A 144,179-nucleotide genomic window follows, 5' to 3' on the forward strand; every position below is an offset into this window, starting at 1 on the left:
CACTGGAGAGGAGCGTCAGTTATCCTGTCCCAAAACTTTGCTCTGAAGCACCTGGACCGAAAACCGAAAGCCCTAGAGAAATTTTGAAGACATTTTACCGGAGCAGGCATTCGTATCAATGTCATGACCGACTTTCATACCGATAGACCAATTTTTGCACCCATGAGAGCGATTTCAAAATTATTTTGGGGTCAAAAATCCACTCTTTTTCTCACTCTAAAAAAGCGGCAGTTGGTGTCAGTTACACTCTAAGATTCATCGAAGATTGGCAGTTGGAAATTTTGCTCGTTTTTCGCTTTTTACGTCGCCATCGTAACTCCGATCCCCAATAAAAATAATAGCTCACATCTCGGCACCGAGCCGCACGTTTTGATACCACTTTTGTGGGTGGGCACGCAGCGGTACGAGCCGCATTAACGGTGACGGAAGAATAATAAATAATACTAGAAAATTCCGCAGAAATTTTAAGGGGCATGCCAAAGTGTGCCCGTCGGTTTTTAATCAAGCGTTCTGATGCAAAAAATTAGCATTAATGCTAAAGAAAGCTTCAATGTAGTCAATAACCTGTGGTGAGTCAGAAACATGTTGACTAAACTGCACCTGTACCATTCAGTATGTTGAAATTAATGCATAAGCCAAAATGCTAATATTAGCGTGAAGACTAATATTCATGTAGGATGTTAGGATGTTAGGATGTGCACTGCCTTGCTGCGCAAGGCAGTGCACTAGTGGGGGCAGTAAAATGCTAAAGTTTGTGCTAATGTTGTGCACAATCTTGTGCTAATGTTAATGAACTGCCTTGCTGCGCAAGGCAGTTCACTATCCTGAGGAAAAAAAATGCGAAAAAAGCTTAATATTATTGCAACGCCTAGGGCGTTGCACTAGCATGAGAGGAGTGCAGCAACTCTTTGAAGCAGTTAGTTTTTCTGATCAAAGCGGCTTACTGTTCAGCATCCATAAGAGCAATCCGAAAACTTTTTGAAGCATATAAGAGGGCAATTTCTTGTCTCCGATGGAACCGCGATTTAAATCTGTAGTTCTCTCTGCACTAACCTGAGAGAAAAACATAATAAAGGCCTGAGAGGAATAGTCAGGCTTTTATTTTGAAATTTTCAGTAAGCTTCATTTTAAATGGCCACACTAATCCCATGTCTAACAGTGGTTGGGTTAAACCAGTTCATATATAATGCCCAGAACATTCTGCCCTGTCTGTAGTTATAACATTCTGCTCACCTTCTTTCTGTAATAAGTCAGAGTTCCACCATTATGTACTTCTTAACTGCCAGCTCAGCCCTCCTTTGTAATGATTGAGGGTTCCACCATGTTGACCTTCCGACCTTCTGCTCAGGCCTCTGTAGTAAAGTGTTCCATCGTGTTTAGAACTACAAAGATGGTGTTTTTGTAGTCCTAAGGAGCAGTTTGGCTTTTGTCTGTGTTCTGTTGCTATAGTGATCAAGCCTCCCCCTGTGTTTCTCCAGACAGGGGGAGAAACAATTCTATGTGTTTGAGCCAGCCAGTTTCACTCCAAAAAGCTGTCCGAACAACTCCTTTCCATTCGGGAACCGTGATACGTATTCGAAAACCGTTTGAAGCGTATGAGAGGGCTATTTGTCGTCTCATTTAGTACCGCGATTCATATCTGTAGCTCATTCACAGTAATTGCAGTGATGAGAGAAAAATGGTGTGCGCTGAGCTCAGAACTTTTTGCAGAAATGTATGTAAAAAGAGCAATTACATGATGTAAAAATTGTCAAGGCTTTTATTTTGAAAATTTTCAATAAGCTTCATTTGAAATTGCCACACTAATTTCATGTGTAATAGTGATCAGGTTAAATCAGTTATATAATGCTCAAAGCACAAGTTGTTTATAATACCAGCCAACTCCTCCTCTGTAATAACTGAGTGTTCCGCCATGTTGTAGTTCTGACATGCTGCTCAGGCCTCTGTTTTAACTGAGTCTTGGCCATAGATAGAACTACAGTTATGGCAGTTATGGCTGCTGGTTTGTAGTCCAAACCAGCAGATTTGCCTTTCTCTGGATTCTGTTGCTATAGCGATTGGCCCTCAGCCAACTGCTGTGTGTGTGAGACAGAAAGCTGGGGAAGGATTTCAATCTTTGAGACAACCATGAAATGCTAATGTTAATGAACTGCCTTGCTGCGCAAGGCAGTTCACTATCCTGAGAAAAAAAACATAAAAAAAAGATTTTCATTTTTGCATCGCCTACGGCGATGCACTTTTGTCAGTGCAATTTTCAGAGTTTTATTTTGAAACTTTCAGTAAACTTAATTTTCATAACCACACTAATCCAATGTGTAACAGTGGTTTGGTTAATCCACCTGTATAATGCCCAAAACAGGAAGTAGTTCTAACTGCCAGCTCAGCCCTCCTCTGTAATCATTGAGTGTTCCGCCATGTTGTAGTTCTGACCTTCTGCTCTGCCCTCAGTATTAAAGTGTTCCGCCATATTTAGAACTACAGAGTCTTTGTAGTCCAAACCCCAGCAGTTCTCCCTCTCTGCATTCTGTTGCTATAGTGATGAAAGTGCCCTGTGTGTGTCAGACTTATCTATCTTTATGAGACACCCAGTCAGTTTTAATGGAAAAAGCAGTCCGAACGACTGCTTCCCGTTCGGGTTCCGTAAGTCCGATCTAAAAACCGTTTGAAGCATATGAGAGGGCTATTTCTCATCTCATCTATTACCGCGATTCATATCTGTAGCTCAATCACAGTAATTGCAGTGATGAGAGAAAAATGGTGTGCGCTGAGCTCAGAGATTTTTCAGAAATGTATGTAAAACACTGGGGAGGAACGTCAGTTATCCTGTCCCAAAACTTTGCTCTGAAGCACCTGGACAGAAAACCGTAAGCCCTAGGGAAATTTTGAAAACATTTTACCAGAGCAGGCATTCGTATCAATGTCATGACCGACTTTCATACCAATAGAGCAATTTTTGCACCCATGAGAGCAATTTCAAAATTATTTTGGGGTCAAAATTCCACTCTTTTTCTCACTCTAAAAAGCGGCAGTTGGTTTCAGTTACACTCTAAGGTTTCGGCAGTTGGAAATTTCGCTCGTTTTTCGCTTTTTACGTCGCCGTCGTAACTCCGATCCCCAATAAAAGTAATAGCTCCAATGCCGGGATCGAGACACACGTTTTGATACCACTTTTGTGGGTGGGCACGCAGCGGTACGAGCCGCATTAACGGTAATGGAAGAAGTTGTTATAATAACTAGAAAAATAGCTGTTCCTAGCGAAACAGCCGTGAGAATGCATATTTGCAGAATGACTGCAGCAGAAATGCAAGAAAAATTTGAGAACAAAGAATAAGAAGTAGGAAAAAAGCATAAGAAAGCTACAGTCATATATTGTAAAAATCCTTTGCCCAGTAGTGGAACTTAGCAAAGGTGTTGCAGAATTCAGCTGAAGACGCAGAAGTTTGTGTGCAACCTGAATTATTTGAAAAAGTCAAAAAGTGAAACAGAGCATAAAAAAGACCATAGTTAGCTAAATTATGGTCTGTATATATATAGATAGATAGATAGGTAAATAGATAGATATAAAATCAGTGATGTGCTGTCAGATGAGGCAGGAGAGCCAGAGCCACACCTGTCATCATGGAAAAATAATATATAACAATAACATCATTTATAAAGATTTTTTCACCCTGTGGTTTGTCCTATAAAGTCCCTATTTATCATTTGACTAAAATATGATGATGTTTTTTCTTCAAAATCGCTGAATTTTCCCATTAAAATGCTTGGAAGCGAAGCCGGTGAGGCAGCACCGAGCTGAGCCTCACCTGTGATTGCGCAACCTCTCGCTAAGAGCACCGGTTGCCACTCTATGAGAGCAGCTCCTCATGTCTGTACGTCGCCAATAAAATGGTTAAAACATTTAATGTATGAACCTATTTTCCATGATTTAGCTTATGTATTTAATGTACTGTGTTTTTATTTTCACCAACTGTGTGTGTCAACATGTTTCGTGTGCTGAGGAGCGATCATAAATGGCATATTATTTGAGACGGCAAACGCCATACAGATTAGAGGTGAGGCAGGCAGTTCTCATGCCTCATCGCTGGGGGCGCTCATGAACCCAAACATTGTGACTGAACAACTGCAGAGTAAGAGATGGTAACAGCGAGCCGTCCAGCGAGCTACTCACACAGTAGTTGTGCTGATACAGAGAGCGAGAAAGACGTGGTTTTGAGTTGCACTTTAACGGTTTCTCCCTTTGCTTTTAAGCACAGCACGAAATTAATAATATCTACATGTCTAAGTTTGATTGAGATCATGGAATCATGAATGGCATATAAAGGAATAGCCGTTTTGCCCTCCAGCATTGTAGCATGCGAGAAATTTCCTTATGTAAACAATAAGATGCAGGGGGTCTAGATTTGTAAATCCGATTATAATTAAGTCGGTGCCTCAACAGGTATGAACCTCACCGCAAGTCACTAATCTATCTATCTATCTATCTATCTATCTATCTATCTATCTATCTATCTATCTATCTATCTATCTATCTATCTATCTATCTATCTATCTATCTATCTATCTATCTAGATAGAAATCGCTGTTCTTGACATTACAAATTTGATGAGAGAACATCATATTTTTTGTATAACTTAGTTTTTTTATTTGTAATGTCAAGAACAGCGATTTTTTTATGGCTATAGATAGATAGATAGATAGATAGATAGATAGATAGATAGATAGATAGATAGATAGATAGATAGATAGACAATCAGTGATGTGCTGTGAGGCAGCACCGAGCTGAGCCTCACCTGTGATTGCACAACCTCTCGCTAACTGCACCGGTTGCCATGCTCCTTCTGTCTGTACGTTGCCAATAAAATTGTTAAAACATTTAATTTATGAACTGATTTTCCATAATTTAGCTTATGTATTTAATGTACTGTGTTTTTATTGTCACCAACTGAGTGTGTAACGTGATTTGTGTGATGAGGAGCGATCATAAACGACGGAGAACAGATGCGGAGTGAGGCAGGCAGTTCTCGAGTCTCATCGCCGGGGGCGCTCATGAACCCAGACAGTGTGACTGCACAACTGCAGAGTAAGAGACGGTAACAGCGAGTTGGCAATACAGTAGCTGCTCTTATACAGAGAGCGAGAAAGACGTGGTTTGAGTTGTACTCTCACGGTTTCCCCGTGAGAATCTATCTACAATCTACAATCTATCTATCAAATTAGTACAGATCCAGAAATATTTGAAGGAGTGAAACTTAGTAAAGGTTTTGCAGATTTCAGCTGAAGAAGCAGAAGTTTTTGTGCAACATGAATTATTTGAAAAGTCAAAAAGTGAAACAGCGTAATAATATCATAATTAGCACAAGAGGAAATTCGTGCAAAACCATAAATAGTTTAAACAGTTGAACAGTGAAACAGCAATAAGCTTACATTAAGGGAAGCAGAAAAACCAGAAATATTTGAATTAGTAAAACAGCAAAACCAAAAGCAAAAAGGATCAGAAGAAGCAGAACATTTTCATATATTAATTGCTAAAATTGAATAAAAATTGCAGAAGAAATTAGAAGATAGTAAAAACCAGTAGAACCAGAAGGCAAAACAGAAAAGCAGACTTGCAGAATGCGTAGAAAGAGATAAAAACAGTGGAAGATGAAGGCATCTTCATCTTGAAAAGGTGAAAGGTAGTAAAACCAGTGGAAGGCAGTAGAAACCAGTAGAACCAGAAAGCAAAATAGAAATGTAGACTTGAAGAATGCATAGAAACAGATTAAAACAGAGCACAAGACAAAAATACATTGAAAGAATAGGAGAAAGTGTGACATGGTTGTACTCCAGAAGAGTTTGACAGAAAACAGTAAGACCTAGAGCAATAATACTAATAATTCCATAAAGTAGACACACGTAGCTACATTTTAATGCATAAATTATTTCTCTACAGTGAAATATGTATGAACAGCATCATTTTGTTTGTCAAAAAGCAGAAAAAGTTCAAAAACGGCAGTGTACACTCTAGCAACTGACGTCAGTTAGTGAATTCCACCATAGGAATGAATGGGGCAATAAATTTGCACAAAAGGGCAATTATTTCAAAAAGTGCAATAGTGAAGTTTACCAAAAGTCATAGCTCCATTCTCCTGAAGAAGCTGAACATTTTGATATATGAATTAGTGAAATTAGTGAAAGATAGTGGAAGTAGTTAAACTTTGAAAAAGGTACGGAAGACAGAATAATAATAATAATAACTAGAAAAATAGCTGTTCCTAGCGAAACAGCCGTGAGAATGCATATTTGCAGAATGACTGCAGCAGAAATGCAACCAGTGGAAAACGAGTGGAAGTTGAAGGCATACACAAAAGTTGAATAGTTAAAAGATAGTAAAAACCAGTGGAAGTTGAAGGCATACAGAAAAGTTGAAAAGCTAAAAGAAATTAAAAACCAGTGGAAGTTGAAGGCATACACAAAAGTTGAATAGTTAAAAGATAGTAAAAACCAGTGGAAGTTGAAAGCATACACAAAAGTTGAATAGCTAAAAGATATTAAAAACCAGTGGAAGTTGAAGGCATACAGAAAAGTTGAATAGCTAAAAGATATTAAAAACCAGTGGAAGTTGAAAGCATACAAAAAAGTTGAATAGCTAAAAGATATTAAAAACCAGTGGAAGTTGAAGGCATACAGAAAAGTTGAAAAGCTAAAAGAAATTAAAAACCAGTGGAAGTTGAAAGCATACAAAAAAGTTGAATAGCTAAAAGATATTAAAAACCAGTGGAAGTTGAAGGCATACAGAAAAGTTGAAAAGCTAAAAGAAATTAAAAACCAGTGGAAGTTGAAGGCATACACAAAAGTTGAATAGTTAAAAGATAGTAAAAACCAGTGGAAGTTGAAAGCATACACAAAAGTTGAATAGCTAAAAGATATTAAAAACCAGTGGAAGTTGAAGGCATACACAAAAGTTGAATAGTTAAAAGATAGTAAAAACCAGTGGAAGTTGAAAGCATACAAAAAAGTTGAATAGCTAAAAGATATTAAAAACCAGTGGAAGTTGAAGGCATACAGAAAAGTTGAATAGCTAAAAGATATTAAAAACCAGTGGAAGTTGAAAGCATACAAAAAAGTTGAATAGCTAAAAGATATTAAAAACCAGTGGAAGTTGAAGGCATACAGAAAAGTTGAAAAGCTAAAAGAAATTAAAAACCAGTGGAAGTTGAAGGCATACACAAAAGTTGAATAGTTAAAAGATAGTAAAAACCAGTGGAAGTTGAAAGCATACACAAAAGTTGAAAAGCTAAAAGATATTAAAAACCAGTGGAAGTTGAAGGCATACAGAAAAGTTGAATAGCTAAAAGATATTAAAAACCAGTGGAAGTTGAAGGCATACAGAAAAGTTGAAAAGCTAAAAGATATTAAAAACCAGTGGAAGTTGAAGGCATAAACAAAAGTTGAATAGTTAAAAGATATTAAAAACCAGTGGAAGTTGAAGGCATACAGAAAAGTTGAAAAGCTAAAAGATATTAAAAACCAGTGGAAGTTGAAGTTGAATAGTTAAAAGATATTAAAAACCAGTGGAAGTTGAAAGCTTACATAAAAGTAGACAAGCAGAATGCACTGAAACATGTAAAAACAGAGCACAAGAGAAAAATACATTGAAAGAATAGGAGAAAGTGTGACATGGTTGTACTCCAGAGAAATTTGACAGAAAACAGTAAGACCTGTAGCAATAATAGTAATAATTCCATAAAGTAGACACACGTAGCTACATTTTAATGCATAAATTATTTCTCTACAGTGAAATATGTATGAACAGCATCATTTTGTTGTCAAAAAGCAGAAAAAGTTCAAAAACGGCAGTTACTAGAGTGTACACTCTAGCAACTGACGTCAGTTAGTGAATTCCACCATAGGAATGAATGGGGCAATAAATTTGCACAAAAGGGCAATTATTTCAAAAAGTGCAATAGTGAAGTTTACCAAAAGTCATAGCTCAATTCTCCTGAAGAAGCTGAACGTTTTGATATATAAATTAGTGAAATTAGTAAAAGATAGTGGAAGTAGTTAAACTTTGAAAAAGGTACGGAAGACAGAATAATAATAATAATAATAATAATAAAGAAAAACAGAAATGCTATAAGTGAGAATGCATTGAATGCATTCTCACTGATAACTAGAAAAATAGCTGTTCCTAGCGAAACAGCCGTGAGAATGCATATTTGCAGAATGACTGCAGCAGAAATGCAACCAGTGGAAAACCAGTGGAAGTTGAAGGCATACAGAAAAGTTTAAAGGCAAGAAGATATTAAAAACCAGTGGAAGTTGAAGGCATACAGAAAAGTTGAAAAGCTAAAAGAAATTAAAAACCAGTGGAAGTTGAAGGCATACACAAGAGTTGAAAAGCTAAAAGATAGTAAGAACCAGTGGAAGTTGAAGGCATACACAAAAGTTGAATAGCTAAAAGATATTAAAAACCAGTGGAAGTTGAAGGCATACAGAAAAGTTGAAAAGCTAATAGAAATTAAAAACCAGTGGAAGTTGAAGGCATACACAAAAGTTGAACAGTTAAAAGATAGTAAAAACCAGAGGAAGTTGAAAGCATACACAAAAGTTGAACAGTTAAAAGATAGTAAAAACCAGAGGAAGTTGAAAGCATACACAAAAGTTGAATAGCTAATAGATATTAAAAACCAGTGGAAGTTGAAGGCATACACAAAAGTTGAATAGTTAAAAGATAGTAAAAACCAGTGGAAGTTGAAAGCTTACATAAAAGTAGACAAGCAGAATGCACTGAAACATATAAAAACAGAGCACAAGAGAAAAATACATTGAAAGAATAGGAGAAAGTGTGACATGGTTGTACTCCAGAGAAATTTGACAGAAAACAGTAAGACCTGTAGCAATAATAGTAATTATTCCATAAAGTAGACACACATAGCTACATTTTAATGCATAAATTATTTCTCTACAGTGAAATATGTATGAACAGCATCATTTTGTTTGTTAAAAAGCTGAAAAAGTTCAAAAACGGCAGTTACTAGAGTGTACACTCTAGCAACTGACGTCAGTTAGTGAATTCCACCATAGGAATGAATGGGGCAATAAATTTGCACAAAAGGGCAATTATTTCAAAAAGTGCAATAGTGAAGTTTACCAAAAGTCATAGCTCAATTCTCCTGAAGAAGCTGAACGTTTTGATATATAAATTAGTGAAATTAGTAAAAGATAGTGGAAGTAGTTAAACTTTGAAAAAGGTACGGAAGACAGAATAATAATAATAATAATAATAATAAAGAAAAACAGAAATGCTATAAGTGAGAATGCATTGAATGCATTCTCACTGATAATAATAATAATAAAGAAAAACAGAAACACTAGTAGTGAGAATGCATTGAATGCATTCTCACTGATAATAATATCCAGGCGTTCTATTGGGTGTAGAACAATAGGTGCCTGCCATGCAATGCATGGAGGCAGTGACTGACCTGCTTCGCAGGTCAGTCACTGCTCTCCTTATGCATTGCTAATGGCATGCCCCAACTAGAAAATTCCGCAGAAATTTTAAGGGGCATGCCAAAGTGTGCCCGTCGGTTTTTAATCAAGCGTTCTGATGCAAAAAATTAGCATTAATGCTAAAGAAAGCTTCAATGTAGTCAATAACCTGTGGTGAGTCAGAAACATGTTGACTAAACTGCACCTGTACCATTCAGTATGTTGAAATTAATGCATAAGCCAAAATGCTAATATTAGCGTGAAGACTAATATTCATGCAGGATGTTAGGATGTTAGGATGTGCACTGCCTTGCTGCGCAAGGCAGTGCACTAGTGGGGGCAGTAAAATGCTAAAGTTTGTGCTAATGTTGTGCACAATCTTGTGCTAATGTTTATGAACTGCCTTGCTGCGCAAGGCAGTTCATTATCCTGAGGAAAAAAAATGCGAAAAAAGCTTAATATTATTGCAACGCCTACGGCGTTGCACTAGCATGAGAGGAGTGCAGCAACTCTTTGAAGCAGTTAGTTTTTCTGATCAAAGCGGCTTACTGTTCAGCATCCATAAGAGCAATCCGAAAACTTTTTGAAGCATATAAGAGGGCAATTTCTTGTCTCCGATGGAACCACGATTTAAATCTGTAGTTGTCTCTGCACTAACCTGAGAGAAAAACATAATAAAGGCCTGAGAGGAATATTCAGGCTTTTATTTTGAAATTTTCAGTAAGCTTCATTTTAAATGGCCACACTAATCCCATGTCTAACAGTGGTTGGGTTAAACCAGTTCATATATAAAGCCCAGAACATTCTGCCCTGTCTGTAGTTATAACATTCTGCTCACCTTCTTTCTGTAATAAGTCAGAGTTCCGCCATTATGTACTTCTTAACTGCCAGCTCAGCCCTCCTTTGTAATGATTGAGGGTTCCACCATGTTGACCTTCCGACCTTCTGCTCAGGCCTCTGTAGTAAAGTGTTCCATCGTGTTTAGAACTACAAAGATGGTGTTTTTGTAGTCCTAAGGAGCAGTTTGGCTTTTGTCTGTGTTCTGTTGCTATAGTGATCAAGCCTCCCCCTGTGTTTCTCCAGACAGGGGGAGAAACAATTCTATGTGTTTGAGCCAGCCAGTTTCACTCCAAAAAGCTGTCCGAACAACTCCTTTCCATTCGGGAACCGTGATACGTATTCGAAAACCGTTTGAAGCGTATGAGAGGGCTATTTGTCGTCTCATTTAGTACCGCGATTCATATCTGTAGCTCATTCACAGTAATTGCAGTGATGAGAGAAAAATGGTGTGCGCTGAGCTCAGAACTTTTTGCAGAAATGTATGTAAAAAGAGCAGTTACATGATGTAAAAATTGTCAAGGCTTTTATTTTGAAAATTTTCAATAAGCTTCATTTGAAATTGCCACACTAATTTCATGTGTAATAGTGATCAGGTTAAATCAGTTATATAATGCTCAAAGCACAAGTTGTTTATAATACCAGCCAACTCCTCCTCTGTAATAACTGAGTGTTCCGCCATGTTGTAGTTCTGACATGCTGCTCAGGCCTCTGTTTTAACTGAGTCTTGGCCATAGATAGAACTACAGTTATGGCAGTTATGGCTGCTGGTTTGTAGTCCAAACCAGCAGATTTGCCTTTCTCGGGATTCTGTTGCTATAGCGATTGGCCCTCAGCCAACTGCTGTGTGTGTGAGACAGAAAGCTGGGGAAGGATTTCAATCTTTGAGACAACCATGAAATGCTAATGTTAATGAACTGCCTTGCTGCGCAAGGCAGTTCACTATCCTGAGAAAAAAAACATAAAAAAAAGATTTTCATTTTTGCATCGCCTACGGCGATGCACTTTTGTCAGTGCAATTTTCAGAGTTTTATTTTGAAACTTTCAGTAAACTTAATTTTCATAACCACACTAATCCAATGTGTAACTGGTTTGGTTAATCCACCTGTATAATGCCCAAAACAGGAAGTAGTTCTAACTGCCAGCTCAGGCCTCCTCTGTAATAATTGAGTGTTCCGCCATGTTGTAGTTCTGACCTTCTGCTCTGCCCTCAGTATTAAAGTGTTCCGCCATATTTAGAACTACAGAGTCTTTGTAGTCCAAACCCCAGCAGTTCTCCCTCTCTGCATTCTGTTGCTATAGTGATGAAAGTGCCCTGTGTGTGTCAGACTTATCTATCTTTATGAGACACCCAGTCAGTTTTAATGGAAAAAGCAGTCCGAACGACTGCTTCCCGTTCGGGTTCCGTAAGTCCGATCCAAAAACCGTTTGAAGCATATGAGAGGGCTATTTGTCGTCTCATTTAGTACCGCGATTCATATCTGTAGCTCATTCACAGTAATTGCAGTGATGAGAGAAAAATGGTGTGCGCTGAGCTCAGAAATTTTACAGAAAAGTCTGAAAATGAATGGTGGAGTGCCTGAAGGTACCCTGTCACTTGATTTTGCTCTGAAGCACCTTGACAGAAAACCGTCAGTCCTAGAGAAATTTCGAAGACATTTTACCGGAGCAGGCATTCGTATCAATGTCATGACCGACTTTCATACCGATAGAGCAATTTTTGCACCCATGAGAGCGATTTCAAAATTATTTTGGGGTCAAAAATCCACTCTTTTTCTCACTCTAAAAAAGCGGCAGTTGGTGTCAGTTACACTCTGCGTTTCGGCAGTTGGAAATTTCGCTCGTTTTTCGCTTTTGATGTCGCCGTCGTAACTCCGATCCCCAATAAAAATAATAGCTCCCTTCTCGGCATCGAGCCGCACGATTTGATACCACTTTTGTGGGGGTACACGCAGCGGTATGAGCCGCATTAACGGTGATGGAAGAAAAATAAATAATCTATAATAAAGAGACATTCTATTGGGTGTAGAACAATAGGTGCCTGCCATGCAATGCATGGAGGCAGTGACTGACCTGCTTCGCAGGTCAGTCACTGCTCTCCTTATGCATTGCTAATGGCATGCCCCAATTAAAGAGACATTCTATTAGGTGAAGAACAATAGGTGCCTGCCATGCAATGCATGGAGGCAGTGACTGACCTGCTTCGCAGGTCAGTCACTGCTCTCCTTATGCATTGCTAATGGCATGCCCCAATAATTCACTGCTTAGTTAGTTGTTTTGTCAGCTGTGTTCTTAATCATCTCAGTAGGTGTGATTTCTTGTTAGCCACTGTTGTAGCCGCAGGTAACTAAAAGCAACAAGCTAGCAATGTTTTTGTGTGTGTGTGCATGTATGTGCATGCATGCATGCGTGCGTGCGTGCGTGTGTGTGTGTGTGTGTGTGTGTGTGTGTGTATTAGTAAAATTTGGCCATATTTAGTTTGTTTCCTATTGTTCATTAGGGTTTTATAATTAAGTTAATTGCTTCTTATTTATTTTCTTATCAATTACTGTTCATTTGTTAATTGTATTAAGTTTAAGGATTTTTCCCTTTTTTGTGTGTAGATACGTTTTTGTCTTGTCCAGCTGCATGTGTATGATCTGTGTTTCTTGGTCACCTACCTCAGTTTCCCTGTTTATTCTCCTCTCAAAGGTGTTAAGCCATCCCATGATCAGACTCTCCAGGTTCCCATTTCATCGATCAAATCTCCTTTATATTTAAGCTCCCGGTTTCTATTGTTCCCTGCCAGTTTCTTCTGTTATGCTGACCGTGCCTCATGCCCTGGTCTTCTCAAGTTTTTGTAAGGTTTCTTTGTTTGTATTAAATTGCTTCACTGCAGTGCAGTTTCCATTCTCCTGCTTACGCTTTGGCCTGGCACCGTCACTCATCATGGCAGGAATGTTTTTTAGACAAAACTCACATAATCACATTACACACACATACACACACACTAACTTTTTTCATTTTTTCAGTCTTAAGTCATTTCCACATGCATTCTTGCTTTGCAGAAAATCTCCAGTGAGCCGCTTGTACTCCTTTTTGCAGCAGCTGTTAATAATACAACCGTATGACAGTGTTGCATCCACCCTTTTGGCCGTGGTTGCTACCTTTTTTTTCCTTTCCATGAATTACAGCATATATTCATGTCTTGTGTAAAACAAAAAAAAATACAGTGTAGCTTGTTCAAGTTATGCCATCAGCAGTATGGCCTGTTTATTAGTTATTTTGGGTGCAAAATTCAAGTTCTGTTTCTCTCAAGATCAAGATAAATTTATTATCCCCCAGTTTACCCAAGGGGGAAACTATTTTGCAGCCAGCAAAGAACAAATGCAAAGAAACAAATACCTGTTTATCTACCTTCAGAAAAATAAAAACGTTCAAGATACAAACACATTACACAGCATGATTGCGTGAGCGCATTTATGAGGGAGTGTGTCAGAGACAGAGAGGGCTGTCTGCTGGTCATTGGCTCTATGCCTATCAGTTTGCAGTGATCAGTCTTGCTTGGCTGTCGTCTGTCCGCTGCCAGCTGTCAAAGGGCTTGCTCAGGGCATGCCCACTGATGAGAGGCTGCAGCCATGCTCTAGGATCCATCCAGCACTCTAATAGGTCACGAATGGCTGCACAGGGCTTGCCAATAGCCTTGGACTGGAGAATGACTCAAAGAGGGGCTGGGAAGAGATAGAGGAAAGAGACAGATTTAGTAGGATACATATGTAATCTATAATTTTTTGTAAAAACAAAATAACCATTTACCTTCCATCCATCTAACTCATATTTACATGTGAGAATGTATTTTTATTCAACTTCCCTTAGTACTTTGAAGAACTGTGTCTTTCACATTTTAGTTCTAAAAGAGATTTGCAAACAGGTGAAGAGAGATAGATTTTTGTACATGGATCTTAGCAAAACTAAATAGTGAGGTCTCTGAACGAAGAATCAAGTCTTGTTTAAGATTCTTAGTTGGATTTCGGTCTTGGTCTTAATTAGGCTATTGTAACATATTGTCTGTTAGGTTTTATTTTCTCGCTAATGATGACTTTAACAGGCATTCCTCCAGGATTTTCACAGCATTTTTAGAAATGTAAAATCTATGGACACTTTTGCAAGGTACTTGAAGCAAACCCATAGATGCTTATGTTCATGGACCATTAATTAGGCAGGTAGTTAAAGGAGTGCAAACTTTGCTTTTATACGCTAAAAAGTTTTACGTTACAATCAATAACTTTGGCTAAAGAAAGCCATTGATTTCATGGAAATTAATAAATTCAAAGTGGCACAATTATATAGCCTACTGTAAGGGAACAGCAGAGGTTTATATAGGCAAGAATGAGTTAGTTATATTATCCTAATGCCGTATGTTCCTGGAGGCACTGATGAATAAACAGTATGCCTTTATTTCTTTGAAGTTATCGCTCCGTATTTCTACCAGAGTTAATTGGGAACTTAAAAAAAGCACTTTGGATCAGTATGGCAAGCTTGGAAGTTTAGATGAGTTTTCTTTATTACTTTTTTCAGCGAGTGTCATTCATTATGCCAGAAGGGAGTCATTTCTTTTTATCTGACTAAATGCATATGGATCCTAAGCCTTAATTTGAACTTATGTACATCAATTGACTCCAGCATCGCTGAAATTGCATTTTGTTAGAGCTGTCTATTCTGACTTGTCATTAATTGCAAAGACATGGGTGCAATTTTTTTTTTTTACCTGAAAAATGTGATAAACTTAAATGTTTAGCATTATTTTTTAACACCTCTCCAAAATAGAACTATGCTAAAGATCCTCAATATACCACACAAGTTTAGACGGCAAAAAATATTTTTAAAAGCAATTAAATAGTTTTCACAAATTTAGTATATCATATTTGCACATGTTATTTCAGTATAATTTCCCAAGTGATCAAACATCTCGCCAAGTAATAATAGTATCTACCTGATATGCACTTTTTATTTTATTGGCTTTTACTTTGTTTCTGTACATTCAAACTGTATTCCACAGTGTTGTTGCGGGGAGTTAGTGGTAAGGAAAGATGCTTCTCGTTAGCTACCCATTGTTTCTGAGAAAATGATGGAGGAGCAGGACACTGGTGGTAGAGTTTTCTAACCCGAGGGTTTTTCACTTCTTTTGCTCTAGGCAATACAGCAGGTAGATGCCCTGTGATCGAATGTCCCCTGTTCAACAAATAGTCACATAGTGAAAGCAATTGTGAGTCATGAAACTTCCAAATGTGAGAACTTACTTTTTTCTTACCATCACAGCCAATATTGCTGAGCTCAACTCAGTGTAGAATTATAATAATTTATCTTGCGAACAAGAAGACCACAAGGATTTGTTGATGTCGTGGACAGGTGAACGTACTGAATTGTAAAATAGAAAAAATTCACAAAAGCTCAAATTCTGCCTCTCCTAGGGCTGGATGATATGACTGAAAAACATATCACCGTAATATAAGCACTTCATATCAGTCAATGTCGATTTTTGTCTGTACTGATTGTTAATGATTAAGTATCTGAATACCGCCAAGCTGGTGGCATGACCATTACTGCTATATCCACAGTTTTCACTTTTTCATTTTAAGGAGTTATGAGGCAAAACCTGAATCTGCTGCTGCACAAGTTGGTCAACAGTTTGTTGCTTGGTAACCTAATACTGAGATAGTTGATGCCACTAACCTTGCTTAGCTGGCCGAGAAGTTGAAGAGCTAAAGTCTTTCCTTATCCTACATCTCCAGAAAAGGAATAGGAATACTGTGCAGTTCTGGATTGGATTTAAGTAAATATTCTATATCTCAATTATATATAGTCACAGAATGATGGTGACAAGGCCCTGCTATTTTTTCAGGGTGCTCTGAACACAGTTGTTATGACACATTTCAAAAAGAAGGATTTATTTCATGTTTTCAGTTTTATTATTCAGATTTTTACATAATCTATACACAACTGCAGGGTAATACACTAAATGTAGATATACCATTGAGACTTCAATGTTGTTTAAACAGTAAAAGTTATAGGAAAGTAATTTTAGTTCACAAGAGTTTTTGCTGAACGCTACCATAACTTCTCCAAAATATAAATTGGATCAAAATCCACCTTCATGTCAGCATATTTTGAACAGCTATTGGTGAATGACAAATGGAAGTGAGGTGAGTTATGTTTTAGTATAAGATTGAACTCAAAAAGCGTGTGTTGAATATTAAAGGAGAACCTAAGAGCTTTTCAAATCAATTTCTGTTCAATGTCCATTTCCCTTTTAAATCTTGCATTAGAAGCTTTTTTTTCCCCCAAAGATCACGGGTGCATAAGTAAAGGATGGAAAATCTTTAGGATTATGGTTGTCCTGCATCAGATTATCAAGAAATCCTCCACAGGGTGAAGCTTTTCACCCTGTTGTACTTTGTCTTAATCTCTAAATTCTAATCTTAAAATCCTTAACACAAAATTTTTAAACAAGGCCTGTTTACATGTGAAATATCCTGGGCTTGTGATGCATTAGATCTTACAATCCAGTGTTTCTACAGGACTGGTAAATTCATAAAGCTTATTTTATTAAAATACCTAAATGGCTGTTAGATGGTTTACTTTCTATGGCCCTATCAGAATTTGTTGAAATATCAGTCATAATCCACTTTCTTTTATTTCACCTGCAAAATACAGCAAAATCTTTATCTAATCCTTTTGTTAATTTTAAAATTCCCACTGAAACAACAGTTCTGTCACTGTAGTTTAAATTCTTGTTGTAGGACACAAGCATTACACACAACTCTAAGGGTAACAACTGTGCTGCAGTGAAGAGTTAAGACGTCTGAGCTGCTTAGGTTTCTTCTGAATTGTTTGCTCTGGAGACTGGACAGCCTTAGAGCAGTTAGTTTCCAATACCACGGACATTGCCTTGACCAACAGTCTGAGAAGGAATTATTTCCGGAAGCTCCAAGCTTACTAGCAGGGCAGAGGGAGAGTGAGATTAGAAGTGCCTACAGAAATACAATAGGTTAAACCACCTGCAGGCCTGAGGAGCCTTTCTTCAGCCTGTGTTGCAATATTCCTTTCTTTGGATTGTAAGACCTGAGACATTTTAAATGTTATTGTTTCTTCTCCTTTTTTGTCATTAGACTTTTGTCTTTGAACCTTTCAGAGACTATTAATCACAATTTCACACAACAGAACAGTCCGTTTCATTTTCTTGTTTCTCACGAAACTCTTCATTGTTTCTTTGCTTCTTTTTGTTCTTGTTTTTACTTTGTCTTTCTCCTTTAGACGCCTATCTCTTGAATCACGTCTGTAATGGGTCAACTTTACATTTGTGTCTATAGTCTGTGCATGTTTAACATCAACAAAGTATATCACACCCTTTTGTTCCCTCCTGTGTTTATCTGAAGTATTAGGGAGATGTAGCCTCAATGGATGGAATTAATTGATTAATACTTTTATCCAATTAGTGTTCTCTCATCCATTTAATCAGCTGGCTGAGGTCAAAGCTGTAGTCAGATTAAAGGCAGACAGACGCTTTTGGTTTTGTGTGTGATGAAAACTGACCTCTTGGTTTGTCTTTGCAATTCTCCCAGCAGGGCTCTCCTGCTCACCCCTTAATTTTAGAATAACTATTGAATATAAAATTCATTTAAACACAGCTTACCCTAGAATTTCATAAACTCGCCAAGACTTTTTAGGTTTTGAGATTTAGGAACATTAAAGTAAGAGGAAAACAGAAAAAAAAAAAAAAGTGATATGTTTTTTTATGATTCTGATTATACATACAGTAATATATATATATAGACTCACTGATGCTGAGTTGTATATCAGCTCATTGGTTTCTGTTATGGTGTTGGTAGGGATTGTTCTCAATGCTGCATTCACATCTGTGAGACTTTCTGATGGTACTTCACTCAGCCGTTGTAATTGGCGTCGGGGTTGCCTGGTGTTCATTCGGGCCACAATTCTTTCTCTCAGGTCAGTTGCTGTCTCGTTCAGCTTTGATAGTTCGTTCATTACTGGGGCTGCATACCCAGTCTCGGGGTGGGGAGTTGTAGTTAACTCCCCCCTGACCTTACATCCGGACTCCTCCCTCTTGCCGTAGCATTTGTGTTGTATCTCGTCAATCTCAAGTTGTGATAGCAGTTGCCGTTTGCGGATGTTGGAACACTGAGCTACTAGTTGTTTGGCAGTCATTGTAGACTGTGGGTGTCGAAGTAACCATTCCACCCTCAGTCTTTGCATGTAGCCCCTCTGACAAGTACTACTTACTTGAGTAGTAGCATTCCAACAGATCCATGTTTTCGTCTCTCGCCCATTTCCGTCTTGTTCCAGTAGCCCATTTTTCATCAAGGTGCTCTGGTTCCCCAGCACCTGACGCAGATATATATATATATATATATATATATATATATATATATATATATATATATATATATATATATATATATATATATAATAGAACAGTGATCCAACTAAAAAAAGTAAAACTCATATTTTATATAAATCTGTTACACATTAAATTTTGTATAGTAAATGATAAGCTGTGTTAATTTGACTGATTATGACTTACAGCTAAAACAAAGCAATAACTAATTTTGTTTTAATTTAATTATTTTTTGTTTGTTTGTTTTAAAACGTACCCACACTAAAATTATGTTGTGTTGTTGACAATCGGGGACTAACTACACAAGAAGGACTGGTCACGCAAAGTAATTGCTAGAGAAAGCTGCATGAAGTGCAATATAAAAGTATAAAGGAAAGCTTAGTGGTGTGAAAGAATGCGGTAGAAATATCTACAAAAGCAACAGGAATAAATATAGCCTTGAAGGTTTTGTAAATCAATCCCATTCACATGTTTTTGGGAATGATTTACAAAAAGTAAAGTCACCATGTAACCTGCTGGGGTGAAATGTTGGGGCTTTGTCGGGTTCTTCATCTTATCCGTGACTTGGGATGCACAGGAGGAGGGTGTCAGAACGCCATTAAGGCAGCAAAGGGAAAATTTTGGAAGTGGCTGAGGAGGAAGTAAATAAGACCTATGGCATCAGCAGGGGATGCCATTGCACTGTCACCAGGAAATGTCCTGGGGTTAATCAATTAGTCAATCAATCAAATTTGTTTGTATTGCACATTTCAGCAACAAGGCAGTTCAAAGGGCTTCTCATCGTAAAAACAGGAGCCAAGGATTAAAAGTGCGTAACATTAATGACTGGTCGTCCCCTGCTGATGACCCGTTTATGCCCATATCGCAGTTCAGGAGAGCACACATGCAAAAAGGCACTGGTGCAGTTGCATCAGGCAGCAATGCCCAGCTGGTAGGCCACAAACCTTTATTTTATAAGTTTGGGAGATTGAGAAATCACAAACTGCAACTGCTCTCGGTGCCTCAGTACATCCAAGACATAATATACTACACTACATTATTTTTGTTAAGCCAGTTTGAACCAAATAAAATATAAGTTTTTGATATGGGTAAAGTAGAAATGAAAAGTATTCTCGTCAGATTAAAAAAAAGTGAATTTTTGATTAAATTTGGAAATCAAGATCCTGGGGTCTGGAGGAAGAATGTAGAGAAAACCAAATCCAAATTAACAAGTTAAAGTAGATTCTAATTGAATTTTCTAAAAGGTTTTGGCACATGCACAAACTGCCAATAATCTGTGTAATTGGTTTTTAGACTAAAATTTTACTGTACATGATTGATCAGCCAACCTTCCTGACCTGAACACCACAGAAACCAAATAGGGCATTGCTAAGAGGAATATGAATGACACCAGCAACCTGGGCTTCCTTAGCACATCAGCAGTGCCACAGGCTGCTCACATTCATGTTGGTTTTTCTGTAAAAAAAAAAAAAAAAAAGATACCTAAATTGGCATGAAAATAAATGTCTAAATCAGGCACCGTCAACTCCAGGCCTCGGGGGCTGGTGTCCTGCAGGTGTTAGATGTGTCTCTGCTTCAACACACCTGGGTCAAATAATAAGGTCACTAGCAGTACTCTGTAGAACTGAGAAGGTAATTTAACCATCTGATTGAGGTGTGTTGAACCAGGGACACATCTAAAACCTGCAGGGTTCTATACCTCAACGCTTGGATTTGTGGAACCCTGGACTAGATTGGCTGATATCTTAGCAGTCAGAGTGCTGCAAGAGCACTTAACACTCACAAGACGTGAAAGGCAGTTTTTACCAAGAAGAGGACTGTAGAATGTTATCGCTTGTTTCATAATTGGTGACTGTATGAGGTTTTTATGATGTAAAGCCCTTTGAAGTGCCTTGTTGCTGAAATGTGCTATACAAATAACCAGAAAGGGAATTAGACTAGAGGATACTTATACATATCTGCCAACTCTGAATAGGAATAGGAGTATCTAGTTTATTTACTTTGGATCAATATTATTAGCCTTTTCTTGTTTTTCTCTTTATTTTGGTTTGTAATTTTGTTTGTATTTCCTTTTAAATCCTCTAAAGCACTTTGTATTGCCTTGTTGCTGAAAATGTGCTATATAAATAAAATTACCTTTATCTTTACCTTTACAAATAAACTTGATTTGATTTGACTGGAAAAGGAGGTAGTGGTACTTACTGGTCAGTGGTCATAATATGATTGAAGATTAATGTAGTATTTTATTTTTAATATACAGATGTCAATAAATAAAATGTATGCAGTATGTATGCTCTTAAAATTGAATTTTGACAATATATTGAACAAGTTTCCTTCAAATTTGTCAAATGTATTGATTTATGAGCATGCTCAAATTCAGTCTAGGTTGTAGCAAATGATCCAGGATAACAGCTTTTTGTCTTATCTGTCTTACAGATTCCTTTCCTGGCTTTGGATTACTGATGGAGCTGTCATAATGGACAAAATAATTACACAGGACCTTTAAAGGATGAGCTCTTCAAACCAGTGGATTGCTCTGAAGGTCAAAGCCATCCAAGATCAGATGTAATCACCAACAGTAAAATCAGCTGGCCTTTTCACAGTTCAAGATTTCTGCTTCTGCCAGTAAAAAACAGTTAGAACTATTCAAGGGACTGAACTTTAAAAAATAATTCCTTTTCCGAATAAATTTAATCTGGGAATTTTTCCAGGACTCTAAACTACCAGTGTGGTATTGAATCCCCTCGCGGTGCCAACTGGATGTGGAATGGCTACAAGCGCTGTTGGAGGAAGGAGAGTGAAGAATGGATGGAAAGCATCAATGTTATTCTTCAGCAACATGCTTTTCAATGCCACTACAACCTTGTTCTCCCATAATTTTGCAACTGATTAGTGAGCTAGTCTTGTCAAATCTGTTGTTTCCGTCACCGTCAAATCTTTTAAAGGTATTCTTTAATCCATTTGTTTCACTGCTACAGATCCCACTTTAAAGAAATACAAGAATCTCAGTAAGAGGGCAGTGGAGGTACTCTGAAGAATCAAATTGACTGGCCATGTGACGATACAAACATGCTCTCACCGGGCGGTACAAACCCAATATGCTCCACGACCTGCCTGGTATTCTGCAGATAACTTCAGATTGATTTGTCATCCCATGGATTAACTTTCAAGTCCTTTCAACGAGACCCTTTGATTTTGCCCTGGTGGACTTGTTTTTGTATATAACTACGAGTGAAAAATATTTTTTGTGTCTGCATCTTTGATTTTACATGTAGACACTGGCCAGTTCCTTTTTTTTTTTTTTTTTCTTTTTCCCATCAACATGGTTCCCCTTTGGACAGCAGGACCGTGGACACTACTGGCAGCACTGGGTCTTTTGAGCTGCTGTTGTTTTAAGTGGTCTGAGGCCTCAAGGACTAGTGGCACAAACTCAGGAAGGAGTGAACAACAAGAAGAACCCTCGTCGCTTGAAAGAGTAAAGAGAGGATGGGTGTGGAACCAGTTTTTCGTGGTGGAGGAGTACACAGGCACAGAGCCACTATATGTTGGAAAGGTAAGACATTTATTTCACTTGACATAAATGTCTCAGGGAAATTAATACGCCAGGCTTAGGGTTAGTTATGCTGAATAAGTGTGCCTCAGGACCTAGTTAACATTCATTTAAAAATAGGAATATTTCTGCATGTTCATGTTGTCTGGGTGAGTAAACTATTAGCAATGGTTTTCTCAGTCACAAAATATAATGAGCACTCAGTTTAGATTTGTTTATACAATTCAAAATTCAATGTATTATTATTTAATTCAATTCAAAGTACACCTCTTAAGAAGTTCAGCATTTTTATAAGTCAAAAAACAGATATTTTTGAATAAATCAGGCTGGATACAGATGATTTTTTTGGTGTTTGTTTTTGTTTGTTTTTCCCAAGTAAGAGCAGCTGATTAATTCTTGACCTTTTTGACAAATCCCAATAACGTCCCCTGGTGAACGGGACTGTGTAATTCATGATTAAATTGATTAAATCTCTTTCAGGAATTGTAATTTTTCATGGTATTAAATCCAACATTAATTGCATTACTTTTTACATATCAAGATTCCATATTTGTGCATGTCTGGTGCATCCATAAATATGATGCACAAACCAGTGATGCAGTGATGGATGACAAAGCTGTGTCTTTGTAATCAAAGGTTGCTGTTTTTGCTTCACAAAATGATGGGATGCTGGAAAAGACTACTGTTGTGTGAATGCTGTGCAAAAAAACAGCTGACCTATCATCAAAACTATTCGGTGATATTGGTCAATTATCACTTAATAATAACCATTCATTCATTAATTCATCATTCATTCATATTCTTGCCTAAAATGCCACCTTAATGCAAAACATCTCACAGCAAGCACAATACATCCCAATCAGTGTTCACAATCCACATTTCTAGAGAAGTTACATGAATGACCAGGGGTTCATAAAACACTTTAAAGCTGAATTGATGTAATAGCACTTTTCAACAGTCTGATGGTTGACTACCTTAAATAACATAAAATAAATGATAAATATCTTAGGTTGCTGTCCACCCATGCCCAATCCAGACAACAATATAATGGAATACGTATATATATGTTGTTTTTTAGTTTCAACTTTATTCTGTTTACCTCTCTGGTAATAAATCAATCTTTTTAGAAGAAACAGTTACAATTGTAGGATAAAAGCACAACTTCTAATATAAAAGTCTGTGATATTACAGTTTCAAACCAGCTCATTGACAAAAAACTAAACATTTTTCTGCACAGAACTGAACTGCTGTTTTACAAATAAGCAGAGTTAAATGTCTTGTTTAAAAGTAAAAATTTGGATTTTCAAAGCATGTCTCTCTCTAGTATGTGGTATATTGACCAAGACAGTGCTGCCATGCTATCAACACTGAGTTGCCTGATTTTGCTGCTTACATCAAGGCAAAGTAAAAACAAACACAGATTCAGCATTTGTAACAGCACACACATGCATATTCCTTGTAATTAGTTGAACTTGAATATTTCTGTTCACCAACAATGTACTGTTGGATGCTAGGGGAACATAATATATTAGGTTTTAAAATCAACAGCATTTCAGAGTTAATGTCTGAGAAAGATGCTGATTGTTAAATCTAAGATGTACTTGAATTCAACAGTACTAACAACATTTAAGTAAACTTGAGAAAGCCAACTCTTGTGGATATAAAATCACAAATGTGGACTGTTCATTCTGAATAATTCATTCACCTTCCAGCTGTGAACCTGAAAAGCTAAACTTACACTCTCAGGGTTATGCACTCTGGATGATGCAGTTAAGTCTGATGAGCATGCAATCTAGGTACAAGGAAATAAATTCACCAACTAGAAAGCTGTTGCAAATATATTTTCCCACCAGTCTCTTGTAAAAGTTTGAAAACTATTAGATCAAAACTGAGGCAACTGTTATCGCTATGCTTTAGCAAAAAATGTTTTTACTGCCTATGGTGTCAATTCGATTCTCCAAATTCTTGCTTATCTAACATCTAAAGCGTGTCATTGCTCTATGGCGTAAGAGCCCACTTAATAGGAATAGTTATTTGGCAACAACTTCCCTTTCAAGTGTTTTGATAAATCACAATGTTTTAGGCTCGCCAATGGTGAAGAGGACATGCTGCCCCCTAAAAAATTGCCCATTCATCACAAAGCTCACCTTCAAGAAGTTTAAATTCAACTAGGAGAGAAAAAAAAAAAAATAATAATTTGCCAGACCTACTTGTTGTGAAATTAAGGTATTGTTCAAATTGTATTCACATTTTTTCAATAAAAGTCCTCTGATCTCTTTGCTGTTAAAAAGTTTAGCTCTTGTTTAACTCATCATACTTCACATGAAAAGCTTTTCAAAGATGACCTGCTTGAGTAGTCTGTTATGAAACCACATCTTAGTCTGTTTTTTTTACATTCTTCAAAGAAAATGTACAGAGTTCCAAGGTTTCAAACTACTCTACAGCTATTTGAAGTCAGGCTTTCCCAAAGTAAATGGTAACAAGACATAACAGGGCTCTAGACTTGTGGCACTAGCGCACCTATATCTTATTTCTTAGGTGCACCAGCAAAAAACGTAGTTGTTCCCAAATTTTCAACCACACCACACATTGCAGTTCAACAGATTTATTATTATTTTTTTTATCATTGTTCATAAAGACAACATTGACTTGTAAGTGATTAATTAACACTTACATAACACTTGCATGGCGCACTTTAGATGATAGATAAGCAAGAATTTGGAAAATGGAATTGACACCATTGGCAGTAAAAACATTTTTTGCTAAAGCATAGTGATAACAGTTGCCTCAGTTTTGATCTAACAGTTTTCAAACTTTTACAAGAGACTGGTGGGAAAATGCAACAGCTTTCTAGTTGGTGAAACATAAAGTTCATTTGAAATGGAATTTTACAAGACAGGTAAAATTCTGAAAAAAATAAAGTTTTAACTCCTTCAGCAAGCTGAAACCTAAAAACAAATTAACATACAATTATTAAATTGATAAATTAAAGAAAGAATGATTAAATAGACTTTAATCATTTCCTGTGTTTTTACTCGAATGTGTTGCATTAGTTGCATTTCCGACCAAATTGGTTACACTCTAGTGGCCTGTTTATAAAATAATAAAAAAAAAAAAAGAAAAAAAACTTGAACCACTTTTGAACTAAACTGTAGCATGTTGAACAAAATAAACCACTTTTTCAAATGACTTGAATAATATTAAGTGTATAACTATTGGATTCTTCTATATAAAATGCAGTAAGTACCTTTTTCTTTTAAAGAGACAAGAAGCTGAATTCCTCTTTAATTTTAATAAGTAAAACAAGCTTTACATTTTAAAACATATTTTTATAATCCATCACATTTCAGTCATTTGACAGTAGCAATGTTTTTTTTTTTTTTTTTTTTATATAACTTCTGCATGTGTTCTATTCCTCTAAGGTTGTATTTCATATTTTTTTTAATTCTCATAGTTTCATAAGACCATTCATAATTGTGCTGAGAGCTCACTAACATAATTTTTGGGTCATCCTTTCCTGAAGGTACTTCTTAACAAATTAGTCTTAGACAGTTATGACAATTCCAGGAATATGCTTTTTCCTGAGCAAAATGTCCAATATATAAATGTGATCACTAAATGGTACATTTGGAATGGAAGTAAAATCATTGATTAAATTACTTTCAATCAGTTTAGTTTGATGTCCACTGTACATTTGGGAATATTTTGCCTCCTTTTTTGCCTTCTCCCCATTCACATCCAATTTATCTGCTGCTTCTCAAATGAATCTCATGAGCTGATGAGACTGGACAGTGTGTGCGATTCAATTGCTTTATACAGGACGTGATGTGAAAAGAAGAAACATTAGGGCAGACAGAATGAGACTCAGCGATGAGTCACACACACATCAATCATGTGATCCCCTTGTTCCTAATGATTTAGACATGGCAGTTGACCAGCTAATATTACATCTGCATATATTGATCTCTCCATTCTTACAAATGAATGGGGATGTCCGCTGCAGCATGCAGGGCACGGTGTTACAAAATAATTATCCTTTGGTCATTACTTGTCTGCTGTTGTGATCTCTGACGCGTTCCTGCTGGCTAGACCAACAACGTGGCCAACAGGCAGCACTGGCAGAACAGAAGTGAGTGATACATAAGCAGAAGAATGTAGGAAGAGGAAAGACTGCGGATGCGAGACGGAAGGGCTTGAGCCTCATACACTTGTGATTCACTACAGACTTGTGTGCCAAGGAAGGCAATGATGCAAAACTGCTTAGGGCCTCTTACGGGACTGTCACAGCAGGAGAATAGAGCTGATTTTATTAGTAAGATTATTATTGCACTTCATGTAACTGGAGCAGTGGCCACTGCCTTCATTGTTAATGGTCTGTATGAGTGTTAAGGTGATTGTGTGTAAATCACGCTCATTCATAAACAGACATACACACTCTTTCACTGGCTCTCAGATTTTTTAAACACTATTCTAAATATCTAACAATGTTAAGCAGTGTGTTTTTAAGCAGGATAACAGCATTAAGTGTTAATTTTTGCATTTCCCTTTGACCACACAATGTTTCCCCATGAAATTGTGCAGCCAAAACCTATTTTAGCCATTAGTTGATGCACTGAAAAAGATAATAGATTTTACATGGTGATATTACACTGGGAGGAAAATAAAGACACCCACAATGACGTGTACTTTTCAAGATCTAATGTAATAAAGACTGAACCACAAAGCCTTAAAGATGCAAAAATAACTTATTGAACTACACCAAAAAACTTGTTTGTTTCAGTTTGTGAATTTTTGTCATGTCATGTAACATTTGATTATTTCAGTTGTTTTATTTTGTATCCGTTTTTAGGCCTTTTTGGAATGTCTGTACACCATTTAGACAAATATAATAAACATAATTCAGAGAACCACTTGTGTTCAGGGTAGGAATGCCCAAATCAAAATTTTCTGACCCCTTTACCAAGCCAAGTCACTTTGTGTGGGCATTTGCATATACTTGGCACGAGTCTGAATCTTAAATGAAGTTAATAATATTGAACAATGCTAATGGTAAGATGCATCTTTCAAAGCTGAAAGATGCATCTTACCATTAGCATCTTACCATTAGCATTGTTCTCTTTGTTTCCCTTATTGACATAGCTAAATGTTTCAGATAAACAAGCAAATTTTATGAGGTTGAGATTACCCAAGTAAATACAAAATAAAATGTTTTTTAATTGATCATTTTATTTAGTAATGGAAACAAGTAAAATCAACTTCATCTTATATGAAGAAGTGCCTCTCTTGTTTGATAGTAGCTACAAATTTAGCATCACCTTACCAATACCATGTTGACTTTAGAAGAAATGCTATTTTCCTGGGATGCTGTTATTTCTACCCATGGTGTAGCAAGATGTACAACTTCCTCTTTTGTTGTCATTTCACAGGTTTTGTTGTTATAACACTTCAGTTTTTACACAATTTTTGACAAGTCTCTTTATCATTGTTTAGTGATAAAATGATGACACCGTTTAGCTAAAGCCATGGAACCCTGCAAAACTTTAGATTATGTTCTTTGTTCTTCTTAGTTCCCCTAGATGAGTCATTTGTGTGCTCTTGGAGTAATTTTGGAAAGACTGGATGCCCCTAAGAAGACTCAGCCCTGTTATATGTTTTCTCCTTTCATGTGTAATGGCACTCACTGATGCTTTGTAGAAGTCCCAAAGCTTTAGAAATGACTTTGGAATTTGCTGTTTCTTAGATCCTGGCATGGCGTGTTGATTTTTCAGATCTTTGCTCCTACATATTTCAATTCAACAATTTCTTTTTAATATAGGAGGGATGTAACAAGGCATTGATCTATACTGATATACTGATCAAATAATTAATAATCCAATTTCATTGATGCAAAATGTAAATATCAATGCATATTGTGAAGTTTAGCCTACGTCTTTATTTATGTAATTTTGACATGTTTTTTTTTGAGTGCTCAATGCCTGTAAGAGCTTAAAAAGAAAATGGTCAAATAATGTTTTAGTTGTTTCTTGTGAGTTGATATAAATTCAAGTGATTGTGTTAGAGAGGTATGTGTTGTTGCATTTTGTTGATTGCAGATTTGTGAATTGCATTGAAGTGAAAACATTAAGTATCATACTTTGTGATATTGGCAAACATTGTATCATCATCCAAACAAATCAATGTTGTGATAAAGTAGGTGTTTTACACCTCTGCATAGGTCCAACCAAAGCCAGATCTGGATGTTACTAGGGAAATGGTCTCAGTAGTTTGCAATGGTCCTTAAAATCATTTCTCTAGGGTTCTGACAACATGTCACCTAAAACAGACAAAGCTTTGTCTCTAGTTTGTGAATCTCTCTGACTGTTCAGGTATAGACACAATGTGCAAAGATCCAATGTTTTGCTCCTCCTGAACTGCTTTTACACTGATTGCTTTTAGCCACCAGCATGTTTGCTCTCTGTTTTAATATAATCTGTTGATAATGAGTTCATAGCATATTTTAATGCGGTTCCAACTCCTGGTTTGAAATTTCCAGTTATAGGTTTGAAATTGGTAAACTTTGGCATTTGCTAAAAAAATAAATTTGACATTGTCAGTTAATCAAGTGTGGACAAAATTAATGGAAAAAGTTGTTTCTCTGCTTCATAAATCTATCTCTTATCAGTGAACGTCACACAATTTGAAAACAGCTGCATTATTCACACCTCCCTTCCCTCACAGAGGGCTGTCTGGGGAAACTGAACATAGTACAAAGAGCAGGTCACGTGACACAGAAAGACCAGAGGATGCAGCAGCCTTTCTCCGTTTGATGTGAAAATGTGGGTAAAAAAAAGTCTAGATTGTAAGAAGAAAATCCAAATTCATTTGGTCAACAAAATAATCTGCATAGTGAAAACTCAGCTTTGCCTGCTATGCACACACACATATGTTGTGATTGCCAAAGTTTAGCCTTGCAAAATGCAAAATCAGCATGCCTTGCTCTGAATAAAGGACAAGAGTTGAACAAATGTCTTGTAACCTGTACTCCTGTACAGGTTACAGGAGTTGGGTCACATCAAAGACCCAAATGACAATTGTTTAAAAAATTGCCATACTGTAATTTACACTGTAATTTAATTAAAAAAATAAATAAGTGGTTGTTAAAATAAGATTTTCATGTATGTAACAGATTAAACAAACCGGTTATATACATTTGTTTGCAGATAGAAGAGCTGGAGACCATAGATAATCTTAAATAGTTGACCCACTCCACGTCTCCTCTGGCTTTTTCTTCTATTTTGATAAAAGTTGTGAAAGACTAAACCAGTCTTTGCTTGTATCTCTGCAAGATGGGCAGAATATGGTAGACCTCTATTTTCTTTTATGTTCCTACAACAAAAAGGAGCATAGTTCAAGCTTTTTGTGCACAGTTTCAAAAGACCTTTATATCCTTCCAACACTCTGATGTTGATGCATGTATCTGGCATGGATTTCCTTATTTTGTCTAAGCAGGAGCAGAGTAAGGCAGCCTCTGCAATCAATGCTCAAGTTTCCTTTGTGTTCCATATTGAATATCTGAGCCAGCTGAAACAGATGGAATCATGTCTTATACTGACTGAAAATTCTACTTATTTCTGAATAATATAAGCCTGACTTATGGAGTATCACTTTTACGGCTCTGATTTTGGCTACAGTCCTATTTCCGTTGGTGTATAAAATGAAAGAGTGGTTTAAATTTCTCACAGCCACATGTAATAAAGATAAAGAGTATGTGAAAAGAGAAAAAAATTAAACTCTTCAGTGTTCCACATTGGTATTGTACAATGTTTTATAATAATAATCATATACAATTTCAATCAGAAGTACCTTTCATAGCATTCAAGGTCATTTCACAAAGAATGTAAAAACAACAAACATGCAAAAGTCACCTAAATAGAATCTGGTGCAATCGTGTTGACTTGGCAACTGATTATGTTGTAAAAAGAGAGAATTGAGTCCATTTTCATGATGTAAGATCTTCTGTTGTTTTTACATCATGTTATATTTAAAAAAAAAAACAAGTCTCTCTTCTGTCAAACTATATTTCTACAAATTCCACCATATAAAACACAATTATGTTTGTGTTTGGACTCCTTTGTTAGACTTAAAAATATAGTGATAAGATAAATAATTTAAATCAGTCTCTCCTTACTGTCCTCTGAATTATTAGCATACATCTTTGATTAGTTGATGAAGCACAGAGAGGAGTAATAATGAATTTCAACAATCTATTTTCACCTGTTTAGCAGGAGAGGTGCTGTCGGAGGTTAGCCCAGTGGAATTAGACATGGTAGCCGCATCGGTCAAGTCAGTTGGGGGACCTGGGGGTTTCCGCGGCTTGCTAGGCGCTTGCTCAGATTTGAAATGGAGTTTTTTGCTGCAGATACGTCTTCTTCCCACGCAGACATACAGTGGACACTAATGTTTTTGTCACTGAGTCGCACAAATTTCAGTTCTTCCAAGCATTAAGCGCTGCATACTCCTCCTGCATTCTCCCACACTCCATGTTATCTGTTGTTGATCTGCACTCCTGTCTGTTACCACTGACGTTGCACCCCCATATTGTGTGATTGTCATAAGATGCTCACAAGGTAACAGCAATTTAATTACTTTTTTTGCAATAATAACCCCTTTCTTCACTCATTACTTTAAAACATGTAATTGGATTAAAGTAAGGCATTACTACTTTGTGCTACTGCACATCACTGAATATACATCTAACGTCTGTTCAGGTGAGAGGCCTTCATATTAGACATTTGAATATAATATGTCTCAAATTTCTCATGTGGGCCTATTTGAATAATAATCGCCCACTTTCTTTTACTTTGGATTCACATGTCAAGTATCTGTTTTTCCTGTTTCTGTTATTGCCAAACTATGTGTCACATCCTGAAATAGAAATGCATAATCTTGATTATGTTTTATCACATTTACATTACTGCAATAGAGTATCCACATGTTTTCTTCATGAGACTTCTAACAAAATCCTCATTGTTTTCACAATTGACTCCAATCTTGATGTAACTCAGCTTTTGCTTTATTTCAGATGGCACTTCAAGATTTCTTTCTTTTCTTTTTTTTTTTTTCTGATTTGGGGAGCTCTTCACTGACATGTGCTAGTTTATTTCTGAGGATTTCTGCGCCTTTTTGTCGCTGACAGGTCCCTGAGGTCATGTGATCAGGGTTTGCTGATGGTGCGCCATTCCAGGTTGAAAACAGAAGATAAATCCTTTCTAGTGAGCCCAGACTCTGAAACTCTCATTTTCTGTGCATGAGATCAGTGGACTTTGAGGGTTATTTTAAAAGTAAGGAAAAACATATTTTTTAAACCAATTTCTTAATTTTTCTATTCATATATATACATTGTTGTCTTTTAGGATTCAGTTAATTTATTGTAAAACACTTCTTTATCTTGAATGGTACTATGGAAATAAAGCTTCGCTTACTTATGTACCCACTTGACATTTATTTTTAAATCAGATTGTGAACTGAATCAACTTTGAGCTTGAGTCCATCAGAGTAACACAGAGACACAAGGAACACACAAACACACTCATCCCTAATGAAAATTTAGAGAGAGACCAATAAGCCTAAATGCACCTGAGAAACAACAGAGGATTATTTTATTAATTTAAAAGGAAGAACATTACGTGTTTGTTTCACTCATTTCAAACACAGTGTTACTTTGTCATGTCGCTGGTTTCCATCTCTAGACCTACATTTTCTATCCTATGATTTTCAGTTTCCCTGGGCTTCCAGCAATTCATTTACATTTTTTCAACTGTCTTCATTTTCTTTCCTTCCCACCGCTGTGGCAGTCATTTATTCACTACTCTCATCTCGAGCTTTGTCTCTGTCTCATGTTGTATGTACTTTTCCTCTTCATAGCTGTCTCCTACTAAGCCCATCTCTGATACAGTCACCTTGTTAACACTTTAAAGCTGTTAAGATCAGAGAGCTTGACAAGCTGGGGTGAAATGTGGCAGGCCTGCTACTGATTACACAGACTTAAATATAAGACAGCCAATTTGCTCCCAATTTGAAACCCTCAATAAGCTAAAGATTCAGTGCATTCCCTTTGCAAACGTAAAACCCTGCTCCACAAATGCATCGCTAGTCTACTTTACTCGATTTGGCAGTAGAATTTTATTGTGATCTAATGTTTTTGTCCTAACAAATAAACATCAACTTCTGCAAAAAAAAAAAAAAAAAAAAAAAATGCTGAGACTGGAAATGTGCTTTTTTATGACCCAAAAGTTACATTATTTTTTTAGAGAGCAAAAACTGACAGCAACAAGGGCTTCCAGGACAACATTTGTTGGGAAAAAACTGACAACTTGCGCTACTCTTTAAATCGCAGGTTCACTAGTGCATGTTAAGTGTTGACCAGTATGTTTAGATAGTAGTGCAACTTTCTTTTTTTCATAATAAGGTCTGGAGTAATAAAGAGTGAACCCCAGCTGCGAGGCAGCCCTCTCATTCTGCTCAGCTTTTTTGACACACTGATTTTCATGCTATTACCCCAGTGGATTCCCCACTGGGAAATTACATGTATTATCTACCAAAAAACAACAACAACAATAATAATAATAATAATAATAATAATAATAATAATAATAATAATAATAATAATAATAAAAACTGCAAAACATTTCAGTGACAAGTCAAAAAAAAAACTTTAAATGAGTCTGTATAGATTCCTGATATCTGCAGCCCTTAATCTCTTTTTAACAGTTTGTCAGTTATAACGGTTGTAAAGGCACCTCATCCAACACTATGCCAGAAATCAGTTTAGCACTTCCTACCACTTAGAAGCTTATATGTCCCCAAATAACTATACAGCTGCAGATGACAGCTGGACTCCAGGATGCTTGTTGTTTATGTTGTAAATTGTGAGCTAAGGCCCACTGCAGTGATTCTGTGTGATGGACAATGCTCTTAGGGTGCGTTCACACTGCAGCCTGAAGTGACCCAATTCCGATTTTTGGGCAATTCCGATTTTTTTGCCGGGGTCGTTCACACTGCCAGTAAATGCGACCTGTATGCGTTCTGCAGTGTGAACGGGCAAACGACCTGAAAGTGTCCCGCATGTGCAGTAGAGCGTCAGCGTTCTCAGTGCTCTGCCAACCGCCATGAAAAGAAGTGCTCAGTGTTTGCGGAAGTAAACATGGAGGCTAACGGTGGAGCTTAGCTTACATATTTGAAGTTGTTGTCCGGCCGGAGCAACATATTAACAACTTAATCCTCATATTGTCCATCATGGTTGTGGTTTTTCTTTCCGCTTGCGCGAATCAGGACACAAAATAGTGAGATTTGTTGACAATAAGTGACGTTCAGTTCGGATGAAGGCGACCTGGACGTTAGGTCGCATTTGAATCGGATACGTATCGGATACGGGTCACATTCGAAAAATAATCCGACCTGTACTGTTCACACTGCCATAAAAAGATCGGATACAGGTCGCATTACGTCAAAAAAATTGGAATTGGGTCACTTCAGGCTGCAGTGTGAACGCACCCGACACACAACCCTTCAGTTTTGCAAACTGATCTTTTTGCTAGGTGGCTGTGATGGTTGATACCTGTAATTTTCTGGAGTGTTTCAGATGACAGCAGGGGATGTAATGTTAAACATTTTAGAGAGACAAAATGACACAATCATTACAGGTGCCTATTGGTTTCAAATTACTGTGTTCACTAAATCCTAAAAGTTATTGCAAGTTTGACACCAACGACAATGGGTCTTATTAAGAGCTCACCATCTGCTCATTTATTTGTGGCAACGCCAGTATCTCCAAGCATATGCTTTAAATTCACTGAGGAAAGATGAATTAGGTGGATTACATTGGTATTGTAACAAGACAGAGTAGCCTTCCCACCTTGGGAGTATTCTCTTCACTATGGTTGATGCAATTTTGTAGAATCACACAGATCTATTCTGTGCAGGACACTCGAGCGCTGACTTAATTTAGACCTGTAGCCCGTTTTTTCAGATAAAGTCTCTAGCCTGCTGAAGACAGACAGGCTAGAGATGAAGAAAGAGTGTCTCTCGTTAGTCACAGTGTTTGAGTGGAAATGTGGGATCCTAATAAGATGGAAGAAACGGTTAGATCACGTTAAGGTGGGAGGTCTGTGTTGCTGAAGTGAGTGAAGCAGAATACAACAGCATCCTAAACCGACTCTGTTGGAAAACAAAGCTTAAGTGCTTCGTTCAAGGATTCAAGCAGTATAATCACACTTCTGTGTGTGTTCTATTCATTCTGTACTACATAAATGTGGGTTAAAGCATTTTGTAGAATCAATGAAAAGAGTTTACTAGGCACCTTGTTTTACCTTCAATTGTTAAATATATTATATGTCAAAATTGCTTAAGAAGGAAATGGTCAGGCTAATCTGAAGCTAAAACACAAAAGATGTCATTTGATTTATTGATGATCAGGGAGGGAAAAGCATTTTAACTATGTGAAATATCGGAAGGGAACATATTTTTACACTTGTGCTTTGATAGGCACAAGGAAAGCTTGATATTTCTTTTTTTCCCCTCTTTATGTCATATTTGCACCCCAGGTTATGTTTTTGCAGTGCAAGGGACTTGCACTCTCATTCTGACCTTTGGTACTCAAAGTCCACTTTAGCTAAGTTAACTTAGTTTTTTTTTTTAGTCTACCAGCTTGTATCACACCAAGGAGGATACACTGACAGAAAGATGGGTATAGAAAGCCTGAGGGTGGAAATTAATCCAGGAGAAAGGAAAACCCACAATGTTTTTACTTGTGTGGGGGGGGTTGTGAATGAGCAGGCACAGTAGGTTGTGTGTGTGTGTGACTTGGAGCAGATGTAGGTAGAATGATGTTTCCATAGTCCTAGTATTTGTGCAAGTGGATCAACATTTAATGAAAACATATCCCAAATGCACACACATTTCTACACAATCTAATTTAGAAAAACAAAGGCTGAGTAAGAGTGAGTGTCCGGAAGAAAAAAAAAAAAAAAAACTCTGCGATGAAGGAGTAAGCTCACTTTTATTGGATATCTCTGAGTCTGGACCAATGAAACTTTTTTTATTATCCTAACTGAAATATTGATACCTCAAAGTACCCAGCAGTATATTTTTCCCCGACTGTTCTTGTATTTCTCTTCCAGATGATTCACAATGGTGAGAGAGGGCAAAAACAGACAGACAAAAGAATGTGGGAGAAAATGGATGAGGGAGGCAATATCAGGGTACAGGCATGCGTTATTTTGCAGTTTTACGACAAATACTAAATGAAAATCCCTGGAAGGGTATTAGAAGTCTGTATTTAATTAAGCCTTTATAAAATATTAACCAGGAGGACAGGGCAATTTCCCTTCTCCCATGGTTTCCTCAGTGGATTGAACTATAGTTACATTGCAAGGACAGCTTTGAATTATGATTACAGATAGAAGGTGAATGAGAGTGAGAGAAAAGCATGTCCAGAGTGCCCACTAAAGAGCCAAAGGGGATGTTGGGATGAGGGACTGATGCTCCTCTTACCACTACGCCAGGAATGTCTTCAAATCACAAGGAGGAACAACGCTTTGATTTATTGGAGGTCGCTTAGGTTCACTTTTCAGCCCTGGCGCCTCTCTGTCTCTTCCTTTTACAATCTTTGAACAGACTTTGATTCCCTAATTTGAGAGTCACATCCTGTGAAGGGTGCATTGTACAAGCGAGGTGTAAATTTGAATTAAAATAGAGTCTTCATCAGGTGCAATGATGACAGTTTGTAAAAAGAAAGGGAAGCAGACCTAAATATACAGTTCCATTTAGAGAAAAAGATAAGGGAATTGATGAAATACCTCCTGCATTCTAATTTCCTTTGGCCTCATTTGATGACTAAATGTAATTTGTTTGACAAACAATCTAACAGTCTGTCTGGTGTTTGCAAACAGACAGGCCACAAACTAACCAAAAAAGCTACTTGCAAAAAATATTTTAGCAGTTGTAAATGCACTTTGCAGCAACTAATCCTCAAAAGGAAAAATACACTTAATCTCCATTCTTGCTGATTTATCTGTACAAAAAAAGATGTTAATATATGGAAGAGTTTAACACATTTTAAAAACAGAACAAGCTGGAAAAATAAAGTTGACCAAACCTTTGCAGTAGCTGTACCACATTTTAAGTTTACCATTTTATGTATTAACTGCTCATACCACACAGATAATTAAATTAGAGCTTTGTATTCTTATTCAGTTTTTTTTTTTTTTTTTTTTATCTTTTATCTCACTTGTTTTATATGCATGGTTTGTTGGTGCACAGTTGTTCTTGATGCTCTTTCTCCTGCCTCGGTTCACTCCTTATGAAACTTATGCAGATTTTTGAACGGATCACCCTGACCATCTTCTCAAGGCTGTAGCTGAACTATTTGTTAATGCAAAGTTTCCTATCATGCTTTTCCCTAGACTTATTGTTTATATGATTTACTCATATTATTCAAATTTTCTGAAATACTGAATTTTGAATTTTCATTATGTCGAAGTCATACTCATTAAAAATGAATGCTTGGAATATTTAACTGTATGTTTAATGAATCTATTGTATGAGTTTAGTTTTATGAAATGATTGAAAATGTTTTTTTTTTACTCTTTCATGATATATTTTTTTAGCTGTACTAAGATATAATTTTGCTTATATGCCATGTTTTAGCACTACTTTTCACCACAAGAGCATAAGAGAGATTTATAGAGCACACACCATCTTATATTCAAACAGCATTTGACTGTTACATAGATGTCTTAAATCAAACAGTTGATAGGTTATGTAAGATACCTTCAGATTAAAATGTGCTCTTCAGCGAGCCTGCATGACTTGAATATGCTGCAGTTCAACCAAATAAATTCACCTAGCTCTTTATCACAGAGGTCTTCATCAATCCATGTACCCCCTACATTTTTACTGTCACTGCCTTAGTGATCTAATATGTGGGGGCTTGTCAGTTTGCTATTTCATGTTTCCATTTTCCTCATCAGTGATAAATCAATTCATAAGTACCATGTAGACATTTTGTACCAGCATTGACAACCAATAAATCAAAGTAATGTTGTCATCAACTTAGAGGTTACAATAAGGAATTGGAGTTATTTGATTGCTATAAATAGTGTATCAACTGGAGGTTAGTCAAAGTAATTTTTTGTTGTTGTTGTTCAGGGGTCACATTCTGGCCACAGGTTCCAAAAGGAATCGGAATTACAATAGATTACAATATGATGTAACAAATATTCAGGAAATAAGATTATAGTCAAGTTGTAAATGGACGGTACTTAACTACAGAGAAAAACAAACTCATATGAAGTAGTAAATGACAGGTTATATATATGCTTAGACAGAAGATGGTGTGAAATAACAATACATGTACGTGAAATAAAATACAGAAAAAGGCTAATTAACTCATGGGTAAATGAATTACGATCAGATCATTGGTTAGCAGGAAACAAAATCCATATATATATATATCAAACAGAACCACTATGACACCCTGAGTCTGCTCTGTCTGATGTGGTGTTTTTGTTTTTATGCTGTCCTATTTCTGGTTATTTCTTTAAATAAGTAAATAACTAAACTACTTTGAAATTGTGGTGTTGCACTGAAACAAACTCTGTAGGGTTTCTCCTGTTTTGAGCCTTAATTTGCATTGAATTACATCTGTATCCAATTTCAGATCCATACAGACTCAGATGAAGGTGAGGGCAATATCAAGTACACCATCTCAGGAGAGGGGGCAGGCTCTATCTTCATCATCGACGAGCTTACAGGGGACATACATGCTACAGAGAGACTGGACCGAGAGGAGAAGGCTTTTTACACGCTTCGAGCTCAGGCCCGAGACCGTCTCACCAATGCCCCTCTGGAACCGGAGTCCGAGTTTGTCATCAAGGTCCAGGACATCAATGACAGCGAGCCCCAATTCTTGGAAGGCCCCTACATCGGCAGTGTGGCAGAACTGTCACCTACAGGTAAGCTACACGTCTTGCTGCACAGTTAGGGAAGTGTCCTCTGAATAAGATATTTGAGGCTTTGAACACAGAATGGCTTCAAGCTGTCTATGGTGTGTAGAGATTTTGGTTATATAACCTCTATTTAAACTCTGCATTAGAGGTGTGTATACTGTAATGCTACTTCCTTTGATCAAAGAAACCCTGAAAGGTCTCTAGAGGCCACAGTTCCTCCTACAGTATAATTGAACATCAAAGGAGATGACATGTTAGAAAGTAGAATTGAATTTAAGTAAACTGTGCAAAGTGACATACAGCTTTAATCTGTTGGCAAGAATGAAACTGAAACTTAGTGTGACAGAGCTGGTAAGTAAAAGAAGCAAAGACGAAAAACCTGATGAGATTCGGGGTTTGTTCTGACAAAAGAAATGTTTTTAGGAAAATGATGTTGAGCAAGAGGGTTCGGGGGGAGGTACATAAAGTACAAGAGAGGTGCTTGGAGAAAAGCAGATGATTGTGACAGTAAACCCTACTGGTAAAGCTTTTAACAGTGACACAATACTGCTAATCCTGACAAACATGTTCTTATTGTTAGCAACCTTATTAGCAGAACCCCATGGCTGCCTCAAATTCTCAGTGGAATGGAAAAGAAAGGTGAAAGTAGGGTGTATGAGGCTTCATTAGCATGGCATTAATGTCAAAAACAGCTGATGTTTAATAAACAAAATTCTGTTTGGCTGCCAAGCGATATCACAAAACCATGTGTGATCAGCATGTTGTGTGTGACTTTGCGTGTGTGCGTGTGTGTGTCTGTGTTTATTCACATGCAGTAGAGGTTCAGTAAACAGGGGGCACATTTTTGTTTGAATGACTACAGGAGTGCTGCAAAATGGAATGAGTTTTACCCTATTCAAGCCTGATTGGAATTAATTCCTGCTTCCTCAGCATGATCCAAACCATGGGCATTTTCTGCCGACAGTGTGCTCCAAAACTGAATGGGGTGGAAGAGTGAGTATGTGTTATCATGACTGAGAGAGAGAGGCAATAAGATAGGCCGAAAAAAAGGTGAAGTAAAAATAAACTGAAGAAAGAAAAACAGAGTTCTGAAAACTGTGCAGCCCTCTTTAAGCAGACAAAGGAGGCCTGTTGCGAAAGAGAAACATGGACTAACAGAGGCTTTACTTAGTTAATAGCAGTTAATGCACTTTTAATTGCCATGACCCTTCCACCTTTGTTTGACCCTGTCTCGCTTCAGTCAAATTACGCACTAAGTAGGTGTGCAGTTCATGTTTTAAACATGATTGTGCTGTATTCGCCTAATGAGATAACATTAAGTGCTTAGTCAAGCATTCTTCTGCCCTGCCAGTCTTTGCTTCAGTTCTGCATTACTGAACATCAGTAAAGCTAGTGATATTTTTTATTTTTTTGACGTGTCTACAATAAAGTCACAAGGACAAAGACAATAAAAAAAGTGAAGAAGAAAAAGAATAAATTCCTGGCTAGACAATGTTTACTAGTACTTGTCTTAGTACTTGTGGAGAGGCAAATCATCATGGTGGACCAAATGCTTAAAAAGGGGGACCAGACAGTGTGCTTCCACTGTTGAGGGATGACACTTCCCAGCTCTGGGGAAGTCTGTGGTGTTGAAACGGAGGCTCTGACTGACTACCAAATGTTGTATTTAGGAGGACCAGTATAGTATTTTGCCAATAGTGATACTTTTCCTCACAAAATACAATTCAAAACCCATGAGCAGTGTTGCTGTGCCTGCAGTAAGCATTGGTAGTGTTGATGGACATGAGTGGATTCCTTCTGATCTCTATACTGATATTCAGTCTGTAATGTTATTCTGTTTTCCAAAAACAAAGTGGGTAAATATTTCTTGTGAAAACAGTGAAGAAAAAAATATTTTCATGTTGACTGAACAGTAAACTGTGAATGTGGTTTTGCCTCCATAAAGGAAAATATGCATTCTTAAGGTGTAATGGTTTTATTGTGATTTATTAATAAGCTTGTTTACATTTAGCAAATGTCTTAGCATCATCCACAGTTTCTCTAAAATTTATTCCAGTTGTCACTGTTTTTGTAGTTTGTTTTGTGTGTTTGCAGATGATTTTTGACTTCGTGAAATGAGGAGGGTGTAAAAGCTTAGTAACACGTTGTGTATTCACGATTTTGTTCTTTTCTTGCATGAACCCACGATATGCTTGAAACCCCGTTGGAATCAGCAGTTTTTTATAATGTAATTTTGAACACGGCTCCTGTGATGTGAAGCAGGGTTGCATTTTATGCTGTGATTTGAAGCAGGTTGTGAGCATTAGCCACACCAGGGATTTGCACACTATGCTGTTTTACAGCCAACTGTATAGGCAAATTGTCTTGAAACACACAAGGCTGTAATAGTAGGAAAGTAATCAGCAGTCAGCTGCCTGGGGCATATTCATCTTTACTTATCACTCCTGTCATGTCTTCCTATGCCATTCTTAGTCATGGCGTCAAAGACCTCGATTCTGTCTGTCCCTTTTCACACAGGCTTTCTGTCTCTTTGACTATCTGCCTGTTCAGCATTTTTACATAAATAACAATTGTGCGCATTATGTTTTCTCTCTGCATTAGTGGGATAGAGTAAGTAATGTGCAGCAATGTTATCCACATGAGATGAGATTCCCTGATTAAAACTTAAATCTGCAATAAAGACTTTGGCCAGGTTCCTTTCACCCTTAACCTCTCATTATTAGCCCAGCAAAGACACTTTAGGAGGTTAGGATTCTGGTTGTTTTGATGAGTTGGGGTTGTGTCAAGGGGAATGCCTTCACTGACCTAAAAGAAAAAAAAATAATATTCTTGAAAAACAAAAAGATAGTGGTTGCTAAGAAGAAAAAAAAATAAATAAATAAATAAATAAATAAATAAATAAATATATATATATATATATGTTTGGCTTATTTTTATTTAATTTATTAACATCTTTTTAAATGTTTAATGACAGTCGCAATCACTGTCATGTGTAAATTAAGGTGTTTTGGTGGTTTACAGTAAGATTTGTTATTTACAAGAAATAACATTTCTCAGTTTGATGTGTTTTTATTTCTCAACAAGCAACTAAGATCCAGTTTGATTTACTCTGAAGTATTAAGTTTTGTACATTTTTGCTATTCATCAATTCATCAACCAGAAAAAAGGGTGCTGATTACTGCTGGAGGATAAATGAGTGTTTGCAATTAATTAGTGGAATCCAACAAAGTATGAGGTTAAAAGCAGTGTCCAATGCTTCAGTGGATTATTGTAAGTACTACCTGAATGAAGGCCCAATGGGAGGAGTATCAGAGATCTTTTAAATAATCTACTTTTGTGTCAAATATGTGATCTAAATTTACTCCTAATGGCGCTTTTGACTCAACATTTTACCACTTTGTTACATTTACATTCGTGTATACATAAAGATCACAGATGAATAATATTACAATATCAAAATATATCCATTGCTGAATATGTTGAATGATACTACTTACTTACAACTTAATGGTTTTATTTCTCTGTCTGTTCAATTCTTATTTAATTTCAAATAATGGATCCATCATTAATGCAAATCATCCACAATGTTAAAAGTTAATGTTGCCTCATTTTCATTTATGAGATAATGGTAAGAGTACAGGTCTGTCCATTTAAACACACATTCTTCTATTATGAATAAGATCCAATCTATCTTTGGCAAAAAGCCCTGAGCCATCCCTTTGGACCCAACTGCATTATGAAGGCTACTTAATGCCACACACTAGGACAAGATGCAAAATTAAAAAGTTCCATAACTTTTAGTATTAGAAGGATTTCTATTTACTGTGAACAATATGCAGTTGATATACATATACATTCTTACCCTTATGCAGAAAGATTCAAAACTGCTCCACTTAACAACATCATGATGCCTTAAAACATATGTGCAAAATATATTTTATGGAAAATTGCTACGAGTTACTTCAGTGAAGCTACATTGAAACATCTGCTAAATGTGAATTTGAATCCAAAAATCTAAATTCTATTTTCACCAAAAGACAAGCATCACCAAAGGTTTTGTGTATCTTTTCTACACATTCTGTACATGTGCTTTTCTACACATGTGCTTTTACGAAATATTTATTTTTGTGAGGGTTTGGGAAATGACGGTCTGATGGGACAACCCCCACTTCCTCACTGTCTGACCGTGACATTTGCCGTGCTCCTCCTGAGCATCATGCTAAGACTATGGAGGGGTCACAGGGGCTCATGAGTATCAAAGTGTACACCATGTATTCATAAAGAAAAGGGTATTAAAAATTCACAGCCAATATCATATCACAGTAAAGGAAGCGATTCATATTTTAAAAGAATATGAAAACAAACCTAATTGAAACTAAAGACTGATGAAGACAAGATTGACACTGGTCAGAAGACTACAAAGAACATGGAAGTAACACAGGAATTCTTAGTTTGTACTGGTTGAGTTCTGCAGGTCATAGTTTCCTGTACTCTCTTTTTGTCTGCACTAAAGAATAGGGTTGAACAATATAATCTATTTCTTCCAAAGAAAACATGTAAGCCTGGCTTAAAGTTGGGTTTAGCACAAGAACAACGCAACATATTATGAAAGGAACAATGTGGCAGCATCATTCTCTTGGGTTACTTTCTTAAGATAGACAAACTAGACGCAATTCTATTTGGAAAGGTGGAAAAAAAAAAAAAAAAAAAAAACAGGAACGGTCCCATGTTTCAGTTTTGACCCAAAACCTGGAGACTTCTGCTTAAAAACGAAGAAAAACAGAAATAAAGAGTGTTTTTTTATTTTTTATCTTTTTATCACCACTGTGAGTTTAATTGATTGAGAGACTCCTGAACAACATTTTATTTGTCAATTTTTTTTTGTTTTAAATGAATGACATATTTTAAACATATAGCAAGAAGATTTTGTGCATTTCTTTATCTTTGATATGATGCATAGATGCAAATGCAGAGTAGTTCACACTTAATGAGATGTTGAACTAAGGTTTGTACTTTTCAAGGCATTCTCATTAATATTAAATTTGATCTACCTTTTCTCTCCTTTTGTTTGCCATCTTTAGTAAGTCTTAAATATTAATGCAGCTTTGAGCTAGGCTTTAAAATAAGACGATAAAAAAAAATAAATAAATAAACTGTGGGTAAAGTAAACTGTATGTCGTAGGTCTGATAATTACAAAAGTTGCATTAGGCTGTGAAATAATTGAGTTTTTAGTTTTGGCACATATAGTGCAGATACATTATTGGCAGTGGCACCCTAAAGCAAAAGCTTATATGCTCCTCACGGCCTGCTAATATTGAAGTAATAAAGACAGGCCTTTTCCAATTTAAAATCACTATTACACTGTGTTACAACTTGCATACTAAGACATCCATCAATCTGTTTTTTTCTTCTTTTTTATGTGAGCTGACTGATAAAGTACTACAGCACATTTTCTCGGGTATGAAACCATTTAGTCTCTGAGACGTCTTTTTTTTCCCCCTTCTCCATTGGAGTTGGATAAGAATGTATCTAAGTGAACAGCTCATGGTGTAAAAAAAATCCACAGGATAATCCTGTGGTTGGTGCGGGTTCCATCATAAATGACTTCAGACCCGTTGAGTGGCAGAAATATACATAACATCTGTGCCTTGGCCTTAAACTTGTGGTCACACTGACTGACAAGTCAAATTGTCCAAAGACCGGCAAGATACATTAACAGGTCTCCAGTTTTTGTGATAATTGCTATGAATTACTGAAAATCACAATTGTTCCAAATGTTACTCAATATTTTATATTCTTAAGCTCATTTATCAAACTATGTCAAAGAGTTTCTGTAACTGTGCACAACATGTCTAATCATTCAAATCATAATTCCATATTTATTGGGGATGTTCAAAGGAACAATACTAGGATTCATACATGCACACAAAATGTATTTGCTCAACATATATTTTGTATTTTTATATATGAATACTTCATGATTAATCAAGAAATGTATGCAAGGCTATATGCTTGAGATCCCTCATAATTTATAGACCACATTTACAACTGACAAAAATTTCTTTTAAATATGACTCCACACTCAAAAATTGTCTTTGTAAGCATTAAGTGTTTAAGACTCTTGCAAACTCAGATTACAAAATACAAGACAGACCAAGTAAGTCTTTGCTTTATTTTGTATGCTCTTGATCTCCTGACCTTTATCCTGCACTGCAGTATAATTAGCATAAGGGATGCCCCAAACCCTCTTCATGTAATGCAGAGATTCCAAAGAGGAGTTTATGTAATAATCACTGTTCTTGCTTCTCTGACTTTGATTGGTTCCACAGAACGAATGTTACAATAATAAACCCTTGTCATACTAACAATAGAGGAGGTATTTCCAAACACTGGTACCACAAGAGAAAGGACTGCGGCAATGCAGGAAAGTTACAATCAATAAATCCTCCCAGCTACCTTTATGTATATGACTAGCAACATGCACAAATATGCACTCAACCACACTGCCTGATATAATTGATTTTGGCTGATCTCAGCAGGCAAGGTCATGCTTTTACATCTTTGGGGAAGAGGATAAGCAACAAAGTGGTAATATGGGATTCAGTATGTAAAATTGTCCAACCTTAAAGAAAAGACAGCAGCATGATAAATATGCAATTATGAAACACAAGATTGAAACATGTTTTATAGAACTGTGATATAGCACAGAAGCACTGGCACTCTTTTCCAAACAGTATACTGGACTTTTCAAAAATAAATTTAGTAATAAACAACATAAAACACACATGCAGAGTGAGTTAAGAAGTTATAAAAGGAAAAAGTTATATGCTGGCTTTTGTGCCTTTGATTTTGTGTTTACAGGTAATACTTTTTTATTATTTAGTCCCCCACAGAAACACCCATATTAACAAAATGCAAAAAAAAAAAATAAAATAAAAATAAAGCTGATGTGCCACACTGGCTCAGAACACTGTCTTGTAAGACAAACCATGATCTGATCTATTAAAAGACACAAGTTCAGAAGCAAACAAAGATTAGATTTTACAATATCATTCAGCAGAGATGAAAAATATCCCTAAATCCTTGTTGAGAACTGAAAGAGGATCAATGTAAGCAGGCCACTGGCTGTTATGACATCACAGATTTTTCTTCTCCTTAAACCTCATTCACTCTCACCCATCTTTCTCTGCCTTACTCCCTCTGCCATCCCTCTCCTGGGGCATTTATGTGGATGAGAGAGAAATGAATCAGATTTGAAGTAGTAAAGGAATAACTTTTCATGTGAAAACATCTCAGCTTTTATGGCTTTACTAAATGATCCATAATGTGGGCAGGGAGCACTCAGTCCTGCAGATTAAGGTGGGTCGAGGCAAGAGAGCGGCTCAGTGTTGCAGTAGTTAGACCCCTCCATTGAAGCCTGTACCAGTATCGCACCAGCTGAGATAGGCACAAATCTCTTTTACGAGACTGCCTCTTAAATAGCTGTCAGTCTAGTGTCTCACACGTGGCTCACTCCTCCTGCTCCCTTTGCAGTAATTGAACCATCTCTCCCAGAGTGCTGAAATGGTGTGGGAAGCCATTCCGACAGCCTGTGTTGATACCATTAAACCAAACTCATGCATAAATCTGACTATATAGCCATTGTCACTAATCCCCCAATGAATCCTCCACACCCCAGAAGCAACCATCCTCCTTGTGTATTGTCACCTCATATGATTAGCTTTTTTTACTTGAATATTATTTACATTACTCATAAAATATAGTATTAATATATATCTGGGGAAAAAAATAAAAATAAAAACAACAACAAAAAAAAAAAAACAAATCCATCCCACACTCACACACACATTTACTGCTTCCCTGCTGTAAATTCTTACAAAGAAATGTCATAACTATGTTGAAATAAGTTTGAATTCCAGTAACAAGATTGATTAGAAAGGTTTCAAAACTGTAAAAAGCAATAATTATGCAAACTGTTAGCTCATTTACTGTGTTTAAATTTATGTTAATCCCACCCACCCTTGGGAAGTGTAAGCACTTTACAGAAATAAATGATACAATTATAGAAATATTAACAAAGAATGTGGATAGAGATTGAGATTAGTGATAAATTTCTCCCCCAATTACTTTTCCACTAAGGCTAAGGCATTTAATGAATAACAAAGCTGTACCCTCATTAATGCTGCACAGCAAAGAGCCATTGCAACCCTGTCTAGTCCTTCCTGCTGAGGCAAATCATGGTGTGATACTTTTCTAAACCATTTTGGTTTACTTAATAGTCCTTACCTGTTACAAAATTGCATATTTTGTTGTCTGTAACTAGACAGAATTTTAATAATTTCTGATTATAAAAAGGGTCCCAAAGTTTAGCTCTTCCTGTGTTGCAGATGTTAGATCTGTGATCTGGAAGGGTTCCCTCTGAGTCTTGCCTGTAGAACCTACTGTGCTCTCTGTGTGCTTTCCTCCTACCATCCAAAGGTCGACTAGCTTACATGTTAGGACAACTATCTTGTTTCTTTTTTTCAAATTGAATGGTGTGTGTAATGGTGCATGGCGGTCTACGAGTATGTTGGCCTTGAAAAAGACTGATATGTTCACAAATAATGAAAATATTTGCAGGCTGCACATTGAAGTTTCACTTCACAGTAACACTGGATTCAATGCATATGATTTTTTTTTTTTTAAGTGGAAAATATTTTCTCAGAAATGTCAAAAAATGAAAACATGCAAGGTTTCACTTAGAAATACCTTAATCTTAGGTTAACACACATTTGACTGACCAAGCTTCTTGTGATTGGACATGTATTGAGTCAGGCACATACAATCTGTCGTTCTCCTCCAAAATCGCTTTGGGAAAGTCAGTGAAAACCAGCATTGTTGCCAATACCTTGGTTTGGTTTGTAGGCAACTAAGAGGACCATTTTGTTTGGAAAAACAGACAACGATATATTGATCCAATATTAAATTCATAAAGAAATCTTACAAGTGGTATTTGGTCTGTCTCTTAACATTGGTGTTGCAAATCAAAAATGGATTGCATGTATGCTTTCCATCCATGTTTACTAATCAAAGACCTTAATGTAAAAAAAATCCATCATCATATTTCCAATGATGTACAGTCAGTTACTATTGTTACTTTTTCGTACCTGAAACCAAAAAGAAAAAAAAAAAAAAAACATCAAACAAAACATGTGTGTATTCATCTCGAAAAAATAAATCCCTGTGTTGTTTGTGGTTTATTCAATCATTATAGTTTAAATACACATTGCTTTATCTCAGATAAGTAATTTATTTTACTGCTGTGAGAAAAGCCTACATTTAAATAGTGAACCCAAGAATAGATACATTTCCCTTCTGTATGTATAGTCACCATAGAAAAAAAAAAAAAAAAAAAAAAAAAAAAATATATATATATATATATATATATATTTTTTAAATTAGTTCATACAAGTTCATAAACACTTAAAATTCCATTAGTGCTGCCAGCAGATTCTCTAAGTAATGACTTTCCCTGCATAAAATTTTCTTGAACCCTAAAAGTAAATAAGAATCCAAGAGCCAAACTCATTTCTTTCTCCAGTTAATATAAACACATCAAAGAAACATTTACATTTCTATAGTTCTTTCATACCATCTGACGCTGCTCCCAGCAGTATCCAGAAACAGCTCGATGTCTAACTGAGTGTTACCTGGGAAAATTAAGATAAGCAAGTAATCCCATGGATAAAATGGCTTTGTTAGACCCAAAGCAGCATGGGCAGAATAATCAGCAGAGTAAATAAGAGATACATTTATGGCTTTTGCTAGAATTGAAAATACCTTACCTTTTACAGTCTCATATTTCCATTAAAGTACGATACCTCCCTAATCTCTCAACTGGAATGCCGCATTATTATTATTTTTTTTTATATATATAATTCATGGTTCCAATGCAAATTAAAACCTCTTTCCAGCATATTTATGAGTAATATTTTAAATTAATTCTGCAAGTGAATCCACATTTTACTGAAGATTTCACAATGCATTTGGCAATACAGGCCTACATACAGTAGGGTACAAAAAGGTGGTTCAGATGGCACCTTGGAGTGGTAATCCAAGGCATGTGATTTAATGGCTTGCTTGACCTTAATGGTAATCCAGTGCCCCTTCTCCCTATTCCCCTTAGGAACTCCATTCAATGACAGGAAACAAACAGTGCTCTGACACTTCCTGCTAATTAGCATCATTAGCATATGGTCATTATGTAGCTGGACAGTAGCATGACAGGGCTCTAAGACGGGCTACAATGGTGACCTTTATTGGACAACACCAGCTGCCAGTAATTACCCATAGAATTGGCCAGATGATTGGAGACAGAGACGGACTCTGTGTCCTTTAAGACCTGTGACGTCTCTAAACAGCTTCCTTTTTTACCTCTTTTTACCTTCATTTTTCTTTTACAAATATATTTAGAGGCAAAAAAAATGTGCTAAGATGGGAAACAAATATGCAGTCATTTCTTACCATTCTAATTAGGAACTTAAAGTTTACAAAGCTCTGGGCTGAGATTTAACTAAAATGTGTGACTAAATGGGACGATGTGCCCGCGTATCTGTTGCCAGAGGCTTGTGCATGAACACTGGAGACAAAAATATCGCATGGAGTGTAAAATAATGGGAACTACGCCACACACCCTGATGTCGTGTACAAAAAATTCTGCTTTTTTTGCCTAAGTGCTGGTAATCAGATGTTGTTTGATCCAGATCTGTGTAGCTTGTGAGAGTCTTTGAAGATGTTGACAGAAAACTCCATGTTTGCTGTCCTCTGTGAGACTGTGCAGATGAAAAGAAAACAAAAAATCTTAGTAATGTTGTGGCTTATATGCATTGTGAAAAGGTAATTTGAAACTTCAAAATACTTGTAAGGGAAATTATGTGCAGAAATTATGTGCAGAAAGGTTGAATAACCCACAAATGTATTGATGTCGAAAGTATGAAATATGTATGAATGCAGATGCTGGTATTTGTACAAAATTAAACACATGACTTTTTATTTATGTTAAGAGATCACCTTTTAGGTCTCAACGTTTGCTTAACCATAAATGTTCCACCAAACACTGACATAACCCTTGTGCGTGCGAGGACTGAGGCAAACATGGAGGACTGTGGCAAATGATACAAGTTTCATGGGTGTGGGGTCAGTTGGACCCCATTTGTAAACACCAGGTTTAAATGAAACTAAGCCTAAACCATAGCTGTCTATGCTGAACAGCTCTACTTCACCAGTGTGTTTAAAAGTTCTCAAGCCTCCATTTGTCCTCACAAAGACAGATCTAAAACAAGTTTGACTCTAGCCTGCACTGATTTATGATTCCAGGACTAGTCCCTAGTGGGTTTCCGGCTCTGGAGCCTCCATTGCCGTTTTTATTTTTACATTATGCTGTCTGTCTTCTACAGAAACATCTGTCATGAAGGTTACTGCTTCAGACGCTGACGACCCTACATACGGCAGCAGTGCAAGAGTGGTGTACAGTGTACTGGATGGAGAAAAGTTCTTCACTGTTGATAGACATACTGGTAAGAAGAAACTCTAAAAGCTGCTTTTTATTATTCATTCTTTTCCTGTGCTGGGTGCTTAATTATCAGCTTAATTTTCACAGACCAAAATGTTCAAGATCATAGCCTAAACCATAATAACAACTGGTTATGCATTGCTTTACAATTCTTGCCAAGAAGGTCCATTCCAGTGACTAGCAATATTATGCCATGTAATTTCTGTAAAACGTAACACCATAAATGTGTCAGTTGTTAGATATGGAGTGGAAAATTATTTGCATCTGTATGAAATTCATCTGTTTTTGCTTTTTGTCTTTAATGTTTTAGGTCACCAAACCAATTTTAAGCTCAAACAACAATAATCTGTGTTTATTGAAAATATCTGTTTTCAAATAATACGATGTATTGGAAGAAAATAGCTACCCAAAAAAAAAAGCCTGGCTCTTGTTAAGTCACAAATTAACTGTCATTATTAAAATGTATTTGGTTCAGTTTATCTACCCACACCAGGGCCTGTTTTACTGCTAGACTAGTAGGTTCAGGACAGTGCTTAAATTGAACCTGTTAGCCAACGTCAAATTGGCTTAAATATAATAAACAAGATAATCTTGACTTGAATAAAAGAAAACATGTTTCAGAAAAGGTCAGAAACAAAGTCATTGATATCTACCAACCCGGAAAGGGTTACAAAGCCATTTTAAGGCTTTGAGACTCCAACAAACAGGAAGAGCCTTAAAAGCTTCCCTGGAGTCATCAGCCTTCCAAAGTTACATCGAGGGCACTCCAATGACTTATTCAGGAGGTTAGAAAAGAACCACGAACATCTAAAGCAGCTATGGCCTCACTTTCCATATTTGAGGTCAGTATTCATGCTTCAATAATGAGGAAAAAAAAAATGTAAAAAATGGCATACATGGGAGAGTTCTAAGGGTAAACTCACTGACAAAACCCCCCGACTAATCTCAAATTTACACAATGAACATATTGACAATCCCCAAAAGTTTTGTTGAAAAAAAACAAAAAATCACTTTATTGAAAAGACAAACAAAGAGTTATTTTGAAAGTGTGTGCCACATTTCAGCTGGCATAAAACTAACACATTATTTTTCTGTCCCCAGTTGTAGATGTATGGAAAAACCTCCAACTCTGAAAGTTTACCTCTGTCACGGTTCCAGGCATTCTAGACTTGAAAGTTGCTGGAGTGCTTTACTCCCCAGTTTTCAACTTTATCTCCTACAAACTTGATCTTCAAATAATGATCCATTAAATACACCTTGGAAGTCCAAAGCTATTTTTTTATGAATCTAAATTTGATTTGAACTTTAGAAATGAATTATTTAAGTAGAATGTTTGAGATACTATAGTAGACTTGGACTGTATTGATCCCCACAGTGAGAAATGCACTTGCTATGGCAGCATACTCGGAATAATAAAATGCAAGTGAATGACACAGACAATAGAATATCAGAAATAAGTGTACAAAAGTATAAAATAAACACAGATTCAAAAAGTGAACTTACAAAACTCCAAAGAAATACACAAGTATATGACCATTGCACAGACCCCTCTTGTAGCTTGGAAATAAGGACATACATAAAACCTTAACAAAATGATTTAAGCTGATCAATTTAAGTAAACATTAAGATTACATCAAAGTCTACTATTTTGTATTACTGACTATATTTCTGCATTTATTTTCAGTTGATGAAACATTTCATCATGTCTACATATGGAAAATTTGTCATTTCCCTTGAGACCTGGAACTTACAGATCATTATAACATGACCTATACAGACTTGCAGTTGGAACTTTGCATGGTGCTGCTTCAGAATGCCCTCCCGAGGGGAAAGCTCTGAAGTCTTAATGATTCCTTTTTTGGTGTCCACTACTTTGATTTGGTCCACCTGGGTGCCTGGATGATAAATGACTCTACCTTGGTGGGATAAGCTGGAAGACTGGATGGTTTGTTCCACTTCCCTGTTCACAACTACCATTCCACTTCATCGCATCATTTACACAGACATGACTAAAAAGTTGCTTGCTATTAAGCAAGACAGGATAATGGGCAAAATGAAGGTCAATATTCATACAAGGAAAGTATTGCTGCATGAATCTTCCATTTTTTCAACACACTGACAGACAAGAAACCACATAAAAAGGTAAAAAAAAAAGATGCTCTGTTTATATTCAATTTTTTTTTTGGAGGTAAATGAGTTATCTCAGTTTTGTCTACGCCACATTTGTCTGCTGCAACATCAAAGCAAAATGGCACTGCCTATGAAAATGTGAATGCAGCAATACACTATGTATGGATCATCAGTTTCTATGCACAGAGGCCAAAGTAATGGTACTGTGACAGCCATAAAAGGGAAGCTGACATCTCAGTTTTAAAACTGCCTCTTTTCAATTTTTATATTGGCTGTAAAAGCCACAACTTCAGAACAGCTGTAAGAACATGGAATTAGACTCTCAGTTTCCCCGATGAAAATGACAATTGAAAAAAAAAGAAACATGATTTGTTTCTTCTAAGTCATACTACTGCATGTAGTAGTAGAAACATGACCCAGCACTAAAGGTGGCTGGCATCACCTAGTTGCATGGCAAAGTGTATTTTTTTCCACCCCGACAAATAAAAAATGCTCAGCCTTAGACTCCCATCGAAAACTCTGCTCACCCTCACTTATCTTTTCTGCATGCAAATCTGTGCTGTCCTGTCAGTGGAGAAGGGTTGGACTACAACAAGGAGATAGTGTTAGTTGACTACAGGACAGACACACATAGATCTCATCAACTGTTCACAGAAACTCACACCAAAGGTCACTTTAAAATCTTAAATTAACATGCATAATTTTGGACCGTAGGAGGAGAAGTATCCTGAGAAAACCCACGCATGCACAAGGAGAACATTCAAACTCCTGATAGAAATGCTCCAGCAGAGACCCAACCTTTTAAGGAACCAGTTCTAACCATCACATCACTTCAGAGGCTGGTCTCAAATGCTTCCCCAGTATTAAAAAAGTACACTATATTCCTTACATGCTTTCTGGATATTAACTTGTTAGGCATGAGTGTGCTCTTACCACCACAGAAGAGTTGTAATGCTGTTCAGGATGGAATTGCCATGCTCTTATTCTATCCATATATATTATTAATTTTATTACAACTAAGCCATAAAATGGTTTATGGGCAGAGCGCCAAATGTGACAAGGCCTCTCCCGTTCAGCTCGTCTGCAGAATAACTGTGCTGCTTCAGCACTAGTGACTGACCATGACAAAATCGGGAACAAGTTATTTACAGATTATGAAACTGTGGATTCTAAGCTTTCTAAAGATGTCAAACATAAAGAACTAAATAAACTGAAGAAGATATTGCCATTTAAATGTTGGCATGCAATGTTTGTTCCTATTACCTGATGAGATACCCAGGGATGTTAAGTAATGCTGTTCATTCACATTACTTTGTTATAGTCCTACACCACAGTATTGACTATCAACAGATGTGATTGGGAATATGTGTAGACACCTTTTCTTTTCTTTTGACTGGCGTATGTGGTTTGAAATATGTACTTTTATAAGTTTTAAGCTTTTATCCCTTTTTTCAATAAGACTATGAGCTTCTGTCTTGTGAACCATTGTCATGGGGTCATTTGTGAACCCTGAGCTTCAGTGTAATTAAATTATGCCTAATCTGAATTACAGTTCCACGCCAAGTCCACAGGTGATATAAATATATTGCATTTGGCCCAAATGCGGCACAGATAAATAATTCTTATTTCATTATTTGACTGAATTGACCCAGACCTGAACCGGATCAGAGTCAAAAGACATTTAATGCAGGTGTCAGGAGGGGTCATGATCCCAGCATAGTGCAGATCTGGTGCATGTGCAGTAATCTCCTCTGAGTGTGATGTGGATCTGGTGACTGGTACATGGATTTTGCCCACATCCGAATGCTGTCTGAGACAAGACCCGCCCGGTCACTGTCACAGCGTGCTCAACCCAGCCGCAGCGACACAGTGCAGGGCCAGGCAAACCCTGATCTGTGTGCCGGTAGTGTCATGCAGAATTTCACGCTTCATGTGACAAGTTACATGTAGAGAGCAGTGGAACAGACTTAACCGTGCGATGGACAACAAGGCCTTTCAAATCCATCACATACATTTTAAATATATATGATGTATTTAAAATGTATGTGATATATATATATATATATATATATTTTTTTTTTTTTTTTTTGCTATGTATACTAATTGTTCTGAAAGTCACCCCATGAAAAACTGAAAAGTTTTCCTGCAGACTTAAAGTGCTTCCAGTCATCCAAGTGTTCCTGTTATTTGCTACTCTCTTTCTGTTAAGGAATCCTTTGTACATAAACTCTGGAGAAAGTTTACAGCTGCACAACAGTATACCAACTGGAAAATTATCTTTTCTTCTCTCTTAGCTTCCAATGTTGTGTTGGAGATTTTGATTAGATATCAAATCATCAGTTTATTGGCCGACATTAATAGCAAAAGCTTGTGACTAGCCAATAAAAGATAGTATGTGGGTTTCCCCAAGCCTGCAAAACTGTAAAAAAAAAGTTAACATTTTAAAGACCCCTGAACCTACAATGGTTTCTTCATGACTTTTTGTTTTCTAATAATCACATTTCTGAGAAAACTGATGATTTTCTCAGAAATTTCTGCTCTGGGAACTTGTTCTTGATTTTTCTGTTGTGCATCCCATTATCCCAAAATTATGCCAATATTTTTGATCAAGGTTAATTAAGAGCTGTAACATAATGAAATAAATTTTCTGAGAAATAGAAGCTTTTTCTGTATGAAGCAGGTCTCGTTTGGTTCTTAATTTTGACAGAGACACTGCATTGTTATGCATTGACAAGGAGCAGATGAACAGAAGCAGTTGAGACTAGTGGCTCTGTCAGGATTATTCTGTTTTTAAAAATAATAACAAAAACATTCAGTAAAACAAATATACATGAGTAGGCTCCACATAAATATATTCTTCAGCAAGTCTTTGCACCGAGTGAGTGCAAAAGCACAAAACCATTTTCACACCTCACTTAAGATCACACAGCCAGAAGAAAACTCTCTGCCAAATCTAGGCTCAAAACAACAACATAACTACATTACATGTCCTTCATTTCCAAACTGTATATTTATAAGCCAATTTATGAACAATGTAGGGTTTTTTTTACAAGTAACACATTCATAATACTTCTTTATCAAACTAAAAAGACGCCCCTTAAAAATCAAAGAAACAAATTCCTCACATACCTACTTAAAAATAAAAGTACATTTAGAACATCAGCTTTTTTGATCAGATTCCACATTCAAATTTTAAATTAGTGTTATACAAAAAGCAGGATGCGAAGAGTTGTTAATCAATTTCCAGGGTTAGATATATACTTTAAAATTTGATGCCTTTCATGGGTCAAATAGACTCAAGAAATTGTAACAGCAGAGGGGCCCCAATTTATGTTTTTTTGTCATTGGATTCCTGGTGGTGCCCCTGAGAAGGTGACCCAGCATATAACTCTGCTAAAACACCCAAGCAACTCTAAAGGTCTACACTTGAGAAGCTATACTACATACTATAAATTCCCTCTTGAGATTTATATTATGATTAGTACATCTACATATATACTTAAAATATTAAGGATTTTTGGAAACCCATTACTTTAAGCACTTTGTCTTCCGACATACAGTAACTTTGTATCTGTAATCAGAGGCTTACAAAGACTATAAAACTGAATCACAAATACATTTTTGTTAGAGACAGACACATGCTTTTCGACAAGCATACAAACCTCAATTACAAATTAAATTTGATTCTACAGATACACAAACCTTAATTTCTTGGAAACTTCATTTCATGCCCTTAGAAACTTCTTAGTTTGAAGTGTTAGTGTTTTGGGCCTGATATTTACATCTTTTAATACACAACTGAGTAGAAATGGATACTCAGACTGACACCCCCCCCCCAAAAAAAACAAACAAACTCTATAACATGTTACTGCTTAAGCTAACAACTAATGTAACCTTTCCTGGCCTCACTGACTAACTGTTCAACTTATCCCTCTGGCTTTTGCTTTCAATCTCTCTCAATCATTAGGAATAATCATGACAGCAGTGGCAGATTTGGACCGCGAGACACAGGATCGTTATGAGTTGGTCGTCAAGGCAACAGACATGGCAGGACAAATGGGTGGTCTCTCCGGCTCCACCACGGTGACCATAGTGATCACAGACGTTAATGACAACCCACCACGCTTTCCACAGAGTGAGTGTTTCCCGCACATTCGCTTACTTTAGACTTTAAAAGAGATGGTCGTGTAGGAGGAGAAAAGAAAGCAGTTGGAAATAGCTGACTGACTTTTCTCTGGAAAGAGAAATGAGAGCATAATAAAAAGACAAATAATGTGCAAACCTGCAGGCCATTGACACCAATAGGTAGTTTCATGAGGGGCTGGGGAAAATCGCTTAAATTAAATTTATGGGCCATTTCAGTCCCACGAAAAGGTGTCATATCAATGGTGGAGAACTGATCGGCACCAAGCTTATTTATCTATATTTTTTAAAAACATGTCATGTACAAGACCTTGCAAAATACCCCTTGAACTATTTCCTATTTTGTGAAACCACTCCCAAATCTGATTGGTATTTGGTTGTGAGTGTTCAGGATGAAGAGCAATGTTAGTTTTTCTCAACACATAGATTTCCTCATGTTGGCCAAAAGTTTAATTTCAGTCTCATCTGACCAGACTGTGTTCTTTCACATGTTTGCTATGTCTTAGTACTCCTACTCTTTTTTTATTTTTAGTTTTAATTTTAATTTTTCTTCTTTCTCACACAGTTAAGTCCAAAATTATTCATAATTATTCATAATTCTGGCAGAGACATGGATTTATTTTTTTTCTTGTAGGACAAGAAAGAGAAAAGATAATCAAACAATGTACTAAAGTATTTACATTTATCATTCATACCTTTTCCAAAAATCAACAGTGAATAATTTAGGGCTTACTTGTATGAAGAGAGCACAACTAATAATTGTTAAACACAGTTGAAAACCACTTATCATTTTCTGTCTACTTCATACCTAAAAACTACTGTACTTTGTGATCACCTACAATACTGATAGAAATGAAGTGACATTATCTGAATGTGCTCTCAAAATGTTGTCATTCCACATTGTTCATGAAGAATCAAAGAGTTTATTGGTAAATCATATTTTTATACTATTCATTATAAAAATACTATTTCATACACATAATTGTGTGATATGATGTGTATAGGAATAGACATCATGTTTTTATAGATGTGTACATTTGTAGAAGTAATACAGTTTTCTAATACTGTATGTGTCTCATCCTTAAAGAAACAAAAATGCATTTACCAAAACATTGTACTTTTCTTTCTGGATATTATTTAATTAACTTTGCAGTCAATTGTTTTTAGATAAACTAGCACTTTAACAGTATAAACAGTATTACATTTGATTAAGCCAGTGTGCAAGCAGTCTATTTGACAGTGAGTGATATGCATTCACACACCTTTTCATATTTGTGTATGAATCACTTTTTCATCTCAGTAAATCATATTTACTCAGTCAGAGTGATAGCCCTGCAGACGTATAGTACCTCCACTGCTGGATGTTGGGAAGCAGAATCTGGAATACAGTTCTATATATCAGTTACACAAAAGGATGACATACGATGTATGTAAGATCTCAGATGTTTTCTGTTCCTGTAACAATCATATTTCATCTTCCTGCTGTTTATCTCGTTCATAATGTTCAGTGGAAGAAATTATACATTTTTATTGCACACTCCTGACGTTTTAGCAGAATTATTGGGTTTAGTCTGGTAAAATATAAAAGCACATTCTGAAGCAATTATTTTATAATACCAAATGGAAAATATATAGGACTGGACCGGTAAAAAAAAATTCCTAAGCTAAATAAAGCTTTAAGGTGGATGGTATTAACTATAATTTGTATGTCTTAACATGTCATTGGTATGATCCTATTTTCTTTCTTTTCTCAGTCATTTTTCTTATTTATTAAAGCTATTTACTCCCTCCACCAACTACTCTAATAGCCTGCCTATGGCTATCAAACTCTTCTAATATTGGTGCTTTCCTCTTCATTTCTGCGTAACATTTGCTCCTTCATTCTTCTTTGTGGTGTTTTATATAACACCATCAATACGACCCTTGTTTGAAATGTCTATACTTTCTCCCTCCGGCAACCTCCTCCATCTACCAGAGATGTACCAGTTTTCGGTGTCAGAAGGGGCAGCTGTGGGGACACCGGTTGGACGCGTCATTGCTACTGATGCAGACATGGGGGAGAACACAGATATGAGCTATCTGATCATTGACGAAGGAGATCTCTTCAAGGTCACTACAGATGTTGAAACACAGGAAGCTGTTGTCTCCATCAAAAAGGTACATCTGAATTAAGGCAGTTCTGCTGCAGTGTTTCTGTTTACTGCTGGTTTTATTTTAAATGAAAGGAACATGATGTAGGTATTTTTCATATGTTAGTAAAATTAATGAGAAAATTCCTAATAGTTGTAAAATGTCTTATTTAGAGACTATATTACATAGGAACATGATTTCATTCACATTCTAGTGATATTTTTGCCTATTGTAGTCTCTGCTAACAATACCATATAGGATGATTTTTTTGTAATGTCGTATTATTCATTATTTCCAAGAACGGTTTTGCACTGGGAGAGGACACCAGGTTGCTTTTAAATCCTGTCTATACTAATGTCATTAATAATATACACAAAGTACACATTGTCTTCACATGAATAAAAGAAAAGCAACTTACTGATATTATTGAATTAGTCTGAAAGTGATTATCTCTAGAAAGGATAATGGGAAACTGCATGTTCCAGTGAATCAGGAGAAAAGCCCAGACTGTGTTCAATACATTACGGAGCAGTATCAGTTATAATAGGTATAATATGCTTACTTCAGGGTTTTTTTTGCTATTATACCATTAACTTTGAACTAGATTAGATATGTTGCCGTGAGCATTACCTAAAGGCAAAAAAATTAGCTGTAAGCAATGGTCAAATACCTTAACAGGGGTAAAAACTGTCTTCTTTTTCCCCTACACTACTGGCACAGTGCCACCAACAGTGTTGGAATCTATGCTCATTCCTGTATAAAAATTACAGTGCTGCCATATTGAATGCCTTCCCTGGTGAAGATGTGTAAAGGCCTTCAAATAAATGATCATGTGTGCAATAGCAAAAGTTTTCACATATTTTTATTATTATTATTTAACATTTAAAGTAATTGTAAAGTTTTTTTTTTTATTTATTTTTTTTTTAAACTTGGATAATTGTGCTGTCATGTGGGAAGAAGTTTTTGAAAACACTGGCAATGTGGGTCCAGGTAATGTTGGCGATTTCGTGAAACATCTATACCTATGATATCTTTGAAGTAGGTCTGTGATCCCAATCAGCATATTGCATTTAATTTTAGAACAATATGGTTTAATTCACTTTTATTTTTCTGCATCAGGATCAGGTATATTAACTTTCCATGACTTCATCATGTTTATGTTCTTCCTCTGCATACATGGGTACTCTCAGAGAACTCCAGCTTCCTTTCAAAGTCCAAAAACATGACTGTTAGGTCAAGAGGTCTCTTGAAATTGTCTTTTGGGATGTGCATGGCTGTTTTGTTCCTGGTTATCTTTGTTGACCTGTTCAGGATTTACTCTGCCTCTCACCCAGTGACTGCTGAATATTTTGATGTGGTGGACATGTATATGTATATTTTTTGTTTTGTTTTGTTTTTTTTTATCAGCCGCTGGACTTCGAAAGCAAGAGGATCCACAGTGTTATTGTGGAGGCAGTAAATAAACACGTTGACTCTCGCTTTGTTGACTTGGGCTCTTTCCGAGATCAGACAATCGTGAAGGTCACTGTGTCGGATGTTGATGAGCCGCCCATCTTTCTACCAGCGGAAGGAGCTGTCATGGAAGTCCAGGAAGATGCTAAAGTTGGATCTCTCGTTGGCGTTGTCACAGCCAGGGATCCAGATGTGATTAACAAACCTGTGAGGTATGAAAGAGATAATTCCCCCTCGCTTGATTAATTCTCCCTACATTTAATACATAAAGGACTGAGTAATGTACAGAAGTTTTTTAGACTTTTTTCACAGTTCACTTGTGTTTTATTGATTTAGTTCTGAACACTGGATATTTCCTCTAATAAATTAAAGTACACTTTTTTCATGCACATATCTGAGTACACATTCATTCTTTGGGGCTGATTTTGGTTATATTCCTAAGGTCATATTAGAGTGTTATCGCTTGTTTCTACAACTTAATTTCAAATGCTTGCACTTGCGCATCAGAGACAGTTAAATCTAATTGGTCATCCATCCTGTCCCGGAGACACACCTCAGGGAGGGAGAGGTGTCACGTTAAAGGGTAGAATAGAATTTTGTTAAATTTGCCTCAGAAGTTGCAGTACAGATACAGGAATTATGCTACACATAAGCTGAGTGTGTTCAAGTTCCAAGTTGTAAAACTGATGGGATTTCATATTTGTTATGGTTCTATCTATAATTGTTGAAACAAGCTGATTGTGATGTATTTTTCTCAATTTTGTGTTTTCAAATACTAATGAAAACAGGTTTGGGAATTTGTGTTGTATAGTACAGTGTGCTTAACTGGTTTACAGGGAAGGTTTTATGTAAAATTGACTTTTTTGAGCTTCACATCGAGTCAAATTGTTATAGTTCCTATGATTATTTAATGCATGTTTAAAAAATCTTTTAATCTCCCGAGTAGCAATCCTGAGTGCAGAAAACGAGTGGTGTAACCGAGCGCAGCCATTTTGACGAAGCTCCTCCCTGGAGCTGCAGTCTCCAAGCAGAGCTTCTGCACTACACAGCAGGCCTCCTTTATGACTCCTCTACTCAGCTCCTTCAAACTAGCGGTAGCAGAAATTAGCAAATACCAGTTGGAACTTTGCATCTGCAGAGCTCATCAGAGGAACTAATTCTCAGTGAAACATTGGTTAAAATGTTGTTAAATGCTTGATAGAGGAATGTTGTGATGACGCACTGAAAGCGGAGAGTCTGAAAGAGCAGGAGCTTCTTAAAGAGAGAGAGAGAGAGAGAGAGAGAGGCCCACTTTAAAGGCGCTACATTGCGTTACGATACATTTGATATATACAGCATTTTTATAACAATTACAGCAAGTTACTCATATTAGTTACTTGATTGTGCCATAAAATGACATTATTTGCCTGGAATAAACATAATTATGCTTCTTTAATACCTTAAGTGCCAGCAAATAGTTTATACCTACTACTTGCTGCGGCCATATTGTGTAGCAAAACTGAGGCTGCTGGAAAACCATTTACTTTCCCAGAATTCTAATTTAAGTGGTGTTCTTGTTGTATTTTCAACTCTGACCTTAAAAAATAAAAATAAAAAATGTACAAACAGTAACTGTTGGGGTTTCTTTTCAAAACCCCAACACCCAATTTCACACACTTCATTCTCTAAACAGCCTTGTAAAATAATTTATTTTGTACACCTATGTTGTTATAAAAATAAAAAATCAGCTGTCCTTAGCTGGCGCACATAAATAGGACCAAAGTTTTCTGTCTGTTAAAAATGTTATGGGTTCCATTTAAAGAAATGTAATTTACTGGATGAAATTATTATGAATATAAATATACCTGATCTCTGAAAAAAACAAACCTAATTTTTAATTTCTCATTATAATAAAGTGAAAATACAGGCAATGTTTTGGTTGTTGAAAAGTACATCGGTATCCAGATCTTTGGTTTCTATGTCCTTTGAACTGTAATTGCAATGTGAGGAGAGGCTGTAGATAAAGCTTCACCAGTCTTATTAATACAACATAAACCAACACACAGGTCCCTAAGCATCACCTTGATTAAAAATGCATGACAGCCAATGTTCCATGGGTAATAGAGCACAACACAATGGTACGGTTAAAATAGCTCTGGCTGAACGTATCTGGATAATATGAGTACACCTGTAAGCTCATGTGTTGGAAAAAAAAATAAAAAAACAGCAAACTATAAATTAAATCACTAGAGGTTTGCATGTTACAGAACCTGCTCTTTGGGATTAGGTGGCCATCACGTTTATATTCAAAACAATAATGCGTTCAGAACACAGTGTTTTATTGGTTATTGTTTGAAATAGCTCAATAGGGCTTTCTTCAACAAAAACACCGTTATAGAATTTTGTAGTTGTAGAAAATAGCAAATAATTACTATTGTAGATAGAAACATATTGTTAGTTCTAAGCAGGGTAGCAATTCAGCCCAGCCTGTTCTTCTGGTAAGAACTCTCATCCCTTTTGCTTTGATATACAGACACATAACTAGACCTCAGTCTTTTTCCAAGAAGAAACATTGTGAAAAACTAGTCACTTTAAAATATAGTAGCACTTTTACTGCACAGTTAAAATAAATAGTTTGCACTTGCCTTACATCATGATATATATACACTGGTGTTCTCCGAATGTAGGTGCAACCCATTTTACTGAGTAAAAGTCACAACACACTTGATTGCTTTCTCCATGAAGGATGCAGCAGTTAAACTTATTGTGGGAAGATGCATTTTTGTGACATAGGTCAGACAGGCATTTTCTTGCTTGTAATATTGTTTATTGTAAATCTGGAAATAGTCCTTTGTAAACATAACTACTGTATGTTTTAGCAGAGTGTCCATGTAGATGCATTAAACAAACATTCGGTGTGCTAAGCCAAGTATGCTATCACCAAACAATGCGGTGTCATACAGGTTGGTCTCAACTCAAAACAATAGTTATATAAACCATCTCAGAAAAAATTACTTACCAAGCGTGGTAAATAACTCAGGCATGTGGAAAGTAAATTGTTCTGCAATGACTTGGCTTCTGTTGCGTCGCTTCGCTTCGGTGGGAACCTCTGATTCTGGGGGCGGAGTCAGTGAATTTACTCTTTTATTCGGGGTACGCTTCTGGCTTCAACTGTGTTCTATGTGTAGAATTACATTGTAAAGACAAGCGTCATTAGAAGTGTGGAACTGAGAGTAGTTTGTATAATGAGCTTATACCTATCTCCAGTGGGGAAGGCACAGGGGAGGAGTAGCTCAGCTGGAGACTCCAACTCCAAGGAGGAATTTTGTGGAAATATGCAACACATTGTGAGAGCAAATGTTTATGCACTGCGAACGGGTGCCCCCGGAGAATCAAGGATTTCTCAAACATGCATAAAAGATATGTTTTTGTAGAGGGAATAGCATAACATGATACAGAGCTCAAAAATGTAATTTTTATATAACATCCCTCCCTTTCATGCCTATGACTGTTGCTACAATTTGTTGTATTTCACGTGAACTTTATCATGGAATTACCCACCATGATGTTTGTCTTTAGCATATTAGCTGACAAATCTTGAATCCTGTTAAATTCTTCTGTGTTGTTCTTTCATATGGTCGAAGAAAGAAGTTCAGATTTGCTGCTTTTCTGCATGTCTGTGCTCCAGCTCCCATATAGAAAAACAAAACAAAAAAAAAGGGCATTATTAAACCTCTCAGTGTAACCTGATAGTTTTAAGGTTTGGAGCTTGTGCCTTTAGTTAACATCTTTATGTATGAGGCAAAGTTGAAGGTGAAATGATTAAGATGAAATATTTTAGATATTTTGATATTTCAGTGCATTTAGCCTTAAAAGTACATTCCAGTGTTTGCTGTGTCAGAATGTGTCACCACATTATCTTTCATTAGCTACATTATGAGAGCAAAGCAAAAATTTTCAGTCTGTTTTCATAAATTGACATTTATGAGTACAATTTATACACATAACACATCTTGTTTTATGATCTATTCAAGACTCAAAGTCCTGTGTTTTTATCTCGTGCTGCCTTACGATTACATTTTTTTTTTCATGTCTACATCACCTAGCTTCTGTTTTAATGAAACCATAAGAATTCTGGCTGACAGAAGCCACAAGAACTGATAAAGCTTGTATTTCTTTACTTTTACTTTATGGGGGCCCAAGAAAGCCATCTACATGGGCACATCTTTGTCAGTCTGCGTGTAGGTGCGTGTGTGTGTGTGTGTGTGTGTGCGTGTGCGCGTGTGTGTGTGTGCTGTTGGAGAGAAGAACTAAGAACAAAGCAACCTTTCAGCATTTTTTTGTTTACTCACCACTCTTCTGAGAGCAGCCAGTACCCCATGGAAGGAAACATCCATTTATGGTTTGGCTTGAGTGCACGATGAAACTTTTATATTTTGCGCCTCCCTCAGATAGTGTGACTATATGGCCTCATGGATCTTATTAATTCTGCAACTAACACTGCATTAGCCAATTTTCTCCATTTTGACCAACATTTTACCTGGATTATTGATTCTTAAGTACAGCCTTATATTTTTGATTCTTTAATATAGTTTTGTTGAAACAAAATTATATAATATTAAGCATATTTAGAAGATTTATTGTTTGTCTATTCATTATATTTAACTTAACTGAGTAGAACAACCATAAGGTAAGGAAAGGTAATTTTATTTATATAGCACTTTTTCAGCAACAAGGCAATTCAAAGTGCTTAGAAAGCAGGTCTAAGCATAATGGATTTGAGGAACTAATTGATTATTTATTTTTAGCACTATATCACTTTTATTTTAAAACTTTTAGGAAATCCCAAAAAATAAGTAAATAACAGAAACTTAAAACATATGAGAAATGTGATGCACAGTTTCTTTTAAATCTCTGTATTTTATCTTATGTCTTTATTTATTTATTTTTTTACATCAGGTTTTCCATTGATCCGACAACAGACCACGACACGATCTTCCATATTGACGCTGAGTCTGGTGCCATTACGTTAGGGAAGATTTTGGACAGAGAGACGGCAGGCTGGCACAACATCACTGTGAAGGCTGTAGAAGCAGGTACATGGATTTCTGTTTTATGCATCTTTATAACACTGATTGTTAATTACCACTAATCACCAATGCCAAATCAGAAATTTGTATAAGATAAAAATAATAATAAAAAAAAGTCACACTGTGGAATTATTTCCATAAGCAGCAATATGATTAAACGTAGTTTTTGTCTATTTATCATATTATACATATATGCACTTATCTAATGAAATGACCAAAAAAGAAAAAAAATCTGAAATTAAACCTTTATATTATTGGGACACAATTTAGTTTATAATAATTTGAAACTTCACTGATATTATTGCTAAACTACATTGCTACTAAAGTACATAAACTATCGTCAAGTTGTTTATAGTATGCACTTTATTTGAGATGCAATGTAACATATTGAACATATTGAGTTGTTTGGACCCGTTTTGATGAAATGTTTACACTTTTATGAGCTACAAACACAAATTACAAACATTGTCTTTAATCTGTACTAGATAAAGTTTTAGTTTCTCAAAAATATGGTCATCTTTGGTGATGATGACCATATTACCGGTAATATGGTCATTTACATGGGCACATGTAGATGACCATGCCGTGATAGTGCTTGCTTATAATTAAATCAACACACCAGTGATGCATGTGGATGTATAAGTAACACAGCACTTGTATTGTATGCTAATTGTCTTTTAAATCAAAGCTCTTCATGTACTCATCAGGGACATCTGAGTTGTTGGTGTAGTCATCCATGCACTTGATTTTTTTTTTTTTTTTATTCCAGTGGGAAAATAAAGTAATCATTTTACTCTTTCAGCTTACAAAACACAATACTAAAAATGATTGGAGAACATTTCTTTTTTCATCTCAATGGGTGTTTGTCATAGCAAAGAAATAAAGAATGTAATAACTTATATAGCAGGAAAGTTATTACTATGCCATTAGAAGAAAACTTGAAAATGGATAAGACCTGGAGTTTCTCACTTTTTCAATCTTATTCAGATGGAGTGATTTTGGGATTGTAGTGATGGCTGAATAGATTGGATTCTGCATCTGACAGAGATCTTACATCACACTGAGAGGGACAAAGGAAACAATGCCATAAACAAGACAACATTAAAAAATTATTTATTTATTTTTTTTTTTCCTGCTGTGTCTCTCCCCAGAATCTCATTTCTTTAATAATCACTTCAACCAAAACCGGATTGAATGCAGTGTTATCCTACAGAAATGTTAAGGCAAAACCTAAGCAGTTTGAATCCTCCTGGACTAATTGGTTTCTTTTTGTGCATGACACTATGGGTAAGGCACATTTAAATGGTAATTGAACATTTAATGCTGCCCAGCACCTTTCAGTGTTAGACATAAACACATGCCTGTGCTTGAAAGATAAAGCTTCTTGCAGTGACAACCACAGAAACATCTACATAGACAAAGTCTGTGGTCAGTGGCATTAGAATGCCCACCCAGTATGTTTCTTTATCGGCCGTTAGCTCACAAAGTCTGGAGAGCTCAGACACACAGACAGGCGAGAGAAAGAAAGGGGAAAACATAGACACAAAGAAAAAATAAGGTCACAAGAGAGATGGAAATTGGAAGAGGTTTTGACTGTTTACTCTTTAAAAGAGGCTACTTGGAGCATTTAAACAACTAACTTCATTTTAACCATAATTATTTTATTCTCTTTTAGGACTAAGAGAGCCACAAGGTCAGGTTGTTTGAAGACATTGTTAAAGTCTTATTTGTGTCATTACCCTAAATTATTCCAGTCCATTATAGACCTTTGAACTTCTTTATTGTGCATATATCAGTACTGCACAAGAAAAAAACAGTTTCCTGACAGTTCATATTGAGTGAATCTTAAGGTTAAAGTGTACCCTAAAAGTGAACTAAATGCCTCGTGCATGTAATCTTAGGAAAGTTACTTTTGGTAAAATTGCAACACATATCCTGCTAATTCTGAACATTTGCAAGCACAGCATGTCTTCAACTTTGCCCAATTAATAGTCTTCAGCTACGTCTGCAGACACTGGTACAATGAAAGATGAAACAACCTCTCATCTGTATAGTGCTTGTCTTCCATGTAGGGAGTGCAGTACCTTCCGAGTACAAGAGAAGCGTTTAATACACTGTCACTAGCAGAGTACTCAAGTTTCTTGGCAGTCTCCTCTATAGAAATGTATCAGGTTAAGTTGGAGTGACATATAATTTTCGAGAACTGATAGCGAGTATGATACCACCTTGCAAAACTGCTTTTTCACCTAGACAGGTAGGTGGAAAAAAGAGCTTCACCCTGAGGGCAAAAACATACCGAAGATGCTGAAAGTCTTTATCTCTCGCTCTATTGCATGGAAAAGATGTTTACCATTGCATAATTTCCCTACGTTTTCTGTCTGGCAAACACATGCAGACCTTTTGACTCTTAGAATGTTTGAACATTATCCCTTGTATGTCCAAACGAATCACACACTGTTGGGAACACGTTGAAGGAAGATAAAGAGGTTCAGGGATGTGAAATATGAAAGGAACATTAAACTGAAAACCAAAACAGTTTTATATGCAAAATATATGCAAATGCATAGGTGAAATTAAACATGGAAGCAAAATTAGATTAAATTCAGTAATAAAGAACAGATAAGGGGTTGTTACTGTTTGCAGATAGCCTAATGCACAACAGAGTTTAATTTGTCACATTTGAATGAGCATTGTATTGCATTGCAAAGCACCTGTCAACAAACATGTGAATACCTAATGATACAAAATCAGAGAAATGTATTGTTGTTATTATTCAGTCATATATTTGGGCACAGCTATACTAGTCATAATGCGAAAAGTATAGGAACAGAAATAGGAATCTCATATAACATATATATAAAAAAATACAGTTGTAGAATTGCAAAGATTTTCTTTTTCAAGTCTTTTCAATTGCTTATATGTAATTATTTATACATATAAATACATATAAGCAATTAAGTTATTGATTTAAACTGTAGTTAAGCAACATTATAATGTATTTAATGGGATTAATAGTAGTCCTTTTTTGTTTACCGTGTTTCCCCGATAGTAAGACACCCCCGATTGTAAGACGTATCGGGGGTTTCAGGGGGGTCGGCTAATATAAGCCGTACCCCGAAAGTAAGACATATGTCTTACTTTTCGGGGAAACACCTCTCATCTAGCTGCGCGCCGCCTCCTGCCCACGTCCGCACCGTCCCCCTCTCCATACGTCGCCGCGTCTGCCACCTCCCTCTGATCTTAATGAGCGCCGCCTCCTGCCCACTTCCGCGTTTTATGGTTAAAACAAAAAATTCGACAATTTTTTTCCAATATAAGACATACCCCGAAAGTAAGACATAGTGGGGCTTTTGGGGATAAAAAGAAAGTAAGACACTGTCTTACTTTCGGGGAAACACGGTAATAGAAACTGTCAGATCAAGATGTTATTACATGTTATTACAGTGTCTCACAATACTGTGAAAGAGTTTTCTGCTTGAGCTTTTCAAATATTCACCATGTTAGCATAATCAACAAAGGTCATGTATAGGGGTTATGACTAATTTAGAGCTCTCTAAATTAATTGCATTGCTATGTAGCTATATTAAGCACAGTCAGCTGCATAAGTCATTGCAACCAGTATGTTGTTAAATGAGTAGAATTACTTTCTCTGTTGTGAAAGCATATTACTACCAAGCAAAAAAGTACAATCTTAATGTAACATTTTTAGATAAGAACAAAATTTTAAGTCTAATTAGCTAATCCGTCACTGGTTTCCTGTTGTGAGAGATATTGACTGCCAACTTTGATTTATCCTCGCAATTAAGGGACAATACCGAAGAACAATAACTTTTGATTGTTCAAAAGAACTGAATAATTTTTCATAGATGAACAAAAATCATGTTTTAATACTGTTTATTTACTGTGGGGTGTTTTATCATATAACTGACTGTTACATTTCATATCCTCTTATTTGTAACTGGTTAGGTAAAAAACGTGTTCACATGTTAGTCTGCAAATTTTAATGTTTCATTTGGATTCTTTTATGATGGAGCAACTCTAATCAGATCTCAAAGATGGTGCTTCATGGGTTCAGAAATAAGAAATGACTACATGAAGTTTCTAGTCTGAAGATCTTGCTCCTATTTAAGAATTATTCACAACTTGTGATGTGTGTCACCAAAAATATTGACGTTTGTCATGCAGTATGATAAAATGTGAACACATTTAGTTGTAATAGTACTTTTATAAGGCATGCTATGCACTGGAAATTTTATTTTAGCCTTTTGTTTCTCTAAGACACAAAGGCTGACCAATATGCCAAATGTTGTAGTGCTGTCAGTGCCTCACTGACTGTGGGCTCACCTGTTAATTTACACGATTCAAACATCAAAGGTAGGTATACATAGAATTACTGTTGGCTCTCCAACCAAAAATGTTGCGTCACTACATATGAGTACAGTACTTTATAAGGTGTATTAACACAACCTCAGTGGAGTTAATCTGAAATGAGAAGGTTGATGCATACCTGTAGGACATTATTTCATTAGAAATAGTAGTTTGTGCGTGTCTCTTTTTTTTTGCTTTGTTTTTATCTAAAGCTAAAGATGTGTACAAAATTTGGCAACTTTTGTATTTGTCTTGTGATTCATTATGTGAGTCTGACAGGTTTCTCCTATAAATTCCCACTGATATTTTGCACTCCACTTTCCTGCCTTGGCTCAATGGAGAGACCAAACTCAGGCACAGTCGAGTAGATTTGTATCTTCAGTTTTTGCTCCTGACAAAAGTGACACTTTAAACCAAACAATTTCCTCCAGCAACATTGAACCATTTGGTCACAAGCTCTATAACACCCCAGATACCTACTCGCATGCAAAAACAGACACACCCGCTCACATCCTCTATCTGTCTTCTTGAAGTAATGTCAGCATAATGCAGTGCCTGAGAGACGTTCCCACTGTATGATTCTCGACAGCTGGTCTGTGTTGCAAAAATAGAGAGCATGCCAATAGGCTGTTGAAAACCTTGTATTATTATTATTTTTATTTTTTTTTCCTGTCTGAAGACAGATTTGGAAGAGTACCACTTCTTCCACATGAAAGAACCTGTTTTTATTTTTAATTTAAATGCTAGATGGTTCATTTTGTCTCGATTTGATAAATCTGTTTGGATCTCTTTGAGTTGAAATCTAGAGGGTATAAAATTTTACATTTGCTGAGTTGTATACTAAGAACCTTAATAGAAGCAGAAACAGAAGAACAAAGCTGTTCAGCACTGGAACTCAGAGTATTTATGTTTCTGTTCAACATAAACTAGTTTGTAAAAACCTTGTAATTATGTAAAATTTATGCTATTTGTCAAACCTTGTATTATACATAGATTTTTGAGGTGAGACAGCGGGTGAGAGCTTGAAAACTCCTCTCCAGCATGCTAAGTCTAATTGCTTTGTTTTACTGTGTTTGGTGCATCAAGCCATGCTTTATTCTCAATTAGTCTGTGGCATATTTACTTTTGTCTTATTTTTCTGTAAACAACCAATTTGTATTATTATTTGAGTATGTTGCACTTGACTCCCTACCAATGTTAAGCAAATTTTATACATCCAATGTAATACCTCTAGCAGTAGAAGTTTGTGTGGACTATTTATATCCATGGGTAAGCTGTTGCTGTATTTTCTGTGGGGTGCCGCTCAAATGTGTTAGTTGTGCATGCTGATTTATTCCTGGGCTGTGTATTCTAATTAACCAGGATACCCACACCAACGCTGCGAGCAACCAGATCGTTCATTAAGCTCCCACATAATGTTCTCTGACTCTTCTTTTGTTTTGTAAACAAACTTGTACTTTCACATATGCACACACACTACACATAGACACATTCAGTGGCCCTGGGGCTTCTGTCCTTATTGTACACAATGTTTTGTGAGCATGATTGAAACTATATCCAATATTATCATATCATTAAGAATGAGAATTAAGACTCAAACAAAAATGTTGCTAATTTGAAGTGAGTGCTAATTGTGGTAATTATATATCTTTTTCATCTTTTCATTCACATTTTGGTCCATTAAGAAAATTGTTTTGGGAGTGCATATAGTAAGAACACTAAAAAAAATTCTGGGTAAAGTGCATTATTTTGACATTTTTAGGGTGCACTTACTTGCACCCAGGCCTTTAAATAGGTACAGAAGTTGCGTCATCAATGGCAGAAATACAGAGATGAAAACGGTACCTTTTATACCATTTTTATATCAATCAGCACTGCCAGAAAATGTTATTCAGCACTTTGGCACTATATATATATATATATATATATATATATATATATATATATATATATATATATATATATATATATATATATATATATATATATATATATATATATATATATTGACTTGACTTTTATCTGAATTGGTGCAGTGAAGAATTCCCACGTCTAAATACTTTCTGTTTTGCTTTTCCACAGATAACCACACAATGGCGTCCTTTTCAGCCATTAGTATTCGGATCCTGGATGTAAATGACAATCCTCCTGAACTGGCTACACCATATGAAGCTGCTATATGTGAAGATGCCAAGCCAGGCCAGGTATGTTTCTTACTTTTTTTATTTTTTTATTTTAATACAAAAATATCTGCTAAATATATATTAATTGCCCAATTTCAAACAAAGCACATAACTCTGAAAGACACATTCACATGTGGCACGGAACAGTTGTTCTCAAAAGTTTACCCACTTTTGTTAAAATACCAGGTATTTGTGTACATGATTTTTTTCATATTTAATATAATAGATAGATTATATGTAGAAAGAAAAATACATTATCTTTTTTTCATGTGTTTGCATACTCCTATAATAAGTTTTAACTAAAAGAAATTATTTAATCTATGTTAAGAATTGTACCTTTTAACGAAACTTTTTATTTTTCAATGACTTAAGATGGATTTCATTAGACTATAACATATTATCTTAAAATAAAAAGCTGTAGATTTCAAGGGATTTGTCACATAAGCACAAGTAAGATCCTGATCTTTTTAAGCCTAAGTTTAACATAACTGAAGGCTTATGAGGATTTCCATGTGTTTAATTGGCACAGGAGTCAGTGTTGCATTTCTTTTCTTTGTTAGAAATTCTATTAAAAATAAATAATTCACATATGTTTGTCTTTAAATATGTAGACATTTTTGCATTTGTAAAGCATTTTCAAAAACATTTGAAGTAAAAATTCTTACACAGAACAAGAAAAAATATTCTGAACATGAACCAGTTAACAATCAATCTACATGACCTTGCAAGAATTTCCAGGGATTTGCTTTTTAGAAAATATTCTTGGAAATAATATGTAAATGAATATGAGATTATTCCACTATAAAGGATTACTTTGTGATGTGTAAATTTTTATTTGATAAACGTGTGTATAAAATTAAAATTCAATTCATTTGTTTATTTTCCACAACATAAACAAATAGAAAACCGCTGGAACATCTGAAAAGTCCAACATTATTAATAAGTTTAGGCCAAAGGGCCGTTTTACCATTTGCCAACCAAACAGTGATGATTGATTGGACATTCCTGTCTGGATAGCCAAGACAAAAGGCGCTGTTGCCTTCCAATAATATAGAGGTCCAGGTCTTTCAGTTGATAACGATTAAAAAATAGACAAAGTAATTAGGGAGTTTTATTCACCTTACACCGCCAACAGGCCTTGGGCAGAGTTAGACCCAATTATCATGGGCAGAGTAAAGGAATAATTAAAACAGCGAGACTTTAAAGTAGGGCCCCCATGTTGGAAGCTGCATTTACATGTGTAATGAGGCTCAGGCCTCTCCTCTCATTGATCCATAGGCTCTTAACCACTTATAGCCCCCTTGTGCCTCTGCTATACTGCCAGTCTGAGGCTCAGCTGAGCACTGCCTGGTCTGATCTCTCCCACTCCCAGCTCCTTTCCCCATCTGCAAAAAGCCCACATTAACCTTCAGCTCCTAATCACAACGAGATGATTAGTCTTCCCGCTAAAAAGAAAATTACATTTTCTTTTGCTCTCACTAGAGAGATAAAGCCAGGAACATATTTCATGTTGTTATTATGAACAAACAATATAAACATTAAACTATGGCATTAAAAGAATCATATGAATACTTTTGTTGATCTTTTTGTGCTGTTTTATGAATATGTAGGCAGGCAAATGTATGTATTTTTATTGTTTTGTTTTTTTTTTATTCATATGTTACATGTACAGTGATCCCTCGTTTTTCGCGGGGGTTGCATTCCGAAAATAACCCCCGATAAGTGAAATCTGGAAAGTAGTTACCTTTATTTTTTTACAACTATTACACAGCATAATTAAATACTCTACATTGAAACCAAAGAACAAAACCTGTTTTCAGGTCAGCGGATGTGCGTGTGCATCAATCACGGCATTAATGTCATCCGGAGTCGTGTCACTAAAAGCTTCTCCTCCAAGCTGCTTTGCGAGACTCACAGCTGTGTCTAACGGCAGAGCCTCCGGCCACAGTTTTTTTCAGCAGGCATTCAAAGTTTCAGCTTCCATCTCCTGAATGGCCAATCTATATTACGTATATTTTAGCCAATCTGGACGCAGAACACAATGCACTGTGAGAATAACTGCACAAAAAAAAATCTGCAAAGCAGCGAGACCACGAAAGGTGAACCACGTTATTGTGAGGGATCAATGTATTTCCGTGTATTGAAATGCCGAGTCGGCGTCTGGAGTTGCGAGTTAGCTGTAGCTACATACGCTTGGTGCACAAGTGACAGACGTGTTGTGTTCTACGTTTGTATGCTTTGTCCCTGTTAAATAAATAAATAAATTCATTTTAATTAAATGGTGAAAATGCTTAATCAATAAATGTCTTTTTTTTTCATTTTATATCATTATCATTTAATTTGTACATTTTGAGTAGCTGAGTTGTGGATGGTCACAAAGTGATTCCCACTTACCATTTGGTTGTGGATTTTTCAACTGTGAAACATGTAGGACACCCCTTAACTATTTCAAGCAAAAAGGGTTAAAAAAGGGTTGCCGCAATTCCCCTCAAAAGAAGAAAATGCCTTTTGGGTCGTTGTTATGGCAAATGGCCTGTACCTTTATTCTGTTTCAGAGAAATACATTACAATATAATTTGCAGTATTTCCAGACTGCAGTATTTCTATACAAATCACCAGATTGTCATATGTACACACAGAGCTATTTTACAGACCATATATACAGTACCCACTTGCAAGGATTTTGATTAGACTTTTACTTTACCTGTAATTCAGATGTCAAAATCCAAAGGTTGTATTGAACTAAAGGGTTGTTTTCTACAGTTAGCAAAGATGCAATTGTTTGTTCAGTAACAAAAAAACACTGCCAAAAGAATAGCCTTGGGGTATGTACATCAACAGACAGATTTTGTTATTGTAAAATGAGATTCATTTTGTTCTAGTTCCCTTGTACGTTGTTGATCAATTTGGAAGCTTGGAAAAACCAGCAGCTTTCAGAAATTGCTATAATTAAGTCAAATTTACTTTTACCTGGAATTAGCAGATGCTGGTGTGTGTCCCTCCTTTGCCTAATGCATTTCCCTCTGGACTCACAGAATGCGCATGCTAGTCAGTTGCTGCATCAGAGTTATGGTTGCTTTATTCACCGTTAGTTTGTTTATGATTAATTCAGCACACAGACCACCTGGAATTATTTAAATGGACTGATATTAATTAACCAGCTTAAGCTTAAGATGCAAAACTTTCAATAAGAGGGGTGGACACTGGTTGTTTTTTTTTTTGGTTTTTTTTTCATGGTTTGGCTGAAATCTAGTTTGAGCCGTGATTCATTGTGCATGATTGATTGCCTGACTTTGTTCTTACTAATTATAGGTAAGCAGTAATTATTTTTCATAGACAGTTCAACTTGGATGTCGGTATAACAATGGGGCAGACATCATCTATTTTATTTTTTATCCCTTGTTACATCTCGATACCTGTCTCTGTAGAGACATACAGTATAATAAAGGCTTGCAAGAACACCCACCGCACTCACACATCCTTTGCTGTCACACTCTTGATATATCAGATCAAACCCTGGTTTACTAAGCTAAAAAGGGTTGTTCCATTGTGGCCTGCTTTGTGCTGCGTTATCTCCCAGTTTTGTTCACAAAGTGTCGGATTTCTGGCTCAGCTCTTGCTTTTAGTGGAACCACAGAGAAAATCAGATTTACCTAAACCTTTCAACTGCGGTTGTGTTTGATCCTATTTGAGGGCTGGCAACACAATCATTTTTGTGTTTAGAAGGAAAATACACTAGGGGGGAGAGAGAGGTTATGTAGGAGCAAAATAATAAGTAAATGACATGGGTTAAACATGTTTTCATTGTGAACTCTACTCAACCTGGGACCATTGAAATACAGAGTGTGTTTTTTAGGCCTTGACTAATATATTTACATGACAAAGATAGATCAGTATAAATATTTTTTCCTGACTTGTGATGGGAAATTAAGCAGACATCCCCAACAGACGGTGATACAATATGCAAGTATTCCGTCCTCTTCATTTATTTAATTGTCAGCAACAATAGGGGTGTGGATTTGGATTTGCTGGCTTGCTATGGCACTATCTAAACCTTTGGAATTTGTTTTCTGCCTTCTAATTACTTTGTTTTATTTTAGCAGCTATTTTACATCTGTAGCCAGGGTCAGGCTCACATTAATTTTAGCAGTAGCAAAAGAATGTCACTCATTCACTGGTTCAGTCTTTTGGTATGTAGTCCAACTCTACCAGAAAGTTAGAGGTAAAGTGTGACAATCTAAAGAATTAAAATTGTGTTTCATTTATCTCATAGCTTTGTAAACATGTTCAAAGTAAGCAGAATTAACAGTTTCCTTCATGGCAAATTCTGATTTGACTTAAAATCTCTCCTTAATTCTGTAGTTTTGTCTTTATTAAATGTGAAACTACAATTTCCACGGTCAACCCTTCCCTGATCCTGTGGTATTTTCTTGACAAAATACAAAGGGACAGATATCATATAGTGCAATGTGAACAAAAAAGGGCTGTTTGGACAAAACATTGCCTTGGGTAACAGTGACCTGTCAACTTCACCGTGTTGTCTCAACTGATGGATTGGGTCACTGCGACAGATCACCTCAGTTTAGCCACAGCACCGCCGACCTCCAAACCCCGGGAGACATAGTTAAATGTTAAGGTTGAAACATGCACACGCACACTGATGATGCTCATGTATGTAACACTCGCTCACCTCATATACATGGAGAAGAAATAGAAAAACAAACAAGACACATTGGGTATATACACTAAAGTTACAACAAATCAGAGAACAAAAACACTGTCTCACTCCCAGACTTGCTAGACATTCATAGGAGACTGTATGAGTCATTTGTCCTACTCACCAAATGCCTCGTCCTTTTGTTGTTTTTTTGTCTCTAAAATATTTAAGACGGTCAGATACAATAGCAGATTTCACGCCTAGATGAAAACTGTACCAGTATTAATTTGTATCAGTAGTACACATATATATATATATATATATATATATATATATATATATATATATATATATATATATATATATATATATATATATATATATATATATATATATAGATAGATAGATAGATAGATAGATAGATAGATAGATAGAGGGTAATGAAAGAAGGAAGACATGCCACAAACATCATCAGGTCGGGAATCAAACCTGTGACAGCCATGTCAAGGACTAAGAGCTCCTTATGGTCTCCTTACAGCACCCTGGTCAGTACAGGGTCTGTCTGTGTCCCTGGTGTCATGACGTCAGACATAGGATACAAACACAACATTGAACTTAATTGTTTCAAGTAAAGTCAAAGTAAAAATTTACTTTGAGGTAAAATTTGTAACTTTTACTTCAATTCAACACAAAAATGTAAGTTGTCATCTCTAAGCCAAAAGAATTAAGTAAGATTAATTTAAATAAGTCCATAACATGAACTCCAGCCCAAATGCACTTTCCAGAGTGTATACTTGGTTAATACCAAAGCATTTCTGTTTACTCATTGCCACTCTTAAGTTACAACAGCATAACACAGTAAAAGCTTCTTAACAGAGCAGGACACTACCGAGCCACACCAAGGGTGTTCAAAAATGTTCTAAAGAAAAAAAAAAAAAAGAAAAATGCAAAGACATAGCATTTGTCTGGTCACCATAAGCTCTATTTTGTGTATTAGACCAATCTCATTTTGGAAGGAAGCTCAGTTCACAAAGACCCTGCTTTCTACTACAAGTATCACACCCTCCAGGACAACTTTGGGATAGTTCTTCATCAAACACTGATTAGTCACATCCATTTTTACATCATAACTAAGGTGATCATTAATGCTTAGGTGATTACCATATTGGATTTTTTGTTGTTGTTGTATTTAACTAATTGGGTAACTGTTACAAACTATTTTTGATATTTTAAGTCAATCTATGTATGCATGCTTTAATCTGAGATTCTACAATAAAAGCTTTATTAGTGCTTTGGCTTTCCTTCCAGGTTAGTGCCTGTGTGTCCCTGCCCTGGAAAGGGTTTGCCCTCCCTGCTTTTATTAAGAGACTAAAAGCATGAACTCCCACATTGCTCCTTAAAAGCACATGTTCTCATTCCCAGGACATCAGAAATGCTACTTTTTAAAGACACATAGCAGCTCTTATACATGCAAAAGGTGTCATTTGGATTCTTTGCCATAATACATTAGACGCAGTAATGTCTGATGCTAGGAGCAAGTGTTACTTTGAAAACATGTTTAACAGTTCCCTTTGAAAGCAACAAGAGTGATGATAAAACAAGCAGCAAGAGTCTACACCATTATATATTTTGATATGTATCTTTTATGAATAGGTGGTAAAAATGTAGCTCTTTCCTATTTTTCTTTCTAAATATGTGAAGGGAAATATTTATAACATTGTTTTTGTAGAGAAACTGAGGGACTGTGGAAATAATTTCTGATGGCATCTTAACTGCAAAAGGTAGAATGATTTTGATTAGAGAATTGAGTTGAACTTCTGTAAGGTGAGTTAAGTTATCCACAATTCAGAAAATGGATGACAGGTGGACAGCATGGGTTGAATGATAACATTTTGGGACACGTGCCTCAGGTGTTGTATGCTACCATTTAGTTGATGTTTTCATACTCCCAGTCTGTAAAAACAAAATTAGCTGGCAGTCATTGTGATGTCTTCCTTTCAGCAACCGAGCTCTTTCCGCCCACCAGTGTTGTGCAACACTTTTATGCCATGTTGCCAAACCCATGGCTTAAAAGTTCAGACATGCCTTTTTTCAGCAAATGTATACAGGTGCTGGTCATAAAATTAGAATATTGTGATAAAGTTCATTATTTTCCATAATGTCATGATAAAAATTAAATTGTCATATATTTTAGATTCATTGCACACCAACTGAAATATTTCAGGTCTTTTATTGTTTTAATTTTGATGATTTTGGCAAACAGCTCATGAAAACCCAAAATCCCTGTCTCAAAAAATTAGAATATTATGAAAAGGTTCTCTGAACGAGCAATAAAAATAATCATCTGAATCAACAAAGTAACTCTAAACACCTGAAAAAGATTCCTGAGGCCTTTAAAAACTTCCAGCCTGGTTCGTTACTCAAAACCGCAATCATGGGTCAGACTGCTGACCTGACTGCTGTCCAGAAGGCCATCACTGACATCCTCAAGCAAGAGGGTGAGAAACGGAAAGAAATTTCTGAACGAATCGGCTGTTTGCAGAGTGTTATATCAAGGCACCTCAGTGGGAAGTCAGTAGGAAGGAAAAAGTGTGGCAGAAAACGCTGCACAACGAGAAGAGGTGACCGGACCCTGAGGAAGATTGTGGAGAAGGGCCGATTCCAGACCTTGGGGGAAGCAGTGGACTGAGTCTGGAGTAGAAACATCCAGAGCCACTGTGCACAGGCGTGTGCAGGAAATGGGCTACAGGTGCCGCATTCCCCAGGTCAAAGGTCAAGCCACTTTTGAACCAGAAACAGCGGCAGAAGCGCCTGACCTGGGCTACAGAGAAGCAGCACTTTGGACCACTGTTGTTCAGTGGTCCAAAGTACTTTTTTCGGATGAAAGCAAACTTTGCATGTCATTCGGAAATCAAAGTGCCAGACTCTGGAGGAAGACTGGGGAGAAGGAAATGCCAAAATGCCAGAAGTCCAGTGTCAAGTACCCACAGTCAGTGATGGTCTGGGTGCCATGTCAGCTGCTGGTGTTGGTCCACTGGGTTTTATCAAGGGCAGGATCAATGCAGCAGCTATCAGAAGATTTTGGAGCACTTCATGCTTCCATCTGCTGAAAAGTTTTATGGAGATGAAAATTTAATTTGGTCTGGAATCGGCCCTTCTCCACAATCTTCCTCAGGGTCCGGTCACCTCTTCTCGTTGTGCAGCGTTTTCTGCCACACTTTTTCCTTCCTACTGACTTCCCACTGAGGTGCCTTGATATAACACTCTGCAAACAGCCGATTCGTTCAGAAATTTCTTTCTGTTTCTCACCCTCTTGCTTGAGGATGTCAGTGATGGCCTTCTGGACAGCAGTCAGGTCAGCAGTCTGACCCATGATTGCGGTTTTGAGTAATGAACCAGGCTGGGAGTTTTTAAAGGCCTCAGGAATCTTTTTCAGGTGTTTAGAGTTACTTTGTTGATTCAGATGATTATTTTTATTGCTCGTTCAGAGAACCTTTTCATAATATTCTAATTTTTTGAGACAGGGATTTTGGGTTTTCATGAGCTGTTTGCCAAAATCATCAAAATTAAAACAATAGAAGACCTGAAATATTTCAGTTGGTGTGCAATGAATCTAAAATATATGACAATTTAATTTTTATCATGACATTATGGAAAATAATGAACTTTATCACAATATTCTAATTTTATGACCAGCACCTGTAGCTCCCCTTTATTTACTGAAACGCCAAAAATTATATTTACCCCTGGCAGTTTTATATTTAAAATTGTTTTCATTCGATGAAATCTGTTTTTAACTAGAAATGAAACTGGTGTCTGAGAAGAAAAAAAGAAAATGCTAAATTAAAGAACATCTTATTTTCATTTCAAAAAATGGCATGTACAAATTATTTATTTTCATGTCAAATGTATTTTTTTATTGCCATTGTAGCAATTAACACTTTTTTGCTATTTCAGATATTTAGATAATTTGTATCATCTTTATGTAATTTTTGGTTGGAGGGCCTTACTGTCCCACTAATATATTGCTCCTTGTGAAATTTTGTTAAAATTACCAATTTTCAAAAGCATTTTTAATGTTTCTGTAAGTTTACATTTTAAAGTCGCTTTTTGACAGAGTTGAAAGCTCTTTATCGCTTTGTTTTTACTACAAGTCCCCCAACTATAACAAAACCCTTTTTATTTTAAAAGCCTACAACAAACTGGTTCAGTACACTAATTATTTTAATCTCCTCTTCACTTGCACATTTAGAATAAAGTGTTTGCTAAATCATTTTCTACAATGGTGCTACAGCACAGTGGATGCTTGTCATGGTGCCCCTATGTGAGCTGAGACAAAACAATATACAAGAAGCAATGTGTGCGAGATGTATGCAAGTCAGAACCAAATCGTAACTTACCATGAAACAGATAGAGATGCAATAGTTTGAGACTTTAATACTCTTCAAATAAAAATAACTCAGCCATACAGACTGACTGGAAGAAGTTATTTTAAACCACCTACAACCTTCTGTATGAGATGTTTTTAACTAGTATTCAAAGACCTTAGTAAAATATACAGTACTTACATTGCAACTCGTTTTATGCTTTTATAAATCATGTTGTCTGTATGAATAATGTCAAAAAACTGTTAATCTCTTATCCTCAGGTAAAACAAGACTGGGACACATTTGAACTTTGGCAACAACCACATTTGTATTGTTATTGCTGTGAATCTCCTGTGTGCCCCAGAGCCATGAAAAGAAAACAAGAAAAATTAGAAAAACAACCAGTTTAATCATCCGAAGGGCACAATAATAAGAATTTTCACCCTTCAAAGTAATGGAAGAATTCAGCTTTCAGTGATGAGCCTCCCAACACATTTTAGGTGGTTTCATGCTTATTTTTTTATTTTTTTATTTATTCAGGTATTCATTACCTTTCTGGTTTGCTGATTTTGACTCTGAATAAGAAAGATGCCTCCTTCTCACAACCTTCACCTTTTAGACACATCCAGTGCAAATGGGCTCCACTTTTGGGAAAGTCTCCCCTTCTAGCTTTCTAAAGATGCAAGAGATTTAAGGGGGTCAAGAAAGGGTACAGCGAGATAGAAATCTAATTAGGTGATTTTTGCTAGAGGGAGCTTCAGTTGGCACTCGATAAACTCCCACACAGTCACTTTCCTTCGTGCTCGTTTTTCTCTGTCTCAGCGCTCAGTTTTCACTCACCCTGCGACGCTCCCTGAGAGTCCCCCGCTGAGGGCACGTAACAGAGAGCAGATCATGGTTCTCTTAAAACAACTCAATCGGTGTTCATATTTTTCTTAAAAAAAACGTAGATTTCCTCTTAGTTGCTAACTTTTTTGCTTACAAGTTTTTTTTTGTTTTTTTTAAAGTTTTTTTATCCTTGCTCATTATTCTTTTATTTTTACACTAAAAAAGACAATACATGCCAATGACAGGGCTTCAAAGAACGCTCTGAAAAAAAGATCAATTCTGGTTTTGCATTTTTCACAGCCCACTCAACTGTATTTTTCAGACATCTTTGTGGGTTAGTAGACATATAGTACATTCTACTTTAGGCATTTTTGTTTGTTTTTTTGCATGAGTGCACATACACAAACATGTCTTTGACGAATATTCAAACATCTGATATGTTAAAGATTAATTTATTTCACAAAAACACCTGTTGTTCTTTTAAATAATTACTTTGTCATTTTCTGTTTCTCTTTTTTCCCTAAGATTTTCATGGTTTGTTTTGTTGATCCTTCTTTTGTTGATCTGTTTTTTTGTTTTTTTTTACAATCTGTTAACTGTGAAAGCAGTACAACTACAGACTATTGATGTTATTTAGCTAAGTGACAAATGTGGTATTGCAAACTTCTGATAAACTTATTTTTTCTTTAAGTTCTTGATTTTATAACCATCATTTGGACCATATCATTTGTAGATAGACTACATTAAAAGAAAGAGATAATGGGAAAAAAAAGCAGATAGCATTTGCTCCAGGGCCCTTGTTCAGAAAGCAGGATCAGTGAAGACCCTTATTAAGGTTTGGAGTAACTATGTGCATATCTTGGGTTTTCAGTTTCAGAAAGCCAGACAGTCATTATCCTCAGTCAACGTATTTTCACAGCTTACTCTGTGAACCAACCCTCCTCGGTAGCAGGATTGTTTAAGCAAATCCTGAGTTTGCCCTGTGGTTTTGTTGAGACTTGGCCTACGGAAAGTGTCAGAAATGGCATTTGCTTTTCTGGGGGAGATGTTGGAAAGCAGAAATCTCTGCAGAAATCTCACTCAGAAGTGGGTGATCACACCATGATTAGATGTTTTATCATTCCCGGATTAATATATCTTTGAACATAACTGTTTTTTGGCACAGTCAGTATATCTCTGAAATTTCAGCCCACACATCGCTCATATAACTTAACAAGGACATTCTTTGAGTTGCACTTTATTTTAAAGCCAACAGGATTCTGTCAGGAATGTTACTATAGCACCTAACCTGTTAATGTATAGCAGAGGTCACCTCTGAGAGGTGCCTAATTTAATTCCCCCCTTAGCAAAGTGGTGCTTATCTTCACCTCTCAGGTGAGACACTGGGATTTAATTCCGCTTGAGAAAAGGTATTCTATTTCTCTTTTACGCTATTGGCATCAATGAATGTGAGAATCTTAATCGAGGCATTTTTCTCTGAATATTTGTACCCAGGGTTTTTTTTTTTTTTCTTTACATAATTTTTCAATAATCATTCGTAGTGACTGTGGTACATCTTTTCTTCCCTCTCCAGGGGAGCTTCTAAATGATAAAAATCATACAATTTGTATTGATCTTGCCTTTCCATTCATGTCTCTCCCAATTTTGTTTTCTGCTGTTCACACAATCAAGGACTGTCAGCTGGAGAAGAATCAAAATTATCTAGGTTTTCTCAGGGCAGGAATCTCGGACAAAACAGCACCTGCTGAATTAACATTCCACACATGCACAACTCATTTTGTGCAGAGACTCATCTTACATAAATGATTGGATTTATTTATATTGTAATTGGTCCAACAAAGTATGGCATAATTAGCAGTGATGGTGAATGGAAACAGAAAGGTTATCGCCCAAAAGTTTAAAGTATTTGTAAGTGAACGGTGGTATTTGATTAAGTAAGGAATGTCTTATCTCAGTAATGACGGTTAAGGTGAATGTAGATGGATGTCAACACTAAACCTGAGCTGTGTGTCTCTTATATTTCTTTGAAATGGTTTGCAAACCCTTTACACTATATTTTGTGGTGCATAAATTTTGTGAACCCAATAAAAGAAATGGATAGAAACATGGTTGCAAGATGCGTGAAATCAATGAAATAAGAAAACAGATAATGTCAAATAAGACAAGGAAACCTTGGTGACTACTGTCAGCAAGATGAATGTTGTAAAATACAACATCAATATACAAAAAACAGTAAGCCTTATGCGGTTTATGCAAATATGCAATTTACTGATAATTCCTGCCAACGCCCTGTGTTTGACCTGCACTCAGGTCAGAAAAACACGAGAAAAAACAACTTTAATCAAGAGCAATTTGATGTGTGATGTCCCAGTGGCTTTAAAATAACAAATAAGAAAGTTATTCCTGCTTTTTCATGTCAGCATTATGAGTATGGTTGATAAAAGAGTAATTATAAAATCATAACAGCAGTAGAAACTAATAAAGTTAAAACCTCTCTATTTTGACACCCGTTGCAACATTTAAAATGAGCATTGCAGTATTTAACAATGTTGGAGGTGCTTTGAAGATGTTAAAGTAACAAAATTAGTAGAATGGTGAATTTTGTGGTGCATTTTCTGGTGGTAAACAAGATAATATCTCATTCATGCTCATAAAACAGAATATCTGTTTACAGGTGGAAAATACTAAATGTGTTTTTATTTTTCTGTTATACTGAAACTCTGCAGTACAAATGGAAGCTATCACACTCTATAAATTACGGTCAGTTGGAATAGCTCCCATATTTGAAATGCTCTGATTAGCAGGGATAGACTGGCAATCTGTCCATTCTGGATACATCCAGAATGGTTGTCCAGTCCATCATCAAAAAGTTATAGTGAGTTCCTCTAGCAGCTAACAGTAGGGGACACAGCTTTTTTAATTGTATCTAAGGATGCAGGTGTCTGTGCATTTCTTGGATGCATCACATGCTTCTTCGCAGTGCACCATTAAGACGCCGTATCATTTACCATGAAGTCATGCCGCAGAATTTGTAATTACAAACTAAGCCACATTATCCCAAATAGCCTGCTTGAGCCATGGGTATGACTAAGCCTGTTGTGTGTCTGTGATGCAGCGTTAGAGCTCAGAAGCCATTTATTGTAAAGGTACAGCTGTGTCCTGGAAGTGTGACTGTATTCAGCTCAGACCCGGTAATACCTAGGCTACATTCGTTCTTATAATTTAGTGGTGTGCAAGCCACAAAGGCGGCTTTCACATAAACATAAATGGGATCGTAAACATACCACTAAAGAACATGTCGGGCTTCAGAATTGCCATAGTAAAGAATTAGATTGTTTAGGAGTCAGTTCACATATAGAGAAGGAATGAAGCATTTAGGTCTGAAAATACCTACTTTTGCTGTGACACACCAGAACTATAATTAAGGGAGAATGCATTAAAGTTCAATTGAAGAAAATTCAATGAGTTAGATGACCAGGATGATGCTCATACATTTTACAATAGAAAAAACTTAAATGTGTTGTCAGAACTTAGTAGTAGTTTTCCAAATAACTGATTTGGAAAATTCAGTTAGAGAAATCTGTTTCCAGGCTTTCTGTTAGATTTTATTTTTTTTTTTTTTAATTTAATAACTTATTTGTTTGAGATTTGACAAGAGGTGAGAATATCATATGGTTCCCTCCTTCTCTCAGTTCTGCTTTAAGAAAAATAAAAGCAAAAGAAAACAAAGTACATCTCTTCTCAAATCAATCAAACTTTAAATTGACATAGCAATATAAAATCCCCCCATGGTCCATATGGGTTTATCACACCTATCTGCATGTGCTTTGTCACTGCTTGCCTGGCCATGAAGTTTGGATGAGAGCATATAACAGTCTACCCATCACTGTGACTGTTTGATAACGTCACAAAAGTTCATAATGGAAATGATAAAATCCCACATGGTTCTGGCAGCTCTAAGCATCACCAAGAAACCAAAGCTTCACACCTGGAAGGATAGGATATAAAAGTTATTTTAAACAACTAATGAAACTGGCTTTATATAGAGAATATATGCTTTTAATTTGAATTGATCCAATCTCCAGTAATTAAATATGTTGCGCAATGAGAGTAAACCTTGAAGTTGGGGGTAGTGGGTGAGTGTTTAGGTGTTGACACAAGGAATGCTGCTGTCTCTGTGTGGAGTGGGCATGTGGATGATGCCGGGGGTGGTGAAGCAGCATCTGTGGCAAATGGGGTGAAGGTGGGTCATTGTTTGCTGGTCCCTCTTGCTCAACCTGATGCTGCGCCTGACTGGTGCCTGAGGGCTTGGGGCCCAGGAGGCTGGAAGTAAAAAAAAAAAAAAAAAAAACACCACAAAAAGCCTTTTTTTGTTTTAGTGTCTGACAGTGACTGTTAGTTTATAAGTCACTGAATGACTTAGCACCACAATATATTAAAGATTTGGTGTTTTTGTATCAACCTTGCAGACCAGCAGCATTCAGCTTCTATGCACCAGAAATCTGAAATAAACGTTTGTTCCTTTAAATTAAGACTAAAAACCCACCCATTTAGAGATGATTTTGAACATTAATAAATGGAACACTGACCAACATATTTGATGTGTGTTGATGATTTTGATGATGGCACTCATCAAAATGTTATGTTTGTTACTGGTTTTCTCAATTGTTGAATGGCATTTTTTTTATGACTTTGTATTTTTGTGTTTTATAATGTAAAGCACTTTGAACTGCCCTGTAGCTGAAATGTGCAATAAACTTGATTGACTGATTTCTTATTGCAGTAGACTTTGCATTTATTCTTCAAGATAGGATTTCAATGTGATTTCACAAATAGAATAAGAGTCCCATAAATCTCAAAATAAAAAAATAAAAAATCTATTTTCATTGTAAGATTATTCGGTTCAGACTTTGAGTCTTTTATTTTTTAACTGCTGTAGAGATAATCAAATATAGTCCAGACCTGTTTAAATTACTGTGAAATAGTCTTTTAATTTAAAGCGGGGAGGAAGCATCATATCAGATGTCAACATTAGTGTCAGCGGCTAATGGTTTGTTAGAGGAATGAGGTCAGTGGCTAATTAGATGCCTCAACATCTCTGTTGCATTGTCAAGAACATGACTACTATTTAGAAGGATGCATTTATGGTTAAATTTAGTTGTTTTTTGAAGTTGTTTTTTTTTTGTTTGTTTTCTTGTATGGACTAGCTTTTTATTCATTGTCCATGTGATTGCTTTGATAGGCTTAGTCCTCCACCACAATGACCCTGACCAGAACAAAGCTGGTGTAAAAAATAAATAAGTAGAGGAGATGGAAGAACATTGGTATTATTTGTAAGCATTATCCAACCACAGCGAAATGTTTAACTACTGCAATTAATAAACTAAGCAAAAATATACATTTGTTTTTCTCTGACTTTACATAGAAATGTCCTTTAGAAAATAGATCATTTGGGTATTTATTGGTTAAATGTCAGTAATCTTGTATATTACTCTGGATTTCAATAAGTATGCACTAAATGAAAGAAATCAAAAATATTAAAACTGTGGATTCGTATATTGTGTGGTGGGAAAGGAAACAAAGCAGACCAATGTGGTGCGAAAATATAATATATCAGCTTGAGGTTTGATTCGGGCTGCAGAGTAATAGTTTGAGAGGAAGACGAATTGTCCCTGAATGCTGTGCGCTAAGGGGTAAACATCTTCAGGGGATGTTTGATGTCTATTCAGCTTACTTTGAATCCTACCTCATCTCATTGTTTCTTCATGAAGCTTTAAAAATTACATCTTTTTTTTGTTATTATTATGTGAATCAGTATTATTCCATTGCACCCACCAATAGCCTTGGTGCATTTTTTTTCTGTTCTGCTTATCTCGATCATAACTTCTATTTTTCTTAGAGCAATTGTGCCAACCCCACAGAGGATGTGTCCTTTTTTGTTCACAACTGCATTGTGAGAAGCTTTCCAACACTAGGGCATTTTTCATAATGCTGTGTCAATTCTCAGGCAAAATAAGTTTTAATCTCTTTGTGACTGTGGCCCCTTTGAACTACTATTTCACAGCAAGCCTTTTCAGTCTGTTGCATCTCACTCCACCTCGTTCCTTCCCTGGTGAAAAAGGCATTTGAAACGCAAAGTGATTTTAAATGCATTTCTTTGTTCCCATTGAGGAGATCTGAGTAGAAAATCTAACCTTTCTTTCTTGTCCTCTTATTTTTTATTTTTTTCCTTGCTGCTTCTCTGCCCTTAGTTAATTCACACCATCAGCGTAGTGGATAGAGATGAACCACAAGCTGGACATCGTTTTTTCTTCACACTACCGTCTGAGGCTGCCAGCAGTCGTCACTTCACCCTGTGGGATGTCAAAGGTAAGATGGACAATATCGTCTCACTTATTTTTTTAAAAACTACAGCTGTCATCATAATGAGATGTCAAAACTCTGATAGTGAAAAAGAAATATTCTGTGAGGAAATTAGGGGCATATTTGGTGTGAGTGGAGCCACTCAAAATGTGTACATTGTCAATGAAACTAAAAGAGAGAAATGTTCTGGATCTGGGTGGATGTCATGAAAAAGTAAGACCTCCAAATCTGTCCAAAAGTAATGGAAAACATTAAAATTGGATTACAATCTTGATGATAGCATTCGAATAAACACCAAAAGCTAATCCTTATCATATTTCTAAACCTCTTCATTATTTTTACGATAAATTAAATTTTGTAAGAAAAGCAGCGCAGGATGTGGGATTTGCAATAGAGACAAATTTGATGCAATTTGCAAGGCGTTTTTGGGTTGGTTGGGGGAATTAAGAATACATTTTTTGTCCAGGTTGATTTGAAAAGTGAGCTTATTGTTACTAAGGTTAATTTTCTAAGCTACAGACGAGCAATTATTAAGGATTTACTTATAAGAAAATTTGGGCTGATAGCAACATCCAGTATCAATACTTCTGATATGGCAATATCTACCAAGTTTTTCCAATGTCATATGTTTTACACTATAAATTTTCCAGTCCATTCCACACTGTGCATTCCACGTCACATCCATTGATTTTTTTGCTTCAGTTAAACACCCTGAGCCATATTTCTATCATTGTCACATGACCAAACAGATACTACATGGTCAACCCGCTCTTCTCCTGAAACACATGCACAAAGGGCAAGAAGATGGAAATAAAAAATGGTTGTTCATAATGGCCCAGTTTTACTCATTAAACTTATACAGATATGTTAAAAATGACTAGAAATGTTTTAAGATGTGGCCCGTTGTCCTCTTTATTTCTTTGGAAATCACAATATTGTCATCCTAGCCAATCGGATACTACTTAGCAGATTCCACCATCATTAGAAGCCAACATCTCATCAGTCGCAGTATATCAACAGTGCTTACAGATCATTCCTACTGTCTATCAATTTATAACTTTCTTTTCTTTGCCAACTACCCAAATTGCTGCCAGACTAATCTTGGCTGACTCTATCCAGATAACTACTTCCTGTCTTACTTTAAAACAAAGATCTTGAACATAAATACAAGATCAAGGTGGCAGCACTGACTTTATAGCTGTAGCTTAAAGTCAGTGCTGCCACTAACTTTAAGCAGCACTGACTGAACTGTTAATCTCATAGCTGAGATTAACACAGAAACTAGTTAGTGCTTTGGGAGATGGACGTTACTTTGATGACAAATATCATTGGTAATTACTATTTATTTTATATATTTAGTTTTTTACTTTTTATGAAGTGATATTACTGGATAAATTAAACTTGAGTATGCTTGGACAACAAAATAAAAAAATGGTCTTATGGCATAAACCTGAACACCAACTGCTTGAGTACATAATTTTTTAAATACAAGAGATTTATTTTAGAAACAACTTTTAAGCGGATTATGTTTTTTCAGTTGCCATGGCAATTGTATTACAGTTAGCATTGACGTGTTCCTAGAAAAAGGGATAAAGAATTCAGTGTGCACCCTGGCAATAAGTTTGCTTTGTCAGGAAAATTACTTTTTTCATACTTGTCAGTGTTTTTGCATGCACGCTTGCAGATCCTTCATTTAGGGATGTGTATCTAAGTAAATGTGACATCTGGGTAAATCAAGATTGATCTGACACCAGGAAAATGTCAGGGGAGCATTCCAAGCCAGGGAAATGTCACTGTGTCAAGGCAGAAGGGTCTCCTGCTGAACCATGCATGTGCATTTGAATGGAAAGGTGCATAACTCATGCCTCTATTCAGGATACGTGCACATATTCTACTGGTTATGCATATACTATTTGGATGAGCAATGAATAAGTAAAAAAGTATTTTTCTTTTTGACTCCCTAAACTCTCTTTTTTTTTTTTAACAAGTACATGAAACACAATAAAGTAACCACCAAAATACACTTTTTAATGTCAGTTTAATGCCTGTTTTAGCTTGTTTTTGAGGGTAATGTAAATGACTAGGTAGCCTGGAGAGTAATCATAACATATAAACTATTCCATTTGCATACAAAAACAAATATTCATATACATACTATATATGATGAAACTAGCCAGCAGTACTGACATATAAAGTGGTTAAGACAAACAAAGCACCACGCATACTTTAAATCCGCCTACCTCTCTTTTTTTCCACTCTAGTGTCTTTTTTCATGGACACATTTGTCAAACTGTCAGTTTCAATCTGTCACTTCGTCTCTTGCTCTTCATGCCCTCACATTGCGTTCTGTCTCCAGGCCTTGACAGACAATGATGACAAGGCATTTTTCCCATGTTGCTAAACTCTTTAAAGTCGTGCTGCCGGTCCGTAGAGGAAACCCCTAATCTCACCGTATAAAGTTTCCTGCTATATGATACACTGCCAGCCATTTCTTTCTAGATATGTGTGAACATCATGTGTCATGCTTGGATAAAAACATTATGAAATCTTATGAGGCAAGGTTAAAAAAGTTTGTGATAAAGCTCTGGTAAAGTGATTTGGTAGTTCTGTGGATTAGTTATTTTCGTTCAGTTTAAATTTATCATTAATTTCAACTGATAAAGAAACTTTATATTTTAAAAGTCACTTTATATTTAAGTGACTTGTTAAAGGTCACTTTCAATGTGTTCACTTGTCTTATTTTAAGGTAGAGATCTATAAAACATAATGTTGTGTAAAAGTCAAAAGGACAAACCCCTGAACATAAACAATAATATAACATTTGCTCTGCATGTGCCAGAGGAGTTCTCGGGTGACAAAGAACACTGATAAATGTTCTGGGAGACGGATTACTTTCTATCCTCTAAACGAATCTTTCCATGACTCACCATGACTCTTTTTTTCAAAGCCTCATTCTTTATATTGTGTTGCATTTATCTAATGTTCATGCAGAGTCCTCGTATACACTCCTGCAAAGTTTAATTTCAAACAGTAGTGGTCACTTTCACTTTCTATTCTGCTTTTTATTTACCTAATGTATTCATGATCCGGTACCCTCCTCAGTTTTTGGCGGCCTTGATGAAGCCGTGAAATGCTTTTAAAGAAAAAAATGGTATTAGCTTTGTCTTACAAAAACAAAAAAAAACAAAAAAAATACTTTTTATGAAATCACTGTTTAGGTTGATAAAAGTGTGCAGGAGGTAAGAAACTTTTATTTACATTTTTCCTACATAAAATTTGATACAATTTCGGAAGCCAATCTTCCAAATGGCAAAGGAAAAAGAACATACCATTTAATTAAGGCAGGTATATGGCAGTACTGTGTATCTATTTGCTAAACACTATTAAGCTATCTTCTATATTCAAAAGTTTTAAGTCTACAACAGAAAAGAAAATGACTCACTGGGATGGGCATGATAGGTTCTTCTAACATGCAGTGACTCATGTGTAATTCTCTGCTTTATCTTATCTGTCTGACCCCGACACACCCCTGACTAAATCGCATCCCACATCAAGACAACACAGCTGGCATCCGTACCCAGAAGTCAAGCTTTAACCGCCATGAACAGAATGTGTACTTCCTGCCCATTCTTGTTGTTGACAGCGGACCTCCCTCCCTCAGCTCAACCGGCACCCTGACCATCCATGTTTGTGGCTGCGACACAGGTGAGAGCCACTGCGGGGGTAGCACCATTACTAACATTAACATCACTGTCACCCTTGGCAGCAGCAGTGGTGCAATGAAAAGGTCAACGTGTCATTGTTTTGCTTAGCAAACATTTCTGAGTCTATATTTGTGGAAAGCAAAACACATCACAATAAAATCTGCCGACAAACGACCTCTTACACAGGTTTCAAGTCTGTAAATATAAACATGGTGAAAGGAATGTTTTTGCTTTTGAGAAGTGGTTTCTCCATTTAAGTGACTTAACACCAGTGTCAAAAATGTTACAGCAAATGCTTATTTTTTCTCTTTCTTTCTAAATGCAGAGGGAGCTATCCAGACCTGCAATGCAACAGCCTATGTAATGAGTGCAGCTCTTAGCCCTGGGGCGCTTATAGCACTACTGGTCTGCATGCTCATACTAATAGGTAAGCAGATAAATGTCCTCATGGATGATTTCTAAATTTAAATTAGTCTGAGAGAAACATAAATAAAGAGTATTTTGTTTTAAATGGATTAGTTTTGCCTTTTTTGGGGTAACACCAGAAGTCAGCTTCAGTTGATCCAACAGAAATTATAACTGAACCCTAGGATGTTCTGGAGAAAAGTGTAAATACTGCATCTGAGGTTTAATTTTTTTTCCCTCAAAACTCATGTGGCCACGTGCATTTTAATGAGTTGATTATTTTTAAAAGTTATCCATATTTTACCAGTATGTTTGCGCAGGCACTGGCAGAAATACTGAGATTCATGACATCCAAATGCAATACACTTTTGATCTTACCATCATGTTCATGTCGGACATTTTGTATCTGCTTTTGATGACGAAGAGGCTTTTGTTTAACGGGGGAGTGCAAATTCTACCTGGTTTTATGATTGATATGAAGCCACTTTGATCCATGGAACACAGGCAGAAATAGAATGGATGAGAGTGAAGTGCAGGAAGGTTAGAGAGCAAAAACAGGCAAAGTGCTGCCTCAGCACTTGTGTCCCTCTGCATGGGAAGCTTTAAATAGTCAAATCTCTCCAGACAAGTTTAGATGTTTATATATATATATATATATATATATATATATATATATATATGTACACCAGTATGGTAATATACATGCTTACACTTTCAAATACCAAAGCTGGCTGATATTGAAATATTTAAAAAATTTATGAGTTAGCCTCTTACTGGCCCCCACCACTACTATAAGTCTTTGCATTGCACTCTTTACTGACAGCAAGAAGTGACATTAATGTCAGAGTGTTCTGTCTCCGCTTTGTGACTCTGCAAAGTTTATACAGTGCAGGGGGGTGAATGATGGATGATGTGACATGATGTTGCTTTAACTATGACTTACATTGTTCTCTTTTCATTTAAGAGCTTTTCTAATGAATGCTGTTAAAAGTGTGTCTCCATTAATGAAACAGTGAACTTGAAAAGCAGAGCATCACTTATCACAGTTATAAAAGCCTCAACAAATCTGTTATCTGCAAATCAGAAGCAACCCTATGGACATAAAAAATAAAAATAAAAACCTCTCTGCAATGTGTCATGGCTTTAGTATTGTGCAAAACATGGGCCCGAAATCAGCACAAGGGGAAAACTAACACTTCACCCTAGGAAAGAGCAAGATTTGTGAAAGAACAGATGATTTTTATGCTGTCGTTGGTAACAAAACATTTACCCTATCTCCAAAGATTTCATGTGCAAATGATTGCATGTTCAAAAGTGGTGCAGATTGCACATAATGATGTATTGTAACATGAATGTGCCTCATATAATACTGTAAAGGAAGTTTCAGAGGTGGATGAAGAGGGATGGGACACTTTTCATTGGGACATTTTTTTTCGTATTTGTTTTATCTTCAGTATTTCTTTGGCTCCGTGATGGTTTTACTGATCTCTTGTGGCATTTAATTTGTTAAATCTAATTGTGGTATTTATTTTGTTTTGGCTTACTACCTGCATAAACATTGTCAGCAGTCCGTCTCCATTCATTTGTCCCACACAGACATCTTTTGTCTGCACAATTTGTGGAATAGGCAGCAGACTATGTACACACTATTCTGCAGAGTATCAAGACATAGCATTGTGCTGCCATAAAGTGATGGTACACTGGAATTATTTGGTAATCCTGTAGTTCATAATTGGCATTGCTGGAGGCTATTTTTAATCATTTTTTTTTAGTATTTATATTTTACATTCTTTAAATATTTGACAAGCTTTGTCTTTTGTCATTTCATCTATGCCTTCTGATTGGCACAGTGACCACGGACATGTGTTTGTGGCAGTTTACACCTGGTTTTCAAATGTGCTAGATATAGATGCATGAACACCACAGAGCAATCTGGTTCAAGTTTAATAAATCACACCGCAGGTGGTAATATTTGCTAATCCTCAGAGTATTTTTGCAGTTTCAGATGATCAACATCTGTTTTACACATTCATGAAGGCAAACATGCTAGATTATTACACCTGTATCCATATGCATTCCTGTTACAAGAGTTAATACATTTTCTGCCAACTTCTAGCCACCACGGTAGTAGAAAATAGTAGAAACATAATACTTTTTTTTTTCTCATCAAAGCATTGAACAACTTGTTTAGCTGACTAAGTTGCAGCTCCTATCTTCTGCTAGTAATCTTGCAAGACAATGAAATCTCTGGGTTTGTCAGGTCAGGATCAATGGACAAGCAGTGTTTTCCCAGCTATCGTGCTATGAATAACAACATTAGCACAAAGCATCTGACAGTTGCCTAATCTTATTATCTCAACAATAGCCTCCAACACTTTTCTAGTTAGTTACTGTACCACATGCATCAAACTGCAAACTGCTTGAGCATGTAGCCCTCATCAAAACCCTCTTAACAGCAATACAGTCTATTTATTTTATAGTCTATTATTGTTTTCACATTGTTTTTTTTTGTTTTTTTTCTCTTTCTTGCGCACATGCATGCATGGTCTCTTGCTGTGCACACAATGACTAATCAACTGGCCAACACTCTCTTTCTCTGGAGTCTGGACCACCTCTATTGCATCAATTGCAAGATGATGAGAAAAATGAAAACAAATTTCTGCCTAATTACCGTACAAACAAACAGTCCCTCCATCAGCTCTTATATAGGCCTGATGTGATGAATCCATTTCATTGCGCCGCAGCATCTGCTTGCATCCATTCCAATTACCTCCCATCTGCTTGTGATGAACTCCCGCGTGAGGGCAACCAGCGCAGCCCAAGGGGAAATTAACTGTCTTGTCAGGAACACTTATCACAACATCTGTACACATGGGTATCAGCTTTGTATGTATAGGAGTCGGCTAAACACAGGTACATAAGCTTCCAGCAGGAGTAAATTCTGTACATGGTGTTTATTGACATTTTCAAAGGTGTGCCAATTGTCAAGGTAAATAGGCTTGCAGAGTTTCACCATCCAGGCATCTGCACACCTAAAAGTGAGTGATACCTCATGGTTTGACAGGTTTTTGCTTTTTTATTAGACTGTCCCATATCACCACAGATTCTTTAACAAAATTTATACATCTGGACCCAGAAAAGAGCTCAGAATGGGGCATTTTTCTCTCTCTTTTACTTCTCTCATTAGGGTGGATTTAGAGTAACTGTCTTAGTGCTTGTTTAGTATGCATGGAAGTATGCACTGCAAAATACAAAAAAAAAAAAAGAAATAAAACTGACTTTTTTTTAGGCCTCATGGCAATTAATTTTCTCCATTCACTGAAGAGAAGAATAAGACAATGATAACAAATGCTGCTTCCCCAATGATGCTCAGCAAAACAATATGAGTGGAGAACAACGTTATCAGTCATAGATTCCATATAAAATCCATTGTAGATCATAAAGAGCTTCGTAGTCTGGCAAGAGATTTACAGTTGCAAAGGGATATATTTTAGTCTTCCTTTCAGGACACGTGCAAAAAATTCAGACAGTTACAGATAATAGAAAAAGGATACAATGCAAATTATTTTAAAGCTTTTTTTTTATTATTTGCCCTTTGTTAAGAGGAGAATTGTTCAATCAGAGATCATTTTAAAAGAAACCGTCTGCCCACAGGGTGCTTTCTATGCATACAAAATGTAGTTATCTAGGTCCATATGTGACTTACATGTACAGACTTCATGAAGGACCAATAATAATACCTAGTGTGGCAATAAAAGAGTGCAGCCATATCTCATTTTATAGCAAACAGATGGCTGTCGTGATGGGCAAACCAACAACCCCCAGTATAAACAGAAAGTCTTTTTTTTTTTTTTTTATCTCTGATAGCTTGTTGATTTTGGCATGTTGTTATCTGTTCTTAAAGATTCATGGGGTCTACTTTTAACTAAATCCAAATAACTCTTTGCTTGTGTGTTTGTTTGTTTTTTAAAGCAGCTTCCCTCTGTGCCGGTTTAAGGGAGGAAAAATGAGACATTGCATTGGTGGTTTTGTGGTGTCACATACAATAGTTGACTCATAGCTATAAAACAAGCTGACAGACAAAGATGTCTTATTTTCTAAATTATATTTTAGAACTAGAAAACATTCTTAAGTAACAATGAATATTTATTTAGATCTATATCAGCTGCCAAGGATTATTGAGATATGTCTTTACAAATTACAAATTCATAAACAATATCAAAAACTGATATGGATTGCAAGTTAATTTACTTTTATTTGTCCAACTTGAACTGAACTCTGACTTTTATCAAATCTAAAATTTTGCAATAGTTTTGCAGTAGCTCTCAATTTTGTTTTAGTTTAACAATTATTTGTGAAATCCAAACTCAGCTGTGATCTATTTGTAAACAGTTCATGTAATTGACTCATTGCCTATGATAAATATTGTTTTAAATTATAGTGAAATATGCAAAATAATGAAAAAGATATCCGTTACTCAAAATGATCACTGCATCATCATTTAAATAATTTACTTGAGAGCATGTCAGTGGTGCTAGGTGAAAGGGTTTTAGAGTTTTATTTTTACTACCAAGCTATTTAAAGTCAACTATCTATTAGTGATTATTGTTGTACATTTAAATGGGCTTTTTCCTTTTTTTTATTTACCTTAATGGGTATGTATAAATTTTCAGTGCTCCATTTAACATACTATGTCGATATGTTTCAATAAAGACAGTGTAGGACCCGTTTGAAGCTTATTGTGCTTAGTAATTTCTTTAAAAAGGACTGAATGAAGCATTTGTAAATGCATTTTCTTGATAACATACCTCTTAGTCAGCCAATTTAGAGCACAGCACTGTTTTTTTTTCTTGTTAAGCAGCTTTTTGTCTCTTTTTCTTCTGTATCTTCCTGCGTAATGTTGGTTTTGAAGGAAACATGGCAGATTATGTACATTTGCAAGTGTGCTCCTGGAATGTTTGTCTGGTTTACATGGATTTGTGGGACATCTCTGAGCTTAAACCAGACTTGACATCTAAAGTGGTGGGGTGCTTTTTTCAAAACCAGTAGATGTGACAGACACTAATAGGTTTGTATATTTTTACTACTGTTTAATATTCTGAAAGTTCTAGGCTGCAAAATATTACGGCATATTTCAAACTGCACGATGCAGAGGAGAATAAAAGACACAACCTCCTGATACATCTGACTGTGCTAGTAACACTGATGTTGTCCACCCACAATACTATTTTATAGGGTAAAGGTGAGTTTTTTTCCAACTTAGAGCTAAGAATGAGATAAAAAAAAGAAACTAAATTTCAAAATGTACCTTTGTTTATTTGTGTTTATTTTTTATTAATTTGTTTGTGTTTGCATATAATTGTTTGGTGGTCAAATAACATGTTGGGAGAAGACATTTAATGTCAGAGAATCAATCAATGTTGTTTTGCTGAATGAAAACTAAAGATAATCTGAATTTGAAGTCAATTACCAGTAAAAAAGAAGAAAAGGCAAAACCACAACTGTAGAGATCCACAGTGAAAACCACTGCAATCCAAGATAAACAGAAATGCCCATGTAATGTTTCCTAAAAACCATCATGTTGAGCCAAACATTTCTGAAATATTCTTTGGCCTGACAAGACCAAATAGAAAACCAGAAACTGATGAACATGTTGATGGGATTGTGCTGGTCTAGTCTTCTTTCATCTCTTCAGAACCTGGAGGATTCCCTGTAATTTATGGAACCATGTTTTCTGCTCTCTGTCCAGACTTTGGTTTTGCACCTTACCTTTGCAGGATTGAAGATCCAAAGCAAAAATCCTGTATTGTGGCTGAATTAAAATAGTTTTTCGAGGTGCACCACATGACACAGTGGTAGAACAGTTGCATCATACTCAGAGGCTACAGTCCTCAACACAACTGTCTCAATTCCTGGCCCTGGCCCATTTGCTGCACGTCTTCCTCTTCTCACTCTGCTCTTCTTGTGCAATAAATGTCACTATCGCCAAAAATTTGCCTTATACATAACTGTTCTTCAAAATGGCTTGGGTCACAATATCTCAGTTCACTGAAAAATATCACAAGAACTTGATAGAAGTTGTTACCACCAAGATGTTCAAGCAGTGCATGGTGTTAGGGGCAATTAAATTATAAATTAGCTATGTAATAATAAATTACATTTTCATCAAAACCACATTTTGTATTTGTCTTTGTCAGATATTAAATTATGTTTGATAATTATCAAGGTTTAACTGACAAAAAGCCAAGAAAGAAGGACAAATACTTTTTCAAGGCACTGTAAGTGTAGATGTCTAATCAAAGAACTGTTTTTGCATCAATCAAAATGATCAGAAAAAAAAAGTTCTTTATCTTCAGTAACAGATATTAAGCCTTAGATCTCTTTTGAAGCCTTTTTGTGTCCTAATCCATCTTTTTTTAGCTCGAACTTATGTCTCTGACATATTGTCTCTTTTGCTGAATGCTTACATTTCCAAGTTTAAAACCCAAGCATCTCGATTTTATTAGACTTGAATGAGTATTGATGTGGTATCGGACACCATTAGGGCTTTTTGTAGCAGATTTTTTGTAAGGCTATGAAAGATGTGAAAAATCAATGCTCATGTGTTTGAAATGGATAACTTGATCATACATTACCTTCAGGTAGGATAAATCAAAGTTATAGAGAGAATAGGTACAAACTTTAAATAGTTTCAAAGCTATCACCCAAAGAGAAAATTTGCCAAACACATTTTGTCATATTTTTTGTAGCACAAGTTGTTGGCATCATTGGAGTTTACGTTTTTGAGAAAATGATGAGGACTTATATTCTAACATTTTAGCTTTTTAAACTAACACTGATTCATATTTTACAGAGCATGTCACAGTCAATATCTTGTACACTGAGGTTTTAAAATGATTCCAGTGTAACCCTGCATCATCTGTTTTTATGTTTTTTCTACTATTGAAAGTTTTTTGAAGACTTTATATCTGTAAATATATCATTTCAAAGCTTTAATAAAGCGCTGTCTTCCTTTTGCTTTCTACCATTTTCAGTTCTTGTCTTGCTGATCCTCACCCTTAAACGCCACAGGAAAGGCCAAAGGATGGCAGAGGACGAGGAGGACATGAGAGATAACGTCATCAAATACAATGACGAAGGTGGAGGGGAGCAGGACACTCAGGCATATGACATGAGCGCACTGAGGAACCTCTATGACTTCCCAGAGGCCAAAAGCTGTGACTCTGGACCGGACATCCGCTCGTTGCCTCAGTGGATACAAGCAAACAGAGTGGGAGGTGGGGTGGACGGAGCTATGGCAGCAGCAACAGACTTCTCCCTTTTCAAAGGCTACATACGGAAGAAGGTGGAGCAGGCTGACGCTGACCTGTCAGTGCCGCCATATGACTCATTCCAGACATACGCCTTTGAGGGCACCAGTTCACCTGCGCTTTCACTCAGTTCAATCCACACGCTGTCCACCACATCTGAGCTGGATTTCTCCTACCTCAGCGACTGGGGGCCACGCTTTAGGCAACTGGCAGGCTACTACGCTCCAGGAAAGACTGAGGAGGAAGCATCCTAGCACAGTTTCTTATCTACAGAGAGACAGTTAAACACTCCTTTTCCCTCGTTTTTTTTCTGTCTCCTCACCCTCTGGCACTCTTCTAAAATCATCAGAGCTAACCTTGTGTGCTCATTTCAGTCAGAGTGCAAACTTTTCATCTCATTTTGGAAATTTTCCAATGTAGACTTTGAGCTCTGAGACGACATTGATTTTAAACTTTTGTTTTGATTTTCCTTGAAATATTTTTAGGCTAAAAGAATGGGGGCATAAAAAGTGCTATTTAGTTTTTTGTTTGTTTGTTTGTTTGTAAAGAGGTTATTTTCTGCGCCCAACATGCAAGTCTTTAGTTAAACCTATAGGACACTGAGAGTGACGAGAATCATTATTACTTGGGTAAAACTTAGTAATATGGAAGTACACCGTTTAAATGGCATATTTAAAAAAAAAGGAATATTCATATATTTATTTATTTTTATTTATTTATTTATTCATACGATGGTAACTCTTGGTGTTGAATACACATTATGGAGAATGACTTCACTAAGGGAGAAGAAAGAGCAGCAGTGCCAGATCATTGCACAAAACAAAAGTACTGAAGTGATACGTGGGCTATCTAAAATTTACACACTGGTAAAATGTTTTATTTTCTTTGATAAATTTTGTACAATAACCCGTTGAAGAGAAATACAAAGCAGAACGCAGTCTGGATCTTTCAGCCTGAAAAAACAACAACAAAAAAAAACAAAACAAACAAAAAAAAACATTTTTTTGTGGTTTATTAAAAGATAAATTTTGAAGGTGAGAAACTGAGGACAATTGCGTGTTAACAGTGTCTTTTTCCTACTTTCTCTGCAGTCATTTGTGGGGCAACAAGGCACAAACTGCTGCAGGGTTTCACAAAAAAAATACAAATAAAATAAAAACAAATGATTGTTTTATGAAGCTGGCTGGTGGTCAACTTTGTGACAAAAACAGCCAGAAATTATTTCATATTTTTCGTGTGAGTGTGTAAAATATGTTGATTCCATTTTATAATCAAATTGTTTTATTTTATTTTATTTATTGTTGGGTTGTTTTAATCGGGCTTGGGGAGGTTGTGGTAACACATGATCAGATCGGATCACATCAACCTTTTATCCCAAGTTACTCCATGTTTACCTTAAATTGCAAATGTATGGAAAAATTATAAAAAAGAAAAAGACCAATAAATATTTAACTTTTTTGTAAATCAAAATGTGTGCAGTGGTGTATTGAAAATTGCTCATTAAGTGAGACGCCAGTGATAAAGTGAATAGAGCCCCCATGTTAACAGTTGTTGAGTGTGAATTGTTTGCTGAAGACATTGCCTGAATTATGAATATTTGCAGAGCTTGTTTTTATTCACACCAGGGATAGATAGAAAGATTAGTTTGAGGTTGAAACAAACACTCCGTATGAGAGGATCCGGCCAAACAAAGAATTTATACTCGGTGTATCTCCCTCATGACTGTCTTCTGCCAAACTACTGTAATTGTCAAAGTCACCAGAGAATGCCAAAGCATGCAAAGTTAATTTCATCTGATTTTTAAAATGCCCTGCAAGACAGTAAATGGGATTCACGTTCACCTGATAATACTCTTCTTCAAGTAAACTGTTTTGTTGAAATATTATGTTTGATGGAAAAAAATAATTTCAGCCTAACAGCAGAACATTTATGCTTTAATTTTGGCATCTAAGACAAAACATCTTCATTTAATGTTGTTGCAGTCGGATCGTTATCATTCTTGTTTTATTATTCTAAGATAATAGCAATTCATAAAACAATGTACTTTCTACGTTTTAAGGAAGTACATTTTAGCAACCATTTGACTACAGAGTACAGCGAAGGTATTTGTACTACTGAGTTGTTTCCCCATTTATGTGAAGTTACAATTAGAAACTTGATGTATGTGTGATTTTATTTGGATTTATTGAGACAGAAAGCACAAAAAATTGCATAGTTTGAAGTAAAATTAATATAATTCATATTTGTTTTAATCACACATCAATAGTCACATTGGATTAACTGTGAGATTAGTTTAAATTCTGCCATTCCTTCTGAATTGGCTTTAGGAATAGATTTTGTCTTTCTAACACCTGAATATAAAATTTTGCTGTTAATATGCCATTTCATTATAACTTTGATCATATTTAATAATATTCCCATGGAACAGCTCCAGTAGTATGTCTTTTTTTCTTCAAGAATGACCCCATTAATCCCTCCTGCAGTCCTAATAAACCGGGTCCACTGAATCCTGCAAGCTTTTGACCCTGTGCGCAGTCCCAGTGGGTGGCACTGACCCCATGTGTGCTTTTTCAATGCCTTTTTTGTTTTGTGTGTGTGGTTTTGGGAACTGACACTTTGACTGGGCACCTCGTCAAACCGTCAGTTTGAAGCACTTAGAAATCTAAATTCTTCTATTTACATTAGAAAGGTCTAAGCAGATGCAGATGTCATGTTGTCCAATCATGACATCTGCTGTTCTCCTTCTGATCATCACATTAAGACTGCAGGAGGGTTAAAGCTCCATTCATCTCCCCTCCCATCAACTGTTATCTTTTTTGTGCTAGCTGAAGAAAAGTAAGCCTACAACCCGATGGTGCCAGTAGTATGTTTTACAATTCAGGGTGAAAAATTACTTATTTGCCACAAAATTCCCTTTTGCATGCTGAACATCCAATTTTGTCACATCTGACAAATGTTTGTATATTTGTGCCATATTTTTTTTATGTCTATTTGAGGTATTTAAAGTTGATGTGCACAATGTTGAAATTATTTTAACAATATTAACTTGCTTTAAAGTGCTCAGCAATTTTACATCTGACATATTTGCTGGCTTCTTCTTTCTTTTTGTTCACTGATGTTCAGTGACATGAGGGCTTCACAGAGCAGTTGAATTAATACAAAATTTAAAACAGACACATGTAGCCTCTTTTTACAAATTACAAGACTTCCGAAGGCATTTGCAATGGATTTTATTTAGGGGTATCAGACTAATTGGAAATACAATTATTTATAAAACAGCTGGAAACATGCATAATCATCTTTTATTTTCACACCCATACATGACATTTAATCTGTTATGTAAAATCCTAATAAAACACTTAAATTAATTTGATGAAATGAAAAAAAAAAATAAAAGAGATAGCGTGTTTTGCAAGCTATGCGACTGATTTAATGAGATGTGACAAATCTAACCCGCAAATAAATGATTTGTTGGGCTAGATGTAAGTGTACTTTTAATTATATTTGATTTTGAGTTTTGGAAAAAGAAAAAGAAAAAAAAAAACAAAAAAACATCCACATTTCTAAGTAAAGAAAAAACCGCTTGAAAACATTATAGTGAATTGTTTTGACAGAAGCTAAAAATTATTGGTGGAACACTGCATTAACTCAAACAAATTTACAATATGAAAGCAATTAAGATTGACTTTACACTTTGGATCACCCCTTGCATTTCTTCAACAAAGTGCTTGAGAGTGTATTTTGTTGTACTGCATAAGTGCCCTAATGATATGTGTCTTTTGGAAGAAAGTGCTTGGCAGGCATTTATTCACTGCTAGCTATCCTGTCCCTTCAGCGTTTTCTGACTGACAAAGGCTACAGGCTTGTGGCCATAGACTTTGTAGATCATCATGAGCTTCAAAGTCAGTAGGACTGGATATAAATACAAGAAACATAAGAGTGCCATCCTGCTGAGTCAACCTCATGTCATGGGTCTAATTCTATGAAATGTCAGTTTTCTTCAAAAGAAGAAGAAAGTTCCCAGCTGTGCTCATATTCTTCAGTTGTAAAAGAGCATCACCTTTATCACTGTCAAGGAACATGTCACTCCTTAGTGATGACCTACACATGTGAACATGAAGTGTGTTGCCATCAGTCAGAACATCCTCCCCCAAATTCCAAGGGCAATAAGAAGATGGCCATTAGTTATGCAGATAGAGCTTTGGTGATTGACAGTTCTTGAGGGGATAGTGGAGAGCACATTAAATCTTCGCTTCTCTTCTCTTTGTACTTGACTTGGTAATGACAATTGATTAAACGTTGGTGGTGGGAGGGGGACGTAAATGTGAACTGCAGGAAATATCAATCATATGTTGCCTAATAGCGGCATAACATTAGTTATTTAGTTTCAAGGCATAATTAAAAAAAAATACTGACTTTAACTCGTCAAAAAAAAAAAAAACTGTTTTGATTAAGAGAGGACGCTTAAACAAACTTGGCCTACATCACAAAACAAATACTGCTCACTGAAAAACCCAAATGTTAAGATGAGATGGCTGTTATACTGAAATGGCCATTTATAAAAACTGCACTCTGACAGAGCTTTTCAGTTTGTCCTTTAATCATCAAATTACTTGTTTTTATCGCGCTGACAAGTATTTTACTGAAAGCTGAGTGAAAGCAGTTTATTTCTTTGTTGTTATTTTACTAATTTAACAAATGTTTGCTAAAATGTTCCATTTGTTTTAGGAACATAAAAGAAAAACATAAAAAAAAACAACATAAGTTTGTTTTAGGCTACATTTACAACAAAAAGTTTAAAACGAAGACAGATTCATAAGATAAAACACAATGAAGAGAGAATAAAGGCATCAAATTATAACATGCATCTAAATTGTAAATCACTTCCCTAGTGTAAGGAGACAGGGAGGCTTTGCAAGAGCCTCAGGCAGCTACATTACAGACGTGGTCCTGGTTTGCATTACAAATGCATGGGAAGTTGAAGAGATTGTGTTTTAAATTTTACACTTCTACCCTTCCATGATCTTTTTATGTACCTATTATGTGGAAGAAACCTGCTCATTCTTTGACTGAGAAGTACAAAATAAGCAAGCTGACTGATGATTAACCTCCTTGGGAAAGCCTTTAAAAAACAAAAGAGAGGACTTTTGTTGCACATACCTACTGGTCCCTCCTAAGTCCCCTCCAGAAAACAAACAAAAATAAGCATACATTCTGGAGTAAATCTGCTAGTGGCTTTGAGCAGAAAACTTCTGCTAGCATTCAAAGAAGCCCTGTATGCATGAACACAAATTATGAATTAGTGCTCAGAAAAACAGAAAGTGATTTAGCACTTCTGCAGTAAAGCATCACTGGCACCAACACATGCAGGCATCTAAGAAATTAATATATTGTTATTGATTTTGGTTTTGCTGTGTCTTTTGTGCATCTTGTGTAGATTGTTTTAGCTCCAAAGGTGTTAAAAGCAAAAGGTTCAGTTAATCCTTCTGTTTCTTGAAGGTTTAGCCTGCCAGGAAAAGACACACTGGAGGATCAGAGGTGTTGCCCTAACACAGAAAAGGATAAATAGTTTTCTTTCCAGTCAGGGAACAAACCAGGTGTGCTTTTATAGGTGGTAAAATCTAAATTAAAGTTTGCAGTTTATTAATTATTTATTGATTCACACATAGCATATACTAACTATGTATTGATCCATACCCTAGTTGATACAGCACAATTCACAATTATTAGCAACCCTGGTAAATATATGTTTAATCTTATTAGTAAGTTTTTGTCATGGAGATTTTGCAACTTCCTAGTAGTTTTCTGTAATATTTAGTGCTGGAATTCTACTGACTTGCAATCTTGCTCACTATCCATCCAGCCTTGTTTGACACAGTTCTTGTGGTTTCCAGACTTTTGAACATCAATACATGTCTTATATAAAAGAAAATAGATTTTACAACTGAGTTTTCTTCTACTTTAATAAATGTATCCAAATTAATGCCTGGCTGTGTGGTAAATCAGGCACACTGTAGATGGAAAGCTATAGTTTTCAACACAACTACTCAAGGTTTGATTCTTGACCTCTTGCCATTTACGACAGGCCTTCAACCTAAGACTCAGCCCTTCTTCTGAAGCTCTAAAAGAATGGATTCCACTGTAAAATTGCTAAGTTTGAGACAATAAAAGATTAATTTAGTTTAAAGACTTTCTTTTTTTTACATATGCACCATGATAATTGTGGAAACTACAGTATGTAATCCAACACAGATTTCTCCTTTATAAACTGAGCATGGTTGAAAACAACTTGACGACTTCAACCATGCAACATCACTTGATGCTGCCACATGTGTACTGCTGATCCTACTAGGAATCAATTGTTTTATGCCAGCCTCTTTATACTATTATTTGTTTTTGTGGTTTGATGTTTCTCACTTTCAGTCCCTGTAGACATCACAACTCCCCCACATAAAATTTTGCTATCACAGTAGCTACTTGAACTTAAACGCTTGTCAAAACGAGACTTATCTCTCTTTGTTCTAAGTTTTCCATGTCCTTGTCCTTCTGGAAAGTTTGATACTTTGTGCAACAATGGTTTTCTTCATTCTGACAGGTTTTTCTATCCGTTTTTCTAAGGTGTGTGTGACAAAGTGTAAAAAGTTTCATAATGGATTGGAGTGAAATACAGATCTTTAAATATTCCCATTTAAGAAGCTGCGGTAAAAGTAGTTTAGTTTCTTGGTGTTAAGTGGTAACTAGCAATTACACACAGATCACTTAAAGTGGTTTTGTAATAATCTGTTTGTTTTTTTTTCTTAATTATGACCTTCTTTTGTCTTTAGGAGTGGAAAAGTGGATAAGTGGTCATCTATATTTAAATAAACACGCAAACGCAAAAACTGAAAACAAAATAATTGATTAGTACACTTGGATGCAATAAGGAGGAGTAAGATTAGTTGGATAACTGTTGCCTAAGACAGTTCAGTTTATTGAGAAAACAAAGTGCAAAATAAACAAATACTCTGATAAAAATCAAATAACCTGCGAACAAAGTTAAGAACAGATACGATTAGATTAGATCCACTGCCGGCCGGCCGGTCGGTCGGTCGGTCGGTCGGTCCCAAGGCCCTGAGAGGAACAAAAACCAGAAAGATTAGACAGTAAATCACCATCACAAAGGTTTTAATTAGATTTCAAATGTTCTAGTTCCTTAATAGCTTCTAATCATTTTATGTTATTTTATATTCATTTTATACTTTTTCATGATATTACTTAGTTTGAGGTTTTCTGCCAAACTATTTAAAAGCTTAAAGTCAGCAACAGAGAGACACATACTTTGTAATAGCGTTTATACATGGTCGTTTTAAGTTAAATATACCTGTTATCTCACATCTCGCATTCCGTTCCTTAAACAATTTCTGAATATTCTTTAGTAGCCTGTAATTTTTTTGTGTCATATATTATGTGTGCAGTCTTAAAATTTTACTAACTCAGCAAATTTTAATACTCGAATATGTGGCTGTGTGTTGATGGAAAGTACAGTTAAGGGATTTGCCTGAAACACAAAGCTCCGAGTAAACCTTCTTGATGGCTCTTTAGTGTTGTTGTCTCCAGATGTGTTGGCACTAATAGCCTCCTCTAAGCATTTTAAAATTTAAACCTACATTTTACCTGAATAAATTATGATTTATAAATATTTTAGACACTTAAGGGTTTGGCATTAGAACTCTTTGTCATGATGTAAGAGGATGATGGCTGGAGAGAGGATCCAACCACAGGACACAAGGAATGAGACGAAGGAAACAAAACAAAAGCCTTGAATGCACTTACTGAGCTGTGTCAGTTTAAATAGCTTTAAAACTTTAAGACATCTAAAACATTAATAAATCCAAACTTTAATTAATCCAATTTCCTCTCTGTAAATAGGTCTTTTATAACACATTTACAATAAATGTGCCATTATATAAACTATATTTCTATGGTTTGTCTTTTTACTTTTTACTCAAATTAAGAGTTACCTATACACTTTACAATCTTGGATGAAACATGGTTTTGTAACGTTTTCTGAAATTGGTTAAAAATGGCTGTTAATTAATTAAGAAGTAATTAGGAAATCCTTTCAGTTTTGCCAAGTTGTTACAAGAACCAAAGAAAACATATTTACCTGTTTCTGTGTCTAGGATATGTTTGTTAGGCAGGCGATTCTTGAAAATGATTTTACAAGGAATGAAGCATCTTTCTTTTTCTTTTTTTTTCCTGATAAAAAAATCAGTATAAGGAAAATGTATTTATCAAAGCAAAGTTTAAAGCACAGCTGCTTTAGTTACTGTGGATACACTAGTAGAGGGCTCATTTGTGTCTCATATCCTCTTTCTTTTTTGGGATTTATGTAGATACCAACATTCCGTAAATATCAGAACACAAAGGTACTGGAAGTAAAATAATTCCACCACCTCAGAATGGCACCCTGAAACATAAAACACAGAATAATTAGATGAGTTTCTTTGTTAGAGATTGCTGAGCATTACCATCACAACAGAAATGTAATTAGTAATAACACCTAGAAAGTGAAGACAGTCACAAGGGTTAGCAACATACTAATTCCCTTCAAAAGAAAAAAATAAAGTGATTAGACAATTTGCGGTTTTGTGAGGCATGTGCAGCTTTGAATGAGCCTTTACAGCTTTGTCAAATGAAATAATATGAACCGCCTATCTGGGTATTTTTGTACGTGCTGGAATTATGGGTTTATTGAAGCTGTATAATTGCATTTTATTGTTTCTTTCTTTCAACTCTCCCTTTCTCATGTGGCTCCCACCCCATTCGCCCTCGGAGGAAAGTCCTTTTTTTATTTCTATTTTACTTCTGCACGGCAAATTTGATCGTCTTTCATTATGCAAATCAATTTAATTCCAACAAAACCTAGAGAGAGCGGGTGGGGGAGACTTGAAGATGAATTAGCAGAGATCAAATGGAAAGACAAAAAAAAAAAAGCATTTAGAATCAAGCTTTGGATTTGCCTTGATCTAATTTTAACAGATGAAACCTTACTTTCTTTTTCTTTTTTTTCATTTGGGCCTTTTCATGTATTAAGAATTCCAAGTTGATTGAGGTTGGCACCTGTTTGCCCTTAAAGAATCGCACTCCTTTTCTAATGCCGGAGGGTGAGAGGGAGATTGCGCTTTGGGACAAACTGTGTCAGTGATTACCTTCTGTGTCTTGTACAGTAAGTCAACATTATAAATCTCAGCAAGGATGGTAGAGCACTATCAGCCAACTCTAAAAGCCAATTACTCTCTCAATGACCTGACTCATGTAATATTTACAACCATACAGTGGAGCCTACTTATTTCAAATCTGTGAAACTATGTTGCTGAAGAAATTAAATCATTATTTTATTAACTTTCCTGTACTGGCACATTTTGCAGGAGCTCCTCTGAGGCAAGCCATTCAAAGATGAAACATTTCAAATTAGATTTTTAGTTTAATTTGTTTCATTCATTTTATCCGTTCAGTTTTATCTCATATTTCTCTTTTTTGAATTAGCTTTGATGTTTTTTTTTTAAATTTTTTTATGGAAATCATCCAAACACAGAGTTTGACATGTTTACCAAAAGCTGTTGTTGGATTTACTGCTGCTTTTCAACCTTTGCTAACATAATTACTACAACCAAAGAGTTTACCATCTCTTTGGTGAAAGCCTAGGCTGTCTTTCAACAAGGTTGCATCTCCTCTTCTCATGGACACATACTCAGTAAATATGGGCCTGCTTTGAAGAATAAATGTGTGTTTGCAAGTAGGTGTGTGTTTAAGTGTGTCTACATGGGACCAACCAGGTGCTGGGGTGTGTATAAGCTGTCTCAGCTGGCCTAGTATATGTCTACTCCAAGCAAACTGATGCTCCACACACACATCCCTACACACATTCATGACACACACACACACTCATACAACGAATGCCATTGGCAAGGTTATTGCTCATTCTCATGAGTCCTTACAATCCCTTCTGTTCTCCACTTTTTGATCTGTACTCGTTTTGTGTGAAAAATAATGAGGACCACATTGCAAATACTTCAAACAAGCCCAACTTCATTGCCATGAATGTGGGAGGATGTGTTTTCAATCTGAATTAAACAAACAATGTAAGTGTCCTGTTACATGTAGCATTAGTCATTCATTCAGGTGTGCTTGCAAAAAGATGTAGTGCTGAAAAAATCCAATAAATTCACTCTTGTACGTCATGGTATAAAAAGAAAACAAAACAAGAAAAACAATGTTGTGTTCTCATCTGACCGTGTTTTTGAGGAGCAGAAATATTAATTGATGGGAAGCACATTGGAAGCATTCTGTGCATGCAAGGTGAGCAGGTCTATCGGCGGCAGATCAAGTCCAGGTATGCACTAGATGGCCTTTCTTGACAGGTAGGCTAAGGTTTTCATGCTGATTGCTGCAAAATTTGTTTTCAACATTGTTAATGATTGCCAAACAACATGCTTTTGGTTTTGCCCCTTACACCACTTTTAGAGCTAATGCAATCAGGTGTTAAAACATTTACTTTTAATTCAAGGTTATGGCTATATAGCCATACACCAACTCCATGTTTTTCTTTTTTTGTTGTTTTTCTGCGGGATGGGGGAAGGTGTCAGAGGGCTGACCTTGGTTTGTCATTAAGTCTTCTAGAAATTGGTCAGTAACTTGAATGTTTTCATATTTTAAAAAAATGTCCCCTCTCATTTAATGCAAGACTGTTTTTTATTTCTTTCTTTCTTTCTTTCTTTCTTTTTTTCTCTCTTTCTTTCTTTCTTATTTATTTTTTTACAATTGATGAAGTGTAAAAAAAACAATATGCTCCAATATAATTGCTGCTGTCTTTCCTACCTGCAAGTGGGTTAACTCACTCATAAATGCACCCAAGCAGCACACTACCAAAACTTCTAGTTTTATGGACATGCTCATGTCTTTATGCAGTTACTTGTCTTTTTAAGTTCTAAGGTTGGACTCAGTATTTCTACACTTTCTAATTACATTTACTTTTTTCCAGTAAAAAAAAAGGAGGCATAATTATGACTTGTAGATAATCATGTATTTTATGTAACTTGGTATGTAAAAGTTTCACACTAAAAATGGTGTAAATGTCAAAGTTTCACAATAAAGGCTTAAATTTTAAAATAAAAACTTTACTTTTTTTGACATAACTTCCCTTTCATCTGAACACATATTAAGATAATGTACATGACAGCACATGACACATACAGGTACTGTCATGTACATGACAGTGTCGTCAATTCACAATGCTGATTTGGTGAAAAGCATTTATAAGGAAACTGGAAGTGAAACAGCCAAAAACATTCTTCAAACAATGGTCATTTGCACAAGTGAGTTTATATAAAATGTCGAGTGGTTTGTTGCTGAGACATATTTGTACATGAACTGTGTTTATGGTATTAGTAGCCTCAGCCTCAGCCAAGAACAAATGCTGCCAACTCCTGATGCTTGGCTTCTGCTTAACAAGCCTCTTTGCTCAGGGCTTTTAAGCAAGCCGATGTGGAGTTCCCGAACAAAGGTGAGCCCTTTTGTGGACCACATATGCACTGTAAAACCTGTTTTATTGAAGCGTTATCCCCTTTGACTTATGGTTTGACAAAATGTGCTTTGAGGTAATATGTTGTTAGAGTGCAGTTGAATATGTGGCCTACAAGAAAGAGTCTTAAGAATATAAGATGACATGTACATAAGAAGATTATTTAACATTTTTACACAAATCACAACCATGACTTGATGTGATTTATTACATCAAGTAATGAGTATATTTATTAAAATATGCATTTTAGTAAAGCCTTTATGTCTACAAAACCCTTCACAATTAGTTAATTTTAAAATTGTGCCATTGTGCAAAACTGACAGGTGGACTGTTTGTGTCTGACTAAGGAAGACCTAAGTGTATAATTTCTGTTAAATTTTAGCTTTAGCTCTCCAAAGTTACACAGGAGTGATAACCTCTAATTATTATGCTACATATATTCCACTTACAATTTGAATAAACTTTAAATCAAACAGAATTCTGATTGTAGGAACAATGACACATAGCTATTATGATATGACAAAAACATTTTCTTAGGTCAATGTTTAGATACAATCTGAAGGCTGTCATGTACTATTCAATTCACTATTACTTTTTCTTGGTTGGTTTTCCATCATTCTGACAGGGCAAAGCTGCACAAATCTGAAGCTGCTGCACAGATTACAGAATATCAAGACTTTCCGTTAAGGATTCAGTCAAAATTTTAGATAAACTTTACTTCTGTGAAGTTTATGGGGGGGGGCGATTTATGTTTTCACATCCACCTGAATAATATGTAGTTGTGCCCCTGGATAAGGCTATTGTGTTCCGTACTCATTATGGTAAATAAAACTTAAAGTAAATTGAAAATCAAACCTTCTACCTACAATGAACATTGTCCCTACCACTACCATATCCAATATGTATTATTTAACTTTTGAAGACAAAGAAGCTACATTTACAATTGTTTGTGATTACACTTGGTTTTATTTTGCTGGTTGTAGTTGAGTTTTAGAAATAGTAGTGGTTAATGTGTCATAGTCTTGTTGTTGCTTCTAGTTGTCTTCACATTGTAAATCTAATTATGCAGTGTACACACAACAAGCATTTGCCGTTTTTGCCCTTTGCCTAGTAAGCTGGTAGTGTGAGAAAGTGCATGTGGGCTGCACAATTAATTACCAGGGTTTGTACATCATTAATTTATATTAAAGCCACTGGGGAGTGTGGATGTAGTGCTTTTCTTCATGCTCCAGTAACAGAGATAAACAGACCATTAACTATTTTCATGTCCAGAAAGAGAAAGGTTTTCTTCTAAAAGTTAGAAGTAAATTGATCAAATCCAAGCAATTTTATTTAAACAATATTTTCTAAGTAACTTTGACAGCTAATAAAGTTAGGAAACTTTTGCAACTGGCCTCAGCTAACCAGTAATAAGATGGAGGTAAATAAGTGATATTTACTTGCCTAAACTGCATGTTGATCTCAATATACTCCATAATCTTCACTTTCATATAACATAAACAATTCCCCCAATGCATCCATGATTATTGATATGTCTTCTGTTTCTTTTTTTCTTCTGTTAGTAACAGCTGATTAAACCTATGATTTTCAATGTAAAGCACTTTGAGCCCCACAAACACTACTAGTAATTATGTTCTTTGAAGGCGACTGACCACTTACAGAGTGGCAATGTATCATTAGTTTACTGCTGTTCTTGAGGTGTTGGAGAAGCTGTTCCTTTATAATGCAAATGGATTTTTTATGGCGTACTGATGGATCATCTGCTGCAGAGCAGGAATTCATTGCACTATGACATCCAAGGTATAACCAAGATTAAATTCTTTGAATTATTGCATTACAACCCCCTGCATGTGAAATGGTGCCAACTCCATCTTTTACCGCAACGGCACCCGAGACACTTAGCTGCAACATTCTCTAACCCTACTGCTGTATTTATATTCGCAGTAATTGCTATGATAAGTGCAAATAAGTGCAATTAGCAAAGCATGGGAATGCACCTCACCTTTACCCTCTTTCTTGTTGCTATTCTTTCATTTTGTCAGTATTTTTCTAAATGATACTTTAATTTAGCTCGACCAGTCTGTTGTAGATTAGATGCAAGGGAACTCTGCGACAGCAAAAATAAACAATGGTCATTAGAGCGTCATTACTTAACAGAGTACAGACAGAGAGTTTCCATGTTCCTTGCAATGCAGAGCCTACACAGTCCCTGGTCAATTAGGTTTTTTCTCACTAAGATTTATAGATGAGTAAAAATAGGGTTATGAATTTGATGTATCACAACAAAGCTCTGGTTGAGATATTTTTGCCCAGTGCCCATGGTCCTCTCAGGAGAGCTTAATCTGGCATCTGGCCACCAGCCACTCCTTCTCTTCCCCTCCTTCTTTTGTCCCACTGTGATTTTATGGTTCTGGAGAACTGAGCTAATTTCACTAAACTTCTAAAAAACTGCATGTTGCACAGGGAAATGGTTCTCCAAAAAGGTTGCAAGAGGGAAGCTTTAGAGATGATGAGATGTTTACTTGTGCCACAATATTTTATGATCCTCTGATAATGTTCAGAGTAATGTTTCGAGTAAGATTTCATTTGATTTTCTTGTCTTTTTTTCCCCCTTTTTTTTCAATTGTGAACTGTGAAAAAAAAAACATTCTTAGATTATTTTCAATTTTAACCTGATGAAAAAAAAAAAAAAAGATAAGTAATTGTGGTTATTATATCTTGTGGAGAAAAAAAAAAAAGTAAAAACGTTCCCAGTTTTGCTTCTTGATCCATCATTTGCTCTCTGCTCTAAAACATTTTAGTGAAATCTACTTGATGTGCAACATCTTTTCCACAAAATATATATTTTTTTTCAGTAGCATATATTTGTTTTGAACAGTCCAATCAAAAGTAAACGGGGTGAGGGCAAAAAGCAAAATAGGACAGAATATAAATGCATATAATCAGAATACTCACACTTCAAAGTACTCCCAGCAGATTAGTTAACTTCATTTTAAAATATTCATTTCCAATATTATCTTAATTTCCACTATTTTCAGTTAACTTTTCCCTTGTTGAATTGCAAAGGATTCCTAAAACACTTTATAAGAAACAGTTCATCACAAGGCATTAAAAAGATTGAAAATCATTATTTTTTTTACTGTATTACATAATAAGGAACTTAAGTAAATCCACAAGTATATTTTCTTCTATAGTCTTGGACACTTATATACATCTTAGCTTTTCCTTCCAAACAAGATATGAGTACTAAGAGCTTTTGGTAACAATTTATTTGAAGGGGGTTGAATAAGACCGACATGACACTGTCATAAACACCTGTCATGAACATGAATAAGTCTTCATGAATATTTATGACTGTTGTCATAAAGCGTCATTCGGTAAATTATGACACTTTTAATATAAAGTTGACATTATTCAAAATGTGTTTGTTATGACAACTTGACATTAACCAGGAAATCATTACTGTTTAAACTTTACCTTTAATAACATAAAGTTACCTAATTTTTAAAGTGCAATCAATAATACTTTTATAACAAATTTATATCAGTTTTTTTCAACTTTGTATTAAAAGTGTCATAATTTACCGAATGACCCTTTATGACAACAGCCATAAATATTCATGAAGGCTTATTCATGTTCATGACAGGTGTTTATGACAGTGTCATGTCAGTCTTATTCAACCCCCTTCAAATAAAGTGTTACCGAGCTTTTTTCTCTTTTACTTGATAAAATTGGAAAGTGACACTCAGTAAGCTTCACATTTTCTCTCAGCATCTTCTAATTTAGCACCACATAGGTACTGTGTTGTATGTCTTTCTTTCTTATAAATAAACACACACACACACATGCACACACACACACCACACACACACACACACACACACACACACATATATATATATATATCACAACGGAAATTCAGTGGTATGAGCATGTTTCAAGTCTCAAAGTTAATAAATACTTGCATCATTCTTAAAAGAAGCTCTTAAGGAAAATGATGTTTCATGATGACTACTTCTTTGACTTTTCTGTGTTCTAAGCTGAATATTTACAAAAAGAAAGCCCAGTCCTTGAGATGCTATTTGTGTTGAGGCTTTGCATTACTGTGAGTGGAACTTTATTCAAACGTTGATGGCAAACACACTATTTTTACATATTACAGTGAACTCCACAGCCTTCGGTTTACTTGCAAAGTAAACCGAAGGCTTACTTTGCAAGCACACATCTAAGATCAAACTCAGTAGTTCAGTATTTTAGTTCCAAAATGTACAAGGAGCTTAATGATGCCTGAGCATGAATAAACTGTCTTATTGCATCACTCTATCTTCATAACCTATCTTTAGGTTTCTTGTCCTGCATTATCTTTGCTTAAAAGCAATCTTGCTCCTGTAACTCTATCCATATTTTATGACTTTTTTTCTTTGAAAAACTATCTGACATGAATTTCATTTAAATAGAGGCAGCAGAGGACAAAAAGGCTTAAATGTCAGCAGTGAGCCATATTATAATTTTTCAATCACTGTGAAGACTGACATCTTGGTGGAAAAGTTATTTCTCTTTCTGCCTCTCCCTCTCGTTCTGCTCTTCAGGTTTGTCTGACTCTTTAGACCCATGAAGAGGCTGGGTGGCCCCTCATTAAGCACATTCTGGATTACAGCTCCTGGCTAGAGCTATTTCCAACAACATGCTAGTGCATTGTAATGAGCCTCTCTGTGTGCTCCGCAAACACACTCAATCTCCCACTTTAATCACTGAGGAGGAGATAGGCTACTCCTCAAGCCCTCAATCGGAGCGGTGGAAGGAAAGGGGGATTTTCAAGTTTCTCCATCCTCTGATGACAGATAATCTCCTTGGGAGATGAGTGTTCTGTCGCATCGCTCTGATTGACATGTCTAGCATTATGATAGAGTGAGTTAGACGTGAAAGCTGGAAGAAATGCCACAGCCAGGAGAAACGAAGCAGAAGAGGCATTTTCAGTCGGCAATGATCCTTTAGATGTCTTGTCCTTCTATTTCAGATCATAAAACGACAGCAAGGATATTATGTTGTTATCTTTTCAAAACAACAATTGAGTGTATTCAAAGCATAGCACTAATATAAAAATATAGACTTTGAGTAAAAATAACAAAAAAATGTTAACACATCATCAATTGTGAAAAGCAAACATAATTCAGAGTTTCAAAGAGAGACTGCCGATTCATTGAGGAAGTTCCATAAACAGAGATAACGCGTGGACTTCACCTGATAAAAAAAAAAAAAAAAAAAAAAAAAATATGTGCATCAATCTCCTGGACTAAAAGATTCACAAGTGTAGATATATTTTAAACAGCCTGTAGCCACACTGTCTGCAGGCTGACATGATGCAATGATGCAATGGCTTTGTAGTACCAGACATTTAATAACAGGATCTCAGCATACATTGCCAGCACCCAACATGAAGCAAAACTCATTATACGCCCCAAAGCGGCAAGACTTAATGACATTGCTGAAAAAACAAAGGCAGACCCATTGCATGTATAGAATATATAGAAATTGAATATCTAAGCATGTGAACTGCACTGGTCCTAAAAAAAGCCCAGCCGGAGAATTATGACATATATTAAAAAAAAAAAATAAATTACAACAAAATTTTACACGCAAATAAGATTTAGATGTATTGACGTGAAACAGCTGATGTCGCAGATTCACAGCCATGCAGCAAGTGAACAAAGTTTTATAAAGGGAGATATCATTACTTTGTTAACGACCAAAAACATTTTGCACAAAAAACTCTGGAAGACTACGAGCCTATTAGCTATTAACATACAGAAAGAGCCGTGTGTGTGTGAGACTCCCTGTGTAGGGAAAATGATTTCAGAGTTTCTAACAAGATTCCAAAAGTTGAGTAACTTGTTTTGAAAATAATGCATTCATTCATTTAAAGACAGAAAACATAGATTGTCAGTGTGACACAAACATCACACTAAATATCATGCTTCATACTGATAAGCTAAGTGACCTATATGCTCACCTAGTGTTTAGCTATATGCTCGTATACATAAAACTTTTTCTCAAGATAGAATGTACAGCTAAAACTTTGCATGCTATACAGCATGCAGAGTTGTTCAAGTGAGAGTGAGCAGTGCTCTAAGTCCACCTATCTGCTTCACGAAAGACACATGGCAGAGAGGCTTGCAGGTCAAAATGACAAAAACATGGGATAACATGAGGCAAATCCAGAAATGCTACCTTGGGCCACACACTCTACACTGTAAAAATTAAACAAAATAAACAAAAAAACGATCTTAGAAGGCCAGTTCTTTGTCCACAGGGAAAAGGGGAGACACTCTAGCCCCGCCTCTGTCTATCTGTACATGTCACTCAATATTGGACATTGAATTACAGAGCGAGCAGGCTCATGGACTTAAGATATATAAAGGTTTATCACTGGCAGAACAAACAAAACAAACATTGGCCACCGCTGAGAGAAGGCTTCTTGATTTTGCTTCTTTCTAAGGACTTGCTTAGTGGGAGAATTTCTAAAATGTTTTGCATTTGGAAAATACCCCTGTTTGATTAATAACCTGTTGCTGATCATTGTAGATTAAACGGGTAAGCAGCCAAGATTGAATTCACACTAATGCTTTTTGTACAGTAGTATAAAAGCGATTTTTAAAGCCACAGTTTAATATCACATACAGGAGCCACTTAGCAAATTTAAACAGGTGTGATGGCGCAGAGTTGGTGAAATAATCCCATAGCTCCATAAAAAAATACATCCCTGGATAGCAACCTGAGCATTGTATAAAAGAACTAGAGATTAGAAGAAATAAATAATGAGAAAGGGATCATGCTCATGTCAAATCCAATATGCTTTTCTATTGTTGGCAGCATTTGAGTTCATTTACAGCTTGTTATGATACAGCCCAGAGTTGTGGTTTTTCTGTGTTGAGAGGAGGCCAATACAATCTGTCTTTCAAACAGGGAATGACACATGGAGGAAAGCAACCACAAACAGGTATGCAGGATGGCTAACCAGCAGTTGTATTACACAGTACACAGGCAGCACCGATGATAGATTGATTCCAGCTGCAGAGAGGCAGTCCTGAATCAATTACAGTGAGTTTATGAAATAGAACAAAGGTAAATCCTGGGTGGGGTGGTGGGTGGATGGGGTCTTCTACTTTACAAGTACTTGGGTAAAATTTTTATGGGTGATAATGGACTGAAAATTAGTTTTGGAAACAAGAAATATAAGGTTGCCATCTCAGTTGATTACAAACTTCAGTGTTGTTTCTTAAATTTACTGAAGAAATGATGATGTACAACCTAGACTCACGGTAATGACATTATTCATTAATGTCGGGAATATACTAAAAGTTAGTTAAAAAGTACAACTCTAGATTCCACTTTCCTCATCTGCACAGCTCAACTCCCTCCATGCCCTCTTTGCCCTCTGATAAGAACATAACATTTGATTGGCATTTGTTAAGGTCAACGGCTAACTATCAGTAACTCTTCACCTTCCATTACGCATCAGTGGTATTATGTACATCCTTATTTGCACAGGACCCCAATTGGTTTGACAACATTTCTTATGCAAATTGGGGAGCAATTATCTTCACGATCATTGATGCAGGGCTTGTTTGTTCCTAACAATGTTTGCGATATGGAGCATGTCATTAAGTCCTTCCCTGAAAGAATCCTGCAAGGTGACCAGCCTCTCATTGCCTCTCTGTCCTCCTGCTCTGTGCACAGCCATCAAAAGAGCAAAGCCCCCACAGAGTCAGTGTTTCAACAAAACAAAGGAAGACTACAAATTGTGTACGTGGCTCTGCTGGATATGGTCACATATGCCAAACTTGCCATTTTTATGAGCACATTGCAATCAAGAGAACAGGGTCTCAATAAAACTCTTCATCGTGAAGGATACAAATTTGAAGACCTTCCATTATAATGAGTTACACCATCAATGAGATTAATGATTAAACAATGTAAAATGTTTATCAAATAATACTGACACATGCTTGCTTGTATACATAACTTCTATCTATCTATCTATCTATCTATCTATCTATCTATCTATCTATCTATCTATCTATCTATCTATCTATCTATCTATCTATCTATCTATCTATCTATCTATCTATCTATCTATCTATCTATCTATCTATCTATCTATCTTTAACTTCCTGGCAGATGGTTGTAAGATTTCTAGGGTTCTCTTGACTGGATGTGACTGGATGTGTCCTGTTTTGTGCAGTAAAACAATCCCTTAATATGATGCTTCCACCCCATACCTCAGTTGGGATTGTTTTCTCAGGCTTGGAAGCTTCCTCCATTCTCCCTCCAAATCTATCAGTAGTCAGTGTTTCAAAAAATGAAAATTCTTCATCAATCCACAAGACATCTCACAATTAGAGTTTTTATCCATAGGTGCATTTGTAAATCATAATCTGACTTGGTATGCTGTGCTTAGAGTAATAGGTTCTTCCACTCTGCATACCATTTAATGTCTTTAATGTCTGTTCAGGGATTGTTCACTATGGAAAATGACTTGTCACCTTCCTGAATGATTTATTTATTTCTGTTGCATTTTCCCATAATGCCACAGAGTGAAGACTTGTTTGAGGTGTGACTTAAAACAAAACAAAAAAAAGTTTGGTCATATTTTATGTCGGGCTACAGGAAAACTGTTTTGTGTGATCACATGGGCATTTCATTATGCTTATTTGTTATCAAAAAAAAACAAAAAAAAAAACAGTATAGTTAAAAAATACAAACCAAAGAATATAACTTTAAAAAAAAAAGTGTAGTAAGTACAAGAAGGTACTCTTTTCTCATGAGGACTATATTAGGACATCCCAATGTTATCCCCACTTAAAATGACTAAACTTAGGCATTGAAGTATATCAAGTTTATGAGGAAGTTGTTAATCAGCATTTTGAAGAAAATGTGTCATGTTTAAAACCCAGACATTTAGTTTGGTACTCTGCTGAAGATTAATTGAGAGTGAACACTGCAGTAAGATTTAAATAGCTGTCTGGGGCCTGCAAATAGAAGGCAGTAACAGCGTTTGAGTGTAGTAAGGGATTTAATGTGGTCCCAAAAGAAACTGAAATAACTGTTCCATTATATGGAATATAGTCTGCAAGTGGAGGACATTCAAAACTACTGCCAATGAGCTGAGATTTGGGTGTCCAGAAAAAATAAATAAAAAAAAATCATCCTGAAAGTGGACCACAAGGTGACAAAAGAAGTTAAGAAAAACCTTGAAATGTCATCATGGGACCTGCAACAACCCTCTGCTACTGTTGATGTGAAAGTGTATGCCTGTGCAATCAGAAAGAGACTGCACAAGTTCAGCTTTCATTAGGGGCATTCGACTACGAAACCTATGCTCTGTAAGAAAAATATAACGGCCAGACTAAAGGTTGACAGAGAGAGACATAAATTGTAACTCGAGTTTGAGTCTCGCAAAAATAAAACACCTCAGTCTTGACCTAGACTTGTGCTGTAAAGACTTGAGTTGGATTCCTGGTCTGAGACTTTATTTATTGTAGTAGTTTTTATATTTTATCTCTATCAAATAATGAAAAGAAGACTCAGTATGTGAGGCACAGGCTGCAGCTCTGACCGGTGATGAGCTGCTGTGCTTGTATTTGTGTGGAAAACTGTGCTTGATTGTTAGCCTGTGACAGTGGTGGAATAACCAGGCTCATAATATGTTCATGATAGCTGCAGCTTCTCAGTGATTCCCACATAAATGTCTCCCCAAATGAGCACTGTGCTAAATGATTTTGAGTCATTTAGGAAACAAAATAAAACTAACTTACTTTTGACATTTTGCCGCTGTTAAGCTAGCTGCAACAGTACTGTGTTGTTGGGGATTTTTGTGGGTGTGTCCATGTGTGGGGGCGTTCCCTTTGAGAGGTGCAGCCAGCTGCATGTGACGTGGCTTCAGCCAGAAAGCCAGACAGAGTTAGATTCATGTCACTCGTGTGTTCAATCAATCCAGTTCCATCTGCAGTCATCTTTCCCCTGACAAAGCATTGTAGGTACGTTGAGTTTAATATATTGTTGTGCATCATTATTTTATATTATTTCTGGTTGTTGAGATAGATGTAACATATTTTTGGATGTTTATTGTAAGTTTGCACAACTTTGCTAATTCATTTGGGACAGTATTTAATTTAGCTACGTTAAACTTGTATGTACATGTTTACAAAGATGGTGAAAGTGATGTATTCCTTTTTGTTTGTATTTTAGTTTCACAGTTCCTTGGAGTCAAGAAACCTGTGGATAAAAGGTCAACTTTCCTCAGAGTCTTGATATAAGGAAGAGTTTAGCTGTACTGTCTAGTTGCATTTCATATGGCGAAGGCAGTATAATTACAAAGGTAAAAATCATCAAAATAAACTTCCTGTTCTGTTCATTGAGAGAAGCTTATCACTCATTCATCCATGTACACTTATTATGTTGGACTGAGAAGTAGTTTGTATGGTGAGCTTAGTAAACATGCACTTCACCAGGCATTTGCTATTTGCTGCTGCTGCTAGTCTGGTGGATCTGTGTGGGGAAGGTGAGTTCTATGAGCCAGAAACAAGGTAAGTAATAATTGAAATAATAGTGTTTTTTTTATAATAATAATAATAATAATAATAATAATAATAATAATAAAATAAGTTGTTTATCAGAACAGCTTTGATAAATTGACATATTTTTAAATAAGTTCACAAAATAATTAGTTAACTCCTGATTAGCATAACTCTTTATAGGTTTTTAAATCACAGCTATTTTGTTCAAAGGGAGAAAAAAATTGCACCGTATTTTTAGCAATGGAGAATATTGATTTTATTGTTTTGTTGTTTTTTTTTTATATGATAATAATATAATAACAAATTGTCTACCTCCCAAAGGCAATGGGGATGTGGCTGGCTAATTATAAATGCCAGTGCAGAATCCTACAGAGCTTGCCAAGTTTATGAGAGATCACTAAGCCCTCAGCAGAGCCGGGGCAACACACATACAGCTCTGAATACAAAATGTTAATTCACGCTGCAGGGAATACTGAATTGGGTGAGAGAGCAGTAGTATAGCCATCATCTTCCACCCCTTTCTCTACATTTCATTATCTGCTTGTTTCTTTTCAACTCTATAAGTGACTACATACAGTTCTGTTTTGATAGTTTGCACTAATTCAAGCAGGCTGATGCATTTCCTGCTTATTTAGACATCACCGGTGACCCAGTCCACTGCTCCCTTGCCAGACTGCTGGGCAGGCCAATGAACCCTTTAAATCCTGACAGCAGACATCTGCAAAAAGCTACAACGTTTCCTAAATATATGCATGTACTACACCACCAAAAGGCCAAGCCTCTTGGTGAAGTAAAGAGGCCCAAAGACTCAGGCAGTGATTGTCAAAAGTGATCATCGTCCAACAGGAATCCCATCCTAATTGGGAAAATGCAGGGAGACAAAAAGCAATACTAGCTTAGACTTACATGAGGCCTGCTTTCACTACAATAAAATACAATTCTACAGCCAAAAGTGGACTGCATGTTTCACCCATTTGCTTTGAGATGCAACTTTTAACGTTAACAGGCTGCCAAACTTCACATTTGAAACATATTGTTCCTATATGATTATTGATGATTATGTCCCATAATCATAAATAAATAAAAAAAGGTCTCCTGTTTATCTCATGTGAATAAACAATCAAAGCACCCCAATTTATATTTTACTCACACTGAAGAAATAGTCACACTCTTTAAATCTATCTCTGAAAACAATTTGATCTTATTACCAGTGGGGAATACAGATTAAAAAAAACAACCTTTCTTGTCGTAGCCCTCTATAAGCCCCCCACTCCTTACTTTCAGCTAAGTGGTTTGGGGTGTTCTTTTGGATGTAAAGTCAGATTCAAGTCACCCCACACTATTTCAATGAAATCAAGAAATCAAACAGAAGTTAGTTAACACATGTAACCTGGGATTATCATTGAAAACTATGTGCCCTCTAAACCTACCATACACGAATGTATGAATTTGTGACATGTGAGTGCAAAGGATTCAACTCAATCCCTCTGGAAAATTGCAACCTCCTAGACGTCAGTGGAAGTGAATTTCATGGTTAACTGTCTGCCAATCTCACACTTCTTTCTCCTTTATGCAGCTTTCAAGAGTGATTGAGTCAAGTCATCCATCCCTATACTACAGCTCTGTTTGAAGGCTGCATTAACCTCTGCTGCAGTTGTCTTGTGCAGCACAAGGTCATGTAAATTTAATCAGAAATACATTTTTAATGCCTGTACAAATGTAATGTTCTAGATTTTGTTTGTCAAATTATCTATATCATTTTTCTTATTTTGCATAAAAGACACATTTTCCTTAAGCAACAGTAGCAACATGTTTGTTCGGAATAGGGCTGGTTGTTGGTTTAGTGTCTATTTGGCCTGGCCATTGCCTTCATGTGCAATTCCCCGTGGAGAGAAATTCTCACTTTCGGTACACTCTGGGCATTCTCCCTTGACTCAGACTGTCTCTGGTCAATTTTTGACCGGGCCAATCAATGAACAGAAGGAGATGTTGTGAACGATGACGTCAATTTTCTGCACTGCTTTAGAACAGTAGTCTGCCTGTAGTTTTAGCAATGGCAGTGGAGGATGTCGATGAAGTCGTTCGGTCCGTGTTAGCCACTCTAACAATATTGAGCTAACTTTAAAAGCCTTTTCATTCGGATCAAGACTTCTATTTTTGCAGTGGATGACAGTTGTTTACAGTACAGACAACTTTTGGTTAGCTTCTTAGTTCACATATGTCACAGGCAAACATTAGCAATTGAGTAAAATTTAAAACCTCAAAACAGTCCTTTCATCTAGGAAGCAATCTTTTCTTCCTGGAGCCTAGACCCTCTGTATCAACCAAAGTGTAGTACAAGGGGCTGGTTTTTACCAGACTAGTGTCTATTACAATCCCAATGAGAAAGACTTTAACATAGCCACTATCCATATTGCCCAAAAGATATACACTAACTTGAAAGTGACAAAGTGTTGACACGGCACTCTTCTGACAATGGTAATCAGCTAACCGCTTCTGTGCAAGGCCCATAAATTGCATGTGCAGAGAAATTATATTTGTTTCTGTGAAGAAAAGGATCCTGTGAAATTGGATGAATGCACCTGTATTCATTCATCTAGTTTTATTTGTATTAATAGGCTTGTGTAGAGAAGAATGAACACTGAAGAACACGGAAGTGTGCTCAGTCTCGTAGCCCTCTAGTGTTTCAACTACAGTTTGCTTTGTATTGCTAATCAGTTTATTCTTCAGTCCATATATATATATATATATATATATATATATATATATATATATATATATATATATACCAAGTGACCACAACATCAGGAAAAAGGAGCATGAGAAACTGGAGAAATACCAGGGCCTCAGAGAGCAACTGGAGAAGGCCTGGAAGGTGAAGACCACAGTGGTGCCTGTGGTCATCGGGGCCCTCGGGGCAGTCACCCCCAAACTGGAGCAGTGGCTCAAACAGATCCCAGGAACAACATCAGACATCTCAGTCCAGAAATGTGCAGTTCTAGGCACAGCCAAGATACTGCGCAGAACCCTCAAACTCCCAGGCCTCTGGTAGAGGACCCGAGCTCAGAGGATGAAAGAGACCACCCACGAAGGGTGAGAGGGGAATTTTTTTATATATATATATATAGTTTATTTTTATTTACACTGTCATCACATACTTGCTCAGGAGAAGCTGTAAGGCTGGATGCAATGAGTTGGATGTCCTTAGACAGATAGCATTTACTTGTTGACATCTTATCTACTGATTCTGACTGTATTCTAATATAATTAGGACCAGTGATGCCCGTAACGTGCTACTTAGTAAACCATCTTTTAACCCCTTTATTTAGTAATGAGTAATATAAATTGTTTTTATATTTTCCAAACCAGTCACTCGATTGAAGTTACTTAACAAATTCACTGTTCGTTACTATTTTTTTTGTTTTCTCCATTACATTGCTTAAAGTGGTAGCTGATGACAAAGGTTTTGTCACCTAAACACAACCTAACACCATCTGACAAGAAATATAGGAATAGCTTGATAAGAGCAATTATTAGGAAGGATAATTGTCTCATACTGAAATAAAACCACAGGCGTTCGGACAAAAGTCTTATCTGAATTCATGTTTTGCCCATGTCGAGGCAGGGGACCTGGTTTTCATTAGTATTATTTCCATGGTGCCTGCACATAATTTCAATACTACGTGCTTGCACCACATCATGCAGTGTTAAAGATATGATGGTCATCTCTGAGTAATATGGATTCTTGTAGAACAGTGCAATTGTAATTTATGTTATAAACCTTATACTGATTTTGTTGCTTGCACAATGTTTCTGGTTATTATAGTAGTTATCATAAAGTGCTGGCGTGAAATATGCTCAGTAGAAAAACAATAAAATACACCAAACAATGAGCTTCCCTCATCCTCAGTTTATTCTCCCTATTCACATCTTCCCTTTTTACTTTGCTCATCTTTAATATTTTTATCTTGTTAGTTAAGTTTCCTTCATCTTTCTGCTTTCTTGCTCCTTTGCTTCCCTCAATATTTTCTCTGCTTTTCCGAACTTCCATTTGTCCTCTATTGCCAACCTTCCCCTGAGACATTGTTGTCACTTCTTCTTAGGCTCGCTACTCATAGAGGCTGTGCAGCTGTAATAGTTTTAGATTCCAGCCAAACCTTTGGCGAACAGTGATCAGTGAAATAGGGGTGAGAGCAGAGGGAACAGGCAGGGGGGAGAGAGAGAGAGAGAGAGAGAGAGAGAGGTATGTGTTTTAAGGCTGGGGAGTTTCAAAGAGGCAATTAATGACTTTTGTCCCTGACCCTGAGTTAAGGATTCTCCTTCTCGTCAACCTTTTGCCAACACATTTTATTGTTTCTTGCTTTATATTTTATGCAGTTACTAAAGGTACATGAATGCATTTGTTCAGTTTTTTCTTTTCTTATCTTATCAAATGAAATGAATTAAGGACACAGTAGTATTTCTGCCCTCTCCCACTTGTCTTCTTTCACACAGTATTTTCAGTGACAGCGTAGGCCTCCTTACAGTTTTGCTTTCGGACATGATGACTTATGAAAGAGCAAAGTCTGAATCATTGACTTTGGCCTCCAGGCCTTGGGAGGTCGTCTTTAGAAAGTTACCACAATTGAGATAAAATACAAAAAAGGCTTCTTTTTAACGTGATTTTCCTTTCTACATGTGACCTCCTCAAATAAAGCTCCACCAACTTAAAAACCGTTTTCTGAATTCAAAAAAATGATATGTATTAAGAAGAATATATTATGAGGTTATTTCTTTTGTTTTCACACTTTTTTTATGACAGTGTTTTCTGTTATCATCTTTATAGTATCCTAACCCTATTTGAAATCAAGATACTTTAAAATGTATTTCAAAAAGAGAAGCAGCAAAATTCTTTTGGTATCTTGAATTTTCTTTGTTTCTGCATTACCTTACAGAAAGTCAAATTGCTTCTCAACTGACTTTGTTTTTGGATCAAATATTAATTGATTATTTTACAAATGAAATGGATCAAAACAATAAGCTAGATTTAACTTGATTTAGACTTATTAGTTTTTATTTAAAATGCTTCCAGAATACTTTTCATTTGGACCTATAAGTGTAAAGATAAAACAAATTCAATAATAAATAGCAGTTTGTCAATAACATTTGTTTGAAGGTTTGCCACCAGTCTCAAATAATGTGTATACTATGAAACTGAAGAGGGGTATAATAGATTACTCTTCTCACCAAATAACTGGATGCTAAAATCAAGAGAGTAAGACTACAACTTTGACAGGACTTTAATTAAACCTCTAGGGAGCTACGTTGCTCTGTGAGAAAAACAAAAAAAACAAAAAAACAATAATCTTGCTCTAACATGAAACACGACAAAAGCTAATCTCAACATGTTTGTAGTGTATTTATCATTTCAGCTAAAGCATGCTCCTGAGGAACCATTATTTTTGACTTTCAAAAATGAATCTAAGAAGTTCACATAGCAGTTGCAATGAGCATTTTTTTTTCCTCATTCCATTTACTCTGGGGTATTTGCTTTCATTACAGCCAGTAGCACTGTTTGAAAAGTCAACCAAATTTTCTGTACAGATATAAATACAGAAAAAAATGGATATGTTTTTTATATATTTATATTTAAACATGTGTATTATTATTATTTTCAGAGAATACAGAATCTTTGCTTCATAATCCCCTGTGCTCCTGGAAAGGTTTGAGACCTTGCTAAGCCTGTAATCTCTGCCTCCCACAACTTCACAAAAGTCAATATGTAAGACTGATTTGTATAAATACACCATATTTCCTATCCTGTAAATACTGATATTGACCAAAAAAAACAACATAATAAATATAAGTGAATACTAAAAACAGCTTTCAAAATGTTTAGATTAACAGTAAATTATCTTTATTGTAGAAGTCAAACATTAGATTTTATTCACTGTTTTACTACTAATGGTAAATATTCATGCAAAATAGTTTTTTAGGGAGTTGAGGCAGCGTTTTAACAATTTAAAAAATATAGGACCTATAAAAATCACATTACATTGTTTTCTTACTTGCATTTTCTTATTTCTCTGTTGACACCCCAGACCTGTCTGTTTATTTAGGAAACATTAGCCTCACAACCCGCTTGGGGCCCTTCACTAAACTCTCTCTACGATACAATTTATATATCACCTACTACTAGAGTGCCTTCACTGTTACTGTTAGAGTAGCTGGTTGCTGCTCCAAGCATTGTGTGCAGAGGAGGTGGGAGGGCCCCAGAGGTAAAATCAATTCAATACTTTCGGGCAAGCAGAGCTAACAAGGCCTATCTAGTGTTGCGCTTTGCTTCTAAATAATGTCAAGGGACAATGCACAGGTTCTCACAGGTGGCTTATCATATGTCTAATGAAGTAGTATCTTTGTGTAGTTTTGTATCAATCATAATCTCCCTGGGATAAAAGGCTTGTTATGGTTGATTTGTCATCATAGAGAATAGAAACAGATGGAAATGACCATTAAACAGATGCAAAATTCTAATTTTACTCTCACCCATTTAAGGGAAGACACTTTTTAAAGAACCCAAAAATGATTGAAATTATTTAAATCAGGATTCTTATGAGTAAAAATACCGAGGATGATCACAGAGTATGACTCAAATTATTATATGTCTAGTTTCTACATTAAGCATAAAACATTTAAATGACATGTTGTTGTGCCAAGTACATAACTTTTCCTGTCCCTCAATGAAACAATTTTGATGTAAATGAAACATGAATCAATTGTATATAACAAGAACTAAGAATATCCATTTGATTAAATCTGTAAAAAAAAAAAAGATGCTACATATTAATTAACGTTACATTAGGTTAAAAAAAAGAGGATTATAAAATGTCTTCAAACTTCAGGATTTCATCCTGCTATTCAAAGCTTCTGAAAAAAACTCTTCAGAAATTGAGATTCTGTCTGATGAACTGGCAACATAAATGGCGTCTGGAATTGCCAAATGCAGTAAACAGTATTTATCATTTCACCTTTTGGTCCCTATCAGCTCATCAATCTGTCTCATACAGCTCTGTTTTAGAGAGGTAATCTTGCAAAGTAATTAAGTCTATGATTTTCTCCCGAATGTATTCAAATGCCAAATTACAAAACACTTCCACTTCTCCATTTATGTTGGAAATGATGGATGCAGCTCTACGTTCATCAGATTATCTCCTGCAAGCCTATATTTTAATACACAGGGTACACTTTAGATGTGAGTTCTCAGTACTAAACCTTGAATATTAGGTTCTATATCTGCAGGGTAAAACTTTTAAAAGAACTTCAACATCTGCATGTGAAAAAAATCAAGAACCTTCCAAGCAGCAAAATAATGTTTAATCATTTGAAATCTGTATAACTTGTATGTGCTACATTTATTTCTGTTTTGCCTTATCTGCATATTTTCTATTGCTTTGTTCAATTTTAAAAATTTAACCCAAAACAACCTTTCTGAAAACATGGTTTCACAAATGAACTTAAGACTAATCATTTAGTAAAAATCTACTTATTTGATTTACTAGTTAAAATTTGCCCTGCAAGAGTTCTGTCAACTACACAAGATAAACAAATATGGCTACATATCAAATACATTGATGTGTATCTGTATGTTATGTTTATAAAAAAGGCAATCAAGCAGTACTAAAAGGTGGAAAGTTTACTCTTCATAGACCAGGGTGCCTTTATGCAGGTTATTTGCTCTGTGGAATTGGTAAAAGAGTTTCATTTAAGAAAAAAAATAAATAAATAATGGAACTGCTTCTGCAATGAAACACGGGGAAACGCAAAAATCTACTGTTTTATTACTTTTTATCGATGTGAGCCAGAAATTTTGCATACTTTTTACTGCTGGTGGCACTTTTGTATTTTCATAATTCCTCGTTTGATTCTGTTTAACTTGTTAATTTGATTAGAGCAATGGCACAGTGAGAGCTTTCGGTCAAATGTGACAGATGATGCTCATTATTCTGATGCTTGTAATAAATGTAAATGTAATCATAGTTTTTGTATTTAGTAATTGACACATAGACCAGTGTTCGCACATATATACTGAAAAATGAAGAATGACTTCAGCCTCTGCAGCAAACGTCATGTCCATACCTATGGTCATATCACTGTTGTTACAGAGTTTAAATCTGGAGGTATTTTCCATTCTGTTAGCATAAATGTTTAAACATGATTTGTGGGTGGAAGCTTCATCTGCAGACAATAGAGAAGAATAACTTTTCTGCTTGGCTGATTAGGCCACAGCCTGCTAACCCGGGTCTCTTGTCAGCTTCTGAGTGCTGCATGTCTTGCTTATAAAGAATGATTTTTGAGAAAATGATCTCATTGAAACTTCTGACAGTGCCACTGACAAAGTCACTCCTATTGACAAGCTTGTGGCATGAATAGAAAAAAAAATGTTTTTATTGAGATAGAGTGCCAGAAGCGTGACTGTGCATTCTGAGACTTTGTACAAAGGTGCTCATAATGACCTATGCAAAGTGCTCACTTATCAGACAGGATCATCTGTGTCATAACTTGGAGTCCTAATTCTAAATCAGCTTTGGTCTTTGATGTAATTAATGAAACTGTCTTAATTATGTAATTGTCATTTTCCACTTTACACAGGAGACTGGAAGTGTTGTGACAGACAGTAATATAATCTCATAATGCGCCTGGAAGTCCGGGTGAGAACATTAGATATAAATTCAATAATGGAAGATTTGTGCATGGACAATTGGATTTTGATTGGCATAATTGACAATTACCATTCACCAGCATGAAACACAGTCCATTGTTTATAGTATGAGATTTATTTGTTGCGAGTACAGACAAGAGATTGTGGAACAGAGCAGTGACAAACATCAGAATTGTCCTTGATTACGAAGGATGTCTAGTCCAGAATGCATTCATCATCATTAGCATTATGACAGGTCTATAAAGGATGCTGAATATATTTGAAACAACGTCCTTAGATACAGCATGCCTGTCACTTTATTAAACATTTATGCCTAAGATTTATATATATATATATATATATATATATATATATATATGTTTTGTTTTTTTTCATTTATTTATTTTTTTTTCATTCAGGACAAAATGTAACAAAAATATGACACTGAGTCTTCATATTTTGTTTATGCAGACTCAAGCCAAAACTGAAATTAAGTTACTATTCTATGTAGCATTGGACAATGAAAAAAATGAATAAATAATCCAGAGCTTGAGGCCACAAGCACCAAATAAAAGTGAAGACCTTTTATGTTATTACCATGCCTGAAATCTGTGAAATGGTACAATATTATATAATTCTGTAGGATTTCCCAACCAAAAACTTGTTTACTCACAGTGCAGCCACCAAATGTGAAAAGCAACTGCATGTCCTAGATGAATCATTTGATAGGAGTGCATTTAACCACTCAAAATACTTCAATGATACAGATTTAGTTTTCTCAAAAGCTGTTGTCACACGGTTTACAATCTTGACATTTATGCTTGTATGTTGATAAAAAAACATCCTGTGAGTCTAAAGATGAAATCAAAAGAGTTTTGTAGAATATCAAGTCCTGTCATGTCTGTAAGTATGTGTGCCACTTTTTTACGCACTGCTGCTTTGAATGGTAAAAGTGTATTGTGATGAAGGGTTTGAGTTCCACAGCATTTTGTCACAGCATCTGTCTGTCTGTCTGTCTGTCTGTCTGTGCATATTTGAACATCAACTTACTGAGAATGAAGATTCAAAGTTCTGTGTCAATGCTCCCAAGTGGATGAACAGTTTTTAGCCTAATAAACAATATAATAGGATAAGGTGCCAGTTACACTGTAAAGCAATGAGCATATCAAGTAAATGCATCATCATCAATGTAGCAAGAATAGTGAAGCATAACATGAAAATTAAGGGATGTTATCATTAGAAGCTACATTCCACATAATTGCAACAATTGTATAAGATGGCCCATGTTCTCCACACTAAAGTGCTCCCAGTGTAAATCTCTATGAGACTGACTGAAGGACCACGGACACATGTTCTGTCATTATGAGCCACTGTTATGTATGCAGGAAAATGTCAGACCCCATTTGTGGAAGACTGTGACTTCAAAGATGCAGAGCGGGTTTGCTTGACATAGCTGCCCTGCAACCTTTTCTCCTTTTAAAATGTATAATGAATCATGTAGCAGAGAATCACACAAGGTCAACCACACGCTGCTGGGAAGCTGAAATATTAGGCAAAATATACCATTTGAAAGTGCTACACAAGGTCTGGTTTCTTTCTTTGAAGTAAACTATAATAAATGAGAGAACACTTTAGGCAATAATGTATGTACTCTTTTAGAAAACACTAATGTCTATTTCTCTCCCAGTTATTTCCATTACTTTTGCTTTTGTCTGCATTAAGAAACCAGAAACCAAAGGACATCTCTCAGTATACCTAAATGCATTGTGTTCATCCTACACCTGATGCTATTTTCTAAAGCTTTAAGAAAGAAGAAAGCAAAGCTATAATAAATTATACATCCTGGAAAAAGTTAAATGTCTTTTATGTATAATATATATATAGATATTGATACGAAATTTCACCTACGTTCTGCCTTATTAAAAATACATGTAAAGCACTTTGAATTGCCTTGTTGCTGAAAATGTGCTATATAAATAAAATTACCTTACCTAAAATATTTTAAGATGAGCTTTTTGCCATTTCAGCTGTTGATTAATGATAAGTAACTGTGATGCAAAATGTAACAGAACATTTATAACTAGACATTATTGTTTATTCTTTGATCAAAACATATGGCAACTGAGAAAACAGTTACAATTTTCAGTGTAAAATGACAGCACATGAATAAACTGAACTGAAAACATTTTAATTAAAATAAATAAAATTAGCTATCAAATTAATGTTTACCACAATGCCGAGAATGATATTATTTATGGTTTTGGCAACACAAATGGGAATCGTTCATGAAGGCTTAATGTTGTCTTTTGAGTGTTTAGTTTCTGTTGCATGATTATTCATAAATTAGAAAGAATCACATTAGATCAATCTGGTGAAAAGCAGGATCATATAAATAAATAATTGACTTATTTACTTCTCTACCACAATCAGCTTATTATAGGGGTTGTTCTAGCCCTAACCTCGGGGCACTTGGCTTCAGGTTGGATTTTACCTCCATCTTTGTTCCTTTTATCCACATGGGCATGCTACAAAGAAAGATGCTATCTCCAGAGGAAATGAAAGTCATCATCACCTTATGCTTGCATTTTGAATATCAAGAGTGAGACTTCATCAGTCATATTGACACTGATCATCTATAACAGTTTGAGATATGATAAAAACCTATGCTCATGTAGAAATAAGCTATTTTTCAATTCTAAGTTCTATAGATCTTCTGGCTTTAACCTTGAACAGAAACAGATAATAGGGTTGTCATTGCAGAGCTTCCTCCTTCTCACATAAAGAACCTCTAAAAGAGATATATCTCTGGCCACATGCTGATGAAGTCTGCAGTGTTAGAGGATTATATCTCAATTCATTCTCATTTACCTTCCTCCAGGTCTCTAATTTGAATGACCCTGACAAGATCATTAAAGCAGAAGTTATCATCCCCGCCTGTAGATAGGAGGTGTCCTTAGAGAATTGGCCAGGTTCTTTGAATTTCACAGTTACAAGGTGTCTTTTTTTTTTTTTTTTTTTTACAAACTATCAGATATGAGCATCCTCACAAATAAAAGAAAAAGTTTTGTTTTAAATTATTATTTTGCAATTTATCTCCCCATCTCCACCATGAAAATAAAGCGTTATGTAACTTAATTTACTTCAAAACTGGTACATCACAATTAAAAAAATGAGTCAGATCATTTTTAAGATGCCCAAAAAGACTTCTATGGATGACGGAGGGGGTGCACAAAACAAAAAAAAAAAACAAAAAAAAAAAACAGAATGACTTAAATACTGCCATGATGTGGCCCTGTCAAAAATCCTTTCATTTGTTTGTTTGCTTCTAATTGTGTCTGTGCTTTTCTGTTCAAGTTAGAATTAATCTTAAGTTATTTTAATCAATTTTGTAACTTTCCTTGAATTCAAATGTTATGAGGGATAGGGATAGGGTCAACAGGTATGACTTGCATCAAACATGTTGGGCTTGCTTCCAGAAACTTGGAGTCACACCTGTGGATGACTCCACAGGCCTTAAACACACTGCTTTTGGTTTGATAAAATGGGAAAGTCAAAAGAAATCAGCCAAGATACCAGGAAGAGACTCGTCAGGTTGGGATGCTTTCACCATCTTAAGTGATACTGAAGCAACATTTAAACATTTGAAGACATCAGTCAGGAAGTAAAAGCTTGGACACAAATTGGTCTTCTAATAGTACAATAACCATGAGCATAGAGGTAAAATGTTTAGAAAGCAGTTTCATGAAAGCAAAGTCGGTGTTTTACTGTGGCTATCTCTAAGCCCCAATCTGAGTCGTATGGGGAAGTTGTGGGAAGCTCTGAGATGGTGTGTGGGAGTGAGGCAGCCTACAAAATGGACTCAGCTACAGCAGTTTTCTTTCTGCCAGCAAAGTTGTTCACTGTTTCTTATGTAGGTCTTCTAACAAGTAACACTAAAGACCTTTCCAGCTTAACTCCATTGCAGTGACAATACATCATACTGACAGGGAATTTTGGATTAAAGAGTGAGGATATAATGTTTAATCTTCTTTTAATTACTCAATCATCTTTCTGTAAGGAGTTGTTTGAGATTATTATTATTTTTTTTTTGTCTTGACTGACGGTCAGTGGAACTGGATCACTGAAAAGAAAGTAAAACTGAACATTTTATGTTGACTTTTCTAATAAACACAATGTAGGAAAAACATAATTTTCATAAAAATCCCTTGAGATCAAAGCAAAAACAAAAAACAAAAAAAAAAAAACAAACATACTCAAATATTAAACTAGCTCAATAATGATAGTGTGAAAACAGTGGTAGGTTTTTCTCGCCACAATAAAGTGCTGTGTTTAATGTCATCTGAAAGCTCTGTCTATTGACTGAAGCAACAGCTTACCCGTGTTGAAGCTGACAGTTCCTGGCTATTTGTTTAACATTACATCATTAAAAAATACGGTGATGCATTAGAGCTATTTTTTTTCCAAATTAATTTTAAAGGGTGTAATGTTTTTTTTTTTGTTTGTTGTTGTTGTTTTTGTAAGATTTAGAGGAGTAGGAATCAGATTTTCTATTCCCTTAGATGTCTTTACAAGTTGTTTGCAATCCTCCCAATTAAATAAATGTTTATGTGCTGGAGGTTTTGCCAATTACCTCAGAGACAAAGCACAGACATTAACAGGAGATCAAGTGCAACCAGACACCAGTAGCTGGAGCTGCAAGTCCAAATAAAAACCTTTGAGGAAAGGTCATAAAAGGTAAAACTGATTAATTACACTATATGAGTGGAGATAGCAACACTGAACAAGAACTACTACACAATTTGTGGATTTTAATGAATGTAACTGCAATTAACCCGCAATGTCTCTCTCCCAAATCATCTTCTAATTAAAGATAAAATTAAAGATTAACTATTTGTCAAACCAGCTCTGCTCAGAAACCTGTGCTACCAGATACTGTTTGAAAGACTGTGGTCTCACTTCATTAATTATGATATCTCGAAAGCATAACCCTGGGCTATGCTAACATTTGCTAATGTAGTAGGGTGTATACCCTGCAGATGAAAGTAGTTGTTAACATATAACCTACAACATTTGGCATGTAGCTAATTGGTAAGTGATAGCACACTTTCAGTGGTTCTTCTTGAGGTTATAGTTAGAAAAAACATTTTCACAAGTGCAGGTGTAAAGAAAAATGCTGTAAAAACCATGAAGTTGTTCTTGTTTTGTGTCGGCATTTTGCTCATTTTTAAAGTGGATTGTAAAATTATTCATCCGCTTTAAACTGATTCACGTCATGGTACACAGACCACGGTTAAACACATACCAGAGGCACAAACTTCAATCTGTTTTATTAGAATTTAATATAGACCAATAAGACACATAATTATGAAGTGAAAGTAAAAAGACACACTGTTTTCAAAAATAAAAATGTGTTCATATTGATTCAGGCTTCTTTAATCTTCAATGTCCAAAAATAAAATTCAGTGAAACAATGGCCTTTGGCATTGGAATAAAATATATATTTTATTTAGTAATAAGTACATCAATTTAATTGTTTATGAATTTATGACCTGGGAGATTCACAGCTGCTTGCAGCTTGAGTGCAACATGACAAAACCTGAGAAAAGCTAAAAAAAGGAAGCATACCTTTTCAAGGAATTTTCTACATTTAGATTAAATTCACCTGTTTCTAATTTTTTATTATAATTTTTCACTTAGAAAATTGCTTCATTATAGGTAAAATTAAAGGTAACAAATGATTCAGCAATAGGTGATGACATGTGAATATGTCTTAATACCTGTATTGTTAGGACTCAAGCAGTCTTAAATAGTCCATTTGAAATTAAACATGTCCTTTACCTTAAATCATCTTTTTTTTTTTTTTACTGATTCTACTTGAAGTGGAAGTTAAATCTACCTCTTTACATTCATTCAGATTTAAATCCAGGTTTAAATGATCCAGTTTATTCCAGTCCCTCCCAAATCAACACATTAGAGTCACGTCTTAATATGATTACCAAATGTTTGTACATTCACAGAAAAAAATATAAAATAAAATGCCAGTTAGTAAAATGTTGCTTGTCTAAGAATTCCAAAATAATGCATAATATTGTCACTTTTACCTAATTACTAACAACTGGTATATTTTTTTTCAGTACAAGTATTAGTTTGATTATTTTCAACTAGTATTTGTACTGATAATTCTTAGGTAGTGTGTTAACTTTTTTGCAGGTTGCTGTACGCCATGTATATGCAATTGTCAAATAATTTTCATAGCACACTTGTGATATATATATATTTTCAATTAATGCATCTTACCTTTCCTTCCATTAAAGCAAGTCTCGTAATGTCATCAGCAGGTTTTGAAATGTGTGTCACTAGGTTGATAACAGAGTTGAAGACACAGCGTATATTCACAGAGTGTGATTGTAAATAAACAAAACACATTTTAAAAGACAAATTATTCAAGAACTGTCTAGCAGATAGAGGAAAAAGACTTACAGTGTCTCATTTTCTTCATCCTTGCATTTGAATGGATCTATACGGGTCATTGGTTTTGTTTCTTCATGGCTCGCCTGTCGAGTTAGATATATGTAAACTGGCCTTGCCTGCGGCAGCCTTTAAAGTATATCAGTTTGTTGGAGAGTGAGAGAAGGATGGGTGGAGGCCCAAGTGAGTGAGTAGTAGTGGATGGGGGATGAGAGGCAAGGAAAGTGTAGTGGGGTATTACGTCCCCCAGATCTAGCAGAGTGCCTCAGGGTCAAATTTGGTTTTTGAATCATATGGAGCTTTTCCAGATGATATGTATACACACTCCGGATCAAACTTTTAAAACTAGTTGAAAAATGGAAAGAATTTACACTTTGCATTGTTGGATCTTAACCCTCCTGCAGTCCTAGCTCAAAGTTCAGGAATAGCGAGGCAGATGTCAAGGTTAGACAATAGGGAATCGATGGGGGCGTCAGCTCTCAGTTCCCAAAATGATAAAAAAATAAAATAAAAAATAAAAAACTTGTAAAAATTCATGTGGGGTCAGTGCAACCCTGCCGGAAGGGCACACAGGGTAAAAGCCTAAGTGGCAACCACGCCACTCCTCTATTAATCTGAAAGAGTTTTCATCAGCTGATCATAAGTTTCAGACTGCAGCATTTGAAAACCCAAATCTTCATAAAAATGTGGATTCAGTTTTATTTTCTGTCAAGTATCCAGGTTGTCATGACCTCCTGATGACAGAGGTGTTAGGGTTAGTACTAGAATACATTTTACATTGATTATGATAACAAAACCTGTTGAAATGATTATTTCACAAGAAATAATAATTTCCAGACATCATGTACCTGGAAACATACACTATTTGATGATGTTGTAGAGAAAGTTACAAAAGTAGCTCTTATTGAGTGCTAAAACTGCAGCATGAACTGTGCTCTCAAACGGCCTGTGAGCTTAGACTGCAAAACAACTGTTACTGGAAGGTCATGAACTCTTTATGACCTTGGAACTTTCAACAGAGCCTTAAAAAGTTATGTTTTATAGTGCTTGAACTGAGTGCTATTCTGCGTGTATAGGTTGGGCTGTAATATATTGTATGCTGGTGAATGTGTTATTGAACCTTTGACCCTTGCGGCTTAAGTGGTTGCTCTCTCTAAGCTCGGCTGCTCTAGCTCTCTAATTAGAGTTGCCAGTCCTGACAGAAATCCTGTCACAATCCGCCTGCTCACAAATGGCTCTTGCCTGTTTGTCAACCCTATTTCAAAAAGTGCGAAAAACTGGATAGGTGACAAATTCTCACCATCTCAGTTCGTCCTCTTCCCCTCGCTCCCTTCCTGTGACTGTGAAGAAAAGTGGATGTTAAGGTGAACTTGACTGATTTTGGAGCTCAACCAGTACTGCTATGAAAAGCATCTGTACCTTGACATCCTTTGGACTTACAAATTTATGATAGATTTAGCTTAGGTTGTGAATGTGAACTGGTACGGTTTATAAAGTCACTTATTTTGTAGTCTCCCCCAAGCTGAGTGATATCTTTCTAAATTGAAAACACAAACAAATGGCATCTTGGAATAACCCTGCAGTTATGAAAAAAAAAGCAATTTCTAAATGTTTTCATCTTATATTATATAAAGAAGGTGCCCCAAGGAACAAGCTGCAAATAGCACAAACAGCAACAAATACAAAATGCTGCTCATTGCATAAAACAGAAGTGGTGCAGACCACCGAATCGTATGGGACCAGACCCTTAGAAAAGACAGGATGTCATCATTTAACTGCAAATTCAGAGAAAAAAAAAGTTATGGAAGAAAGAATAGGTGCACTATTCTTCATGTCTTTTTAAAGACGCAGTGTTTCACAATATTATAGAACAGTATCATGTTAACATAGGTAATATTACCTACTTCAGACTCCACCTAGTGGTCTGAATCACTTCCGTTTTTGGAGCAAATTACTTGCTATTGTTTTTGCTATTTTACAAAAATGTCCCTTTCGTTTCTTCTTTTCTGTCGATGTAGCATGAGTTTTTGTTTGCATTTGTTTTGTTGATTGTAGGTTTTTGCTCCTATTTTCTGTGGCTGAAACAGTTTTGTTTGCAACATTTTTTATGTTGCGTTTGTTTTGTTGTGTGTGTGTTTGTGTGTTTTGGAGTTTCCATCAATTGTTTGTCTGCAGCCCATTTGCATCTGTTTGCAGCGCGTTTCACTGTTTGTTGCGTCTTTGTACCTGTCAGCCACAGTACATAGTTACATAAAAACAATAGTTTTATTTAGCTATTGCTGATTTGTGTGCTGCATAGATAGCTATGTATCAGAGCTTCCATAAACATACTGTTTTGCGATGCTTGGATGAAAAGAAAATGAATTATTCCCACAAAACCCTGATAATCAAATGTAAAATTATTACTTTTTTTTCTCCTTTGCTTTAAGTTGATTTCTTTGTGCAAGCTGAAGCTCTACATCACACAGATATTTCTTTCCAGCTCAATCTCTTTTTGTGAGAAACAGCCTGCCTGACCTTTACTCGTACCCTCCTGCCAGAACACTAAAAGCACACAGATCTGCTGATGTAAAACAGAGGCTTTCAAAGTTTGTTCAGGAACAGCAAGTCTCTTGAGGAGATGTATGCTTTTGCCAAGTGAGAACAATATCGAAGAGTAATCAAACCATCCAGACAATTCACATTTGTATAAACAAAACAGCACTTTGGGGCTTTTTGTGTATACAAAGGAGCTCTGCAAACTGCCAAGGCCTCTGGCTTAGTTGATGACTCCTCATTTTACTTTTCTGCATAACATTGAGCCGATGCATAAAAATTCACGTTCAAACGTCAGGATTTCTACTGCTACACTGTTAAATGTATGTTGTTTTTGTTAATTTGTTTAGTTTAGGAATTTTGGTCAAATTTTCCAGTGTCTTTAAAAATGGAGTGGATTTCTCATTAACCATGAAAGAAATATGTTAAATAAAATCTGCACTCAAACTGAATCTGGCAGGAGATCAGTTTAGATGTCTGCTGTAGAAACAGAAAAAATACAAAGTACCAAAGTTGATAAGTTATGTAAATCTAATTCACTGAAATAGTTGAACATTTGTGCATGCAAATGAAGTGGTGTTATTTTAAAAATCTTTAGAGTTTTATATTGAGCTTTATCTAACATACTGATTTTAAATCTTGTGCGAGTTCATGTGGGGGATGTTGGATAATACTGTATGTAAAATCAACTTTAAAAAATATATATCAGGTTATAATTTTATTACCTTATCAAAATATGCCTGGAGGACTGGTTTACAGAATAACTAAAATTATATTGTGAAAACATTAGCTAATCTAGAATTTAATCTCAGCTACACTATAAAGAAAAAGACATATGATTCAATATAAAATTAAAATCAGTAGTCAACGATGCAGACTAAAAATGTTACATATTGCATAATGGTTGAGAGAGCTGTTTGAAGACTCTAATGTAAATAGCTTACTATTAAAAGATAATCAGGGTCACAGGGCTCTTTCTGCCTTCTATCCTTTACTCTCTAGCTTATTTCTTTTGCAAACTGATAATTCAAAATGATAATTATTTCTATAGACAATTTCAGGGAAAAAAATCCATCAGCTTGTGCACAGAAGTATTAGTATGCTGTAAAATTGTTAACTTCCCAAAACTAATATTTAAAAGTGTATCAAATGTTATCTTTTGACTCAAATGTTACTTAAGCACTTGCACTAAATCAAATTCATTGAATGAATTAGCAATTACTTAGAGAATATCTAATAAAAGGGTTTCTGCATGTACATGAGCTACAACAGTCTGAGAACATGATGAACAAATTGAACTATGTAAATAAAATCCAAATGGAAAAATAGGAAAGCTAAAGAAAAATCTTGCTGCAATGACCACATTATTATTTTTGTCTTGCTTGACAACTGGTTATTCTTGCCCCTAGCCAAGTGGAGGGTACCTGTGGTATTGCCTGGAATACTTGTGCTGTTGTGACGACACACATTTAGAAGTAATCAATCAACTTTTGTGTTGCAACACAAAGCCTGTCTTGAGGTTTATGGAAATCTAACAGTGATACTGTCCTTGAAGAGAATGTTTTTGTTTTTACTTCCCCCTCAAGATATGTAAATAATTGTTTTTTTCCTGCCAAAACCTCCAACTTCATTTTAAGCAACTGTCATGTAACTGACTACTGATTATCTCTATTGCACAGTTCACATGTGCAAAATATATCTTATCATAATACCTAGAAATAATTAAATGAGCTGATGATCATTTTGGTTGAATAAACAAACTCTGTCACACCATACCAGTGCACTTCATTGTATAATTCCTAGAGGTCTGAAATGTAATACAGCATTAAAAAAAAAAAAAGAGTTAATAAATGTCGTTTTTGACCTTGTCTATGCATGCACAGTCCAGCATGTTTTAGGGTTTTAAAATTTGTTCTGTTATATATCCCTTGCTTTTTACTGGATAAAAATACTTGCTCACAACTGGATGCTTATTTTACTGTGAATAAACTGCAATACTCAAGTCAAGTGTGGTTTGTACAAACAGCCCTAAATTACAGTCCTCTTGTAGACAGCTTTGCAATCTACTAACACGCTACTCTATTCGTTGACCCTGAAATGCTTTACACATGAAAAATGACAGTAGAAAGTGTAGCATACACACAAAATAAAACGTAATAAACAAAACCAAGCAAAGGCACTTTAATTTGCAAATATACAGTGCACATGTAAAGTTATAACATTCAAATGAACTGTTTTTAAAGTAAATTAATGAAATTTATCTGCAGATTTTAGGTACATTGGAGGAACATTTGCATTTTTTTATTGAATAAATAAATGATTGCAATCAGCTGATTTATTGATTAACTGAATCTTCCAATTTTAATCTTGGGTGTTTGGTTCATTTATGATTAACAGAATTAATTATATTTCAGTGATTCTTGAGAATAGGGACAAAACAGGTCCTATGGATAAAGCATGAAATTTGAATAAAATATACACAAAATATATTTTTTTCAAATATCTGACTAAACTAACATGGGTCATGTGAGCACAACAATGTATATTTTTCTTTTTTTTTGCTGAATATTTTTTCATTTTAAACATTGTAGTCGGTGGATGATGCCTGTAAAAGCCCTTGTCCAGGAGCAGAACTCAACACATTCTTATAGTTTAAAACAATTAAAGAAATACTAAAATTATATATTATGACAATTAAGTATAAGTAGTCATATAAATAATTATAAAAGTATCGATAAATTGAATTAAAAATAATTTTTAGATATTTTCCAACTCCGTTGAAATTTGTCCTTAGTTTTTGTCAACACCGTCAGAAATGAAAAGAATGTAAAAAAATCAGGCATTATTGGGGGGCACCAGAACTTCTGAGGACCCCATGACGTTGTCTTTTCTCTTCCTTTGCTAGGAGGGCTAGTTAGCTCCGGTTAGCTTAAGTTATTCTTTAGTTTTTTCTTCTGTTTTATTCCTAAGTTGTTTGTCACAACCATGTTGTGTCAACTCCATAACTGACAATTTACAAAACTTTGATGAAATTTTGCGAAATAAAAGCTTAATTTTGGTAAACTGTAAAGATGTCATGGACCTGACGAGCTACAATATGGCCTCCTTCAGAATAACATCATATAAATTGAGGTAGTTTGGCATTTCGTCAACTCCGTCAGATGTCAACTCCATCAGAGTTTTTCTGACTCTTTCAGTGAAATTGTTGTCAAATCTCACTTAATTGTGCAATTAATTCATTTTAATGTATTTTACATGAATTGCATTACTTCACATGTACCAAGTTTTTCATTTTACTCACTAGTTTGTCACCACCTTCAGTTCTGTGTCAACTCCGTCATGCACTGTCAACTCCATCAGATGGACTTTTTCTTGTTTTTTGTTTTAAATAATATTTATTTTATTTCTTGAGAAGCATTTGTCTGTAAATTGAGTAAAAATATCACTAATGGGGTATTTTAAAAATCATTTTAGATTTATTTTTGTCAGATGGTGATGACAAAGTTCTGGGTCAGGTCGATTAAAAATGTAATTTTTAAAAAAAAAATTGCAACTTGGAGCCTGTACCTTAGCATCTTCATATTTTCTAAACATTATTTGTCATATTTGCATACATAAGGTTGAGAAATAATAAAAAAAAATATATGGGAAAATTAAAACCCATTTTGTCCCTATTCTCAAGAATCACTAATTTAATAAATGTCTGAATATTGTGAAAGTTAATTACCTAAACTATTTTATTTCTTTCTTTATTTTTTTAATTAAAGAGGTCTGCACACATTTCCTTAGTAGTGAGTGTAACTGACTAGAGTCAAATATCTTCAACTTCCTCCTTGATGTTTTGAGAAGCTTCTTCAATATTTCCATGCAGTATTCTTTCCTCATCATATCTGTTTTGAGAAGTATACCAGTGTATCTAAATATTGTTTTTCTTTTATCCTTTTTGTGAATGATGTCACTCATAACATCCATGTTGGATATTAGTATTCATAACAATTCTAACTTCTAATTTCTATATCATGTGAATGCTGAAAGTATTACCCCCACAGTAATAATTCCATATCTATTAGTCTCCTTAACATAAGATCATCCAATCAATATTAAGCAATTGGCATGGATGCAGATGAAAAAATGATGCAAACAACAGCCTGCATTCATTCAACTATCAAGAATATAAAAGCAAATTACTGTAATGTAACTTGCAACTGACATAGTAATAAAGTAATTTTTTGTAAATGTGAGTTATATGTGTTTGATTTAATTTTAATGAACTATTTTAAATAGTTGCAGTGGTTCTTTGTATTTCTGTTAAGAAATCATTCCCTTCAGGTGACATGTCTGCAGTGAACAGGGAAGCGATGTGTGCAAAGTCTTTTATAAATTTGAGACCTAATTTAATACATTGATTTCCATTACAATTATACTTGGCAGTCAATAACTCATTACAAATGATACTAACAAACAGTGCACATTTATTACTGTCTTTTACAGACAGTAAATTTAATCAACGATTTTTTTTTAGGAAACAACATTTCAAATGATTTATTACATGAAATGTGTGAATCTTATCAAAACACAAACATCAACCAGTGATAGATCTGAAACAAGAGATTTACCACATTTATCTTATTTTTACTGGGAAGTATTGCCAGAACATTTTGTTATGTGTGCATCTTTGACTAGATAAATTTAATAGTATTATTTGCACAAGAGATCTCTGTGAAGTCGAAGTCTGGAGTTATGTTGTGAGATGTTTAAAATTCAAACTGTTTTGTTCCCACAAATATATTCAAGTTATTATTCAAAACTACAACAATTAACTCAGACATTCATTTGTAATCATCTGCATATAAAATGTTACCTGTTTATGAAACAAACACATTCATGTGCTTCTCTTTGAATGCAGAAGTATTTTCTCATTTGTCTCAGTTGTCATCTGACTAATGCTGAAAGTTGCATTGTTAACTTGTTATAGTTGGCAACTTGGCAACAGAGGCAGACCTAATCAGACAAAGGCAGCAGTTGACCTGTGGAAACAGAATGTGAGGAGCTCCCAAAAATACATAAAAACTCAAACTCAGTGAAAGAGATATTTTTTTTTAATCTTTGTTTGTCAAATGTGCTGAATGTGAAGGGTTTACCTGGAATTGCTTAAATTATTAACACATGAGGATTGCACCCCATTCACTTCAAATTTTGACTGCATGGATGGAAAAAAAAAAGAAAGAATGTTGGGTTCCTGCTGTGTGGTTTAATTTTATTATACTGAGCAGTAGACTTAGTGACACTGAATTCTTGAAAGTTTTTAGGACTATTACAACCACAATAATCTACAAATACTTTATTGTAATCTTTGAAATAAACTGTATCTAGATTCTATTCCATGAAGTACAAACACCCAAAGCTGTAACTCAAGTAAACAAAGATAAAAAGCAAAGAACATGCAACTGTGAATCACT

The 144,179-nt window shown here is 35.8% G+C and overlaps 1 protein-coding gene across 1 annotated transcript; it reads left to right on the forward strand.

Moving 5' to 3' along the window:
• The first annotated feature begins 21,519 nt into the window (after positions 1–21,519).
• Positions 21,520–100,345, forward strand: cdh22 (cadherin 22). The gene is made up of 12 exons (XM_014995016.2): positions 21,520–22,256; positions 37,951–38,245; positions 49,676–49,795; positions 55,889–56,056; positions 58,040–58,221; positions 59,602–59,858; positions 64,585–64,721; positions 71,166–71,287; positions 87,370–87,487; positions 91,037–91,186; positions 91,511–91,612; positions 98,625–100,345. The coding sequence occupies exons 1-12, from the start codon at positions 22,026–22,028 to the stop codon at positions 99,152–99,154; spliced, it is 2,412 nt and encodes an 803-aa protein (XP_014850502.2). The 5' UTR covers positions 21,520–22,025; the 3' UTR covers positions 99,155–100,345.
• The last annotated feature ends 43,834 nt before the right edge of the window (positions 100,346–144,179 follow it).

Source organism: Poecilia mexicana, unplaced genomic scaffold, assembly GCF_051168715.1.
Source record: "Poecilia mexicana isolate PSO_F unplaced genomic scaffold, ASM5116871v1 scaffold_5, whole genome shotgun sequence".
NCBI lineage: Eukaryota > Metazoa > Chordata > Actinopteri > Cyprinodontiformes > Poeciliidae > Poecilia > Poecilia mexicana.

Excerpts from the sequence above, each read along its gene's own strand:
- cdh22 (XM_014995016.2), top strand. The coding sequence starts at position 22,026 with ATGGTTCCCCTTTGGACAGCAGGACCGTGGACACTACTGGCAGCACTG. Across the intron at positions 91,187-91,510 it reads TGTTTGTGGCTGCGACACAG|AGGGAGCTATCCAGACCTGC; the intron begins GTGAGAGCCACT and ends TTCTAAATGCAG. Across the intron at positions 91,613-98,624 it reads CTGCATGCTCATACTAATAG|TTCTTGTCTTGCTGATCCTC; the intron begins GTAAGCAGATAA and ends TACCATTTTCAG.